Genomic DNA, 125,452 nt, shown 5'->3' with positions numbered 1-125,452 from the left:
GCAGGCCTGGCTACCTGGAAAGATGCGCTGAGACCACTGCACGCATCACCGAGCAAACAGGAATGGGACTTCCAAAATTCCAAAGGAATTTATGGGGTAGGGCTGACGGTTGGTCATCTGAGGGCAGGGCAGTAGAGTTCAAACCGATAAGAGAGGTGAGAACAGGCATTGCGGGACACCTCCCAGAGGCCAGTCGCAGCTTTGTAATCCAGCAGGGTGTCTACACTGGCACTGCAGGGCTGTAGCCTTGGCGCAGAAAGCTGTATGCCACTCGTTGGGGTGGTTTTTTTAAAGCACTACAACTGCGCAGTTTCTGCATGCTAAGTGGCTTGGCAGTGTGTACACCTTGGGAGTTACAGCACAGAAAGCTGCTTAGCTGTGCAGAAACTTGCTAGCGTAGACAGGGCCTTACTTTAAATCTTCCCAATAGCATTTTGTCCCATTGGGCAAAATAGTATAAAACCTCCCTCCAAATCTTACAATATCTAAGTTCTGTTGCTAAATGTGCTATTACACAGTTTGTTACAGTATGTCCTCTATATACATTTTATAATTCTTTACCAAAAAATATAAATAAATAAAAATACTTGCTATCTATCTTGAAAGGCCAAGGGAATTCTCCTGCCACTTTTCCCATATGATGAGAAACTCCTAAACAATCAGCTTAGGAAGTACACATATGTGATAGGCTGGTTCTGGCCCAAGGTGTCTTTTAGTTTATTACTTTATCTCATGGTTCAATTAAGGGTGTGATTTCCCCCTCATGTTGGTATTACTGCAGCAAAAACATTAATTGCAAAGATTATTGCTTCACAGTAAAATACATCTTCACTGAGACTCTGGAGTCTAATATTAAGAGCTGTATAGTGGTGGAGAAAATTACTATTTAAAAATGGTATTTAGATCTGGGGAACTAAGCTTTTGATTCACTTAACTGCACTATAAGATCTCATTGTGAGGTACCAAAGGTATTGTGTATATGTGTATCTATAACCTAGTGGCACAAATACCCTAGCCTATATCTTACAGTAAGTATTTTGGTGTCTTCTTTTAAAATAGTTTGTACATTGTGTCAAAAATCATTAAAACCAAATGGACTAAAAATTCTTACAAGCTTGACCTCTTTCAAAGGTTTATATTTTGTAGAAGGGAGAAAGCCTTTTTCCTTTAACTAGGACTAAAACACCTAAATGTTTCTTTGTTCACTGTTTTTAAAGGATTTTTAGTCAAGATGAAATAGTCTTACATCAACTCTAGTACATATAAAGCAGTAGCCCTCATAATCCTTTGTTTGTCCACATCTTCATCATTTTATTTCCACACAAGGACATACAAAGTACCAGGTTTTACCTGTAACTATTTTTTATTACTAGAGACTCAGAAAAGACTCAATCTTGTTCTTTTGGAAGTCAACAGTAGCAGGATTGGGCCCTAACTCAAGGAGATAAATGAAAACAAAAACCCAGTCTTAGCCCTTACAGCAGTAACACAGATTTAAGGAACCATTATATTAAAGGGCAAAGTTTGACTCATGAAGAAATGCCATACTATAACACAGTGATAATTGTCATCCGACCTTTCTGTACTCTTAAATTCTGACACTGAAGTAGTAACTACCAGTGCCACTAATACTGTTTATAGGCTCTTCAGTGTAAGGATCTGTGGGACTAGAACCTGGCTCTGCAAAAATGGAATAGCTCATGTTCCTACATTCGCACTAGGATGGTCATGCAGAGTCACAACCAACGACCACTGTGGAGTTTAGGTGCTGCAGGAAATATCACCGAAAGAGTCCAGGGCGACAGCTCCCTGTGCTCACTATTTAACCCTAGAGGATGCCCCAGGATATTGTCTGGGTAATTATGCAGACTTCTGATCTCATCTTGTTTGTTGATCTCCAATTCTGACCCAAGCCTCAGCCTGACTCTTATCTTCTGATTCTAGTCTGGCAGCTATCTTTGCTCTCCTGTCTCTGACCCTGACTCTTACTGCCTGATTCCAGCCTGGTATCTACCTCTGGTCTCTGACCCTGGCCTGACTCTAATCCTGGCTTTTGCTCATTGATCCTAGCAGAGACGCCATCTTTCTTAGTTGCTGGGTGGGCTTGACCCCCTCTCTGCTCCAGACCACGTCCCCACTTCACCCCTTCCCTCAAGACCCCACCCCTGAGTATGCCCTGCCTTCCCCCACCTCTTTCTGCCCCAGCTCTTCCTCCTCCTCCTCCTCCTCCCCCCCAGCGCCTCTTGTGCACTGCTGAACAGCTGATTGCGGTGGGCAGGAGGCACTGGGAGGGGAGGGGGGGAGAGTGAGGAGCTGATTGGGGGTGCTGCTGGTGGGTGGTGAGCACCCACTTTTTTTTCCTGTGGGTGCTCCAGCCCTGTAGGACCCATGGGGTCGGCGCCTATGGATCCTAGCTCATGATTACTGTGGTTCTGTGTACTGAATACTGTCTTGTGACCATCTGTGAGTTGGTGACACCAGCCCGGCTGTGACTGCTAGACCAGCCTACCTATTCCCTTATCCCTTACAACCACAAACACCTTTGTGTTCACTGCCTAAAGGCAGCAAGAGCCAGATCCCCATGATCCACCACATGATCTGTAGTCTGTATAGCAGTGGTTCTCAAACTTTTGTACAGGTGACCCCTTTCACACAACAAGCCTCTGAGTGCGACCCCCCCCTTATAAATTTAAAACACTTTTTTATATTTAACACCATTTTAAATGCTGGAGGTGAAGCAGAGTTTGGGGTGGAGGATGACAGCTCGCGACCCACTATGTAATAACCTCATGACCCCCAAAGGAGTCACAACACCCAGTTTGAGAACCCCTGCTGTATATAATACTCACCTTTTACATGTGCATGTGTTACTCTGATCTTTCTGTACTAATTGCGCACTCTAAACTCTTTAAATATGTTAGTCAATACAGAATTTTAATCTTGCTGAGGCCAGAGCTAAGGTTGTGTGGCTGAGTATAATTGTGAGAAACTAGATGTGTGTGTTGTTGGGCTTGTATGTTGGAACTGTAAAGGAGATGGTGAGTATAAAGGAGTTTGAAAGGTAAATTAAGTGAATTAGGTATGACATGGGTGTCACAGCTGAAGACAACTGCACCTATATTTCCCCCTCATGGTCCAGTAAGGGCACCCGATCTAGGCTCCCAGTTCCTCAGCCATTACCTCTCAGTGGAGACTTGCATCTCTCTCCTGACTGGGGTTCCCCCCCCGCCCAGGTTGCACAGTTCCCTGACTATACTGTGAGTTCCCCAATAAGCTAGATGGCCCAAACAGCCAGTGTCTCCATTTTGCTTTCTCTCCCAAAGCTACAAACAGCATAACTGCTCACAGTTATAAGTTACCACACGACCCATTCTAGGTTTCAGAGTAGCAGCCGTGTTAGTCTGTATTCGCAAAAAGAAAAGGAGTACTTGTGGCACCTCAGAGACTAACCAATTTATTTGAGCATAAGCTTTCGTGAGCTACAGCTCACTTCATCGGATGCATATTGTGGAAAGTATAGAAGATCTTTTTATACACACAAAGCATGAAAAAATGGGTGTTTACCACTACAAAAGGTTTTCTCTCCCCCACCCCACTCTCCTGCTGGTAATAGCTTATCTAAAGTGATCACTCTCCTTACAATGTGTATGATAATCAAGGTGGGCTATTTCCAGCACAAATCCAGGTTTTCTCTCCCTCCACCCCACTCTCCTGCTGGTAATTCTAGGTAAGCACTTTGTTCTTAAGGTGAAAGCCTCACAGAGAAAATATATTAAAAATAATAAAATGATGGATGCTAATAAGCTTACCAGAGTCCCAATTCCAGGAATGGATCTGGTAGGTGGTCAGTCCTTCAAGCCCCACACAGGGTTTTTTTCTGTGATTACAAGTTCATAATCACTTTTTGCTCACAACGAGAACCCATATATATAGATTAGCCTTTCCTTTATATAAACTGGGTCTGGGATCTTCAGAGACCATGAATATGTAATCAGTTATATAATGGTGCTCTCCTCAGGGCATAGCTTCAAAAGGTTGGATCCAACTGTGGGAATTTGCATTCCCCTCCTCCCAGGTATTTGCTACGAAACCCACTGAACTTTGTGAGTTCATTCTTGTCTGGTTCATTGATTAAAATGAACACTTCTCATACAATCCCACAATAACACATAAACTTTGCATTTATAGTTCAATGGATTCCAGAGCTATTGAAACTTAATTCAGTAAGATCTCTTAAAGATATTGCAGGAAACTGCTGTATCTGTCTCACTGGGTATAAGGAAACTGGAGATTTCCAAAATTTTTAGTAAAAAGTGATTAAGAAATGCAGTTTAGAAACCTTAACTTTAAGTTAACAAAGGATTTTTTTTGTGGGGAGGGTGTATAAAACTATTAATATCGTGAATGTGCGTGCAATTTCATTATGCATTTTGGATTTGGATACAGACTGTCTACTTCAAAGTCTTGCTGGTTGTTAATGTTTTCCATGTTTGTAGTTTTCATGTTTGATATGACAAAAGTCTGAAATCAATACATTGACTTTTTGCCACATATTACTGAACTACTTACATATCGGTCTCTTAAGCCTTTTTGTCTCCTTTATTTGGAATCTGAAGCTCGTATACACATTTCACAACTGTTATACATAATACTGGAACCAATAACAGAATATCTGATAAAGATATTGTGATAATTGAAGCGGGGGAGGTACCTCCCTTTTATGGACAGCCAGTTAGCTATAAAGTCCCTCTCAGTAGCTCTTCTCTACTTGCTTTACCTGCAAAAGGTTAAAAAGTCTCACTGTGATTTATAGGTAAAAGGAAGTGAGTGCACACTGGGCTAGAACTTTTTAAAATTGAGGAAAAACTCTCCCTTTGTCTGCTCTCTCAGCTGGAAAGGCGGACCGGGCAGCAGGTATGCTGTAAGAAGCTTGGGGCCAGGTATGAAAAATCATCAGTATCATACCTAGAAACTACTCATTTAAAACCCCAGATATGTAAGTAGATCAGGAAATGTCTAGGCAGATGTGATTAGGTTTTTCTCTCCTTATTTCTTTATGGTTTTTTTTTTAAAATAAAATTTACCTTTTTAAGAACAGGATTGCATTTTTGTGTCTTAAGTGGTTTGTGCACATGTTTTGTAGTTAGCTGGTGGCAACAGCTGATTTCTTTTTTTTTTTTCCTTTTCGTTTTTCAGCTCATCCCTGGAGGTGGAGTGAAAGGGCTTGAGGGTATCCCACAGTAAGGCATTCCCAAGTGTGCCTTCCTGGGCTCTCAAAGGGATTCTGCACTTGGGTGGTGGCAGCATTTACCAATCCAAGGTCAGAGAAAAGCTGTAACCTTTGGAGATTAATACAAGCCTGGAGTGGCAAGTATTAACTTTTAGAGTCCTTGCAGGCCCCCACCTTCTGCACTCAAACTGCCAGAGTGGGGAATCCACCTTGACATGGTGTCAGAGAAGTGGGATCATTTTGAAACAGAAGTACAGACCTCAGGATTCTAAAAGGACACATTTTTCCTTTTGGCAGTCTGCAAAGCTAGGGAGGTTTTTCTTTTTCTTTTCCTGAGGGGGAACAGGCATGCAAAGGGTTCAGCCTACAAACCAGGGAGTCCAACAAGCAGTTTTATTTTTTTTTCTTGCTTCGTGGCAACAAAATAGAAAGGAGGAGCCCTTCACACAGCCAGAGAGACCCCCAGATGCCCTCTCATCCCACCGCCCTACTCTCCAACCACCCACCTTGCCCCAGCCCACAGTCCGCTGGGTGATGCTTTAAATGTAATGAGCTGGGGCATGTGAAGGCCAACTGCCCCAAGAGCACCAGCCAACTGCAACTCATCACTCCAGGGTCCCACCGAGAGTCTTCAGGCGCAGATGCCTCGCAAATACCCCCAGAGCCAAAGGAAACTGCGAGTGTAGGTGGGAGGAAGATTACTGCGTGGAGAGACACTGGAGCACAGGTGTCAGCTATCCACAAATCCCTGGTGGACCCCAAATTCATTGACCCAAAGGCTCAAGTGATGGTGCAACCCTTTAAGGTCTTTTAATGTGCCTACAGCCAAGTTGCCTGTCCAGTACAAGGGCTGGTCAGGAATATGGACTTTTGCAGTCTATGACAATTATCCTGTTCCCATGCTGCTGGGAGAAGACTTAGCAACCATGTGAGGCTAATGAAAAGGGTGGGGATGGTCACCCGCAGCCAGGCTAAACAGGCCTCCACACCTAACTCAATTCCTGAGCATCCTATAAGGGCCCAGTCTGTGTCCCCAGATACCACAGGCCCGGGGACCCAGCCAGAGGTGGTAGACCCAGACCCCGGACCAGAGTCTATGGCAGCAGTTGTAGATCCAGTTCCTGGGACCCAGCCGGAACCAGTCCAAGGATTGGAACTGGTGGAGCAGTCAGCACCAGAGCCCGTGCTTACAACCTCACCAGAGTCAGGGGAGCCAGCACCAAGGGGCGCCACGGAGCCTGCACCTGCAGCAGCAGCTAAAACGGTGCAAGAGGTTCAACCGGAGCCTGTAATACCACCTACTGCACCAGCGGAGAGCAGTTCACAGTCGACGGTGACACCCCTATCACCTGCATCACTTCCAATGGGACCAAGACCAAGTCCACAATCCAATGAGGAACTAATGTCTCCAGCATCAAGGGAGCAGTTCCAGGCAGAGCAGGAAGTGGATGAGAGCCTCAAGGGAGCTTGGACGGTGGCCCGGAGTGACCCACCACCTTTCAGCTCTTCTAATAGGTCCAGGTTTGTTGTAGAAGGAGGACTCTTACACAAGGAGACCCTTTCTGGTGGGCACAAGGAGGACTGGCATCCTCCGAGACAGTTGGTAGTTCCAACTAAGTATAGAGAAAAGCTCTTGTGCTTAGCCCACAATCACCAAAGTGGCCATGCTGGGGTGAGCAGGACCAAAGACCGTTTGGGGAAGTCATTCCACTGGGAGTGAATCGGCAAGGACGTTTCCACCCAGGTCTGGTATTGTGAGGTGTGCCAGAGGATGGGAAAGCCCAAGAACAGGTCAAGGCCCCCCTTCAGCTGCTATAATTGAGGTTCCATTTCAGCATGTAGCTGTGGATATTCTGGGTCCTTTCTCTCAGAAGACACCCAGAGGAAAGCTGTATATACTGACTTTCATGGCCCCAAGGCTAGGGCTGGTGCCTGAACCATCTAGAGATTGAGGATTCTGCTACACCCTTGGCTTAAGAGGCATGTGGCTTTCAGCTCATACAGGCAAGGTTCATACACTAAGATTCAAATATCCAAGGTTCAATCCTGCCCGCTGACAACTAGGGACTGTCAGTGTTACAAGTGCGGGCTTGTCCGAGATGTCAACTGCGAAGTCTTTGAAGCTCAGTATGTGCTTAAACATGTCCTCTCCCAGAAGTACTCCCAGAAGTACACACACTATTGCTATTTACTTAATCACACAGAAAATACACAGATTGGAACAAAAATTGTAAACCCTATACACAATTCCCTGCCTCAGTTTCCTCAACACACCAGGCCATTCTATGGGCCTGGATCAGGGTCACTTGGGGTCATCCAACATCCTTCTGTTGCAATGCATCACTTATATGCACAAAAACAGAGCCTTCTCCCCCAGCTCAGCTAATCTGACCTTGGCCAGTTCACCCCCTTCCACCCTCTTGCTCACATGTCCTAAGGGTCTTCCCCTAGTGATTTTTTTTTAGAACCTTTTGTTTTTGTCATCTGACTCTTTGTCAACCTTCAGTAACTTTCACTCCTAACCCCTATTCTCCTTAACACCAACTTGGCCAAACTGGTTTCCCAACTCAGGTACCCTATTTAGCATAACGATGCTGTCATCAGAACATAGTTTTAAGTAAAAAGAACAGGAGGACTTGTGGCGCCTTAGAGACTAACAAAGTTATTTGAGCATAAGCTTTCGTGAGCTACAGCTCGCTTCATCGGATGCGTTCAGTGGAAAATACAGTGGGGAGATTTATATAGTTTTAAGTGTCCCCCATTGTCCTCAGCCCAGTGAGTACCTGCTGTAGGTCCTACTCAACAGAATGGTTACATATAGAAAGACGTTTCCAACCAGTTTGGTGTACAGAATGTGTTCAACTTTCAGTTCTAACATCAACAATACCTAAATCCAACATTTAAAATTCTAGTAATAAACGTGCCGGTTGCATCAGATCTTGGGAGGATCCAACTCTCTACCAAGTTTTGTGCAGGTGGATAGTAGTTCTGAAGAGTTGTCAGTCAACAGTAGTGCTGCCAACAACATATTTCAGCTACAGCCTAAACAGTTGAGACTTATTAGTCATTTATGAAAAATGTTTGACCATTTGTAAACATTTTTTGAAATATTTGTACATGTGAGTTTTTGTTAGAAAAGAACATCTCTGTAATGAGAAAGTATAACAAACACTCATATAAATACATATTTTAAAGATAATTTTCTCCAGAAAACTTCATGCAGACATCTTGAAAGCAGTTTTGAATTTGAAGGCAACCACCCCGGGAATAGACACAATAGCATTGACTTAGGTGAATGATCATACAGAACAAGTAGCAAATTATGCATAGCAAATACTCATTGGGAAAAGATGTGGGGAGGAGGTCCCGAGCAATCAGCGTGGAATGTGTATAAACCATTTGTCAAATCATTTTAAATAAACACATTAGCATCTTCTGAATTTATTTGTAGATTATTTGCAAACAGGAAAAGGGGCTAAACTAATCTCTTATTTCACATTCAAGTTAACCTGGCTGACACAGAGGAAAAAATTCAAATAAAATTTCCTGCTATTTTCACTAAAATTTAAATATACATTATTTAATCAAATTCTAGCAAATATTTCACCCAGCTGAGTCTGCATCTAACCTTTCCCAGAAAACAGGCAAATGATTGATGCAAATATGCTGCAAGTCTATGTGCCTTTACTTCCATTGCTTTCTTAGTTTAGCTTTTCTTGTTAAGATTCAGATTTTAAAATTTCTCTCTCATTCATATAAATATTATCTCCTGAAGCTTCAACTTGCCAGGAAATGCACGCAGAGAACTTCCCACTGGAGTGAATGTGAGATTGGGGTGCAGAGCCTCTGGGATGACTGGGTCCCTTTAAAGTGATGGTGCATCCTTTAAAATGACACTTCCAAATAATTTAGGCAAAACTCTAGATTATGATTAAAGAAAGTGCTTGAGGTGATGGGGCAGGGAGATGTAAAAGAAGTGACATGCTTATGTTTTCCTTTTTAAAAATTAATATGAAAAAATTCCTTTTCAATTTTTGGGTTGAAGACCATTCCCCTTCACTGATAGAAACTCGAACGTGACAGCCTAGTGCTATGGTATGAAAATCGGAAAGTGAAACTTTCTGCAGGCTGCAAACTTCATTCATCAGACCACTTGAATTTCAGTGTCCAAGCTCAGTGAAATGCACATTGAAAAAAGAATAAAGCTTGAATGGTGAAAAGGCAAACACATTTGAAAGTGACATTCATTTATGTCAGTTGCTCTAGCATATTTATTACCAACCACACAATCTTTTTGGACAACTTCCTTCAATGTCACTACCCTACATCCCTGGGAACTACTCAGAAGTGCCTGAGAAGACAGCATGTTCACACCCTTCAACTGTACCCATTCCTTGGGCTTTTCACAGCTGGTATCAAGTTCTTAAGTAAACCTCCCAGTTTCTCAGTGCCCTCTGTCCATCCTCTGGTATTCTCTACACACACGGTTTTTCCTCTCTCATATTTCAAATGACCAGGAAATTGCGTGAGATTAATAGAGACTTGTCTGGCCCCAATTGCTCATAGGAATTTTTTCCATACTTATCAAATTTTAAGAGGTCCCTATAATATTAGGTTGTAAGGAGGGAATGAGGCAGCCAGAGCATAGCAGGGTTTTCTGATTTTGAGTGCAACACCAGTGAGGGAAAGTTTTCCACCTGCTGGCAAAATGAAGGAACAGTAGCTTTACACATCACTCCATCTGAGGGGAGAGGGATAGCTCAGTGGTTTGAGCATTGGCCTGCTAAACCCAGGGTTGTGATTTCAATCCTTGATGGGGCCATTTAGGGATCTGGGGCAAAAATTGGGGATTGGTCCTGCTTTGAGCAGGGGGTTGGAGGAGATGACCTCCTGAGGTCGCTTCAAATCCTGATAGTCTATGATTCTATGATCTGACAAAATTCATTGTTGTCACTTAAAAGCATTGTGCAGCATTGCATTCTATGTGATTGTATAAAAATATGCTAATGAGTGTGAATATAATGTAACTGGAATATGCTTCATGCAAAAGGGCTCTTGTAAAGTGTCATTACAAAGTTTAATCTCCTGAGTGTGGTCATCCTATTTGTATAAATGTATCACTCTTGTATCTGAAACTAGAAATATGAAATATAACTCTGAGGTCCTATTGTAGTTATGCAAAGTGTGGGCCATTAATGGTGGTTTGGAATTTTAATGGCTTCCATTAACCAGGACAATTACCTGTAGATGGCTCTGTTTTACTTGTAAGTCTTCCTGTATACCTGTGGACTGGCAAGTGGGTAATAAAGTCTTACAGTGACATATGACCATGTCACCTGAACTGGAATCCATCTTTAACTTGGTGATTTTCCATTGAGAAGAGGGGTGGAAACCCAGAGGGACAAAGAATTCCCGCCTTATGCAAAAGATATATAAGTGGTTGGAACAGAACAAAGGGGGTGGCCATCAGGAGAAATCCCCTAGCTACCACCTGAGCTGGAACAAGGGCTGTACCGGGGAAAGGATTGTGCCCAGACTAGGAAGGCATCTAGTCTGTGAAAGAAACTTATTGAAACATCTCCGAGGGTGAGATTTTATCTGTATTCAGTTTTATTACCGTACTAGACTTAGACTTGTGTGTTTTATTTTATTTTGCTTGATAATTCACTTTGTTCTGTGTGTTACTACTTGGAACCACTTAAATCCTACTTTCTGTATTTAATAAAATCACTTTTTACTTATTAATTAACCCAGAGTATATATTAATACCTGGGGGCGGGGAGCAAACAGCTGTACATATCTCTCTATCAGTATTATAGAGGGCGAACAATTTATAAGTTTACCCAGTATAAGCTTTATACAGGTGTGAAGGGGCAAGGCCAGATGGCTACAGTAAAGTAACAAGGAACAGGTATGTTAGCCCCAGGCCAAACAAATCCCTGGTACCATGGTAACCAAATGGCAGTTGCTCCAGGTTAATCAAGACATCTGGGTCCAATTAAAATCCTCCTATAAAGCAGTGGAGATAGCTAGCTTGATTGGGATACCTGAAGCCAATCAAGGGCTGCCTGGAACTAGTTAAAAGCCTCCCAATTAGTCAATGAAGCGCATGTGTCAGGAGCTGTAGGAGGAAGCCATGCTGTTGGAGGAACTAAGCAGTACAAATCTATATCAGGTGCAAGGAAGGAGGCCCTGAGGTAACAGTGAAGGAGATATTGAATGGGGGCTGCTGTGCAGAATGGCCAAGGGAATTGTACACATCCTATTTCCAAAAAGTCAGCTACCATAGCTGCTACTATTCGGGTCCCTGGGCTGGAGCCCAGAGTAGAGGGTGGGCCCAGGCTCCACCCTCCCTTCCCTGATTAATCACTGAGACTAGGAGACAACTGAGACTGTGCCAGGGAGGGTTGCTTCTCCTCCCCTCCCTTGCTGGTTTATGATGAAAATGGCTCAGTAAACTGTGACCCTAGCCTCTAGAGAGAGAGAAGGGCTAGTTCTTGTCCTAGAAGAAGTAATAAATAAGACTTCCTTTTTTACTTTCTCCACACCAGTCATGATTTTATAGACCTCTATCATATCATCTCTTAGTTGTCTCTTTTCCAAGCTGAAAAATCCCAGACTTTTTAATCTCTCCTCATATGGCAGCTGTTCTATACCCCTAATCATTTTTGTTTCCCCTTTCTGAACCTTTTCCAATTCCAATATATCTTTTTTGAGATGGGGAGACCACATCTGCATGCAGTATTCAAGATGTGGGAATACCATGGATTTATATAGTGGCAATACGATATTTTTCTGTCTTATTTATCCCTTAATGATTCCCAACGTTCTGTTTGCTTTTTTGACTGCTGCTGCACATTAAATACAGTTGATCAATATTTTCTAAATTTACTTTTACTGAAACTGAAATTTTTTCACACAAAATATGTGGTGATATGTTTTAATCAAAATATTTATAGACGTGGTTGTTAAAATGTCTTGCTTCCTGAAAACTTGGTAATTGGATATTTGGATCAAGAAATGGCAGCCCATGGGCAAAGTTCAGCATGGGATACATACAGGATAATTGTGAAATTACATGTCAGAATCATAAGTCTCATCTAAGATACCTCCTGTAGCCCTGCATTCGGATGCATTCCCTCCACGTTACTGGCGAGGGGGTGTCGGAGGAGACCACCGGGGGGAGCATGGTTAGGGCTAGCACTGACTCGCAGACCATCGTCCCAGTCACCTTCCTCGCCTCCTCCAGTTTGCAGGGGCCAAATGTCGCAATCTCTGCTCTACCTCGCATCTGGGGTGGAACGATCACGCTGCGGGCTCGTGGCCACTGGGCCAATGACTGCGCGACTCGCAGCCTGGCGGCCAATCAGAGCGTGGGTATAAACAGACCCATGTGACAGGGGCCAATAGGAAGCCAGGCCGCTGAGTGTGATTATTGCCCCGTGCCCTAGCTGGGTCCGTAGGCGGCCGGAGCAGCGCGGCGGGACGAGGCATCCTTCGGCCATGGACGCTACGAGGCAGGTGGTTAACTTCGGCGCAGGACCCGCTAAGCTGCCGCGCTCTGTGAGTACCCGGGAGGCCGGGGCCGCGGCGATGGCCGCAGCCTGGCGCGGGGCGGGGGGATTCCGGTTGCATTGGGAGCGCGGGGATCCGGGTTGCTCTGGGAACGGGAGTTTGCGCGGGGGCTTGGCAGGGGGAGGAAAGCAGCTCCCCGGCAATGGAACCAGACGCTGTTGCAGCGGGAGCGCTCGGGCTTGCACCGGAGAAGGACTCGGCGTTGCACCCGCGGCGTTTAGCCCGGGGGGGGATAAATTCCGCTCGTCTGGAGCTGGGGTGGGGGTGATTCAGGCTGGCAGACCCCTGTCCGCCCGCCCCGCCGCCGATCGCTCCGCACAGGCTGGGGGGAGGCGGTGTGCCCTGGGGGGAAAGGGAGGGGTAAGGATTGAAATGCGTAAAGCAGCGGCTGGGTGTTGCTGAAGTCAGCTAAATCGGCGGGTGTTCTGGCACCGGCTGGCTGGCTTTCTGGCTGCTTCCCCTGTTAAAAGTAGGGTGACCTGACCAGACAGCAAATGTGAAAAATCAGGAGTGGGGGGGGGGTAATAGGAACCTATATAAGAGAGAGACCCAAAAATCAGGACTGTCCCTATAAAATCGGGACATCTGGTCACCCTCGTTAAAAGTATCGTCAGCTGGGTACCGCAGATGCAGGCTCGGAGACCTGCCCTGGGAATCAGTGTTACCAGAGTCTGTGGCAGGGTCAAACTCCAATTTGAAACCGGGAATCTTTCTCCTGAAGCTCCGACGGTGGTTAAGAGAGAGCTCCCTTCTCAGGATGCTCGCCCCCCGGTACCTACGGTTAAAGCAATGCCTGCATTGCAGGTGACTTGTTTTCCTGTTAGCCCAAGTGGGTGTCTACTAGTCCTCTCTCCTTGACTGCTAAACCTGAAGCGTGTTGGTCATCTATAATTAATTTTGTTCCAAGGCAAGAGACTTAGCACGTTGCTTTCAGGTATAACTCATAGGCATGTTAGGTAATTCTTGCTGTCATCTTTTTGTGGCAGTTTTGAGAAAAGGGCAGGTTCCCATTTGGCTATTGTCATTGCAGATCTGCAGACTGTGGAAAAATTAAGCTTAAAAAAATCCAAACTATTAACACATCAGTGCTGGGGGAAATCAAAGGTCAAAGTAATCTAGTTCTCTTAACTGCAAAGCCTGATAATTTTGTAATTAATTGTTGGATATACCACTTTCAGTATGGGAGAAAAGTATTTGCAGATACGTTAGTGTAACTACAGCAAAATAAAGCTTGAGCGAAGTGAAGGAGCAATCTTTAATCACTTTTATATGAGGAAAAAATGATAATATCTAAAGTATACACTCAATCCTTTGGAAAGTTGCATCAGCAGCTATCAGTTATCCAATTACATCTGGGTGGAGGAGTGGCTCATGCTGAATTTAAAGCTTCCAATTTTCCACACCATGGTTATGTACTGTCAGCATTTTTTGTTTTTAGGAGTTCTGTGCCTGGGTTTGTTCTAATATATTCTTGTTATGTAGCTGCTCTCCTTTCTCAAAGTCAGGTGTCCATGGAGCAACATCTAATGTATTTTCTGGAAATATTTTGTAGGTTATATTGCAAATTTGTTTTTTCTAACATAAAGCATTTGGACAGGAAACTACTCTTTCATTGGTGCTGCTCTAATGTCTAATCCTAATCCAATGCAACCGTTTAGCTGCTAAATATTAGTAGTCGCGTGATGTATATGGGATTACTCGTGTGATTTAAGGACTATTTTTGTGAGCAAGGGAGGACAGGATCAGGCTCTACGATTTGTTTGTTTTTTGCCCCTCTTGTTTGGAAATTACAATACTCTTGCAATGGACTGTTTCACTTCAGTTTTAGTAGGGTCTAATGTTGCTTTCCTTGCATTCCCCAAACTCCCATTGAAACAAAGGATTGCCAGGAGTAGGTTGTTGACTTTTGCAGATTTGTTTTAAGACTAGGGAGAGAAGAATTGTTAATGTGTGAGAGGAAGAAGCATATTCTTTTGGAAAAGTAATCTTCTCCCTCACCTCTTTTAATTACAAATTCCCCTGAAACAATGTTACTAACACAACACTGTTTTTAATTCAATGCTTAAGAAATCTTTGTATCTTGCTTGTCTTTTGATGATTTTTTTTTCCTTCCTGAGCCAATCTGCATGTGCTGTCCACTAGTCTGAAGTTCAGTCTGCAGATGTCAAAAGTGACACTGTCTTTCCAGATCAGTCAGGTGGTGACCACTTGGTACCCACAACAGATCATGCAGATTTCTTACTGGGAAGGCAATTTGCTTCGTGTGACCAGGATCCCAAGGGAGCCAGCTGAGGTCACTCAATTAGGGTGATCGGCAAAGAATGGGGCAGACAATCCCCAAAATACTTAGATTTACCAAGTTTGCACAAAACAGCTTCTTTATTACCTCACTGGTTGCCCAGAAGCCAACAACACAGTTCCCTTAAAGTAACCCAGCCTCAGTCCTCCACCCAGATACCCAAGTTGAGAATGATGAGGATTTTTGAAAATCTTATTTCATCATATAAAAAAGAAAAGGTTCTACCAACCCCAAAGGATCGGACACATTACCTCCCAGGTTAATGAATATTCCAGATCATACTCAAATACGAGCTTACAGCCAATTCTTATTAACTAAACTAAAATTTATTAAAAAATAAAAGTGAGAGCATAGTTAAAAGATCAACATACATACAGACATGAGTTCAGTTCTTGAGGTTCAGATTGATAGCAGAGATGGTGAGCTTGGTAGTTGCAAAGAGTTCTTTTAGAGTTTAGCCCTAGATTATATTAAAGTCCAGTATCGTATTCTGGGTGTACCAGCTTAACTGGGATCTCAGTCTTGTGACTCAAACTTCCCCTCATGAAGCTTAAGCAGATCTGAGATGACAGGATCAGGACCCAGGGGTCTTTTATACAGTGTTCTAGTATCCACTTGACCATACAGTCTGGGTAAACATTAGACAGTCAGGGTGACTTTGAAGTAGGTTTACTTCCTAAGCATTGCCTGGTACTTATTCACACAGATTAACATAAGGCAATTACCTGTCTTTCCACCATTTGCAGATTTGCTATACATTTCAGAGAGAGATGAATATAGTGGACATCCTATGTTTACAGTTCATTTAAATGTTAAGATGTTCTTTTGATCTCTGAATTAACAGAATACAGCATAGACAGGGACTGTTGATTACATTGTTGACCACTACCAATATCTATGTAAATACACAAAAACACCAACATTCTCTTCCCATATGTCTTTAAGGGTTGAATTTGAGTCATTCATCCTTGGGGATGCTTAACCCTTTCTGGTCATGCTTCACGCTTAATTTGTGCAATTCTCCAGAGCATATGTTTCCTTGGCAAATTCATAAATGGTGTGCTTATAATGTTTGCCAAGGAGAGCTCTTTGTTGGGTTCTTCACTCCTTTAACTTCCTTTGGGGGGAGACAGAGAGAATATTATTTTCATTTTGTGAGCTAAGAATTATTCCAGTTGTGGGCAACATGGTTTAATGGTTAGACCCTGAGTACAGCTCACTGGTGTATGATAGCAACAGGAGAGGACATGCTGGGGCATCAAGTCACTTAGGCCTAGACTTTCAAAAGTGACCAGTGAATTTTTTGGGGGGCACATCATTTTATTTATTTATTTATTTATTTTATTTTTGGGTGCCCAAGTTGAGATACCTTAAAGAAACCTGATTATCAGAACGTGCTGAGCACCTGTCCTCTGAAAATCAAACCCCTTTAAGTTGCCTCCAGGTAAGCCACACAGAATTCACAAGTTTGCTTCAGCCCATAACTCTCAGAATACCCACAGTGGGCACATGATTTGATTATCCCATCATCTGAGAAGCCCTTAGCTAGTAGATAAGGTGAAGTTGTAGTTGAAATTTCAGTAATTTTATAATGGACTGAGAAATGTCACATTGCCACAATATGCAGTAGTTGGGATGTTTATGCTTCAGCACTGGTACACAATGATGACAAATTGATTTTTTTTTTTTTTTTTGGGTAGGTCTTGCTAGAAGCACAGAAAGAATTGGTGGACTATAAAGGAGTTGGTATTAGTGTACTTGGTAAGGCTTTTTAAAAATTATTCTGTGTTTTACAGAGTTTAGAAGTTTAGCTGGATTATGAAATAAGTATAAGAAATTTTGAGCTGTAGATTTCAATCAAGTGCCCCATTTCCTTTTAAAATTTCTTACCCCCTTTAACTTCTGGAAGGCGTCTCTGAGTCCTGAGGATCTGTTTACACATTGTTTTACTCTCTACACTAATCATCCACCAGAAGGTTATGGAGTGACATGTGAACAGAGATATATTATATTTTATTTTATTGATCCTACACTGAGGCCCAGAGGCAAGGAACACAGCAAATCATAGGGAGTGCTTCTGGATCTTCATTAATTTTGTCAGTGGAGAAGAAATGTAGAAACATTCCAAATTTATATGAAGCCATGTTTACCATTAAGAAGGAAATATGGTTCCCGTTTGCTGTCTTTTGTGCCATATGCATGTCTGTTTCATTTTTCAGAGCCCAAACTTGTACACCCCCCCCCCCCCAAAAAAAACAAAACAAAAAAAAACAAACCAGAGCAGTTTATGCAATGCACTTAGCAGTCCTGCTGTACAGGATCAGGCCCTTATTTTGTAATAAGTCATAAACTTCTACAAATAGAGTGAGTACAGGTCTGATCATGAGAATTAATATTAATGATTCTTAGCTCTTCAGTGGGATTATGGAACAAAGTCGTCCCTTAAAAACTACACTTTGGTTACAGAGCAGCTCTATTCTGAGGATGTTAAAATGGTAAAAGGGAAAATGTACTTGGATTGTTACTGAAAACAAATAAAAGGGAGGGAGTTAGATCAATGGCATGGGAGTCTGGCTGGAGACCTGGGTTTTAATCTAAATTCTGCCACTGTCTGCTTTGAGGTATTAGGCAAATCACTGGTGCCAGATTTTAAACTTAGATGGTTAGCACCATGTTTAGGTATCTTAGAAATTGCTCTGAATTTCAGAGGTGTAGAGCACCCATGTGTGGGATGAAAATTAACTGGAGCTACAGATGCATGTCACCTTTGAAAGTCAGGCGCCTTACTCAGCTAAGCTTCCGTGTTTGAATAATTGGGCCTTAACATCTGTGTCTCAGTTTATTTTTATAAAATGGGAATAATACATACCAACCTTTTTAGTGTGGTTCATGTTCTTCAGCAGAAAGGCACCATGCCCTGATTCAGCAAAGCACTTAAACATGTGCATTAGTGCCTTGGAGCCTGATCCAGTGCTCATTGAATTCAGTTGAAAGGCTCTCATTGAATTCAGTGGGTTTTGGAGTGGCTGCTTGCTGAATTAGGGATGGAGTTACGAATGTGATTAAGTGCTTTGCTGAGTTGGGAACTATATGTGAGCAAAGTATTATTAAAATATTAAGTATTGTGGTTTATATCGGGGACGGCTGGCTTACAGAAGGCTTTGCTGCTTATCCAGCTGTTTTATAAAGTCAAGTTTGTGCTATGGTTTTCTTTCATATTCTATCTTTTTTTTTTTTCTCCCCCCACCCTATAGAAATGAGCCATAGGACATCTGATTTCTCAAAAATTATAAACACATCTGAAAATCTCTTACGTGAATTGCTGTAAGTTTTGGGTATTTTTAACTAACTCAATGATTAATGTGAAAGCCCTTCTCATCAAAGCACCTGTTTTTCAGATACTATAGCAATAATAAAATATATATTTTTGGGACTGAAATTGATCTTCCGTTTGCTATTTTTTTGGCATACTCAGATAAAACAAAGTGATTTTATCAGGTTAAGAAACTTTTCATATGCTTTTATAAAATCTTATTAACTCAAAATAGCATGTTTTTAAAACTCCAATCTATCATGGATATAGACCTCATAAAGGACAGCAACCCTGTTAGACACATTTGCACATGCAAGTTTTTAAAATTTGGTCTCAAAGTTAAACTCCACTTTTAAGTTCATTAATTGTACATTTTTAGCATACATCTACCGTAACCATAGTCCAGTCTGTAAATCCTTGCCTTCAAGAGTCCATTCTTTTTTCCAAACAGATGGTTTTTGACATTGAAATTCTATCTTAAAAGAAATGAAAAAACATTTTCTGTGAGACCAACAATAAACAAAGCCATTCATGAACGTTAATTCTGTTGTACGTATATGCTATCTTACTTATTGTTTATACATGCTACAATAGAATTAGTACTAGGGGCTTTGTTTATTGATAGTGTCAGAAACAAGCAAGGTTTTCTGTGAGACTATTTTAAAATGTTTTGTATTGACCAGTGAAATGACTCCTCATGACTAGACCAAACCAATACCAAGCTGCTAACTTTTTGCTTTAATGTCTTTGAAATGACCCTATCTAAAACTGATATAACTTTCACAAGACGTTGCAGTGAGTGTAGCAGCAAAGAGTGTACTAAGTCCTGTGCATAGTTTTGTTTCAAATATAAAACTAATTTCCTTCTTTTACACAGAAATATTCCAGAAAACTACAAAGTCATTTTCCTCCAAGGGGGTGGGTCTGGTCAATTCAGTGCTGTCCCACTTAACCTTATTGGACTAAAAGAAGGAAGATGTGCCGATTATGTGGTTACTGGAGCTTGGTCAGCAAAGGCAGCTAAGGAGGCAGAGAAGTATGCCAAAGTGAACATTGTTCATCCTAAACTTGGAAGTTACACAAGTAAGTTGATGTTTAGCTTGCTATGACCAACGATCTTGCATGTAGTCACATCTAACAAGATTTTTCGAGTTGCTCTAGCAGAACAAGTCTGTCACATGTGAATCATTCCAGAAATGATTGTCAGGTTACTGAATAGAACTAGTTAAACAGTTGGGCCCCCAACCTTTCTTGAATTGCCAACAACATCTGTACGTTCTTCCTGAGAGTGAAAGACCTTTGACATTCTGCTTTGAGGAAGGAAGGGAAGCCCCATCACTCAGGACTTTTAAAACTAGACTGAGCAGATCCTAGAAACTGTATGGTGGGGAACAGTCCTGTCTTGACAGGGAGATGGACTGGATGCTCAGATAGGTCTTTTGCAACTTTAAGTTGTGTGATTTGATGAATAACCTAAAGCATTTTAAAAGGTTTCAGAGTAGCAGCCGTGTTAGTCTGTATTCGCAAAAAGAAAAGGAGTACTTGTGGCACCTTAGAGACTAACAAATGTATTTGAGCATAAGCTTTCGTGAGCTATCCGATGAAGTGATTTTAAAAGGTGTAACCCATTCACAAGGGCACTGCTCACTGCAAGTGCTGGGGATTCCCGCTTCAGGCAGTTGGCATAAGAAGGCTGCTTCTGGAACCCTAGCCTTCCCGAGCAATTCCCTGTGTTCTGAAACCATTGGGAAAGGGAGCTGGTTTCCAGAAGCAAGTGGGCCTTGAGAGCCAGCCTGCTAAATTGGGAAAGGAACAGGCCCCTAGGATGGAGGTGGGCTGGTTGGGAAAAGAAGCTTGAGCAAAGGGAACTGCACTGGGACAGTCTAATAAGACTTCTTGGACAAAATGCTGAACTGATTTATGTGCCCTCCTTCCCCTTGCCTTAGCAGCTATGGACATATCAATTGGCTGGATCTAGATGCAGTTCAGTCTTGTGTAAATGCCACCTACACTGTAAAAGGTATATCTTAGTGGCTTTAACATCATCCTGTTATTTCCTAATTTTTGCCTATAGTGTTATGAACTCTATTTGGACCCATTAAAGTTAATTGGAGTTTTTCCTTTTACTTCAGTGGGTGCAGACTAGTCTTTAGGGATGAGTACATTCTTCTTTATTCTTAGGGGAGTAGGCTTTCTTTTGTACCTAGCCTACAGGTGAATTTGATTTGTTGCTGGTAAAAACCTATGTTACCTAGTGTAATAAAACCACTCTCAATAGCAATTTAAAGTTCAATGCCAAAGTAAAGTTGCACACCAGTAAAAGTAGAGTGCTGATTCTAGCCATCTTCGGTAACCATTGTTTCTATTATTATTATTTATTTATTATCTGTCTCAGAAATTCCTGACACAAGCAGCTGGAATCTTAATGCGGATGCCTCTTATGTCTATTACTGTGCTAATGAGACTGTTCATGGAGTGGAGTTTGACTTTGTACCTGATGTCAGAGGAGCAGTCTTGGTTTGTGATATGTCTTCAAATTTCTTGTCCAGGCCAGTAGATGTTTCCAAGGTACAGTATCAAACACGCTTGCTCTACAAAGTGTAGTCCAACCTCTTCAAACTTGGATTAGACAAAAAAGTGGATGGACTGTGTTGGGCATTCTCCATTCCCACTGAAGCTGTTGGAGCACAAGCCTCCTTTCTTTTTTTTAAGTCTCTTTATAAGGAAGTAGGCACTCAAGTCTGAATATTGTGTCTCTAATGTGCTACCTTTTCACTGAGACTTGGACGTGTCAGATTATGCTGAGTGCCGCGTGAGTGCTCAGCACTGTACACCACACTTAAAGAGAGACTGTCATGGCCTTACACTAAGAATCATCTAAGATAGATAGTTGTGTTGTCTTAAGTGATGCTGAAGTGGCTCTTGAGTATTAGCTTTTCCTTCAGGTGGTTACAGCAGGGGACAAGGTGTCAGGATTTCTGGATTCTACTCCTGACTCTGCCATGGACAAGCTGTATGACCATAGTCAAGGCTACGTTTATGTCACAGAGGTCACGGAAGTCATGGATTCCGTGACTTCCAGAGACCTCCATGACATTCTCTGCTTCAGCCCCAGGGACTGTGGGACTGGAGCTGGCAGCCAGCAGGACCCTGGCAAGGTTCCAGTGACGGGCGGCAGCAGCGATGCGGGAGGGGGACTTCTTGCAGGGTTCCAGTGACAGGTGACAGACTCCGGAGGGGACCCTCCTCACGGTTCCAGGGATGGGCAACAGCCTCACACGGGGGAGGGGAAGAGAGATGCCTTGGGCGAGTGGCTGGGGGTGTCCCATTTTCTCTTTGGGAAATATGATCACCCTGCAGCTCCCAGCGACCTGGGCGGAGGGCCCCTCCCCTGCAGCTCCGAGCTGCCTGGGCGGAGGAGGAACCCCACAGCTCCCAGCCACTATGGTGGCAGGGGAGATCATGGAGCTGCAGCAGCAAAAGTCATAGACCAGTCACGGCTTCCATGAATTCTTGTTGATTGCCCGTGACCTGTCCGTGACTTTTACTAAAAATAACCATGACAAAAATCTTAGCCTCTACCATAGTCAAGTCCTTTAATCTCTGTGCATCAGTTTGTCTATCTGTGAAACAGGGATATAACACTTACCAGTATGTGTAAAGTGCTTTGATATTTGTGCATGAAAGGCGCTATGGAAGTATGAAATGTTATTGATTTGTGTACTTATTCACTTGTAGTGAAACATAGGCACCTGACTTTCAATAGAAACTTGTGCTGGGGAAAGGAAGGTCAAATAGTTTATCTCCTATTTGGGTTTCATAGAGCCTCCTTTCCTTTACTTCCCTTTGAGTAGCTAGAGATTATAGGGTGCCAGTTCTGGACCAGTGTGGGTTTGTTGAAAATGCTGCTATTTGTTTTCAAGCAAACTGTTTTGGGGTACAAACGGATGGAGACAGGCTTCTCTGAGAATAATTTGTGGCTACTGGATGGACCCTTGGTAAACAAAGTGAGATGGTTCTTGAGGTGAACTGTCTCAGATGAAAGAAGATATTTAATTTTGACAGTACAAATAAACAAAGCAACTCCTGAAATCAAAATTGATCCTCTCCCACCCCTCAAAAAATGGGATATGTTTTCTTAGCCATTCAGAAAACAGTGTGTATGTCTTGATATTTATAAAGAGACAGATCTTATAACTATATAATATGCCTGAATAAGTCATTGCTTCTAAGAAAATCCTTTTCTTTTTATTAAAGTTTGGTGTCATTTTTGCTGGTGCCCAGAAGAACATTGGCTGTGCTGGAGTAACTGTGGTAATAGTGCGTGAGGATTTGCTTGGGTTTGCACTCAAAGAATGCCCTATAGTATTGGACTACAAAGTACAAGCCGGAAATGGCTCATTATATAATACTCCTCCATGCTACAGGTAACTTGTTCCTCCAGCAAACTACTACTCTGGCTGCTGCTGTTGTCAGGAAAGGTTTCAGAAGCTGAATGTACGTTTGCTACCAAGTCACAAATAGGCTGGAGGATAAAGTACAGTAAATCAAATCATTATGACTTTGAGTGAGGGAACTACTATTATAAGTCACAGGAATGGGGCTTACATCAGGGTTGAAGGAGGGAGTTGAAAGAGGTTATTATACAGTATGTACTTTTTAGTGGTGATTCCATGCGGTAGCAGTTTTAGGGCCAAATTTCTGTGCTGACCATAAACTGAAGTAAGTGTAGGTCCAGCGAATTCAACGGTGATGCCTCAGTTGATGCAAGGAGAGAATTTGGTCCTTAGTCTTTAGCTTTAGTCAGTTGGTCCAGATTCATATAACTCCCACCTTCAGCAGACAAACCTAAGGCCCAAATCATCCCCACGGGGAAAAAACCTACATGTGGAATTGGAAACTCCCCAAAGTTCCTTGCATGGAGTTTCCCACAAAACCTTCCCTAAAAGGCCAGGGTTTATTCCACTTTTCCTCCACCTGCCAAAGCAGCCAACATTTCAGACCCTAGAGCAGGCAGCTCCCCAGCAACTTACTGAAGGCCAGAGCCATCTACACATAGATCTTCCGTCTCCACAGCACATCCAGGGCCCCCTTTCCCTGCCCATGGAATACCTCAAACAGTGAACCCCCCTGTAGGGTGGAGGGGACAATGCATATCCCACCTCTAGATTGCACCTCCTTCCATTCCTACACTACCTCCTTCCCGTGTAGCGACTGAGAGTGGGGAATGGTACTGTGGAGGTGGCTGATCCCTTATCTGCATATGGGTGGAGGAAGAAGGGTAGCTGCGTGGAGGATCCCTTCAGCAAACACAACTTTGGGCCTTCCTTTCAAAGTGCATCCTGCACAACTGAATCCGTCTGTATCTTCGTTGCTGGAAAATGTTGATGGCAGAAACGTATTCTTTTAAATTATTTTTCCTAATACATTTTCTATTGTTGTGACACCATTTACTGCAATAGCTGTTAAAGTGAGATTATAGTCAAGAGTTTCAAAACTGGCATCTTGGTGACTTTGTATTTATCCTCTGTCAGAGCCTTTCATATTAAATTTGCACGGATTACCTCAAGGTCAACCTGGCATCCAAAAATAAAACTCTTCTTTCTGCTTCATAATCATCACCAGCAATCAAGATCATAGAATTGGAATGTATCTGGCAATTTTGGGTATAGATGAGGCACAGAATACAGCTTTCTCTTCCACAGCTACTGCATAGTGACGCTAAACTGCTGACAGCAGTGAAAACCGACTTTGCTAGTGGAAGATTCAAAAGACATGTAGGCCGAATCCTGCCTCATCTACAGTAAAACTTATATTGACTTCAGTGGGATTGGAAGCATTTCCTGTACAGTTTGTGCAATACAAAGGTGATTTAAAAAAAACAAACAACAAAAAACCCCATTGTTCTAATCCAAAACTCACTTTAAAAAAAGTGTATGCCCTTTACCCCAGAATACTGCTTTCTGGCAGAGTACACTGTGCTTTTTAAGGTCAAAATCCTTCAGGGCAAAACTTACGTTAATACAGTTTTATTGCTGGTATTTTCCACATAAGTCAGGAATTTCAGCATTAAGTTTCCAGCATAACCTGTGATTGGGCCATATTGAACATTCCGTAGATATCCTAAGGCATGATAATCCTTGTATTTGGGGTCTACCTTAATGCCTTAACTTAGTATATATGTGCAGTGGGTCAAGTTACTAGTGATGTGGGCACTGTAACTTTTAATTTCCTGAATTTTGCATGGATTAAATGTGAATCACTGTACTGAAATGAAATAGGACTTTTTATATTGTATTTATATTGGAGCACTAAATCTAAAGACCGTACATTCATTTCAGACTCTGTGGGTCTGGAGCTGTGTACTCCAAAGTGCACTGCACCCTATAGAGCATGCACATTTGAAACTGGTGGTAATGGGCCCAAAGACGGTGCCTCCTGCTGGGTCCCTCCTGAAGTCCTCTTAGAAGTTGGACAGGTTGTTCAGCAGAGGAGGGGGGTTGACCTTGTCAATATAAAGGGCTTTGTACATGTATCTACATATTTGCTCTCCCTGTTTACGTAACTGTGTAACAAAGTGCCATGCATGCTCAGTAGGCTGTTTTTACTGGCTGATAAAACCATTATTTTGTAACCACTTATTTTCCTGCTCACCAAAGTACACATTCTATGTTGAATACTCTGTATTTGGACATGCCATGTTTTAAATCTAAACCATTCACGGTTTTTCAAGTGCAAAAGTATTTCCATTTGAAAAACAAAACTCTCACCATATCTTGGAACTCCAATAGCGTTGATTCCACATTGGAGATGCAAACAAAAATTCATTTCTGGGCTGAAAAGAATACTGAGAAATTTCAGTCATTGGTGGTGATTTGTTTCTAATGAAAGTGCCTTTTCAGCTATAACTGCATATCTATTAATAACATCAATTGGAGTGGGAAATAAAGTTATGCTCCAAAGTCTCTTCCTTCTTCCCACCCAGCACTTGGCCAGCTTTTACTTCATGCCAGTGACCCACATTGGAGGATGTTTCAGAATCCAGTGTTTAATACTGACCTAAATTTTGGCAGGAGACAGATCTGTTTGGCTTGGTTTTAGGATGCCTGTTCTGTTCTGTAAGGAAATGGCGAAGTTTCTTTCCTTTCCTTCTGCCTCCCTCTACTCTGTTCCAGGGCTAGCTGGCAAATAGGCAGGAAATATTAACCAAATTTGCATGAGCCACTTAGCAGAACATTGAATTAAATTAACGTGATGCTGATAGTCTCAACGTATTGGCACTTAGAGTCTTGACTTTTTGACATTAAGCTCCTCTGCTAAAATTAATAGCAAATTTGCTGGAGAAATCTCATTTCTCAGTTCCAAGGATTTATTTTATATTTAAAGCTTCTCCAAATCCATACTTTTGACTGGCATGGCAGAAGGGTAGGGGATTTTCTCTTGTTGACTGGTTTAAGAGCATCACTTAAGGCCCAGACCTCCAAAGCTTACTTGCCTAAGTAGTCCCAGAGACTTGAGTAAGTATGGGCTATTTGCAAAATTTACCCCTTTGCAGAGGGCCAGTGGAAAGGCTATGCACCACTTAAATCTTCAAAATAGAGTTCAAGTGATGTATAGGGATAAATGACACTCTGCTGTCATGAAGATTGCAGGAGTGAGCCCTCAAAGCCATAAGCTGCTATGTTAATTTATAACAGGGGGTCCATAACTTCACTCCTTCCACAATGTGTTTCTGAAGTGTTTAAAGATTTAGTATCCAAGGAGAAGTTAAAGGTAGTGATGTTAAAACAACCTCCTGCTAGATCTGTATATGAGAGATTTGTCGGGTAACGCTGTCTAAGCACTTCCTTTGAAACTGTAATGGAGGGATTAATAAAAGCAAACTTGTTGGAAATATGCCATGAAAACTTGTGAACAGTTTGTTATGTAAAGTGGTGTAGTCATGGGAAATGTCTGAACTTCAACAAGCAGAGTAATGTAGCCAAAGCACAAAGACAAAAGTCTTTGGAGATTTTTACATAATACTGGGTAACTGGCTTTGAAATAGTTGATCTGTAGCCATGTGAAATCAACAGGCTTCCAGCTCTGTGCTTAGGATTTGAATTGGAATTAATAAATATAAAATATTTATTGTTACCACAAGGATAATTGTTTAATGTGAAAAATAACTTTTTAGATGACAATGGGGTCATGAATGTATGTTTAATGGTCACGAAAATAAGACTAGATTTCTGGCATAAAGCAGGCAGGTACAATGCAAGATCATCCACAGAGCTTTCAGTGTAGTGGCACTGGATCCATAACACCATCTGCTGTTCCAGCCCTGGGTCTCCCTGAGATTTCTTTACTAAAATTGCCAGTTACAGTCTGTAAGGACTGCAGAACTCAGAGGCAAAATGCCCAAATGAAGTCTATGGGAGTCATGCCCTGGTAAGACTGCAGCATCTGTCAATAGGTGGTCCAATTATTTTTATGGAGAAACTCCACTAGGGACTAGGTTACATCCAGCAAACTTGTCACTTATGAAGTTAACAGTTACTCCAGTTAGGCTCAGAAATTTCACCTGCTTTAAAGTTGTCGTTATTGGGAATGTGGTCCAGATGCTAAATGTGTAAATTATTAAAAACAATAATATATCTCCACTTAATTGTTGAGATTTTCAGAATGAAACCTGACTATAGTTTTTTTTCCCCCATTTTTTCAATAATATGACTTCATAATGTTTTCTTTTGTTTGCTCAGTATCTATATCATGAGTTTGGTCCTGGAATGGATAAAGAACAATGGTGGGGCTGCAGCTATGGATAAACTGAGTTCAGTCAAATCACAAATGATTTATGACATTATTGACCAATCCAGTGGAGTCTATGTGTAAGTTGCAATAACTTGTTGTCTTGTTTTTTAATATTTGTTACATTGTGTTCATATTTACAAATTTTAAAAAAAATGGTGAAACTAAAACATTGAGTGCTGCTAAAAACTTTTTTCAAATGCTAAAATCATGGGCAGTGGGAGGGGAATTAAAGGTAATGCTTGTGCTAATTAACTCCTTTTCTCTGGTCAGTGTCCAACGATGAATCTGAATCTGTTGCATTGGGATGGGAAGTTATTTAAATCTTAGCCTGTACAGCTTAATTGTGGAAGTTTATTAAGAGCTCTCTTCTAAATATAACATTCAGTACCTAGGAAAAAGCGGTCCATCTCTCTGCACCTTAAGGGAAGCATGGGCAGAAGCTGTTACGCTATAGCAGGGGTGGGCAAACTTTTTGGGCCGAGGGCCCTGAAATTGTATGGAGGGCCGTGGCAGGGGGCTGGGGTACAGGAGGGAGTGCGGGGTGTGGGAAGGTGTGCAGGAATGGGCTCAAGGCAAGGGATTGGGGTAGAGGAGGGGTGCAGGGTGCAGGAGATGGCTCAGGGCAGGGATGCAGGATGGGTGTGGACTGCAACGGGGCTCAGGGCAGGGGGTTGGGGTACAGGAGGAGTGTGGGGTGCGATGGGGGCTCAGGACAGGGAGTTGGAGTGCAGGAGGGGTGCGATGGGGGTTCAGGGCAGGAGGTTAGGGTGCAGGAGGGGTGTGGGGTGTGATGGGGACTCGGAGCAGTGCAAGGTATAGGCATGGGACTTTCGGCAGGGAGTTGGGGGGGTGGGGTGCAGGAGGGGTTCAGGCTCCAGGGTGGCAGCGGCACGTACTGGGGCCAGGGCAGGCTCCATGTCTGCCTGCCTGCTTGCCCTGGCCCCAAGCTGCGCTGCTCTGGGAAGTGGCCAGCACTTGTGTGGGGGAGGAGGGGGCACAGGTCTCCAAGTGCTGCCCTTGCTGCGCATCCAGGTACTTCCCCCAAAGTTCCCATTGGCCGCAGTTCCTGTTCCTGGCCAATGGGAGCTATGGGGCACGGTGCCTGGAGGCGAGGGCAATGCACGGAGTCGTCTGCTGCTGCCCCCCTCCGGGTTGCAGGGATGTGGTGCCGGCCGCCTCTGAGAGTGGTGTGGGGCCTGCAGCACCATGGGGGTCAATCCTGCCGGCCGGATCCAAAGCCCTGATGGGCTGGATCTGGCCCACGGGCTGTAGTTTGCCCACCCCTGTGCTGTAGCCAACATTTGGTGTAGATAACCGCTGTCCCTGGAAGTACTTTAGCTGATTCAAAATACACATGCCAAAATGGGCTTTACCATTCTAACAAGATGCAGTATGTGCTCTCCCCACCCTATCTCCTCTTCACACCATCTCTTTTTACAGTCTAGAAATGGTGCTAAACTCTCCCCTGTCCTTTCATCCAGGGACCAGTGAATGACGTGCTCATACTCACCCATAATGCTGAATCCTACCTTTACTGAAATCTATGTCTAGAAACTCCCATTCAAATTAATGGGATGAAGATCAGGCCTAAAAGAAACCAGTGTAAAAATCATTAATAACTTGCTTACATTCATCAAATACACCTGCAAGTGTTTTCAAAGAAATTTAACAATATGGCCGATTTGGAGGGTTACTAGTTGTTTATGAGCTGAAGGGACCCAAAGCAATGTTAGACAAAAGCTGATATTTTAAACCAGGGTAGGTGTTTAATAAGTAACAAACTGGCTGGTGAATATTATTCAAACTCTGTAGAAATATTTTGCCTTCAGGATAAAACTAGAGATTCTCAGATTTAACCAGTTTTCCAAGTTAGTTTTGATAGGAGAAAGTCAGAGTGGGATTTTCAATGAAAATTGGTTGCAGCCTTCATATGGAAAGGATATAGCCTCTCTGTAATATCTGATGCTTTCAGCCTATCCATTTCATTAGTGGACATAATCCTTAGCCTTTGGCAGTATGGTAACTGAGGTTTAAGTCTGCTCCACTGAAGTAAAACGGAGTCTCCCTCCCCCCGCTTTGTCTTCAGTGAGTACAGGCTCAATCCCTGAGAAACATTTTGTGACACACAAAATGTATGGCAGGCTGGCCTACAAAGGGTATGTCTAAATTTGGAGCTGGGGAAGTAATTTCCAGCTCAGAGAGACAAACCTGTGCTAGCTGTCTGATCAAGCTAGCATGCTTGATATTGGAGCCGTGGTGCGGAAGAGGCTGGCTGGTCTGAATACCTACCAAGGATCTCAGATGGCTAAATATTCATGATGGCTAGCCCCTCCCACCGGTTGTGTTGCTGACGCTACGCTTCTATTTTTAGTGCGCTAGCTTGATCAGAGCTAATACGGGTATGTACCCTTGAGCTGGGAATTACATTCCTAGTTTGAAGTGTAGACCTAGCTATAGTTGTGAGCAAGGAATAAAACACAGAAATGGGGGTAAATAGGCTGTGTTTGAAAGCTGAAGTCACAAATTACACTCATTTCCGAGTTGTATGCAACTTATTATGTATTGCAACATTTGCAGCTAAGGCAGCAACATTTTGAACTGTGCCTTTGATTGAAAGTAAAGGGTTACCAGAAGCTGTCTGTCCAGCTGTGATATGCCTCCTAGGCCCTGGAATGCCTCACTGACAAACCGGAGTATGACAAGTCTTTCAATGCTTTGACAAACCTACCATATTTAACACAATACTGCAAGCCACTTGAGGCATGTGTACTTCCATACATGATGTTATGAAACCACTAAATCAAATGATTTTATTATTTTAACATATATACTAGTAACCTGCATTGTTTGATAAGGATGCAATCTTGGAAAAGTTCCAGTGGTGCAACAAGTTACTCAAGTGTGAGAGTGTTTTCAGATTCAGATCTTAAATGATGCATATTTTCCATTTTATATCTGAAGCATATGAGCAACATTCATATACAGAGGCATGTGACCAATCATTCCTTCAGCATGAAGACAAATGCAAAGTAACTAGCAAGTCAGTGCACACTTTCATGAAGAACGTAGAAGATTCCCTTTCTGACCCAAACAAAGTGATAACAATATTGAAAGCAGTTTAATTTTGAAAGTAATTTTTATTTCATTCCTAAGTGACACCTGACAGAATCCATATAGTGGCTGTGTAGAAGGGAAACTTGCAGCTCCATGTCTTCCTTCCATACCAGGAAGAACTATGCTGCTGGAAGCCCTAAGGTTGAAAGGTTGCTCTTTACTTTTGACGAAGTCATCTATCCTTCTTACAAAACATCTATCCTTCTAATACCTAAGTGGTTCTGTTCTTAGGCTAAGATTTTCAAAGGAGATTAAGGGAAGGAGATATACACATCCCATTGACTTTCAGTGAGAACTGGAAATGGAATTTTCAAAATCACTTACATGACATAGGAGCATTGAAAGTCAATGGGACTTAAGCTCCTACATCACTTGGCTTCTTTTGAAAGTCTCTCGCTAAAGCCTTGTCTACACTACTGTGGTAAATTGAACAAAGTTATGCTACTTCCGTTATGTGAATAACGTAACTGAAGTTGATGTAGCTTAGGTTGATTTACCACGGTGTCTACACCATGCTGTGTTAATGGGAGACACTCTCCTGCTGACTTATCTTAATCTTCTTGGAGAGCTGGAGACTGTAGTTGATGAGAAAGTGCTCTGCCATCGACTTAGCGGGTCTTCACCAGACACGCTAAATTGACACCACTGCATTGGTCGCAGCAGTGCCGATCTACTGGTAAGTGTAGACATGACCTAACTCTCCTATTTTTTTGAAAATCCCAGACCAAGGGTGTGTCTGGGTTAGGAAATGTGGCTTAGGTTGAGGTGCGCTTAGATTAGGTTGAGGTTCGCTAACACATTATAGCTAACCTCGATTAACTTTTTCTTCTAGTCTAGATGCAGGGTAGCACCTTTTATCTTGATTTAACTGATCAAGACCAAACCTAGGGTGAACTGTGAACTAAATAAAGGTAAAAGATGCCACTCTGTGTGTAGATGAGGAAGAAGTTTGAAGTTAGACCAAGGTTAACAACAAGTGTATTAGCTAACCTTGACCTAGCCATAACCATGTTTTGTAGTCTAGACACCCACTTAGAGTCTGGCTCCATTCGCCTCACAACTACACTCAACCACGTGCATCATAATTGGGATGATTTGATCTTCACCAGTCCTGTGGCTCCCTGTGTTAAGCAACATCATTCCTCCACATGACCATTGTGAGAATGCTACAGTCAGAATGGCTGAGAAAGTTCAGGGGAAGCCCGAGCCTAACACTTCTTTGACCACCCAAGTGTGTGCTTGTTGTCAAGGCACCCGTTATGGGCCTACTTGTCCTGCCTAGATTTCTCTGTGATGTTGATGTGGTATAGAGGATGGTCTGCAGCTGATGTCAAACGCTTATATTTCAACTGACCTGGTTTTGATTTTCCTTGCCACTCGTGGGCCCTTCTGAACAGATTTTGAATGGGTAGGGTCAATGTGCAGCCAGTCTACACACCAGGGGCCAACGAAAGAATCCCACATGCGGCTGTGGCCAAAAACGGGCAATGTCACACATCACTGACAGCTGCCCTCTGACTAGATCTGGTGGTTGTCTGAGGGCTCTGCACTTTGCTGACAAGGCTGCAGCTGCAAGGCAAGCTCCGAATTCAATAAGAAGAAGTGGAGAATACAACAGAATTTCTACTTTAAAAAGGATTTGTTCAATGTTTTGGCACTGAAAACCTGTATGGGCACAGCTTGCACTTCTCAGTGAAAGTTTGTGTGTGCAAGGAAATGCAAGATCAAATCTTCATTTGTTACCACAGCAGCATACTATTTAAAAAAGAATCATGTATTATAAAATCATTATTCAAGTGACCTCTGGCTGAAATGACAGGGGTGAGTGACTTGTGTGGCTAACCAAACGTGATTACTCAGGCAAATACATCCATTATAACTTCCATAGATGGATTAAAAAAGAACCTAGATTAAGGACAAAATGTTGTAATAATAATATTTTTCAGATGTCCTGTGGAGAAAAAGAGCCGAAGCAGAATGAATGTTCCATTCCGTATTGGCAATATTAAGGGTGACGAAGCTCTGGAAAAGGAATTCCTTGATAAAGCTGTGGAATTGAATATGATCTCTTTGAAAGGACATCGGTAAGTACGAGCCTGGGATGAATTCATTTGTTATAACTTTTTTAGGTCCCTATGCAAAACGAGACAAAATGGTTGCCATTCTCCCCCAGCACTATAGCAGTACTATCATCTGAGTGGGAGTATTGGGACTGGCAGTCCTGAGTTGTAATAGGAGCTGCTGCTTCTTTGGGCTTGGAAGGTAGGGAAAACATCCTCCCTGTTCTCACCATCCAGGTCCTGTGGCAATTCTTCTCAGTTATTCAGGCAGTGTGCTGGGCAAAGGAGTTGGCTCTTGAGGACGCATTCTACTACTGTGTTGGAGGTACATGCTCAGGAGAGGAAGATTAAGGTGTTAGCCTGGGACTTGAGTGGCCAGCATTCAATTTCCAGCACCACCAGAGACTTTTCTGTGTGACTTTGAGCAATTCATGTAATCTTTCTGTGTCTTAATTCCCTACCTGTAAAATGGGGTTAATAGCACTTCTGTATTAACATAGGAGTGTTGTGAGATTAAATACATTAAAGATTGTGAGGTGCTTGGACACTAGGATAATGGAGGCCATATAAGTAGCTAAAATAGATGCTTGGCTCCTGTTGACATCAAGGGAAGCTGCATGGACATATCAAAAGGTGGAATGTTACCTCTCATTACCATGAATGTGAATTATCCCCATATATTGAGGGGAAGATAGCTGTGTGTAGTTAATGGTAAGGATACTTTTACTGATATGTACAAAAATAACTATTTTTTGCTCTCAATTCAGATCTGTGGGAGGAATCCGTGCTTCTTTATATAATGCTGTGACAGTAGAAGATGTTCAGAAGCTTGCAACGTTCATGAGAAGCTTCATGCAGATGCATCAGTCATGAATGTGCATGAATTAGTGCAATGCTGCACATCTATGAAATAAAACATAAAGGGGTTGACAGTTATTGTTATGCTGCATAAAATGCACAACAACTTTAGTAAACAAGAATTTTGTTTTAGTTCATATACCTATTGTAGGTAACTAAATAAGGATGAAGGGCCCAGTCCTACAATATCTTGAGTGCCCTCAGCTTCCATTTAAGTTGAGGACACTCATTACTTGAAAGAATTGGTCCCTAAATTTGCAAAACAGATAACTTTATTGGCAATCTAACAGTGGATAGTATTGTAATCTACTGTAGCTCAGATTCTGATCTTAGTTACGCTGCTGCAAATCCATGGAAATCAATGTGTTACTATGGATTTACACAGGTATAATTGTGATCATAAGCTGTCTCAGTTGTGGGGGGGAGGGGACTCATGTTTTTTTACTCTTTTATGTGTAACTGTAGAAATCATTTTTTTTTTTCAAACTAATGCCTTGTTCTCATTAAACTTCAGTAGTGCTTGGTTCTGTAAACAGAATTTCATGAATACTATGAACACGCACATGAGGCTAGAACTGATGGTAATTGAGAATACTTGGTTGGTATGTCAAATACATTCCAAAAATGCACCTCTATATAGTCCTTGGGGAAACTGATGTAGGCATTTCCTGACTTCAGACCTAGCCTTTAGACAGTTGCTCACCAGCATGAGGTTCATTACCCTGAGGAGTCCCACTGACTTCAATGTAGTAGTAAGCGTTAGTGTAGTAAGTGTTTGTGTGGTTAGGCCTTTTATTTGTGTTGTCATTTATAGATGTAACAAGACATATATTCGTATGTAGTAAAATCAATGTGTAAGATGTTTGTTTCTGTGTGCATTTTATATTAAACCAGTGTAGGGTATTTTCCCCTCCCCACAAAAACTGCCCTCATTTTAATTTAACCCTCTGTTAAACTGGATTCCCGAGTTTTACTCGATGGAACACCTGTTTAATACATCCTCCTCCTTACTGACTGACCACAATCCCATCTTGCTTCCTAGCAGTCCAGATCACAGCAGCTAAAATAGTTTCCCTTGCTTGCTGTTTGGACCATATCTCCTCCTTCTCTTAGTTGCTTCACTTCACTAGCTTCCTTCATCTTCTGCATCGCATCAGCCTTCTCATCTTACACGTGGGGCTCTGAACAAATCCAGCTGGTGTATGTCTTGGCTCCTGTCTTGCTTCCTTCACTCTGCCAGAGAGAACTCCACCCCACTGTGCTCTTTGTACCCCTCCCCCACTCACCTACATGCCTTATTCCATGCTTTCCTGGACAGCTAAAACTCCCTCCCTAGCCCAGGCTTCAGGGACCTTCTTTGCACATGCAACTTTTCCTTGAAACTCATTTCTTCTGCATAGCCCACAGTCCTAATCAATGCCAGTAAAAATGCTGCCAGCTGCCTTTTGGTGAAACAACAAAGGAACAAATGATTCTGTTAATGCTGTTATCTGGGACTCCTGATGTAATTGTGTTTTGGTTTTTCTGTCTTGTTCAGACTGTAAGCTCTTTGGGGCCAGAATATGTCTTTTGCTTCTTATATAGTGCCAAGAACAGTATTGAAGCTTTAATAATCTTAATGATGGACCACTTCATCCCTGTGTAATGTCACTGAAATCAATGGAGTTACATCACCGATGAATTAAATTCTGATCGATAGGTAGTAGTTTTTTGACTGCTGTTTTAAGAACTCATTGCCAACTTATTTGTTTAATTTGTGGAGAAAATAAAGTCTTAGAACACAGAGCGAACAATGTATCTGTTTTCTTTTGAGGGCTTTCAGACTTTTTTTTTTCCTCTTCTTAGTGAGGGAATAAGAAGTAAATAGACTTTGATAGTATTTCAGTTCCTATCCTGCTTATTGAACAGTTTGAACCTTTCCATTCTGGAGCATTTGCCCATGCCACTCACCAAGTTCTATTTCAGACTTCCTTTTCCAAAAGTCCCAGCATCATCTTCACTCTCGTACGAACTTCCTTCAATAAGTATGTACTTTCCATCCCTCCCCACCTCAGCAGCCCTTCTCTCCTATCCTAGACCCTCCTCCTGTGCCATAAAATACACTAATATTGCTGCAGGCAGCCCACCTTGGTGAGCTGTTGCCGATGGATTTGCCCACCATTAGGTCCCTCTAGCTCCCCTCCAGATTCATTCAGCACATAGTGCTATCTAGGACTCTTGACTCATGGGAGAGAATTTAGCAAGGACAATACAAGCGGGAGGGAGTCATGGAGATCGGGGAGGTCAGTTGAAAAGGCAGCCAGATGAAGGATTTTTTGATAATAGGTGATGGGACTGGGGCCAAGTGGCAGTTATTAGGGATAGAACACCTGTGAAGGGATAGATGGATTAGAGACTATTAGCTATCATTTGTTGCAGTCTGGAAGATAAAAATTTGCTTTTCCTAAAAGATGGTTTTGTTTTGAAATGATACTCCTAGATATCATCAGTGGCAGGGATAATTTAACAGTAGTAGAGAGTTGTGAGGGTCAGAGGTAGGGAAATTATCTCAATCCTGCTTTTAAGTTGGGGGGACAGAGGGACAGAATTTTAAGAAGGGGCTTCTGGAAGCCCTGACAATTCCCCTTCCACCTATCGCTTGCCACAAACCAGCATTTTCAACACTAAAATGTCATTTCAGTAAGTTGCAGCTCTCTGAGGTGGTGTGTGAGAGAGTGATGTGGGGTGTTCTCAGCTGTTGAGAAGAGAAGCAAGGGATCCAGGGGGTCTGAGTCTGGCCAGGGAGGTCTAGGAATTTTTCTGAACTCTTTGCCCCTGCCCCGCCTCTTCCTTATGTCTGAGGTTCTCCTTCCCCTGTGTGATTATCTTTGGTGATCTTTTGTGAGTTATGCTGTGCTGGAACTTGAAAAGGCTGTGATTAAAAAACATTTACTTTTAGACTTCTTTTTCCCTCAGTGAAAAAATCACAGGTCACTGTTTTTGCCATGGACAGGCAGCCAGCTGAGGAGGCTGTACACCAGGTGACCACCCACAGATCACATGGAGAGCATGTTGGCCAGTCTCAGAAAGGTCTAGACTAGAAAGGGGCCATGCTGTGGTGGTTTTGTGCCTCCTCCCATGCCTTACAAGTTGGGTGTATAACTAAATCCACAGTTTTAAAAATGCAACATCGAAGAAAAGCACTTTTCTACTTACACAGTCTGTCTCATATGAAATCTGAGGTCATTAACTTGGGGCCAGCCTGTATTGTGAGGGCTGTCCCTCTCTTTGGCATTTGGCCTTTCCAGGGCATAGTTATGGTGGTCTTTCTGAGTCTAGACACACAAGGATTAAGTAGTAGTTATGATGACACCCATACTCACACAAGTAGCCCTACTGGAGTCAATGGGGCAGTCAATGGGGCAATTCACCTAGTGAATGATTTGAAGGATCATGTTCTGTGTTTCAGCTGAAACTGAATGTTCTTGTTTTTCTGGCTTAAAGATAGATTTGCTCCTAATTTTTCCTTCTTCAGATGGTACTCTTAAAAGATTTTTAAAAAAGTAATGGGGATCAATTCTTAAACTGAATGTAGCAAATAATCCATTTTATACCTCCACCCCTATCCTGGAGTAAATGTTAGCAGAGGAAAGCAGGAATAACCATAAAAAATGGACAGAGTACTTTGAGAGATTAGATATTGTCAAATTATGGTGAAAGTGTTATTAGGTCTGGCATTATATCAGCATATGATTAATGTTTGTTGTAGTACATTCTCTGAATGGAAAATAAAATCAGAGTGAACCTCTTCACATTTGATAAGAATGTGCATAATTACAAAGTGAAATGTTACTAGGTTTTATATGAAATCAATCACTTTAATTGGAAGGAGGTATCTTTTATTTCTGTTGGTAATTGGGCTCTTGATAATTTTAAATCAGAATTCATGACAGTTTGTAATAAATAGGCTCTTTTTAGGCTAAGGAAACTAAGAAGTTATAATTACCCATGGATTACTCCTGAATGGTTGGAAGGGTTTGATCAAAGAGACGCAGGGAGATATATAGAAAAGCTGGTAGCATGTGAACATTTGTGTGTGTGTGTGGGTTTTTTTTTTTAAGCAGCTAAGGAATAAAAGTGTATTTGATCTGACAGAACAAAAGCTGCACAGTATTTGAAATCCCACAAAATAAAATGGATCTTCTAGGAGTGCACAGTGCATGGAAAGAGAAAATTGGGCATTTCAGTAAATGAACTAACTGCATACAAAAAATGGAGTGGAGAGAATTATGTGAGATGGATTGAAATTGTAGGAGAAATTGCCATTAGGATGATTAGAAATTGTAATTTATAAATATAATTAAGAAATCTGGTCACAAATATTTTGGCATGTGATTCTTCTTTTTCCTTTGAATCTGAAAGTCATTAATAGATAACTAAAACTGAGGGGCTTTTTAGAAGTGCTTACGTCAGTTTATAAATGTTCATTGTGTGTGTGTGTGAGAGAGAGAAAGAGAGAGAACTGTTTTTGTATTGAAAATAAAATATTTTAAACTCGTGAATTTTGAGGCCAGATGCTACTTCTGTACTTGGACAAACCAAAATTCAAATTCAGAACAATCCTGAACTTTTAGAAAATTCAGGTCTACCCTCAATCTTTGCATCTTGGGGTCCTTCTATAATATACATTTCAGACTAGCTCAATATCTCACTTGTAGAGTACCTGTTATATATTAACTATTTTCCACAGTTGTGATGCAGCAAAAAGAGTTTAAAAAAATCCATATAGGGGTTATTTAGGAGCCTATTCTGGCTTGATATTTTGCTTCCTGGTTGACTACTTTGTATACTGTACAGAGAAGTGATATCTCTATAAAAACCTCACTAAACTAAACCTAGTCCTCCCTTCAGATTTACTGTATAGCCACTGTTACGTAGACAGCAAAATCTGCTAATAGTCCCATTGCCCATGACCCAGAAGCCTGGGGAAGCAAGGAAATAATTGTGGACAGCAAAGGGGCTATGCAGAACTTCTAATCCTAAAGGGTAGCCACTACAACCCCTCTGTGCCACTTACACAAGGGAGTCACTATGTGGGGGCAAAGAGATGTGTGGCCTGGCTGCTGGAGAAAGTACATGAGAAATAACTATTTGGTATATTCCACTCCCCAGTATTAATGACTGATGGGATGGAATGCAATGAAAGTTACTGCTGATACAGTTATGCTTACAAATTAAATGCTTTTCCTTCAACAACTCTGTGAGTTCCCAATGAATGGGATGTCAGACAAAGCACAGCCTTCAAGGACTTCCAGTGTATAAAGATTTTTTTTTGTGTGTGTGTGGGGGGAATTCTGATATTGTTCAAGGTACTTATCCTGCACTATTGTTAGAATATTGTGCCAACGGCATCAGAAGGAAATATTCCTTTGTTAATAACCTTTGCATTATACCATGTATCGGAAGAATGGCTTCCAGTTGAGCAAAGTTTAGCACAACTGTTACTGGCTTGGCCAGTGCATGGCTTTATTTTTACTCAAATGTAGATCTGCCTGAGAATCACCCAGTTCTTGCTTCCTGTTTCAGCTGTAGTGGGATATGGGTTTCATAGAGAGGGCTACAACCTACCTGGACTAAAGCCATACAATGTCCATGGGAAACAAATTCAGTGGTGACGTAAGCAGTACTGTAAGTTACATGTTGCATGCATGTTGGTTAGAAAATGGGTATACTGGGCAGTGTAAAACATGCATGGATTTGACATTTAATGCAAATGTGTAAAAATGTGTAAAAACAAAGGAACAGACGAGAGGTATAGGAGGAAAAGCAACTGACAAGAGGTATAAAATAAAGGTGCTATGCCATTTTGCCCCTTGATGGGTAAGTTACACTGACTTTGCATGCATGCTGAATGTTGAGTCTATGCAGTTTATTTCCAGCATGTATTTTACATAATCTATAATGGCCTCATTTGTACATATTGCTGCTTCTTTTCTCTCTGTTAAATGAGAAAAGCGATCCCATTGTGTTTTGGGGATACCCTCAAATGGTAGTTACAATTATAGTATTCTTTAGTAAAGGGAATTGCTTGTTTGACAACACTACCTTAACAGGACGTTATTTGTGTGTGTGTCCTAAGTGAGTGAAAAATAAAGCGCTGTGGACTGTTAGCAGGAAATCTAAAGACCTTTGTCTTTTCATACAAAAAGATAAACTGGTGGGTAGGCTATACCACAGCACTATTTTAATCACTACTGAATTTGACACAGGGAATCCAATCTGGGATTCCGGTAGATGGCTAATTCTCCTGTGAATATTCTCTAATTTGCTAATTCTTCTCCTCCCGTCTTCTGGCCATTGGCCATTAGACACGTTGAGTCACATCTAAAAATACAAGTATGCATTTTCAGTCTCGGGAGGTGTGACAACCTGGGAAGATGTCTGTAATACCTTTTATGACTATTATGTGTGACTCGGTTTCCCCTGTTCAGTTTTGTATGCTGCCTGAATGCACAGAACTAAATTAAAGGAGGCTATTGAGAGGTTATGGAACCCAGCCTGAAAGGTAAAACAGTGACAGAGATAGGTCAGCCTCATGTACATAGCTTCATAACAGTTAAGATAACAATGGCCGGACCATCAACTAGTGGGAGAATTTCCCTAGCTGGTTTCATCCAGGATAAACCCGGGGAAGACCCTAGAAAAGGGATGGTTTTTTTTGGTGAGCTGAAAGAGGCTGCCAAGGATGTGTTAGTGAAAAGGCTGCCAATCTGACTGGAACTCGGGGTATGTCTACACTTGAAGTCTTTAAACCACGATTTGAGGACTTCAGTAGCTCAGACATAGGTAAGGGGTTTGTTACAGGAGTGGGTGGGTGAGATTCTGTGGTCTGCATTGTGCAGGAGGTCAGACTAGATGATCATAATGGTCCCTTCTGACCTTAAAGTCTATGAGTCTATGAGCTAGGAGTGTGTTTTCCAGCTCAGGTAGACAGACACACGCTAGCATGTAAAAATAACAGTGTAGCTGGGAGCAGCATAGGTGGTGGCTCAGGAGAGCTACTTAAGTATGTACCTAAGGGAGCCAGGTAGGTCTGTATTCAGGGAGCTAGCCTGAGCTGCCACCCAGGCTATTGCTGGCTACCCTGCTATTTTTAGCATGCTAGCGTGAGCAGAGCTAGTTCGTCTATCTGCCTGAGCTGCAAAGTATGTTCACTGCTTCAGTGTAGACATACCCTCAGAGACAGAGGGACCAGGAGAGGGAATAAGCTGGACCTCTCTGAACTATAGATAGGCTAAGTTTAGGTAGGGGAATATGCATGTAGGCCTCTTTGGGTACATCTACACTGCCGCTGACAGTGAGCTACACTACACTAGAAATAACAATTTGGACATGGTGGCTTGGGCTGGAGCTCAGGCTGTCGAGCCTGGGGGTGGGGTTGGTAGACTTGAGGTCCTGATTTCCAGAACACCTGCTCAGCTATTGTTAGTGTGCTGGCTCGGGCCATGCTAGCATGAGTCTGTCTACCTGGGGAAGCTCACTCCCAGCTACAGAGTAGATGTATGCTTGGTTGTTTTAAATTTACTTTTCTAATTGCTGTATACCTTTTGGGCAAAATAAATCACGCATTGTTTTGAAGGTGCTATTTCTGTACTTATGCTGTCACAGGCTCCCAAAGAGAGACCCTTGCAGGGACCACCCTGGCTGGACCTCCTGAATTAGTCACTGTTGGTACTCAGAGGGCTATTACCCAGGTCCTAGTCTGAGTGGGTGAATTCCAGAATTCCACTCCAAGACAGGCAAAGACCCTAGGCCTGACTCCTATGGGGTGTACTCAGAGAGACTCCAAGAAGGGACAGTTGTGGCTGTGACAGGAGCATGCCTCTAAAAGTTCAATCAGAGGACTTTAGTTACATTTTGACAAGTTTTCATTAATTGTTAAATGTCTAAGGCCCTGATTCTTGTGAAATGTTAGTTTGTGGTCTAGTTATGTTTTTTACATATGAGTTTGAGATATGAGTTCTCTGGTCAGTATAAGAACACAGACAGACAACTTATAGCATAGCTCTGGATTTAAGAATTTTAGAACTTTGAGCAAAACTTCTGGAACGGATGGTGCAGTAGGTTACTAAACAATCCTTTCACTTTAGGGAGTCAATGTACAAATCCTAGCTCAGGTCACAAGTGAATCCCTACTTTGCACATTGAAAAATTACCAAATAGTTTAGCATGATTGGTAGCATGATGCTCAGGAAGGGCCTAGGACGGGAATAACAAAGACAGGTTGCAGATCAGAATTGGTTTGTATCATCAAGACCTGTGTGGAAAAGCTTACATAGCACCTGCTGATATTTATTGGTACAACTCCTCTGAAGAGAAAAGTTACTTCATCAGTTTACACTAGCAGAGAATTTGGCCCACAACATTTAGTGCTCAAGATAGTGATAACTGTCCTGAAGTTTCATAAGAATTACACTCCATTTAGCTATCGTTTCATTTCACTTGTGGACACTGACTCTTTCTGCACCATCATATAGACTATGTAATTGTGACTCTTTCTGCACCATAATATAGACAAAGCAGAAAACAAGGTCTTTGCTGTAAGGAGTTTCTAAGGTCAGAGGCTTGGCATCGAGCCTTCTTCATTGATTGAAGGCAGGGAGCATTCCGCATCATAGGCATTTGGTTCCAAGATGTAGCACTGGAATCCGCATAATTATGACTTAAAACTGGATGTGATGGGTTGTGACCCAATATACAGAGAATAACAAAGCCGAATTTATATAACATGGTGATCCAAATAGGGCATAAACAATCTGGAGTGGTGACATCCATTAAGCTTTGTATTAATCCCAGAGAATGTAAAAGGCTCCTTGTTATGTCTTTTACCCACGAAGGGTAGCCTTATATTTAAGTCAGATTACTTTTGTTTCAGATTACGGCAAACCATTTAGAAAATACTTAATGCTGGGTAGTCCTCTCTGCCTCAGTTAGTGGAGGAGATACGGATCCAGGCTATATTAAGTGGAAAGAGGTGCAAAAGGAAGAGGGGTATCTCATTGGCGGATTAATGATTTTGCCGCCCCAAGGCCCAGAAATAATTGCTGCCCTGCCCCCAGCTCACCTCCGCTCCGCCTCCTCCCCATCCCCTGAGCATGCCACCGGGTCCTGCTTCTCCCTGCCAGTACTTGTGCGTGAAAGAGCTTTGCAAAGGAGGGGGGAAGGGGGGAGAACGCGGCATGCTCAGGAGAGAAGGCGGGCCTGGGGCAGGGATTTGGGGAAGGGGACCAATAGGCACAGGGAGGGGGTGAGGAATGAGGGCGGGGAAGGGATGGAGTTGGGGGGGGGGGCACAGGTTGTGAACCGGCACCAGGGGAAGGAGCCTCTGGCTGCTATTATAAATTTGCCACCCCTGCAAATTTGCTACCCTAGTCCTAGGCCTTGTCGGCCTAGGCGTTAATACGCCACTGGGGTATCTGCAGATTTACAGCATCACCCCTTCTTCCCCAGAAACTGATTGTGCTGTGTGTGTGCGGAGCAGCAGGACAGGCTGGAATCAAGGGTTTGGCACCACTTTCAATGGTATGTAATGTAGTAGGACAAGATAAGTCACCCAGACAGCATGATCTTACATAGCATGTTGGCTGCTGCACAGTCACCCTCACATCCCCACCCTCTGAGGTAGAATTTGGGGCAGCCTGAAACAAGTGACTTCATAGGAACATGGTTGCCATGGGAATTATGCTGTTGTGGGGGCCTAGGGGATGGTGAGAGAGTGCAAAAACACCAGTCTCCTCATGAATAGCCTCCTCTCTTGAGATCTTTGGGTGTAAAAGGTTGAACCCTCATTTGGGGGATGAATTCCTGCTAACAAGCATGCGGCTGAGCCTATTGAATATTAATGCACTCATTCCAAAGTGGGAAACAACAGGCAAACACCCAGCCTCTCAGTCACAGCAGCAAAATACAAAGTTGTAGTAATTAATCTGGAAAGTCCATGAGACAATGTGCCTGCAGGCTGTGTCTAATACAGAAAGTATGTTCCTACAGCCAGGCTGGAGCTGCTGAGCTTTCTGAATGTCTCTGTATTCAAAACTCCAATGGGCCTAATTAGCCATTTCCCCCACAACACAATACTCAGATACAGGTCTGATTACTCACTATATTGTAGCTGATCACAGGTATGATAATGCTCTCACAGGGTCTGCAGCAACTCTGGTGCTATTGATGCTGGTCTCTTATCATTTGGGCTTGGGCCCAATTCATAGGGGTTAACAAAAGGACTGATACTCAAAAACCCAGTCTTGACTGGCCAGCCAGTACTATGCCATACATCAGGGTAAAGGAGAGGGACAATTAATATGGAACACACTGTAAATTCCAGCTCTTGGGCTGCCATATTCTTTATAGTAAAATATACTGATGTATTCTCATATTACCTAAGTATTACTGAATAAGACAAATCTGTACATGAATCTGATCTCAGTTACATGACTCCAGCATTACTGCATAAGTAAGTAATACTAGAATCATGTAACTGAGATCAGATTCTGGGCCAGAGATGTTTGTGGAGTCAGTGACAGAGCTAGGAATAATACTAGAAAAAAGTGGCACAAAAGAATAAAAAATGATCAGCCATCTGATTCCCAGTCTCGATTGCTTGTAGATGTTGGCAGCTAGCAGTGCTGAAAAATGTGGGCATTTGTATCCTGGGGGAGAGCATGTCTCACATCACTTAACAGATGCTGTACCTTGTTTGTAATGTCGTTTTAAGAAGACACAGACTCCCATTGTTACGAAAAGGACAGACAAACCATTCATTCCATAACAGCTGGGTGTTTCTATAAGCATACTTAGAAAGCAAGCTCTGTTGTAAGAAACTGTTCCGTGAATGGGATTGTTCTAACATTTTTTATAAACAATAAAATTTACCATTAAGCATCTTGGTATAGAAACAATCCTTCATAACTTCTCTTACCACATTCCCACTGTTATATTAATTCTAATGCAATATCTGGGCCCAAAGAGTCAAAGGTATTAACATGACCCTGTAACTGTCCCTCCATTACAGTTTTAAATGGGGTTTGTTGGTGTCAAGGTTCCTCCCCCACTCTGAACTCTAGGGTACAGATGTGGGGACTTGCATGAAAAACCTCCTAAGCTTATCTTTACCAGCTTAGGTCAAAACTTCCCCAAGGTACAACATATTCCACCCGTTGTCCTTGGACTGGCCGCTACCACCACCAAACTAATACTGGTTACTGGGGAAGAGCTGTTTGGACGCGTCCTTCCCCCCAAAATACTTCCCAAAACCTTGCACCCCACTTCCTGGACAAGGTTTGGTAAAAAGCCTCACCAATTTGCCTAGGTGACCACAGACCCAAACCCTTGGATCTTAAGAACAATGAACAATCCTCCCAACACTTGCACCCCCCCTTTCCTGGGAAATGTTGGATAAAAAGCCTCACCAATTTGCATAGGTGACCACAGACCCAAACCCTTGGATCTGAGAACAATGAAAAAGCATTCAGTTTTTTACAAGAAGACTTTTAATAAAAAATAGAAGTAAATAGAAATAAAGAAATCCCCCCTGTAAAATCAGGATGGTAGATATCTTACAGGGTAATTAGATTCAAAAACATAGAGAACCCCTCTAGGCAAAACCTTAAGTTACAAAAAAGATACACAGACAGAAATAGTTATTCTATTCAGCACAATTCTTTTCTCAGCCATTTAAAGAAATCATAATCTAACACATACCTAGCTAGATTAGTTACTAAAAGTTCTAAGGCTCCATTCCTGGTCTATCCCCGGCGGAAACCAGCATATAGACAGACACACAGACCCTTTGTTTCTCTCCCTCCTCCCAGCTTTTGAAAGTATCTTGTCTCCTCATTGGTCATTTTGGTCAGGTGCCAGCGAGGTTACCTTTAGCTTCTTAACCCTTTACAGGTGAGAGGAGCTTTCCCCTGGCCAGGAGGGATTTCAAAGGGGTTTACCCTTCCCTTTATATTTATGACAGTTGGACAGAGATTTCAGCCTGCTTCGTACCATGGCAAACATCCCTTAAGAATCCTTTTAAATCTTTTACTAAAGATACAGAAAAACAAGGAAAAACAATTAAAACATTTAAAATATGCAGGATTAAATAAGGCCTTCATTTCAGCCATAACCCTGGATCCCTTTTCCTTTAGCCAAAAGAGCTTTCAGAAAGAACCACCCCTTGTTTGACAGTCTCTTAGATGGTATTAAAGATGGTAAAACCCGTCCTTTTGGGGAAAAGAGAAAGAAGTTAGTTGAAAGGGGCTGAAGCTGTTGTTGTTAAACTCCAGTCAAAAGACAAAACCAGACACACACACACACACACACTCGCACAGGAAAAGAACAGAAAAGGTAGACAATGCAGCTTCTGTCTCTGGTGCTGACTTTCATTTTCAATCCCCCTGCTGGAGAAACGTAGGGATTACACATGATTTTATTAGCCATGTCAAGATCTGGTAAACTTGTATCACTATTGGGCTGTGTATGACTTGGCTTTTATCTGCCCTTTCTGATCACAGGCTTACAGCAGTGTTGCAAAATATATCGTCTTGGCTGGCTAAGGCAGACTCGTACTAGACAGAAGGAAAAAGGAGATGGCTAAGAAAGAGAAGATGATGAAGGCCCAACAATGTTACGGATAGATCCTAGGAGACAGTAGGAATGGCAGCCATGGTGGTAAAGCTTGCTGCAGAGGTTGGTGTAAGACAGCTGCTTCTTCTGCTAATTTTCTCTCAAAAGTCTTGCTTTAAAAAAATTTTTTTTATAAGAACCCAAAAGGAAGTGGTGGCTAGAATAGCATATCCCTTCATTATTTTGTTCGCTAATTAGGTCTAATGTTTGAGACACCAATTTTGGTCCATTGATTTCCTGACCTACACTTCTCTTGTTTTTCTTTACACAATCGTTGTATTATAGCAGAAGGCCTTTTTGTGTGCACTAATTCAGTCTTTTGGTCTCCATTTTGCACCTTTTCCCATCAACATTTATTGTTATAGATGATTTTAAGAACTTTCACTCACTTTTCACAGTCAAGCTCAGATTTGTAGGCCAATTATCACAACCCTTCCCTCCACCTCTCACCCTTTCCTCACCCCAGAAATAATACTGGAAACTACAATATAGATAGGGCTGGTAACACTGCCTGTTATCCAGGCTGCTTGACACTTCCCATGATAAGATCCTATGGCAACGTTATAAGCAACTGAATAAACATTAACTGTTTGAGCTCAAATTTTCCATGCCAGAAGTGTGCCTCAGGCTGAATGTTCTGGAAAAAATGTCAGCCAAACAGTTGAGCCATTTTTGAGACTGAGGCTTGAGAAAAATACATTGCCAAAATTTAACATTGAAAGATAATCTTATCTCTGAATGGTTCTAGAGCCCCCATGCTTTGGAGCAGGGACATGAAAGTTGGTGGGGAGGGAAAGAGAAGGCATTTGTGTCAATTCATGGGTGTGCCTCTTGCCATCCGCATGGAAATCTGCCCAGATTTGCCCAAGTTATAAACCTTTGAAAAATCAGTTTGCACGTGTTCAGTAAAGATTTGTGATTTGCAAAACTAAAATCTCATGATTCCATCCTCACTGAACATATCTGAGCTTCTCACAGCTCCTAGTGCTGACCAGACTGTGCATGCACCATCCCATAGAGTGACTGAGCATGCTCCAGTTAACAGCTATGGGAATGATTTCAGACTTTCTCTGTAGTGGCTCCTCTTGGCTGTGGTGGAGCTGGGTGCCAGAACTGAGAACAGGGAGCCTGTCTTCCCTGTGCTCTCAATGAATCCCCGGCTGGGCTCATGCAGTTTGGAGAGAAAGCCATCTTATTCAAATGCAGAGGGGAAAATGCAGGAGGGAAAGGAGGAGAGTGGGACAAGGAGTTGGTGGGACTGAAATGCGAGAGGTAGGGGAGAGAAACTGTGACTGGCTGGGCAAGGAGACTGGGGCTGGGAGCTGGAGAAGGAGGGGTGATGAGGCTAGCTTTATGTCTTTTGTGATCCCATTCTTAGGCAAAAAGAAAAGGAGTACTTGTGGCACCTTAGAGACTAACCAATTTATTTGAGCATGAGCTTTCGTGAGCTACAGCTCACTTCATCGGATGCATACCGTGGAAACTGCAGCAGACTTTATATACACACAGAGAATATGAAACAATACCTCCTCCCACCCCACTGTCCTGCTGGTAATAGCTTATCTAAAGTGATCATCAGGTTGGGCCATTTCCAGCACAAATCCAGGTTTTCTCACCCTCCACCCCCCCAGCAGGACAGTGGGGTGGCAGAGCTAAGTACTGGATGCAGATCCCTAGAGTTCCAACCCATTGCTTTAATCAATAACCATCATCTTCTGGGATATTATCACCTCATACAGATGGGGAACTTTGGCACAAATATGTTAAGTTACACAGGAAGTCAATGGTATAGATGGGACTAGAACCTGTGGTGTTCAGTGTTTACTCAGGTCCAGATCCTCCAAGGCATTTAGGTGCTTAACTCCCATTGAAATCAATCGAAGTTAGGTACCTAAATACCTTCAAGGATTAAGCAGCATGCAAGAGCTATGCTTCATTCAGTGTCCAGTTCCAATTGGTTGCACATAACATCAAAAGCTTCACAGCACCCTGCTCAGACTGTGTCTGGGAAGTTCAGTCCTTAAAGCACACTTTCCACTACCACAAAGCCCAAGTGTTCTGACTCAGGGTCATGCACCTTAATCACAAGACTTGCCTTCCTGTCTGGGGACGTTAAATATACATTAACATACAGCAAATCTTTCCTAACATTACTTTTCTAGGTAAGCAATTGCTGTAAATGTCACAGGGACAATACACAATCACAAATGGAATTATGGTCAGTAGGTGAGGAGGATGAGACCCTGTATTGGAGGACAAAAGGTTAAAAATCTCTCTGAGCAGTAGAAGGCCCCCAGCTGTCTCCTATCACTTAAGGGATTACAGCAGAGAATGAAACAGACTCCAACTGTGCATGGTGCCTCATCAAGAGGATATAAGAAGTTAGGTTAGCAGAAATCAGGCTTTTTAATCTTTTGAGCAGGGGTAGATATCAGGCAGTATGTGCTAAGATTTCCCTGAGTGTAGGAAAGAAATCTAGACTACAGAAACCTGTATTCCCCAAGGGGGAGACAGTCTCTAGTAGCTGGTGAAAAGGGGACTGAGCTGATGATTGTTCTTCTCAGGCTTTTAAAAGGGGTTGAACTATTTATTTTTTCCTTGCTCCCCCTAGTCTCTACCTTTTGTGGCCCTTGAGAATGGGGATTAGACTAGGTAAAAGGGTTGTTTAGCTCACCATTAAAGAGACCCTTTTTTATCACCTGTGGCTTGTTCAGGAGCCATTGCTTTTGGAAATGCAGAGGTGGCTAAATCTAGAAACCCCTTATGCTGCTGTCCCATCTCCACTACACCTATTAGAGTGACCAAAACCCTTAAAAATGAGACTAAAGGTGCTGGTATATGAAAGTCATGGTAATTTAGGTGTCTGTTATTGTAGATGCCTCTCCTGGCAAAGCTAGGGAAACCACTTTTAAGATAATTTTTGCCACAGCTGCATCACTTTTATTATTTGCTTTCAAGAAGGTGTTTAATTCTCCAGAAATGGTTTCCTTTGGGTGTTGCTGAGAACAGTGCAAAGTGTAGTCAAGAAAATCACTGCTAGTTTTACTATCTTGCTATTTCCAGAAATATTTCTACTGTACAATATTTTTTTCTGCAATATGCTGTTGGCCATACTAAACAATTTAACATTTTCTATAAAAATAACTTTTAAAAAAATAAAAAGGAGTACTTGTGGCACCTGAGAGACTAACCAATTTATTTGAGCATAAGCTTTCGTGAGCTACAGCTCACTTCATCGGATGCATATTGTGGAAAGTATAGAAGATCTTTTTATACACACAAAGCATGAAAAAATGGGTGTTTACCACTACAAAAGGTTTTCTCTCCCCCACCCCACTCTCTTGCTGGTAATAGCTTATCTAAAGTGATCACTCTCCTTACAATGTGTATGATAATCAAGGTGGGCCATTTCCAGCACAAATCCAGGGTTTAACAAGAACGTCTGGGGAGAGGGGGGTATAGGAAAAAACAAGGGGAAATAGGTTACCTTGCATAATGAAAAGGAGTACTTGTGGCACCTTAGAGACTAACCAATTTATTAGAGCATAAGCTTTCGTGAGCTACAGCTCACTTCATCAGATGCATATCGTGGAAACTGCAGCAGACTTTATATATACACAGAGAATATGAACCAATACCTCCTCCCACCCCACTGTCCTGCTGGTAATAGCTTATCTAAAGTGATCATCAGGTGGGCCATTTCCAGCACAAATCCAGGTTTTCTCACCCTCCACCCCCCCACACAAATTCACTCTCCTGCTGGTGATAGCTCATCCAAAGTGACAACTCTTTACACAATGTGCATGACAATCAAGTTGGGCTATTTCCTGCACAAATCCAGGTTTTCTCACATCCCTCCCACCCCCATACACACACAAACTCACTCTCCTGCTGGTAATAGCTCATCCAAACTGACCACTCTTCAAGTTTAAATCCAAGTTAAACCAGAACATCTGGGGGGGGGGGGTAGGAAAAAACAAGAGGAAACAGGCTACCTTGCATAATGACTTAGCCACTCCCAGTCTCTATTTAAGCCTAAATTAATAGTATCCAATTTGCAAATGAATTCCAATTCAGCAGTTTCTCGCTGGAGTCTGGATTTGAAGTTTTTTTGTTTTAAGATAGCGACCTTCCCAGTCTCTATTCAAGCCTAAGTTAATTGTATCCAATTTGCAAATGAATTCCAATTCAACAGTCTCTTGCTGGAGTCTGGTTTTGAAGTTTTTTTGTTGTAATATCGCAACTTTCATGTCTCTAATCGCGTGACCAGAGAGATTGAAGTGTTCTCTGACTGGTTTATGAATGTTATTACCACCCCCCCCAGACGTTCTTGTTAAACCCTGTATTTGTGCTGGAAATGGCCCAACTTGATGATCACTTTAGATAAGCTATTACCAGCAGGAGAGTGGGGTAGGAGGAGGTATTGTTTCATGGTCTCTGTGTATATAATGTCTTCTGCAGTTTCCACAGTATGCATCCGATGAAGTGAGCTGTAGCTCACGAAAGCTCATGCTCAAATAAATTGGTTAGTCTCTAAGGTGCCACAAGTACTCCTTTTCTTTTTGATTATCATACACATTGTAAGCAGAGTGATCACTTTAGATAAGCTATTACCAGCAGGAGAGTGGGTTTGTGGGGGGAGAGAAAACCTTTTGTAGTGGTAAATACCCATTTTTTCATGCTTTGTGTGTATAAAAAGATCTTCTATACTTTCCACAGTATGCATCCGATGAGGTGAGCTGTAGCTCACGAAAGCTTATGCTCAAATAAATTGGTTAGTCTCTAAGGTGCCACAAGTCCTCCTTTTCTTTTTGCGAATACAGACTAACACGGCTGTTACTCTGAAACCTTTTAAAAAAATATAACTCCACCAGCAATGAGCCAATTCAAGGAGTTCTTTAATTGCCCATTAATGTAGTCCTTGGGTGGCAGAAGCCACTTGGCCTTCAGCTCTGTACCATACAGTTTCAATAGGCATGCATTAATAGCTCATTAAAGCACACTTTGTAATATCTTATTTCTTAACTCATATTGTCTACTTTAGGTGTAGGGAAATAAGGATATAAATTGGATTTATCTGTTCTTCAGCAATCTGAATTTTTAAAAAGTTATCTCCTATCCATCACGCATTAACTATGAGACTGAGGGATCCGAATAATCTGCCTTGATCGTGCTTCATTTAAAAATAGTTGGTTCTAATTAGTAAGCATGGAGCAATTCTACACTGCTGTTGTTTCAGTGTAGAGTCAGCGGCTCAGGAACCCATATTTCCCAGCAGGTCTTGCCCTAATTTCTTTGGGGCTCTATATGAAGTCATATGTGGGGCCCTCATTCTACGACATTTCTCAACTACTACTGGGTTTCCCATCTCAAAGTACCCATGATAGCCCTCTTGTCTTTTACCTGTGATCCAAATACAACTCATCGTACTCCACCTTTTCATGTTCTCTGTATGTGTGTATATCTATCTTATTATATGTTCCATTCTGTGCATCCAATGAAGTGGGCTGTAGCCCATGAAAGTTTATGCTCTAATACATTTGTTAGTCTCTAAGGTGCCACAAGTACTCCTGTTCTTTTTGTGGATACAGACTAACACGGTTGCTATTCTGAAAACTCCTTCAGTGACACTCCCACCACTCACCCACACATGTGGACCATGAAGTCTAGGGGTATGTCTACACTACGGAATAAGGTCGAATTTATAGAAGTCGTTTTTTTAGAAATCGGTTTTATATATTCGAGTGTGTGTGTCCCCACAGAAAATGCTCTAAGTGCATTAAGTGCATTAACTCGGCGGAGTGCTTCCACAGTACCGAGGCTAGAGTCGACTTCCAGAGCATTGCACTGTGGATAGCTATCCCACAGTTCCCGCAGTCTCCGCTGCCCATTGGAATTCTGGGTTGAGATCCCAATGCCTGATGGGGCTAAAACATTGTCGCGGGTGGTTCTGGGTACATATCGTCAGGCCCCCGTTCCCTCCCTCCCTCCGTGAAAGCAAGGGCAGACAATCGTTTTGCGCCTTTTTTCCAGAGTTACCTGTGCAGACGCCATACCACGGCAAGCATGGAGCCCGCTCAGGTAACCATCACCCTATGTCTCCTGGGTGCTGGCAGACGTGGTATGGCATTGCTACACAGTAGCAGCAACCCATTGCCTTCTGGCAGCAGACGGTGCAGTACGACTGGTAGCCGTCCTCGTCGTGTCCGAGGTGCTCCTGGCCATGTCGGCTGGGAGTGCCTGGGCAGACATGGGCGCAGGGACTAAATTTGGAGTGACTTGACCAGGTCATTCTCTTTAGTCCTGCAGTCAGTCCTATTGAACTGTCTTATGATGAGCAGGCACGCGATACGGATTGCTAGCAGTCGTATGTTCCATCTTCTGCCAGGCAGGCAAGAGATGAGGATGGCTAGCAGTCCTACTGCACCCTCTTCTGCCGAGCAGCCATGAGATGTGGATGGCATGCAGTCTTTCTGCACCGTCTGCTGCCAGCCAAAGATGTAAAAGATAGATGGAGTGGATCAAAACAAGAAATAGACCAGATTTGTTTTGTACTCATTTGCCTCCTCCCCTGTCTAGGGGACTCATTCCTCTAGGTCACACTGCAGTCACTCACAGGGAAGGTGCAGCGAGGTAAATCTAGCCATGTATCAATCAGAGGCCAGACTAACCTCCTTGTTCCAATAAGAACAATAACTTAGGTGCACCATTTCTTATTGGAACCCTCCGTGAAGTCCTGCCTGAAATACTCCTTGATGTAAAGACACCCCCTTTGTTGATTTTAGCTCCCTGAAGCCAACCCTGTAAGCCGTGTCGTCAGTCGCCCCTCCCTCTGCCAGAGCAACGGCAGACAATCATTCCGCGCCTTTTTTCTGTGCGGACGCTATACCAAGGCAAGCATGGAGGCCGCTCAGCTCACTTTGGCAATTAGGAGCACATTAAACACCACACGCATTATCCAGCAGTATATGCAGCACCAGAACCTGGCAAAGCGATACCAGGCAAGGAGGCGACGTCAGCGCGGTCACGTGAGTGATCAGGACATGGACACAGATTTCTCTGAAAGCATGGGCCCTGACAATGCATGCATCATGGTGCTAATGGGGCAGGTTCATGCTGTGGAACGCCGATTCTGGGCTCGGGAAACAAGCACAGACTGGTGGGACCGCATAGTGTTGCAGGTCTGGGATGATTCCCAGTGGCTGCGAAACTTTCGCATGTGTAAGGGCACTTTCATGGAACTTTGTGACTTGCTTTCCCCTGCCCTGAGGCGCATGAATACCAAGATGAGAGCAGCCCTCACAGTTGAGAAGTGAGTGGCGATAGCCCTGTGGAAGCTTGCAACACCAGACAGCTACCGGTCAGTTGGGAATCAATTTGGAGTGGGCAAATCTACTGTGGGGGCTGCTGTGATGCAAGTAGCCCACGCAATCAAAGATCTGCTGATATCAAGGGTAGTGACCCTAGCCTACCCCTTAATGCCATGGCTCATGAAGCCGTACACAGGCAGCCTGGACAGTAGTCAGGAGCTGTTCAACTACAGGCTGAGCAAGTGCAGAATGGTGGTAGAATGTGCATTTGGATGTTTAAAGGCGCGCTGGCGCAGTTTACTGACTCGCTTAGACCTCAGCGAAACCAATATTCCCACTGTTATTACTGCTTGCTGTGTGCTCCACAATATCTGTGAGAGTAAGGGGGAGATGTTTATGGCGGGGTGGGAGGTTGAGGCAAATCGCCTGGCTGCTGGTTACACGCAGCCAGACACCAGGGCGCTTAGAAAAGCACAGGAGGGAGCGGTACGCATCAGAGAAACTTTGAAAACCAGTTTCGTGACTGGCCAGGCTACGGTGTGAAAGTTCTGTTTGTTTCTCCTTGATGAAACCCCCCGCCCCTTGGTTCACTCTACTTCCCTGTAAGCTAACCACCCGCCCCTCCTCCCTTCAATCACCGCTTGCAGAGGCAATAAAGTCATTGTTGCTTCACATTCATGCATTCTTTATTCATTCATCACACAAATAGGGGGATGACTACCAAGGTAGCCCAGGAGGGGTGGTGGAGGAGGGAAGGAAAATGCCACACAGCACTTTAAAAGTTTACAACTTTAAAATTTATTGAATGACAGCCTTCTTTTTTTTGGGCAATCCTCTGTGGTGGAGTGGCTGGTTGACCGGAGGCCCCCCCCACCGCGTTCTTGGGCGTCTGGGTGTGGAGGCTATGGAACTTGGGGAGGAGGGTGGTTGGCTACACAGGGGCTGTAGTGGCAGTCTGTGCTCCAGCTGCCTTTGCTGCAGCTCAACCATACACTGGAGCATACTGGTTTGGTCCTCCAGCAGCCTCAGCATTGAATCCTGCCTCCTCTCATCACGTTGCCGCCACATTTGAGCTTCAGCCCTGTCTTCAGCCCGCCACTTACTCTCTTCAGCCCACCACCTCTCTTCCCGGTCATTTTGTGCTTTCCTGCACTCTGACATTATTTGCATCCACGCATTCGTCTGTGCTCTGTCAGTGTGGGAGGACAGCATGAGCTCGGAGAACATTTCATCGCGAGTGCGTTTTTTTTTCTTTCTAAGCTTCACTAGCCTCTGGGAAGGAGAAGATCCTGTGATCATTGAAACACATGCAGCTAGTGGAGAAAAAAAAAGGGACAGCGGTATTTAAAAAGACACATTTTATAAAACAGTGGCTACACTCTTTCAGGGTAAACCTTGCTGTTAACATTACATACATAGCACATGTGCTTTCGTTACAAGGTCGCATTTTGCCTCCCCCCACCACGTGGCTACCCCCTCAACCCTCCCCCCTCCCCGTGGCTAACAGCGGGGAACATTTCTGTTCAGCTACAGGCAAACAGCCCAGCAGGAATGGGCTCCTCTGAGTGTCCCCTGAAGAAAAGCACCCTATTTCAACCAGGTGACCATGAATGATATCTCACTCTCCTGAGGATAACACAGAGAGATAAAGAACGGATGTTGTTTGAACGCCAGCAAACATACACTGCAATGCTTTGTTGTACAATGATTCCCGAGTACGTGTTACTGGCCTGGAGTGGTAAAGTGTCCTACCATGAAGGACGCAATAAGGCTGCCCTCCCCAGAAACCTTTTGCAAAGGCTTTGGGAGTACATCCAGGAGAACCGTGAATGCCAGGGCAAAGTAATCCTTTCACATGCTTGCTTTTAAACCATGTATAGTATTTTAAAAGGTACACTCACCAGAGGTCCCTTCTCTGCCTGCTGGGTCCAGGAGGCAGCCTTGGGTGGGTTCGGGGGGTACTGGCTCCAGGTCCAGGGTGAGAAACAGTTCCTGGCTGTCGGGAAAACCAGTTTCTCCGCTTGCTTGCTGTGAGCTAGCAACAACCTCCTCCTCATCATCATCATCTTCTTCGTCCCCAAAACCTGCTTCCGTATTGCCTCCATCTCCATTGAAGGAGTCAAACAACACGGCTGGGGTAGTGGTGGCTGAACCCCCTAAAATGGCATGCAGCTCATCATAGAAGCGGCATGTTTGGGGCTCTGACCCGGAGCGGCTGTTCGCCTCTCTGGTTTTCTGGTAGGCTTGCCTCAGCTCCTTCACTGCTTCGGGTCCCTGTTATGGCCTCTGTCCTTCATGCCCTGGGAGATTTTGACAAAGGATTTGGCATTTCGAAAACTGGAACGGAGTTCTGATAGCACGGATTCCTCTCCCCAAACAGCAATCAGATCCCGTACCTCCCGTTCGGTCCATGCTGGAGCTCTTTTGCGATTCTGGGACTCCATCATGGTCACCTGTGCTGATGAGCTCTGCATGGTCACCTGCAGCTTGCCACGCTGGCCAAACAGCAAATGAGATTCAAAAGTTCGCGGTTCTTTTCCTGTCTACCTGGCCAGTGCATCTGAGTTGAGAGTGCTGTCCAGAGCAGTCACAATGGAGCACTCTGGGATAGCTCCCAGAGGCCAATACCGTCGAATTGTGTCCACAGTACCCCAAATTCGAGCCGGCAAGGCCGATTTAAGCGCTAATCCACTTGTCAGGGGTGGAGTAAGGAAATCGATTTTAAGAGCCCCTTAAGTCGAAATAAAGGGCTTCATCGTGTGGACGGGTGCAGGTTTACATCGATTTAACGCTGCTAAATTCGACCTAAAGTCCTAGTGTAGACCAGGGCTAGAGATAGGATTAAAGCACAGTTTTCTAAATAAGGACAGGAAGCGAAGAGATTTATTCTTTGCTGTGGTACAATTGCGCTGGTGCCAAGTTGAAATGCAGACGAAGACTAGAGATGGCACTCTGGCTGGCAGACAAAAAGTGTGCAGGTGGTGCAGGTCCCTACCCAGCTGCAAGTGTTTCATAAAAAGCCACAGGACACAGACAAGACGTGTGCAGAACCACCACAGCAAGCATATGACCTTGTAATTGTAACCCATATCCTCCACCATGTGACCTGATCCCTCTATTTCACTCCTCATTTGTCATGTCTCTTTTTAGATTCTAAGCTCTGAAGGACACAGACCATGTCTTTTATTTGTGTTTAAAGTGCCTAGCATACTTTGGATTCTAAGTCAATTTTGACTGCATTGGATGAAGAATGCCTATCACTTTATTTTACAGAGGACAAAACAGGCATGAATTTTGCCTTCATTCCTATTCAGGAGATGTCTGTTTGCTCCTCTTTAGGGAGGTTGCTAATCCCTTTTGTACACTGTCATCAGGGAGTGATGGCACTTGGTTGCTAAAGATGGAGCCACAAATATTATCATGCAGAAAGGCTATCATCAAGTGAGAGCTACCTTGTAAGTTGCTCACTGTAGGCTAGTTGCAAGTACTTCTTTTCTCTTATAAATTGCTACATATGACTTGTTGTTTTTATTTGTACTGTGGTAGCACCTAGAGGCCCCGATCAGGGTCCTGGCACGTTAAGTGCTGTGGATACATGTAAGAAAGAAAACCCCTGCCCCAAAGAGCTTAAAATCTATTTCATGTAGCCAATCACCTACTGTGCAGTCTAATGCTTATGCCTTTTGCAAAAGGATCTCTCAGCAGTTGTAGTACATGGTATTATTACTCTGCATCTGTCTTTGATTGTACCTAAATACTTAATATCTAAGCAAAGTAGAACACCAACGTAATAAAATGAAAACAAAACAAGATTGAAAGTTGCTTGAACAAAATTCCACTAGTGCCCCAAAACACTACATGTTCTTTTCAAAAGTTCTACCCAGGAAAACTGCCAAAACATTAGATTATCTGGAAATGAATAATAGTTAAGGAATCCACTTTGTTTTCCACAACCATATAATCCTATGTCATGCAATGCTGTCCAATCCAACTCAGCCCTACAGCACATTCAAGCCAAGGTTCTCATGGTGCTTAACAAATATTAATGAATTAAACTTTTAAACACTCCTGTATGTAACATTCTGGTGGATTTTATTTTTTATTATACGTTACGGTCTTCAATGAGCAATTGTAAAAGATCCATAACCAAGCAAAAAGACAAGACAATAAGAGTGACTATTAAATAGGGATTATTTTTTGCTTTCCTTTCTGCCTGTCTAAATACTTTAAAAAGTCTTCCATTTGATCAACAAGGAAAAATAGAAGATATTATATATTCCTGATTTTATATATCCAGGTATAAAGTATAAAATATCCAGCAGTGTAGCATAAAAATTAACATATGGTCATAGCACAAATACTGGGCCTTTAGTATTACAAAACTCAATTACACAACAATACATGAATTTGAAAAGAGAATCAATGTGTTTAGTTATCCTAAGTTGAAGCAAAAAAGGGGTCAGATTCATTAGAATTAGATCTATTCAAATACCACTGAGTTTTGAGAAGTGACAGGTACAATAAAAGAGTTGGGGAAAAGAATCAGAGTTTCTCTCACTTCTGAAGGGTTTGGGCATCCTGGTGTTTTCAAATTGCTGCAAAATTTTGGAAAGCAGCTGAGGAATGGTAACCATGGCATTTGGAGTAGATGGTTAAGATTTTGTCAAGTTTTAAACATGGATTCCCAAGGGAGTAAGGAAATTGCTGTACAATAATGTACTTTATTGGTTCAGTTTATATAGTAGGTTTACTGATTCATTAATCCTGGAAAGACTCTGGGATTGACCATTCCTGCCCCTGTGTCTGAATCTGGGCTAGTCTCTTCTCCCCATATATACATCACAAAAGTGTGTGATAAGGAGTGGAGTAATTATAGAGATCGATCCCCTATATGTTATGTGCAGCATGTTGGAGCTTTCGGAGTATTCACTTTCTAGATCCCAGTTTCTTTTCTGTGAACCATTCTCTGTTGTATTAAACAACTAAGTAATCAGACACAAAGGTGGCACCTTTTATTCTGTTGTAAAGCCCTTTTAAACCTGTTCTGTAAAGCATTCCAATCATAATGCTAACTCTTTGTTCATTATGTTAAACCTGTTCATTATATTAGATCTAATGTTCTGAGAATCTATCTTCAATATTTTTAACCCTACAGCATTTGCAAAATGTGTATGTGCTGCCTAATTGGAGGCACTCAGATACTACATTGATGAGAGCAATACAAGTCCATGTGTGCAGGCTCTAAAAATAAAATACGATTTATTTCATATACTACAGTAGAACCTCAGAGTTACAAACACCTCGGGAATGGAGATTGTTTGTAACTCTGAAATGTTCATAACTCTGAACAAAAGGTTATGGTGGTTCTTTCAAAAGTTTACAACTGAACACTGACTTAATACAGCTTTGAAACTTTACTATGCAGAAGAAAAATGCTGCTTCCCCTTTATTTTTTAGTAGATTACATTTAACACAGTACCGTACTGTACTTACTTTTTTCACTTTGTCTTTGCTGCTGCCTGATTGTGTACTTCCGGTTCCAAATGAGGTATGTGGTTGACTGGTCAGTTCATACCTCTGGTGTTCATAACTTTGAGATTCTACTGTAGTGTACAGTGTTTGCTGCCTTGCTAGCGACCATTGTTGCTGAGAAGTTCTTTGGCTAGTCTAGGAGATGCAGCATGAGTTTATCAAATCAATGTATATTACAGTCTGCTTCAGAATTTACAGCAGTAGATTATGGACCACTGTAGTGAAAGCACATGCATTATTTGAATGACAGAAAAAAAATGACAACAAAATGTCCTTGTCAACCGCAAAGGAGTCCAAAAAAAAATCAACAAATTCAAATAGAACAGTCTGAAGGGAGAAGGCTGATTAGAAACTGGATTGTAATTTGGACAGTAAATCCATTTTATGATAGTCCACCAGTCATTAACTGTCTCTGCTGCAAGAGAAAACTGGACTATTAACTTCCTCAGACTGAACTAGAGGGGAAAACCAATCATTTCTTTTACAAGCAAAAGAAAAGGCTCTGCTCAATAAAGATCAATTAAACATTTCTCATAAAAAAGAAGGCTTGGTAGCTAATGGCAATGTAAATGGATATGTGACCATCAAAACCTTTCTTAGTGATTTTTAAAGGTCATTACTTACTATTTGCCTTTTAAATTTCTTAAACTACAGATTCTGTAAACTTGTCTGATTTGGCTGTGGTTAATAATTCTGTTGGGTGCTGAGTGGTCTTACCGGAACACAGGATTTGCTATACTGGATGAGACTGGTGACCCATCCAGTCTAGTACTTTGTATCTGACTGTGGCCAGGATCAGATGTTCCTAAGCAATGTGTAACCCTTCCTTAGAACTTATTAATCAAAGCACACAATCACATTCTTCAGTAGAACTTAAGCATGTGCTTGACAGTAAGCATGTGATTAAGTGGTTTGCTCCATCAGGGCTATAAAGGACAAATGTACATTAACATTCCTATACAGGACGTTTCCTCCTAAACCCAGGCAGCTGTGGTTGACATGTCTTGAAGCATGTAGGTTGGTCTTCCTTATAAATATTTGTCCTGGCTAGTAGCTTGACATTCTAATCATCTAATTGCTCTGTTTTTTTTTCCTTTTTGTATTTCAGTAAGATCTTTATCTCATTGTTATATTATGTCAGTGAGTTCCACAGGGTTATTATACATTACAAAAGAAATGACTTAATTTCATCATTTTGAAATACATTTCCTTTCAGTTTCCTTGGGTTTTCTCTTGTTCTTGTACTATAAAACCTTTTCTGTACCATTATTGCTGTTGAAGGCTGGAAATATTGAAATTTTTGTCTGGATTATGAGGATAGCAAGTAATTTTTAAAGAATCTGCACTTATTTATAATTTGTTTCTGGCATGGCCATTACATGCTATGAGCTTTTCAAGCAGAAAAGAATAGATGGTCCTGTCCTGAGGAGCTCACAATCTAACTTCAGACAAAGAGGTAGAAAAGAACAGGAATGGGTACCAGTTAGAAGACGAGTGGCCAATCTTGGCCACACTGTGGTGATATAAGATTGTGTTAACCAGATTGGTCATTTTCTTTCAAGTAAAAGGGTAATAAACTGTTCCCAATCATTCCTCCAATTTATCATTATCAGCCTATATATTATGTATCATAACTAGTTTGTGAAAAAAAAAAAAGAGAGATATTTTAAGGGTTTAGTTGATATCTGGGTAGCTGCCCAAAGCTCCAGATCCAGAACATGGAGAATGGATTATTCCAATTTGTTCAAACTATCAGTAGCTGGATATTACAGGAAACAAGATTACCACAAACAATGAAATTACTGGTCCTCTTTCAGTGTGCTGTCTGCAATAGTTGAAAGCTTGTCTTGTCTACCTGTATGTGAATTAATACATCTAATGGCAGACAAAGCTCCCAATTGTGTCTTCCCTTTTTTCAGTAATATGCAGACTGGACCCTATTTTTTATTATGGGCCAAATACTACAGTTCTTACTCAGGTAAAATCCTCAATGAAGGTCAAAGTGTGATTGCTGTAACTGCAGATTTTGGCCCTAGACTTTCAATGTGGGGCATATCTCATATACTATTAGATGGGCCAAATGAAAGAACTCTGGGAGTCAAAAGCTTTTCCTTGTACCAAAGACAGAGTTCCAAAAGGTATGTGTCTCTCCCCATTAAATATTCTATTATTTTCACTGTCTACATCGGGGATGAGTGAAATATTGCATACAGAGAGGAGAATTATCCCTAATTTCCATTCCACTCAACAGAGGTTTAAACATTCAATTGGAACTTGAATGTTATTGGATTTGTACTCTGCCTAGGAGAGACTGTGAAAAAACAAGGAAGGAAGGGGTGAGAGAGAAAAATTGTAACACAAATACAGTATATAGAGGACATCTACTTCAGCAAGTCTGGTGAATACGCATTATTCTATCCTTAAGACATGGAGTACAGTTCCTTTTGGCTCCAACCCCTCAGACAGAGACAAACACCTACAAGATCTCTATTAAGTGTTCTTACAACTACAATACCCACCTGCTGAAGTGAAGAAACAGATTGACAAAGCCAGAAGAGTACCCAGAAGTTACCTACTACAGGACAGGCCCAACAAAGAAAATAACAGACGCCACTACCCATCACCTTCAGCCCCCAACTAAAACCTCTCCAGCGCATCATCAAGGATCTACAAGCTATCCTGAAGGACGACCCATCACTCTCACAGATCTTGGGAGACAGGCCAGTCCTTGCCTACAGACAGCCCCCCAACCTGAAGCAAATACTCACCAGCAACCACACACCACACAACAGAACCACTAACCCAGGAACTTATCCTTGCAACAAAGCCCGTTGCCAACTGTGTTCACATATCTGTTCAGGGGACACCATCATAGGGCCTAATCATATCAGCCACACTATCAGAGGCTTGTTCACCTGCACATCTACCAATGTGATATATGCCATCATGTGCCAGCCATGCCCCTCTGCCATGTACATTGGCCAAACTGGACAGTCTCTACGTAAAAGAATAAAAGGACACGAATCAGTCGTCAAGAATTATAACATTCAAAAACCAGTCGGAGAACACTTCAATCTCTTTGGTCACTCTATTACAGACCTAAAAGTGGCAATTCTTCAACAAAAAAACTTCAAAAACAGACTCCAATGAGAGACTGCTGAATTGGAATTAATTTGCAAACTGGATACAATTACCTTAGGCTTGAATAAAGACTGCGAGTGGATGTGTCATTACACAAAGTAAAACTATTTCCCCATGTTGGTTCCCCCCCGCTCTCCTGCTGGTAATAGCTCACCTTACCCGATCACTCTTGTTACAGTGTGTATGGTAACACCCATTGTTTCATGTTCTTTGTATATAAAATCCCCCTACTGTATTTTCCACTGCATGCATCCGATGAAGTGAGCTGTAGCTCATGAAAGCTTATGCTCAAATAAATTTGTTAGTCTCTAAGGTGCCACAAGTACTCCTGTTCTTTTTGCGGATACAGACTAACACGGCTGCTACTCTGAAACCTAGAAAAGAATGGTTTGTTAATTTGGGAAATCTGCATCTTCCTCCCAACAAAGTAGATGGGTTTGCAAACTCTGAGAATGCGCAAAGTCCTGTCATTGGTATTATTTGGAATGGTGGGAATGTAGTAAGGATTGAGGGTACATTTTCATAGATTTGTGTGAAACTCCATTCAAGTCAATGGGAGTTCACTGTTTTAAGGGAGATCAAAAAGTGGCTCATTGACTATAACCGTACAACTAAAAGCAACACACAATGTTTTGGGAATGTACCCCTAAGTGTTTTATAATAGACTGTCTCTTAGGTCACTCATGACAACAAGGTTTAATGTCCATCTTGTAGAGAGAAGGATTGTGTGTGTTAAATAAATCTATTTTCAGGTTGCCTTCAAGATTAGATTGTTTCATACCTGGGGAACTTGTGGTTCAGTTTCCAGCTTGGTCTGTTAGGTCAAATTACAAGAGCAGTAATTAACTGGCAGATTCTCCTGGGCTTGCTCTGGTAGTCAGGGAATGGTGAAAGAAATGGGAGCAAAAGTATCCAAGATCTTCCCAGGGTGACAGAGAGATACCCCTGTGATAAGTAGAGTTTCATACTTTAGATATATAGATGCTGGTGGGATTTTCCAGCATTAAGATGTCAGTTTATTAAAATAATTGGGTCGATTCTGCCTTCAATTATATTTTTGTAACCTTGTTGTCTCTGTTTGGCTCAGAAAAGAATTTGGCCTCAAGTCTTCATTTTTGACAGGAAAGGCACATCTAGTTAACAGCAAATAGACATGGAAGATTGGATTAGATGTTATAGAAGAGGTGGGGTTATAGCAAACCAGGGAGATATGGATCAAGCTAGATCTCTTTGAAAGACAGATAATATACCTTGTTATGCTTTAGAAGGTTTTGTGCTTTTGTTCCAAGTTTGTTGTAATTTGAAACATATGGTAGCTCAGCAGGAGCCATCCTTCATTATTTCCAGATTGGCTGCATGCTCCTGTTATGTATAATGTTCATTCTTCTGCAATACATTGGGAAAGGTCTCTCTTGTAGAGATTTTCAAAGCTCATCTGAAAAATGTAGTTATATTTAGATATAGCATTGTTACTGCATTTTTGTTTAATATTGTTTTTCCCAAACCCAAACAGTTCAAAAGCTTATAAACAAGAAGTTGTGCATTCCAAGTTGGGGTATTTTAGAGATAGAGACTGTGGAAAGCTTGTGTACTCAGGGTTTCTATAAATGTACATAAACATGGGATTTTACTTCCTGGAGAGAGAGAGAGAGAGAGATTCCTGATTTTGGAATTTCCTTCATATTGGGGCAAATCAAACCCCATAGAATTAAAAATTAGTTTGCTTTGCACAGAGGTTAGTATTAGCAGACTGGTTAAAATATGAAAACAAATGAAAAATAAAATGGGGTTAAATTTTGAGTGCAATACCTTTGGAGGCCCCTCACGATATGAAACAGCTTCATTAATGGAGTTTTCTTATTACATGCACTACCTCTGTACATCCACCCCTTAATCCCTACATTCTCTTTGGAAATAAAAAAAGAACTGTACTGACGATGTTTCCGAATTTAATAATTGATTAGTTTAAGATTTGACTTGATATATGCTACTATTAGTTATATTGATGCTTTGCATTAATCATTTCCTCTTTTCTGAGGTTAATGTTTTTAAAAGTCATTGCTTGATGAGATCATGCAAATTCAGCTATCTGTGAGGCTGTTAAAAGAGAGGTCTTGGCTACATAAGTTATTGCAAAATGCATATAACATTTCTTGGTAGCCTGAAATACTGTAATATTTTAGTGGGAGGGAAAAATCAATCTTGAATCTTTTAGTCTGGCAATCACAAAGCTACTGCATTGATTCTGTTCAGTCTGGTTTGCAATTTATTCTGACCTGATCTTATCAGACTTAAATGAATACTTCCCAGAGAAAGTAGACTTTGAGTTTGATTAATGTTTTGCATTTGGTTTTAAAAATAGTGTTGAGCTCTTTCTGTAAACATTAAATTATAGAGCTTAATCCACTTTTTGCTGTCTAAAGAATTTGGTGTTAAGTATAAGCTAAGGACACAAGAGGGAGACAAACACTTGGTTAAAATGAGAGATACCTATGCAGGGCACTGAGTCTTCTATTTTCCCTTAGCCATTCAAATATCAGACATCAAAGAAGAGCCAGTATAGGATTAGTATGACTTTATATAATATGGCTACTACAAAAGAAATGTAATTTACAAGTAATGTAGGTGTACTCTTGGTCATGTATTTTATTGTTTTCTAAACTGACAAGAATATTCTCAGAATCACAAAGTAGCATTAAGAAACAACCCACCTTTTTGACTAATTAGCACCAATGGAGTAAGAGCCAATTTCTTAAACTAGAATCAGAAACAACCTTCCCTCCCACACACTGGAAATGGGTAGCATTGAAGTAACTTTTGCCAGTAGATGAGAGTCACATTCCATTAGACCAGCATTATTTAATCTCTTATTGCAGCCAGGTCTGGTTATATGTAATTCTTTTGTTTTCAGTGTAACTCTTTTGTGTGTGTGTGTAGTGTTTTCCAATGAATATATCTTAAGAAGTCTCAACAAACAGGTAGTGTAGAGATTCACTTTTTAAAGCCCCCCTATATTTTCATGGTATACAACATGATCAAACAGTACTCTCTCTCTTTGTTGTCATTTGTGCTTTTCTGATTTTTACTGAAGGAAGTGCCCAGGAAACTTGACAGATTTCCAGCTCTGAAGACTGACACCCCATTTCTCCATGGAATAGGTCCAGCAGCATGGCAAGCTTTCCCACACTGCTCTGCCAAAGTGAGCCAGTCCTGACTCTGTGGAATATTCCCTAGGGAAGTTTACCCTCTGTGCTGGTTCATTCATTTGTTGGCCTCTCTGCTGAGAACAACAAGGGTACTAATTAGTGATTAGTGATCACAACAACATGTGATGTGGACACTTGTTTGCTAGGAACTTTGCTGAAGCTAGCCAATTCACTTTACACTGGCCATCAAACAGCTACTAGAGGATGATTGTTATTATTGTTGTATTGTTGTTCTCTTTCAGTATTACATCATGAGGATTTTTTTTAAAAAACAAATAGCCTTCACAACATACAAGATCTTTAAGTATAAAAAGGGGAAAGCTACTGACTCAAATTCAGTGGTCATAATATTGCATAGTTAGTTTAAATCAGTACAGTATTTGCTTCTAAGGCTCCAGTGGAGACACTTGGTGGCCACATTGTGTTTGTTCATATGTTTTCTCCCAGCCAGGCTCCTGCAGGCACTCAACACATGTTCCACCATCTTCTTCCTTTTGAAACACATTCTGCAGTTTGTGGAGCAGTTCTTTCAGACAGTTTTGTTTTGAACGAAATTAAGCCTTAAGAACTGCTCTTGTGCACTCATAAGGAGGCTCTGTCTCTTTTTTGAATTATCCTTCTAAAAGCCATGAGTTTGTTTACTTGGGATCACCAATGCGTTCAATCTTTCTCCACCACGGTCCTTGCACTGATTTCTGTGCAAATCTTTTGAACCTGTTTTTGGCTATTTGATTGCTCCTTTCTTTTATGCTTTCTTGCACAAGGATGCACAATTGGTTGCTGCTTGTTATCGTGACCAGATGATCTTTTACTCTAGCTGACTCCTCATACATTTTATTTTTATATTCTTCATTATCAATTGCTTCTTCCACAGATAGCAAAACTCCCTTGAATTGTCAGATGTACAGCCTTAGTCAAGAGTCCACCTCTTGACTATTAGTTGTTACTCTATGTATCTCCAGGAGCTTCCTTGTTTGGAAGTCAGATCTTCTCTTCTCCTCTTGATTCCACTTGATCATTCTGGTGGTGTACCATACTACTGGTATCACCCACATATTAATGGCTCGGATGAAAGACTTCTAGTTGAGTTTTGTCCTTAGAATAGTTCTTTTTTGACTTTCTTATATTCTGACGCCATCAGTTTCAAGATTCTAAGCTATTGTAGGGGGATATCTTAATAATACCTTTGTTAACTGGTATGCAATCTGATGTACTAGTTTGCCCCTCTTTACAGATGCCAATTCACATTTAGCCAAACCAACCCATATCTTTATATTTTCACCAGACTTTTCTACACATCACCAATCTCTGTAATTCATTTTATGACCATTCATATAATTTCAGATAATCTATGCATAACAAGTGGTTGTTGCTCTTTGCTGATATAACAACAATTTACCTCACAGAGAACTGGTGATAAGGAATCCCATTGAAAGATTCCTCTTTTAATTTGGACCTCATCAATGAGAGGCCCTTCCAGATAGAGTCAAGTGTTCCAGTTAACTATAAATTGTTGCAGAAAGGAAATGATCTTTGGAGGAAACTTGTGCATTTTCAGTGTCTCGATGAATGTGGGATGCTGTCATATGCTTTTTGGTCATTTAGCCACCCTATCCCTAAAATAGTCTTTTTTTGTTTTGTTTTGCATCTTTTGTGATCTTTTGTCCCTTTTGTGTTTACTGTGCAGCTTTTTTGGTCCATAGGCAGCATTCCATTGTGAGCTAGCGCTACACGGATCACCTTTGCCAGAATTGCCATGAGAAGTTTCCACATAGCTGGTAAACCCATGATTGGTCTATAATTCATAGGCTTCTTTCTTTTCTTATGTGAGGATGGTTCAGGAGAGTTGTTAGGTGTTTCAGCCAGATTCTTTGCAATTTTTCATTCCTCTCAGTATCTATTTCTAATTATTATTTATTATTAATAACTATTATTATTATTATTTTGGTAGCACCTGGAAACCCCATTGTGCTAGGCACTGTACAAACATATAACAAGGAGAAAGATCCTAGCCCAAAAAAGCTTGCAGTCTAAGTTTTAAATCAGAGAAAACAGCTGGATATAACAGAGATAGAGAGAAAGCACAAAAACAGCAAGACAGATGTGAATAGTGGAATAAGCCGTGGTGACGGTGGTTTCAGCACACCAGCTGCATTTCAACAATATTTGTGTTTATACCTGTCGACAAAACTTACAGATAAATTGCTAACAAATACTGTTACAAGGAGAGGGAAAATATATACAAAGGTTGCTGCATAGGTTCAACGTTTCAAAGTATGTTAAAGTCTTTGAAAGCGTACTTCACCAAGAGGAATGGGTTCAGCAATTTTTTGTCACTACTGCCTAAGATGGAGTCAAACTTAGGTGGAAAGTTCTATATTCCACTCCCTTGAAATTATCCAGCCTTCCTTATACTACCATTATCTATAACTAGATGAACACCACTTCCAAACTGCATCAAGGAGCTATGTAGGAGATCTATATCTAAATCCTAGATGGCTGCATGTACTATATGGAAATGTAATAAAACTATAACACTATATCACACTGTCTGTTTTAAGCAGCATGAAACATGGCCAATTTTCATGCTATTAAAAAGGATATATTTCTATAGGTTTTATGAAAATACCCACTGGCTGGTGGTACCCAATAAGCTAACTGGACTTGGGGCGCACACATGCAGCATTCAGGGGACATTTAGAGTGAGCCCTGATAGAATGTGTTGCAGTTGTCCATTCTAGAGGCATTAAATACATAGGCCTTTTTTCTAAACCCTGTATATTTTTAAAAGAGAAAATGGTTTGGCTCTAACCTCACTGATCAGCTGAGCTGTGTTAGAAGCCATTTTTGCTGGCACACTACTTAAGCAGAATTTTAAATAGTTTCTGAAGATGGTTCCCAGCCCAGCAGGAACAGGGCTGTTCTGGGTAATTGGCAGATGCAGTGGCCTTGTTTCGACTAGACTTTTTCTTAAAATGTATCACTGTTGCACTGGAATTGGTGCCGCTCTGCCTGTGGTAGTGCTAACATAGACAGGCTGCTGGGGACCTCAGGCATTTTAACCGTTGTTTCAACTCAGAGTAGATCTAGACAGAATGATGATGCAGTGGAGCTGCACCAAAGCCATTGCCATTGCAACAGTGGGAAGCATTTAAAAAAATGCTAATGTAGACACAGCCAGTAGCTGTGGGTCGCATCTTTACTGCAGCTCCTCTAATTATAACAACTGTGCCCTGTGTTCCTTGCTCTTCATTTCCCTGGCTACTAGTCATGCAGAAATGAGACAGAAGAGAAGGTTTTAGCAATATAGTCTAAAATTGCCTTAGGAGCGCTAGCCCATTCTAGCTGAATGGAAGAGCAACACAATCAGGTTCACTGATATCAGCGTGTTCTGTGTGTACCACGTGCCTTAGAGATCTGCGGTGTGGAAAAAGATCTCTTGTGGCCTGGAATGCATTATTTTGTCCGATGATAATCTTTTGTAAATGTGAATTTATTGTATTTGTTGTAGAATTCAGTTAATATTTTGGGGTGGGGCTGGAAATGGAACGTTACAGCCTTTTCACAAACAATACTTTTGAAACACATCTTAAAAATTTGGCACTGACATATTTGCACTTTCAGGTTGAGATCGCCTTCCTCAGATAGGAGACTCCTAAACTGATTTCTTATAACTTCTTGTGCAGAAATTGTGTGAATAGTATAATTCATCATATTTAGAACTAGGCAAGAGCAGTCTAAAGCTCTTTTTACTTATTCCTTAAGCAGTTGTCAAGACCGTCTTGGGGATTCCAGTTGCATAAGTCTTTTAAGAGTTTTATCCTGTTTTCACACCCAAGGACATGAATAATATTCAAAAGCCAAGGATGAAGAAATGGAGGTATTAGAATTAACCTCTGTGCTGCTGGAAGAGGTGGGTGGGACTACTTGGCTCACAGGACTGGAACGAAGATACAGAACTCTTCACCTCTAGGCCATGAGTCCAACTCCAGTACAGGTCAGCATTTATCACCATGTTTTGTCTTTTTCTGAGTGAGCAGCTGACTGTAATACCTAGACCATATGAACAAAAGTCATAATCACAGATGCTATAGGATATAATGGGCATGGTGACCGAATAATTCTCTGTCCTGAGAGGTGGTCACTCCAGGTCATGGTTAAAACACATCAGTAGGATGGCTTACGAAAATAAGAACATTTCCCTGCTACCTGTATCATTCCTTTTGATAAAAATAGCTCTTCAGTTTCTAGTGCTGTCACTTTTTACCAGCACTAAATCTCTCTCTCTCTCTTAGGATTGTGGGAGTGTTTGGGAGTGAGTCTGAGAATGAATGTGCTTTGCTGTTCTCTCTGTGTTTCTTTCTGTTGGCGCAATGGGATTTTGTTTTTATGTGTTTTAGTTTTGTGGTTGTTGTGGGTTTAACTTCAGGATTTCTTTTGTTTTAACAGGCTTTTGTCTGCCATCTGGGCTGGCATGATCAGCCCATGGGGATAGAGACCTCATTTTTTGTGGATTCTCAGGGTATAACCCATTGCCATGGATTGTAGATTTTGCCTCCAGATTCTGCCTCTGTGGAGGAGGTGTGGGAAAGGTGACTGGGTTTCAACATGTGAGTTGTGCCTTCCCCATGAGCAAGGCTGCTGTGTTTGTTGCCACCTTAGCCTTGTTGAGCAGGTGTATTGAGGGGATTGTTGTGTGGGGTGATTTTATCCCTGTTGTGCTCCTCTCAACACCCGCTGTTAAAGTCACAATATTTATGTAAGCAGTGTCAGGATGAGCTCCACCCTGACATCTGGTGGTGAGGTGTGGCAAGTTGTGGAAAAGAACTTCAGGGGCAGATCTCATTTGCATAGGCACACCCACCACGCCTAGAATGAGACCATAGCTGCCCAAATGGTCACTTTGGCCGCTGTGGGATCCCCAGTGTCTCTGTTATTGGGGCAGGAAGAATAAATTGTTATTACCCTGATTATGGGAACTGTGCTTGGAACTGTACGTGGCCTTTTGTTACGATGGAGGGATTCACCATCATCTAAGTAGCACTCGCTAGGCAAGGGTCATGGGTTCCAAAACTGTGTGAATGGAGAGAGGCTGGGGACAAGTATTAATACTTGGTGGCATGGGCCCCTTGGTGAGGGCCTTACATGCTGATTGTACTTCCTCCTCTCTCCACTGTGGAATATCAGAGCTAATTTTGATTTCATTAGAAGTCTAGTTATAGGCTGCTGAGCTCACTTTGGGCTGACAGTGCACCAGCACTGGGGCTCCCCTACTATAAGCTGAATTCACCTAAGAGCTGAAATCACTGAGTGTTGTGTTAAGTAGTGGGGGAGCCTGAAGATATATTGTGGAGCAGTTTGCGGGACGGCTGGTGAAGCAGTTCGACGCGGAGCAGTGTGTGGATGGCAGGAGCTGCTTGTGGGCCGTGGAGCTGAGTGAAGGAGTTCGTGGGGCGGCTGGCGGAGCGGAGCGCAGCTGAGCGAAGGAGTTCGTGGGGCGGCTGGTGGAGCGGAGCGCAGCTGAGCGAAGGAGTTCGTGGGGCGGCTGGTGGAGCGGAGTGCAGCTGCGCGAAGGAGTTTTGTGGGGCGGCTGGCGGAGCGGAGCGCCGCTATGGAGCTATGGGGCGGTCAGCTTCAGATCACGTAAGGTGCCTCTTACCCCCGTCCCATTTCCACCCAGGTTGGGAGGTAAAGCTCCGCCGATAAACTTTCGAACTCTGGGGCTGCCCTGACCAGGGACAGAGACTTTTGGGGCATTGGACTTTTGGGGTTGCTGGACTCAAGAACCAAAGGGAAAAGGGCATGCCCCAATTTGCCTGGGGTGGGGTTGTTTTTGCTCATGGGTTGTGTTATGAATCCGGTTGGTGGTGTTTCCCCAACATAATGCCACATTGTTTCTCTCTGTTATTAAAAGACTTTTGCTACACTCAGACTATGTGCTTGCGAGAGGGGAAGTATTGCCTCTTGGAGGCGCCCAGCGGGGGTGGTATATATTTGTCCCAGGTCACTGGGTGGGGGCTCGAGCCGGTTTGCATTGTGTTATTGGAATGGAACCCCTAGATATTGAACCTAGTGTTTGTTGTCACTAGGACATGGGATGTTTTCATTGTGGCACTCTGACACATTTGGTTAATCAGTGCCCTAAGAAGAGGCAGGCTTCCCTTGGGAATGGTGACCCTGTGCCTGGGAATGTGGGGGTTTCTGAGAGTAAAGTACAGGATGGGGTGGCTTTGGCAGGCTCTAGATGTCACTGGGGATGTTGGTTCTGAGTGGGGTGGGGTGAGTGCCCCCTTTACCATCTGGTGGAGATGGCATTACTGGTTCTGTGGTTCCTGACTCAGCTGTCTCTCAGCCTGAGCCTGACTGCAAAATGGAGTCTGAGCCTGTTGCTATGGAATCCTCAGTCTTGGCTGAGGACTCTAGCGTTCTGGCAAAGCCCTAAAGCAAAAAATGGCCCTTTAAGACACAGAGGGTGGCAGTTTCTCAAGGTGTTGTGAAGCGGGCTTGTTTGGTTAGTGCAGTTGGGAAGCACACCATTGAGGGTGCTGCTGAGGGTGGTTCTATGGCTGGGGACATGGAAAATTCTCAAGTAGCAGTTTTGCTGTCTCTGTCCCAGCAGTCCCCTACTTCTGGTCTCTCTGAGGTCCTCCCTCCCTCCCCGCTCAAGGTGGGTAGTGATTCTGAGTTTGAGAGTGTGGGGAATGATGTACTCGCAGATTCTTTGGGTCCTGAACACCTAAAGGGGGATATACCCCAGATACTATTAGTAGGTTTCTGGATGAGACAAAGGGGAAATGTGGAGTAGAGGTGGCATATTTGGTTTCCTGATCTCAATCTGTTTTTGTTGTCTGCTCAGTACACTATGAGATATGTCGATTTGCCTGTGTTTGACAGACAGAAGTGGTATAGATTGAAAAAACCAAGGACCAAAGTGCGTGTCTTTTTGATTAATGGAAATGTTGGGGGTTAAGGGATATAGGAGAAGCTGGTGTTTTTCTTTGAGGTTTTGGTGCTCTCTTTTCCTGTGTCTGGTTTTTTTTGCTTATTTTTTTCTGACGAGTACTTGTCTGATGGACAATTTTGTATGTGGCTCTCAGAATGTGAATGGATACAGTGACAGTAAAAAACATATCATACTCTTTGAGTACTTGTCCCAGGAAAAAAAGATGGACATTTTACTTTTTTGCAAGAGACTCACACAGAGGCAGGCAACCAAATCAATTGGCTTGCTGATTGGAAAGGGAAGGTTTTTCTGAGTCTTGAGTCCACTGCAAGTGCAGGGGTTGCCATTTTCTTTATGGACAAGATGAAGTCTTATTCAGTGATTGTGCTGGAAGTTGTTGCAGGCCGTTTACTGACTTTCAGCTACTTCTGAGCAATATCGTTTTTTGATTAATGTCTATGTTCCTATTGTAGAAAAGACAGTGTTTTTTCCCCCAGAGCTTGGCTTCTCTTCTGACAAATTGTTTGACAAGTGATATTTTATTTTTTTTTGGAGGGCGGGAGGGGAATTTTAATTGTACTTTTAACGAGAGACTGGAGAGGAATCATTTGGAATCACATTCACGGTCTTGCTAAGTGACTTGCTACTCTTTTACAGGCTTCTGAGCTGATTGGTGTGTGGAGGCATTTTTACCTGTTTCCTCAGCAGTACGCCTGATTGAGTGCGAGTGCCAGCTCTTTCTTTAAGATTTGGATTGTTTTTACGTGTTTACTCTTAATTTGTCTCACTTGCTTTCTAGTTGTATTGTCACTACTGGAATTCCATATCATGGTTTGGTCTGTTTGTGTTGTCTCTTCCTTCTATGCAAGACTGTCATCCATACTGGCATTTTAACACTCATCTTCCACAGGATGTTCACTTTTGTGATTCTTTCAATTATTTTGGGGGAGCCTGGTTTGCTTCAAAGGAAGTTTTCCACTGCTCGAGGCAGTGGAGGGAGCAGACATGCCAAACCCACAGAAAAAATGCAGAAATTGGGCTTGTTTTTAGCTTAATTGGCTTTTGAGATGCTTATTGGCTAGTTTTTGGCTTGTAGCTTGTTGCTGCTGCTTCTTCTTTTTGTTTTTTTATCAGCTCCCAGCAAGCAGGGGCAAGGGGGGGAGAGAGAGTCAGGGGTGCACAGCAGGCCCACCACAGTCCCAGACTGCACGCCGAGGGGAATCTAGTCACATAGAGTGTTCAGGTTCTTAGGGATTAGCTTGTTTTGAAATGGGATTAGCTTGATTTTTGGCTTATTGTGAAAGTCGGGGTGCTTATTTATCACATGAAAGTTGGCAACTGTGGAAGGGAGGTGGGTAAAGTTATAATTAAATGTTTTTGTCAGCAATACTCTCAGCAGACAACCCTGGGCCTTCGCTGGAGTATGGAGGAGTTAGAGTTGGGGATTGTGGAACTTGAAAACCTTTCATGGCAGTAATGATGCTGGATTACATGAGAGCCTGAAATATAAAACACACCTCTTGCAGGACCTGATGGGCAGCAAGGTTCAGAGTGCACTGGTTAGGTTCCAATTTCAGTGCCTTTCTCAAATGGGACCTACTCAATTTTTCTTTGGCCTGGAAAAGAAACACGTGGAGCAGAAGATTGTTGGCCACTGTAAGGTGTCGTCAGACCTAGTGTTTTCAGATCCTGTGGGGATTAGGAACTTTGCTGTGAATATTTTCTCAGAACTGTATGTGCAGAGCCTCTGTATCTATCTGAAACTCAGTGGCTCCTTGAGGGTCTTCCTAGCTTCTCAATGTTGGAAGTGGACAGACTTGAACAGGATCTGACACTCTCAGAATTAACTTCTGCCTCAAATGGATTCCCCACGGAAGGCACTTGGTATTGATGGTTTGCCTATTAAGTTTTGGACCCTTCTTGGGCCTGACTTGTTCCAGATTTTTCAAGAAAGCATAGAAAGAAGATATTGCCACTCAATTGTCATTGAGTGGTTCTTACCCAGTTACCTAAGAAGGACCCTGGGGAGACTATAAACTTTTTTCAAAGGTCTTGGTAAAGAGACTGAAAATTGTGATTGGTTTGGTCATGCACCCTGATCAAACCTATTGCCAACAGCCAACAGGTCTGTTTTTGATAACCATTTCCTATTGTGGGATGTAATTTCAGTCTCAAAAATGTTTGATTTGCATGTTGGGTTGATTTTCCTTGATCAAGAGAAGGCTTTTGATTGTATAGATCATGAATATTTGTTTCACACCCTTTGTGCTTTTGGTTTTGGGCCCAGGTTTGTCTCCTGTATTCAGTTGCTGTATAAAGATATATGTATTCTATTTTAGGTGAATGTTGTGTTGAGTACCCTCTTTCCAGTCTGTAGGGGAATCAGATTGAGTTGTTCCCTGTCTGGATTATTGTGTGCTCTTTCCATTGAGCCTCTATTGTGAAAGCTCCTTTCTCTCCCTGTTCCAGCTTGTACTCCAGTGAAAGTTTTTGCATATGTCAATGATGTGATGTGACTATGTTTATTACTCATGATTAAGGCTATGATTTTGTCATGGAGGTTGCTGGAAGTCACAGAATTTGAGACTTCCAGAGACCTCCAGACTTCAGCCTCAGTGGTTGGGAGCTGTGAGGTACCTCCACCAACTGAGGCAGTGGGGCCCCCAAGCTCTGAGCTGCCATGGGCGGCAGGGGTACCCCTCAGCTCCCAACCCCACAGGCAGGGGGGTACCCCACAGCTCCCCACTGCTGTGGGTGACAGGGACCCCTGCAGCTCCCCAGCAGCTGGGGGTGGGTGGGGTAGGGAGACTCTGCATCTCTGAGCCCCCACAGGTGATGGGGGCCTCTGGAGCTCCCAGCCATCCCGAAGTGCCCAGCCCTGTCCCATTTTATCAAGGATATTTTTAGTAAAAGTCAGGGACAGGTCACGGGCAATAAAGAAAAATTCAAGGAAACCTGTGACCTGTCCCTGACTTTTACTAAAAACATCCATGACAAAATCTTAGCCTTACTCATGATTGTGATGTCCAGGTTTTGATTGAATGTCAGCACTCTTTGAGCAGGCTTCCTCAGCTTGCATAAACTGGGGGAAGAGAAACACACTCCTGCTGAGGGCTTGGGTGATCTTCAACCCTGGGACTTTGCCTGGGGGGCTATTGTGGAGCCAAAATGGCTTTAAGGTGCTGGGACTGGATGATCAGACTTGGGATGGAGTTATGGAAAAGTTGGAGGGGAGGTTGCAAAGGTAGAAGTGGTGTTCGCCTTGGCTCTCCTTCTGAAGGCAAGTGTTAGTCATTAATAATTTAATTGCCTCTATGTTGTGGTGTAAGAGAATTGTTTTGGGTCCCTTCCACTCCTTAGAAAAAAGTTCAGAAGTTTCCTTTGGACTTTCTCTGGGATGCCCGTTGTGGAAGGGGGTCAAGGGCTCATTGATCTTTTGAGCAGAGTTGCTACTTTTTGGTTACGGTCTCTGCAGCAGTTGTTTGGGGATGAACATGTTCCTTGGAAGCAACTTGCCTTTGCTTTTCTTTGGTGGGTAGGGAGTTTGGGTATTGATCAAGAACTTTTTGTTGGATCCTGGAGATCTCAATTTTGCAGTGTCTCCTGGTTTTCATCAAAGCCTTTTTAAGTCTTGGAATTTTTTTGAAGATGAGGCCACAGGACAGGGAGCTGGAGTTCCCATGGCTGCTTGCTGAACCCCTTGTTTATAATCCTGTTATGAGGATTCCTAGTTTTGTTTCTAGGAGTTTGGTCTCTTCCTTTATTGCAGCAGGTGTAACAAAACTGGTTCATTTAATTGATTTTACATGGGTCTCAGCTGATATTTTGGCCGTCAAGGTTGGTTTTCGTTCCATTCACTAGGTTTCTCAGAGGTTTTTATCAGAGATGGAATCAGCTTTTCCTAGAGGGATTATTGCCAGTGTGGACAGTTGCCTCCTTGAGCAAGCCATTCCTGATTATGTTAATGCTTCTATTTTCTTGCCTGTTGCTCCTGCTGTGGATTGGGATGTTGACATGCCTGGCAACTTGCTTGCCTTCAATAGGTCTTCTGAATTTACTTTTCATAGCTTAGGCCATAAATTGTTGGATATGCATATGGCAAATATTGGTCATTTTCAAATGCTTGTTGATTATCCTGATATGGTGTGGAAAAGACAGCTTCTGGTGTCAGACTCCATCCATCCAGCCTGGATAACTATGTACAAGCCTCCGACTGCAAAGAGAATGGGTGATCTCCAATGGACAACTCTTCATGGGGTTATTCCCATGAATGTGTTTGTTCATAGGTAGACTTGCAGGTGTCGATGTCATGTCCTTTTTGTGACATGAAGACTATTATTCAAATGTTTCTTACTTGTTCCATGTTACAGCCATTATTTGTTTCACTTCAGAGTATTTTTTTGCTATTGTCCATTGATTTTTTTCCCGCTCACTGTATTTATTTTTACTGTTAAGTACAGGTTTACAAATAGATCTGTGGTATGCTTTACAAGCTTTATTTTGGGTCAAGAAAAGATGGCCATTTTAAAAGCAGATAACAAATTATTTCGTACTGGGGTTGCCAATGTTCTTTGTTTGTTTTTTTTAGATTTTTAGTGGTTTTACACAGTCATTTAGAGTTTAGATATTATACACTTATAAGCGATTTGGATCAGTTTATTCAGCGATGGGGTATTAGAAATGCACTTTATGCTGTTTGGGATGGGCAACTGTTTTTGAATCTGTAATTTATTTCTGATATTACTGTGTTTGTTTTAAAAAGTCAAAAGTCTTACTTTTGCTTTCTCTGTCTCTCTCACTCAGTCACATACTGCTGCTGCTGAAGTAATGTGAGTAGTTGCAGTTCCCTTCTGATTGTGTTACTGAGTGTGTGTTTCATGTGTGTGCTAGAGGTGTATATTAGGAAGTGCCAGGACCAGATTATTGCCTAAAAACCAACAACAACCCAGCAATGGAAGAAAAAGTCAGAGGATGGATTTCACACCAAGCATCAGTGTTAATGATTGTCAAGATCATTGTCACTGTTCACAGTGAATTAAGATTTTGTTCTAGGGCAGTACAACTCATCACATAAGAGTGAAAAAGGATCAAGAGTGCTAGTTTCTGCATCACAACAGACATACTTCATAATAATAAGCAGAGAGACATCACCACTGTCACATCAATATCAATGATTCCATCATGCAAACCCTGTCAGTGGTATCCCATTATTTAAAATATATAATACTCTACTCAGAGACTGCAACACTAAATACACTGGAGAAAATAATATAAACAAATTTGCAGAGAGCTAAAGAAGATCAGATCAACACACGTTAGCAGTGATTCAGTAGTTTTCAGGTGTGGGCTCCCCAGAGTAGGAAGAAAATTTACTGGCACAAAAACTTCAAAAGTGAACTGGCAAGGAGTAAATATGTTAAATGTGTAAACACCTAACTTAACAAAAATAAATGAATACATAAAATTATAAAATAACTATTAGAAAAGCTAAACATCACTGCCAATAACCAGACTGGTAGGACTGTATGGGCAAGCTTGCTCATTTGGAGCGTGGTCCAGAGCCCATTGAAATCAATGGAAAAATTCTCATTAATCTCAGTGGGCTTTGGAACAGGGCCTTTTGGCCTGATCCTACTTCCATTAAAGGCAATTGCTGAACAGCAATGTATTACAAGAGCGCAAGCTCAGGCCGTTAAGTACTGAAATGACCACTGGGCAAAGTACTATGAATGACTATTGAAAGAGCATGTTCTTCAGAAGGGTTGAAATTTCAAAGTCATGTAGCTTTCCATTCCCTCTTAGAAGTGTAGGGGGAAAATGTTATTCCTTTACTTCCCTTTGATGCCATACCACTCTTGTCTTCTCTCACTGGGAAGCTGCATGCAAGAGACTGTACAGGGATAGAAGGGGGAAACACAAACTCAGAGGAAAATAAAAAAAGATTTTCAAGAAAGCACACCCATTTTCTGAGATTTTGGCAGAGGAATATTGGTTTGTGTGCATAAAGAAGACAGCGAAATTGTGTCATCCAATATTCCTGATAAACTCTGATTTTACTGTGTATGAGGAGATACCATGTCCAGTAAGCCTATTTTTTATCATTGTGTTGAAACTTCTGGGGCCCAGTCAGTGGTGCTGGAACTAAGGCTGCTGCTGCACACCTTGGTTTGAAGTAGTAATAACAAACACCAAATACATGGCTCCCATGGTTTCCATCATCAGCACCCCCCAGCATAAAAATTGTTCCAGCATCCCTGTGCCCAGTGCAGTGGGAGTTTATTTAAGGCATAAAGGCAAATGTTTCTGATACCAAAGGTATACTCTGAGACTCCATAAGCCCCATGATTTTTATTATACTTGTACATGTACAACATATATATTATTCAAACGTAAAATATTTTTATAGGTTTATTAAGTTCCTATATGAATTATAAATATGTACTTCACAATTTCTTGTTAGCCAGATTGCTTCTTCAGTCCAAGCCATTTTATGGAATAAGTTTCCGTTAGATGTTAGTGGAATAAAGCAAGGAACACACAGACTCGATATAACTTGGCTGAATTAGATAAAAAGGGAGGAAGGAGCTCTACAATTACAGATTGACAAGTTGGTTTAATATCCAGTAAAAGAGGAATGCAACTCTGGAGCAGCTGGATTAATTTAGTAATATGGCAAAAAAAATAAAAAGGGGGAGGAGAAGGATAATTATGAATTTCAGCATGTCTCAGGAGTTTAGTGAGACCTGAAGGTTTAGAGTTCAACTTCTGACCACACAAAAAGTGCTGCTATCTATAGTTATCTTGGGGATCTTGCTATGATTAGAGAATGTAAGCTTAAAAATAGGAGAAAAAAAATCTTTAAAATGGGCAGAAGTAAAATATGAAGTAGTAAATCAGTAAGTGGTCTTGAGAAGAGAGTGTAGTAAATGACGTGACTGAGTTTGCTTTTTACGAGCAGTTCGCTATTGCCTAGAGCATTACCAAAAATCAGACAGTTGAAAGTGGGAAGTGAATGACCACCGAATTGTGTTGCATTTACACATTTGTTAAATGCAAAACGTGGAGAACCTGAAAGTAATCTACAGTAATTTCATGCATCAACTTCAGAAGGATATGAGAAGTCCAAATAAATGGTTGGATCCCACAAATCGATACTCAAATTATCCTCACATACACGAATAGTCCTACTGAATTAAATAATCCCATCTGGCCCTTAACCAGCAGTAGAAAAGTTCAAACTCTAACTAAACCAACACAAGAACAGCACTGGAATTTTCCTTAAAAATAGGGATATGTGGAGAAATTGAAACGGGAGGTGAATTCACAAGCAAAAGTTTGGATAAGAAGCAAGGGGAAAAAACATTTAATGGCACACAGAGAAGAACAAAAATGGATATGCAATACTGATGTCGGTACAAAAAAAAAAAAAAAGTGATTCCACAGGATCAGGACTTCATCCTGTGTATTTAATGGGAGTTTTTCCAGTGATTTCAATGGGGCCAGGATTTCACGCACATAATTTTGTAAGACCCAGGGAAAAACAAATAAGGGACATTAGAAAACACAACATCAGAGTGACATGGGTCAGTATGTCTGAGTGTAATAGCAACCATAAGAAGATGATGTAAAGACAACTGGCAAAACCATGTTTTCCTTCAAGAACAAACAACAACAACAACAAAAATTACTGGTAGAGATGGGATAATGGGAAGAACTGGAGACATTTATCAACTATTCTACAGCAGCAAAATGAGTTTCACATGGTAAGTATTGTCTTCAAGACCTTAAAACAAGGGGAAATAAGATGTACAAAGATGTTTCTCAAAATATGAGAAACAATAGGCAGTAAAGAAGTTAATCAGTAAAAGTGACCAGGGAAAATGGCATTGATAGAATAAATTATGGTACCCACTAGTAGAATAGCAGCTTGAATCAGAAAGAAGAGAATCCTGGAAGACAATAATAATAATAATAATATTGTTGGTATACATGAGTGAGATTACAAAGGAGATCTCATTTATTCCAGCTTTTTGTTTGTTTCTGAAGATAAAATGGCGAAATGAATTGTTCACTGCTTTACCATGATAAAGCTAGAGAAAACTATTGTAAATGACTACATGGGGCCTGTCCTGCTCCCATGAAAGTCAGTGGCAAAAATGAAAGACAGGAAATTCAGAATTAAGTTTGAATTACTCAAACCAGTGCTAACTCTCAAAGAACCACCACAACCTTAACTCTACCCTAGAGAAAAAATAAGCAAGAAGTTGTATTTGAAAAAGGAAACAAACAAAAACAGCATTCCAATTCACTAGTAGTAATCAAGAAGTTCAAGTAAAGAGTTTGTAATGCTACAATAGAAGATGGGTTTTCTGTAGAGCAGCTGAAATAAACTTACTTCCAAAAGCACTCCATCACAGATTCACTTTCCATATATGCATCTAAAGAGGGAAAACCAGTTTCAGATTTAAAGCAGACATGTGCTCTGCTGCTTTAAACAAGTATTAGAAGTTCAAATTCAGAAGCAGTGTACTCTCAATTAACAAATTACATACAACTACATATTTAAGACATCTTACATTATTAAACTCATTTTAAAAATACAAGGTTTGCATCTATAAAGTACATAATTCATACATCAATAGGAATAGATTATGGTACATTTCCTTTGCTTAAATGCAAATGTTCACAGCTGTCAGCAGTGGACTTAATTATGCTGGTATTTACCAACAGAAAACTATTTCAAATAACCTTTCAGACCTGGCTTTCATGAACAAGAGTTGGACAGTTGGTCCATAAATCAAGTCAACAATTTCACCATTCCTCTCTTAAAGGTGTTTTCTCACTTAAAGAGGTCCTGTTGAACACAGAGACTTCTTTAAGCCAGACAATTAAAATAACACTATCTGAGAATACTACATTATCACAATTCTATTGGGGAAGAATGAAGTCTGAGCTGATTACTTGAATTCATCTTTTTGGCTGGTTGTCAGAGGGCAATCTGAATCTCTGAATTTTCTGGGTTTCTGCTATTTTATATTTTTCTAGCTTAGCACTTTTTCTAGCTTAGCTTTCTTTTGCTCGGGCTTGCAGGAGTGAAATCAGGAAGGCCAAATCACACCTGGAGTTGCAGCTAGCAAGAGATGTTAAGAGTAACAAGAAGGGTTTCTTTAGGTATGTTAGCAACAAGAAGAAAATCAAGGAAAGTGTGGGCCCCTTACTGAATAAGGGAGGCAACCTCGTGACAGAGGATGTGGAAAAAGCTAATGTACTCAGTGCTTTTTTTGCCTCTGTCTTCACGAACAAGGTCAGCTCCCAGACTACTGCACTGGGCAGCACAGCATGGGGAGGAGGTGACCAGCCCTCTGTGGAGAAAGAAGTGGTTCGGGACTATTTAGAAAAGCTGGACGAGCACAAGTCCATGGGGCCAGATGCGTTGCATCCGAGAGTGCTAAAGGAGTTGGCGGATGTGATTGCAGAGCCATTGGCCATTATCTTTGAAAACTCATGGCGATCGGGGGAGGTCCCAGATGACTGGAAAAAGGCTAATGTAGGGCCCATCTTTTAAAACGGGAAGAAGGAGAATCCTGAGAACTACAGGCCAGTCAGCCTCACCTCAGTCCCTGGAAAAATCATGGAGCAGGTCCTCAAAGGATCAATCCTGAAGCACTTACATGAGAGGAAAGTGATCAGGAACAGTCAGCATGGATTCGCCAAGGGCAAGTCATGCCTGACTAATCTAATTGCCTTCTATGATGAGATAACTGGCTCTGTGGATGAAGGGAAAGCAGTAGACATGTTGTTCCTTGACTTTAGCAAAGCTTTTGACACGGTCTCCCACAGTATTCTTGCCAGCAAGTTAAAGAAGTATGGGCTGGATGAATGGACTATAGGGTGGATAGAAAGCTAGATAGATTGTTGGGCTCAACGGGTAGTGATCAATGGCTCCATATCTAGTTGGCAGTTGGTATCAAGGGATCGGTCCTGGGGCCGGTTTTGTTCAATATCTTCATAAATGATCTGGAGGATGGTGTGGATTGCACCCTCAGCAAGTTTGCAGATGACACTAAACTCGGAGGAGTGGTAGATATGCTGGAGGGTAGGGATAGGATACAGAGGGACCTAGAGAAATTGGAGGATTGGACCAAAAGAAACCTGATGAGGTTCGACAAGGACAAGTGCAGAGTCCTGCACTTAGGACGGAAGAATCCCATGCACCACTACAGACTAGAGACCGAATGGCTCGGCAGCAGTTCTGCAGAAAAGAACCTAGGGGTTATAGTGGACGAGAAGCTGGATATGAGTCAATAGTGTGCCCTTGTTGCCAAGAAGGCCAATGGCATTTTGGGATGTATACATAGGGGCATTGCCAGCAGATCGAGGGACATGATCATTCCCCTCTATTCGACATCGGTGAGGCCTCATCTGGAGTACTGTGTCCAGTTTCGGGCCCCACACTACAAGAAGGATGTGGAAAAACTGGAAAGAGTCCAGTGGAGGACAACAAAAATGATTAGGGGACTGGAACACATGACTTATGAGGAGAGGCTGAGGGAACTGGGGATGTTTAGTCTTCAGAAGAGAAGAATGAGGGCGGATTTGATAGCTGCTTTCAACTACCTGAAAGGGGGTTCCAAAGAGGATGGCTCTAGGCTGTTCTCAGTGGTAGCAGATGACAGAACAAGGAGTAATGGTCTCAAGTTGCAGTGGGGGAGCTTTAGGTTGGATATTAGGAAAAACTTTTTCACTATGAGGGTGGTGAAACACTTGAATGCGTTACCTAGGGAGGTGGTGGAATCTCCTTCCCTAGAAGTTTTTAAGGTCAGGCTTGACAAAGCCCTGGCTGGGATGATTTAGTCGGGGATTGGCCCTGCTTTGAGCAGGGGGTTGGACTAGATGACCTCCTGAGGTCCCTTCCAACTCTGATATTCTATGATTCTATGAATAATAAAACACATTCAAAACATTGATTTGTGCTGGCAGGTTTAATGTCGCCATCATGATGACTTTTGTGAGGTATAAGTCATGACATGAATTTCATTTTTATCTGTTGATCTGTTTACTGCCCTGCTAAAATAGCTGATATGTGCAGTGCTGTTTTCAGTTATTGATCCTTGTAGAGATCATTGGCTAAGCACTCTGGTGAAAATCTGGGGCAACTCGAAAAGAACTGAATTATGTCAAATTTATACTTGTGAAACAGAGTAGAATTTGGCCCCATATCTTTGAATCTTAAGTATCACAAGTTGCATCCTAAATGGTGATATAGACAAAGTCTGTTTTAAACAAACCTCCATATCGTTTGTGATCAGTTTCTACAAGTATCTTATCATATATGTACTGATAGGGCTATACATATATAACGAGATATTTTGTTCTTGCTTGAGACAGGTGCTCAGATAACAGGTATGATAACTCATTCTGATACATATAACCGTTTCTGAAAAACACGCAATAAGACCTGAAGGGCCACGAAATTCGAGAGAGATCATGGGTGAGAAGTGATTTGACTTTGACAAAGAATTCATTACCACGCCAAATTTAAGGAGTTTTCAAAGCTGATTAAAAAAGTAGAATATTGGTGATTACTCATCTCAATTCACAACATGTACAATATGGAAAAAAAGAGGTTTTGAATACTGGCAACCAACCCATCTGCTCAACTGCAGAATTTTGCAAAAAATCTACCAGTATAACGCATGTCAGAACCTTGCCAAAATACCCACAGAGTAATAGGATGGCCAAAAGAACTATTCAGAACTGAAAAAATCTTATTTAAAAAGCTGAACATGCCAGTGAAAATACATAATCTAGACTGGCAGCCAGGCAACCGGTCCACCTGTAAGCAGGTAATAAGAACTGACAGCCAGCAAGAGTCAACATCTTCACAGCAGAATCAGGATCGTAGATTGAGGAAATAGACATTCAGAGGTACCAGAGAAATCACTGAAAAGTTATTTAAGTGCCTGAGAATTCCAGATACCCAATTATATATATCAGAAAAAGATGAACACTCAGTTACTAAAGGAACGAGAGAAAATATACCTATGTCAACACAATCATTACAGGCACCAGTATCACCAAATTTGTTGCATCCAAGCAGCACCTGGTTGAAGCTACAATATAATAAACTTGCCCCAAAATTAGATCTTTATGGGAACAGGTAGGTGAGGGTGTTTTAGCTGCTAACCTCTGGCTTTCATGAGAGGAATAATAGTTTTTATGGGTTGCAATGTGGAAGGAATGTAGTGTTGGGGAGGTTGGGTGATGTAGATTAAGTAGGAGCAGAAAGTCAGGAGTGTTGAATTTAATATTTTTTTCAATGGCCACTGGTAGTGGTCTCTTCCCAGGAGAATGGGATGTCTGAGGATAATGACTGGAGAGTACAATCCATGGTGATGAATCCATCCGTGGATAATTTAAAACTTAACCAGATCACTCCTGATCTGGTTAAGAGAGAGTCTTTGCAAGTATAAGAAATGTAACTGGATGATGCCTCTGGTCTGATATTCGCTTAAAATGACTCCACGTGGGTACTTAATTCAGCATAATCTGAGAGGCGGCTCAGGATTTCAGATATGTTCTTTTCATCTGGCAATACAGGATGCCTTCTGACCCAAAATTGGATTTTACAGATTATTTGCTTTTTATAAGGTGGTTTTAGTATGGGAGGAAGATAGGATTAATAGGGATGACCCGACTGAAGGTCTGCAGTTGCTTCATTTACTCTATATGGATAATTCCTCTGGGTCAGTTATCCTGGCCCTCGACAACAGTAGGACTGGCTGTGTGGTTTCTGGCTCAATTCATATATATGTCACCACGTTCCAAAGTTTATTTTATTTTATTTATTTATTTATTTATTTTTGTGAAGAGATTTGAGCTCAGGGGGAGGAGGATATTATTTTTTCCAGGCCCAAACATTACTTCCTCTATTTTGAGGCCAGGATGCACCTCTTGCCATGCCAAAGGGCCTATTTTGATGATCATCCCTCAGACACTAATGGCACTCACAAGGTTTCAGAGGGCACAAAGGGAGAATACTGTCTTACCAGCAGACCATGCTATTGCTGGTTTGATAGGATTTTGTAATGATTTGTTGTTCCTGACTGCTGATATATAACTCTGAAATGACCTCTTCCTTTCCTTTACCCTCCCATGTGGTGGTAGCATTCAGATGATCTGTGCCTAAGGAAATGGCAGCAAACACCAGTGGTGAAAGCCTTTCTCTGAACTGGATTAACTGCTGTTTCTTAAAACATAAGCAGTGATTGTGCACAGGTTGTGGTGGAGGTTGCAACCTCAATAGCTTGGTGACACCCAGATTTATATTTCTACCTCTTCTATTTCCTGGCTTGTTGATGCAGGGAAAGAAGTTGCCCCATGTCTCATAAAGATGGAGACAGGGATAAGGTCTATCTTTTGAGGCTAAATTTACATAAAACTGAGATAATACTGTTAGGGCAGGGGGCTCAACTGGAAGTAATGATAGAAATGATATCAGCAACTGAAGGCTGATTATTTCTATGGTCCACAAGTTGAGGATCTTATTGAATCCTGCAACTGCTGCGGAAAGTTCAGGTAATAATGGTTGCCAGTCATACTTTCTATATCATTTGTGCTCCCTCAGTGTGTGGGATTGTGGCATTTGTGATCATCTAAGGCAGTGGTTCTCAAACTTTTGTACTGGTGACCCCTTTCACATAGCAAGCCTCTGAGTGCGAAAACCTCCCCCCCCTTATAAATTAAAAACACTTTAAAATGTATTTAACACCATTATAAATGCTGGCGGCTAAGCAGGGTTTGGGATGGAGGCTGACAGCTCGTGATCCCCCAAAGTAATAACCTTGTGACCCCCTGAGGGGTTCCGACTTCCAGTTTGAGAACCCCTGATCTAAGGTTTCAGAGTAGCAGCCGTGTTAGTCTGTATCTACAAAAAGAAAAGGCGTACTTGTGGCACCTTAGACTAACAAATTTATTTGAGCATAAGCTTTCGTGAGCTACAGCTCACTTCATCAGATGCATGCAGTGGAAAATACAGTAGGGGGATTTTATCTACACAGAGAACATGAAACAATGGGTGTTACCATACAACACTGTAATGAGAGTGATCAGGTGAGGTGAGCTATTACCAGCAGGAAAGAAAAAAACCTTTTGTAGTGATAATCAAGGCGGGCCATTTCCAGGAGTTGACAAGAACGTGTGAGGAACAGTAGGGAGGGAAAGTAAACATGGGGAAATAGTTTTACTTTGTGTAATGACACATCCACTCCCAGTCTTTATTCAAGCCTAAATTAATTGTATCCAGTTTGCAAATTAATTCCAATTCAGCAGTCTCTCGTTGGAGTCTGTTTTTGAAGTTTTTTTCTTGTAATATTGCCATTTTTAGGTCTGTAATCAAGTGACCAGAGAGATTGAAGTGTTCTCCAACTGGTTTTTGAATGTTATAATTCTTGATGACTGATTTGTGTCCTTTTATTCTTTTACGTAGAGACTGTCCAGTTTGGCCAATGTACATGGCAGAGGGGTATTGCTGGCACATGATGGCATATATCACATTGGTAGATGTGCAGGTGAACAAGCCTCTGATAGCGTGGCTGATATGATTAGGCCCTATGATGGTGTCCCCTGAACAGATATGTGAACACAGTTGGCAACGGGCTTTGTTGCAAGGATAGGTTCCTGGGTTAGTGGTTCTGTTGTGTGGTGTGTGGTTGCTGGTGAGTATTTGCTTCAGGTTGGGGGGCTGTCTGTAGGCAAGGACTGGCCTGTCTCCCAAGATCTGTGAGAGTGATGGGTCGTCCTTCAGGATAGGTTGTAGATCCTTGATGATGCGCTGGAGAGGTTTTAGTTGGGGGCTGAAGGTGGTGGGTAGTGGCGTTCTGTTATTTTCTTTGTTGGGCCTGTCCTGTAGTAGGTAACTTCTGGGTACTCTTCTGGCTCTGTCAATCTGTTCCTTCACTTCAGCAGGTGGGATCTAAGGTGCTCCCTTGCTTTAAATTGGAAACATAGGTGGCAGAGCATCTTTCCCACAGTCTTTTGACACTGGAACATTTTCCTCCTTGGTCTGCTGAAACCTAGATTTGGTGATCTTCAGATTACATTTTCAGGCTCATTTGTTGTCTCAGACTTTTCTGGGAGGCTGTAGAGAGTGGGCTGGGAAGTAGGGGTGAAAGGAGTGGTGACTATTTCATGGTTGGGATGATTTATTGCAGGTCAGTTTTTAAAGAGGTTTAAAGGCTTGTTTGATATATATGTTACAAGGTTGTATTTTGAAGACTTTATAGTGCATATCATGTTCTGGATAGCTGCAACTGGGAAAAGTCTATATAAATGAATAAAATAATCAAATAAACAGTCTAAACATACAGTACTGTAGTAGTTGTATACAAATAAGTATACACACTATCTGCTGTGATAGTTCACAGACACTTGTTTATGATAGGACTTAGAATAAATACCACTTTTTGAAAAAGTAGTTGGGCATCAGAAAAGGTTGATTTTATTTTTTTTTAAATGAAATATACTAAATCGAATTAAACGCCCAATTCCCAACAGGAATGTACAGTTTGTGTTAAAGATTTTGATTAAAGGATTTGACAAACTCCTTTTAACAAATATTTCTTACAGGATAAGGGAGAGCAGTTGCATAGGGTACAAGAAATATCCATACTGTGTGATATGCCAGTTCTCTTGCATATTTTATTAGTCAACTAATACCTCCACAAATTTCAATAGTGGACATGAAGTTTTATGGAAAAAATGTTTTTTCTCTTCAATCCTGCATTTCTTGTTTGTGTGGGCCCATCACCTTAATGTTCTCCTCAATCTTCTGTTACTGCACAAATGCTTAACAAGGATTTTTAAAACAGCCCTTTAAATAAAATGGTTTAAATTATACAGCCTGCCTTCTAGATTTCTTTAGGAAATTTATGGGACACCCCTATAATTTATCAGGCTCTTGGTATGCACCATTGGGGAGCGGTAATATTATATGATGACAGAGAAGGGGTCTGTTTGCAAACGTTTATCTTTAATAATTAGCCATTAATGGGGGGAAAGTAGGCACAAATATATGAATGGTAAACTGACTAGTCCCTCAGCAATATGCTCCTTCAGTATGACTTAGCATGCAAGTTCATTTTAAAGCAGTAATTCAAATGCTGTAATGGGAGATCTGTTTGTTTGCTTTCCCCCCTCAAAGACAGAGCTTTAGCTAAAAAAAACAAATGAAGAAAATTCCCCAAAGAACCTTACCAGGAAACAAGAAAAATATCCATTGTAAACAGCGGGTGGGTCTTCTGACAGGCTTTGTTTGCAAATGATAACAATTACAGGTAATTTTTCATTTCAGTTGGAAGAGCAGGTATTTAAAAAAAAAAAAAAGAGAGAGAGAGAGGGAGAGAAAGAGAGATTTCCCCAGTGTCTTATTCACTCCCAGGTCTACAACCTAACAAGAGTGTAGAGAACTAGGTAGTTTCTTCTCATTCCATTAAGTGAGATCTAATTGTGTCTGTTCTGTCTGTTGGCAGATGCGGTTTCTACATAACAACAGCCCAGAGACAGAGCTGCTTGATTAATGCCTCCAGCTGTCATATGCCCCATTATCTGTACATTTGCATAACTTAATGGTTTAGGACAGGGGAGAGAGGATGCTTAATTTAATGTTTAGCAGGCCCTTGATAGCTGAATAATTTAAGAACTGTCAAGGGAGGTCAGTCCTACAGCGATTCAGCAAGACAGCTATGATTTCTGCATATCATTAAAATTCTTACTTAGGATATTTAAAAAAAAAAGAAAAAGAACAGTGCTGAAAGGAACCATTGCTTTTCTGTTAACCATTCCTTCCCTGAGGACTATCGAGAGGCTTTGGGACAGTATATAAACATATGTAACAGGCCAAGAGGGAAAGCGTTAATCATTCTTTTTCTTCTCTTCCCCCACCCCTTCACATAGCTGAAGGGGGCAATGGCAGAATTTACTTAAATTCAACAAACAGCCCAACATGCTTTGAACAGGAAACAATCTCAGTTTCATTAGATACTAATGAATATTATTAAGATAATCTGCCATTTGTTTTCTAATTATGAGTCACAAGGCACCACAGTGGCAGCTCAGACAACTGCCAAGGTGCATTTATTTATCAATCCTGTGTTTACTGAGTGACTATGGCAGGGAGTGATTAGGGTGAGTTGGAAAGGGGTAAAAATATTCTCTCAATAGATATTTTCTTTCAGGTTGGTTAACATTTTCTAGTAGCACCAACTTTGGAATTACATTTGGCTATAAATTGGGCATAAAAATACCTCCTCACAGGGTGGCTTTAATGTGTGTAAAATGCAGTGGCTCTTTGGATGAAAGGTGCTCTCATGTACAGTGCTGACCCTGGTTAATTTTATATCCAAAGTACGGTCTCATGCTGTTTTTCTTAAGATCATGAAAGAGTCACAATACCATGATCCATTATCTTCATTGCACTTATTGGAGCCCACCAGCCTTGGATGCAACATAATCATTAAAGCAGGACTGATATGCTTCCTGAAATCTGGGATTTTGGGGACAGAGTGGTTACTATTTCAGCAGTTTCAAAAATGCCCCTGGCTGATGTTTGGCATGCACAGTGAGAATGCTGTTAACGCAGATGTCTCGTGTGTACGCGCGCGTGTCCATCTTGGCCCGAGCAGTTGGGCCTTGCAGATTGTTTCCATAAGGGGAAGAAATTGATGCTATGGGTTAGGTATTTATTTGGTGCAATCCTGTTTATTTACAAAGGATTTACACCATGTCCTCCCTCCTTGAACACAACAGAAACAAACAGGAGTAGGCAGTTTCCTTGCTTGTAGTTTCCAAGCCTCCCTTTCCAGTCAGCACTTTGCTCTAACGATGCTCGCTCTCATGGCTTCTTCTCAGGGCCAGATTACTTGTCCTTCTCTGGTTTTCTCCTGGCTTTTCTGACTGCTTTCCTCTTCTGACACACACAGCCGTAATCCAATCAGTTGCCAGAGAAAACTCTCTTAGTCTCTCTGAGTTGGTTCTTTGCTCATGTATATAAGTAAATATCTATGTACTTGTGTGTGTGTCTCTAAAGGTTGAAACTGATTTTTTTTCTGGATGCACCTGCAGATTGAAACAGCATCTGGCACTAGGGCATCAAGGTTTCATCAAAGGTAAAAGTGTGGGGAGACTCCACGGATCAGACTAGAGTAGTAGGTTAGGGAGGGAGAAAAGAGGATCAGGCTAAAGGACAGTAAGCTGTAATTTCAAAAAGGATCTGGTCTAAATAGTGAGGAATGGTAGCAACATGGAAAAGACAGGAGAGGGATTAGTTGGAGGATACAGAGGATGTTTTCCATGCATGAATACCAAGGCATGGGTAGGTTGAGAAAACCATTTACAATATATTTAATTTCTTATCTAGATGGACATAAGCCTTTACAAAGTGTTTCCAATAGATAGGAAGGCTGTGGTTTGGGCAAGATCATGTTTTTTTCCTAACTTGTGCATCTGTGATAATTACTGAATTTGGAACACATGCACATATGCAAAATAATGCACAATTCAAACTGATAAGATATTTCTTGTTTTTCATTTTTTTTGGTATTGTGTACTATGCAGTATAGTCAATTTTTCCTGAAGAAGAACAGGAACAGGCACTATGGGTGTAGCATTAAAGTTTAAATAATAGGGTTGAAAGCCTGCCCCATTGAAGTCAATGAGAATTTTGCGCTTACTTCAGTGGGATCAGGATTTCACTCTAGATATTTTCACGAGTTTTCAGTAGCTATTATATTAGATATATAAACAAAAAGACAGACCAAATTAATAATGCCTTCAGTTTTGGACGGAGAACCCATGTAGAGAATTATTCTGACTACCTCACTGACCACTGCATATGGCATAGAAAGAAGCTAGTCTTGATGATCATAATAGAAAAAAATCATAAAAAAAAAAAATAGTATGCATTACTAACATAGGGCCAAATTCTCAGAAAGGTGTGTGCCAGCCCCCAATTTAGACAACGTAAATATACATGTGTATTTGTGTACACTCTTCTGAAAAGCCCAGATTTGGTCCACAAACTTATGTCTACAAACTATGGGAAAGTCACACATGGGTGTTAGTGTCCATGTCTTACTGATTTCTCAATGGGAGGTGCCTTATTGCTTTTGGACCTTTGAAAATCTCCCTCTATATCAGGTCTTGCTTCAAATTTTATACCACAGAAATGTGGTAATTGTCACTAGAACCAATCATTCAAATGACAGTGTGTAAATAATAGCAAGGAGCCTTGATCTTGCAATTCTTACACTGGCCAAACTTGCAGTCAGTGGGAGTTTGGCCTGTACAAGGACTGCAAGGATAGATTCTGCAAAAATATTTTAATAATTTTGTAAATTTTTAAAAGGAAAATATCTGTAGCTCTTTTCGTCCATTTCTACTTGTATCCCTTTTATCACCTTCCTCCGAAGCAAATTTTTACCAGGATAGGATGCTGGATTAGATGGAACATTACATTCAGAACCAACCCATGCTAACAAATTCTTGGATAACACTAGCTCATATTTTCAAGGAATGGAAAGGTGACACCATTAACAGTGGGCTTTTCTGTTGTCAGGCTTCATAGATATTTCATAGTTATAGATTTCTAGTTTTCAGTTTCTGAAAGAACTTTAGTGTGTGTTTGGGGATTTATTTATTTTTTTAGAAAAGGAGAAAAGAGACAGACAAATGTGCTTTGGTAAAGCCCAGTTCTGAGAGCTAGATTTACATGTCTGTTCTTGGCCATCAGCCTTTTGCTGCTTCCTGGTGTGAAATTGATTACGCATGGTGTGGAGCTCATGTGAAGCCAAAGTAGAAAATGGACTCTGTAATTTGGCAGTAAACAAGTATTTCCAAGTTGTAGACCTCCCTTTCATTTTGCCAGGTGCTTACTAGTGACTATTACTTTAAGTTAAAAACAGGAAACCCATAAAGACAGGATTTTCTATCTTTATGTTTCCGCTAACACAACAAAGATAGGAAACGAAAAAGGAAGGAAAAACCCCCAAACTTTATGCAGTCTAACATAAATCAGTCCAATTGTTCCAATCCGCACATATGGTACAGTAATGTTGCCCACTGCTTTGAGACCCTCTAATGGAAGACCATATGTGCTACTGCAATATCAAAACACAGTGGGCCTGTGTTTAGGACTCCACAGCGGCCTTTGTTTTAGAACTTCCTTGCTTTTATTGGTTTGTGTGTCTGTGTCAATATTATTTCTTCCAACATGGTGTTTTGTCTTTCATTTCTTTGTATTAGTGGGAGTTTCTTGTACACAGATAATTAAAAGCATTTGCCTGAGCTTTTTGCATTTTATGCTATTGTCTTGCATACATTTTAGACATTTCAAGGTGCCAGAAAATGGTAAGAGTGCATTATTAACTGTGTCACCAGGTCAGAGTAAGTTTGTAAAGAGAGAACATTTTCTTTCTTTGACATGTTTTTGAATCATAGCAGTTATTAGGGAATCACAGAAATTAAGGCCCCATTTTGAGAATACTGAGTACCCACAGATCCAACTGGAGTTACCGTGCGTACCTCGCAGGAGGCCCTCTGTACCCATAGAGCTGGGTTCTTTTTATGAAATGGACTATGCATTGTACATATTTTAAAAAGTGTCTTTAAATGCTTGTATTGCAAAGTGTTAATATAACTGGGACACTGGATTATTATTTTTGGTAATAGAAATAGAGGTATGACCACTGCTGGCATAGTGGAAGTGCCTTGTACTTAGATTAGCTCAAAGAAACTCTCTAGATCTAAGCACTCCCTTGCGCGGTCAATATTTTAACAACTAATGCAACTCTCCCTGGAGAGAATATTCTTTCCCCGCCCCTTCTCCTAAAAAAAAAAAATCTACTAATTTACCATATTTTCCATTATCTCACATTCCTCAGTCGCTGATTGTGTTAGTCAGCACTGCACGTGACCTATGGTTAATGACTGTGCAGTATTTAGTTGAGTGGGGAGCAAATCCTATTATTATTGTGCCTAAGGGATCAGTCAGGGATCAAGGCACCACGGTGCTCGGCATTCCACAAACACAGAACAAAAAGATGGTCTCTGCCCAGCGGAGGAGGGGCTGGGGGCGAGCCTCCCCACTGGGGATCTCAGGGGCTGGGCAGGACGGTCCTGCAGGCCGCAGTTTGGCCACCTCTGCTGTAGTGGTGTGCTGGATGGTCCATTGGGGAATCTTCTTGAAGTTTCCTCTGACTACTGGATGTCTTCCCGAGCTGGCATGAGTGTGTGTGGGGAAGGTGAGAGCACATGTTCTCAGGCTGGTGAGTGGGAAACAGAGCTCCAGGCTCCCCAGGTGCTAGCACGTCAGAACTCAGATGGTGGTTGGGCCCATCTCTATTTGCATATTACAGTGGTTTGAGAGGGTACCCAGGGGACTGCAGTCTCACATGGCAATGGATGTAGCCAGAAGAATGGAAAGTCTGGTAGTTTATATGGATCTTAAAGACAGCATACAGTAGGAATGACAGATGTCGTTCGATATTGCCAAACTTCACATAAATGATTGCCGTGAAGCAGAAACACTGAACTTTATTTTTCAACTTCCATTGCACAAAGAATTGTGGTAGGATGCCAGACTCTTACTACACTGGTTTTAAGCTTTTTTTTATTTGCGGACCCCTAAAAATTTTTGAATGGAGGTGTGGACCCCTTTGAAATCTTAGGCATAGTCCATAGACTCCCCTGGGGTCCAAGTACTACAGATTGAAAACCATAGTCATAGTATGATCTTATTCTTTTCAGTCCTAGTGAACAGAACACTTGCACAAGTTTAGCAGTCTAGTCTAATTCATTAAACACAGTATTACATAACAATATGTTTTAATAATCTATTTGTGCTATCAGTAATTTATTATGAGTGGGGGATTATCATGTTGCATGAATATGAGGTGTCTTGTATTATTTGGTACTATTGTTTAATAATACAGTAGGAAGCAAGTGAGGTCTCAATTATTTTTTAAGTGAGAAAAGAGTAGGAAGGGGTATTTTTGCTACATTATCTTGATGACCCCAAAACTTCACTATTCACAAGAATTTCATGCTCTTTCTTCCGACTAGAACCACTGCCTCCAATTACATGTCACCTCTCTCAGTTTAACCAAACACAAAGATGTATTTTCATATTTGGATTTTAAGGTTTGATTCAGTTCAGATAAACACTGAAGCTATTTGAAGTTCTTGGTTCTGAAAAATCTGGGCAGAAATTCTGGGAGAACTGGCTTTCTTGCAAAATGCTTAGTATTTCCTACTTTAGGCAGGGCTTCTTCTAAGAGAACATGTGTACGTTGACACTTCTGCCAACACTGACAGAACGAGAAAATGGAAGGATGCAGGAAAATGATTCCCCCACCCCGTATATATACATATATATATAAAAATAAAATCTGAAGCTTTTCAAATCTCAGCAGTGTTTTGGTTTGGTTTTGGGGAAAGTCTAGTCAGTTTTTGTTCTTTCAAATAAGTTTGTTCATCCCCAATTCCTATAAAAAACTGACCTCATATATACTGTGACAAAGCTCCGAGCCTGTATTGGTTTGTCCTGTGCTTCCAGGCAGATTCAGTGGTCTCAGAAGCTTGCTAAGACTCTCAGAACCCCCCTTTCCCAGTATAGCAGCAAAGGTCACAGCTTATTGAGCTACTTTCATCACAGGCCAGTATGAAAGGTGAAATGCCCAGTCGCTGTTGCTCCTTAGAGCCCAGTAGGCTCAGTTTGGCCTCCTGCCTGGACCAAAGTCTGCTTTCCCCTCTCAAGGGGATCTCTGTAGAGCATGGGGGAAGGGAGGAACCTGGGCCCGCGCTCTACTCTGGGTTCCAGCCCAGGGACCCTAATGATAGCAGCTGTTGTCGGTTTTTCCCTTCACCAATGATGCTGCTTCTATTCTCTGGGCCACTTCCCCGTGGTCCCCTTTTCCCAAGCTTCATCCTTACCTTAGGATTCAGCAATGCTTCCTCTTCTCCAGCTCCCTTCACCTGGGCTTCTCTCAAGAGAGGCTGGAAAGGAGAGCTTTTAAGCAGTATGAGCAGGATCTTAATTGGTTCCAGCTGTCTCTACTAGCCTAACGGCTTTAACTGATCCTTTGCCAGTTAACTGAGGTCAGGTGCTGGCATTAGCCTCACGACCTAAACTGGTTAATTGGCATCAGGTTTCTTGACTGGCCTGGAGTAGCCTTTGTTTGACTATCCAGGGAACAGGGACCTGCTCATTCTGAGGCTGATAGACCTGCCTTCCACTACTCTCTTATATCCACTAAGTCGCGGGACCTCCTGGTCAACCTCCTCCTGGCCCTGGCTAAAGTGGCCATCTATAAAACCAGGGTGAGGAGGTTGGCCGATGGAGTCTCCTGCGACTGTGGGGCCTATTTCCGATCCTCTGTCCATTCACGCCTCCGGGCAGAGTTCCTCTGGGCGGCGTCCACTGACTCCCGTGATGCCTTTGAGGAGCAGTGGGTGCTGTCCGGGGTCCTCTGCTCGGTGTCCCCGTCCGGTTCCCTTCGTTTGACCCTTTGACCGCACTCCCGTCCCTGTTTTTCATTAGTTGTCCCCCGTAATTAGTTGGTTCTCCAGGCCCTGTGGACCCCCCCCCCCTTAGGCTGTGGGGGGATCCTTTTGTAGTGGACGAGCTCTGCCCGCCCACGTCCTGGATTCCCAATAGGACTACTCTCTTATATCCACTAAGTCGCGGGACCTCCTGGTCAACCTCCTCCTGGCCCTGGCTAAAGTGGCCATCTATAAAACCAGGGTGAGGAGGTTGGCCGATGGAGTCTCCTGCGACTGTGGGGCCTATTTCCGATCCTCTGTCCATTCACGCCTCCGGGCAGAGTTCCTCTGGGCGGCGTCCACTGACTCCCGTGATGCCTTTGAGGAGCAGTGGGTGCTGTCCGGGGTCCTCTGCTCAGTGTCCCCGTCCAGTTCCCTTCGTTTGACCCTTTGACCGCACTCCTGTCCCTGTTATTCATTAGTTGTCCCCCGTAATTGTTTGGTTTTTCAGGTCCTGTGGACCCCCCCCCCCTTAGGCTGGGGCGGGGGATCCTTTAGCAGTGGGCGAGCTTTGCCCGCCCACTTCCTGGATCCCAATAAGGACTACTCTCTTATATCCTTCTGGTCTGAGTCTGTCACAATACATACTCATATATTCAGAAACACTTCTCTGTTTCTGTCTCTTTCACATACACAGAAAATATAGATAAGTTATTCAGTCTCGATTCACACACTCTCTCCCACTCAGACACTTGGTGAGAAACAGTATAAATGCTCTTTTGCTGCACTAGATGTCACCTCATTGGAAATGAAGAATAAAATATCTTCTTCCCTCTGTTTCTAGAGGCGATTAGGATGACAAGTTAATCAAGACTTCATCATAGCCCTGCATATTTCCATTCATCATATCACAGCACTTCTAATGTAGCTGTCCAGTTCATTCAAAGCAGGATTTTAAAAAGTGCTGGGTATGTTACAGCCTTATGTTATTGAAAAGTCCTTATGTTACTGAAAAGTCCTTTAGTATCCTTACTTTTTCCTTAACTAGCCACATGTGAATAAATACAGACATACTACCTTCAAAAAATAGATGTTTACAGAGATATACTAGTAGGGTAAGGAAGTCTAGCAGAAAGAGCACTGGACTGGGACTGAGGAGTGCTGGGTTTAGTCATTGGCTAAGTCACAGACTTCCTGTGTGACCTTGGGCAACCCACTGAATCTTTCCTGTGCCTAAATTCCCTATTGGTAAACAGGGAAATACTTGTGGACCTCACATGAGCTTTGTGCAGATAAAATCCATTAATGATAGCTTGGTGCTCGGATACTACGGTGTGTTGAAAGTCAAATAAATACCTAGCTAGATAGTGTGGTAGTCTATTATCACCTTCTTAGCTTCTTGAGGTTGGCATGTATAGGGGATAATATTTTCCTATAGTATCTACCCTCTTGCATATAACTTCAATGGAATGTTTAAACACATGCCCAAAGAGCCATACAGGTACATTTCACGGTAGACATCCACTTCACATCCATATCCCGATGTGGTTAAGGATAATCTGCAAGAAATATGCATAACCACTTTGAAAGCTCTAGAAATTTGAAAGCTACCCATGAGTTTGGAGGGGAGGATGGCATAGCACCCTCCAGGTACTGCTTAGCCATGTCCTTGAATGCTCGGTAATTTGAGTGAAAAGACATGGGTATTATCAAGTATATGTCAGAAAATTGTTTCAGTCCTTCTGTGGTCATGATTAGGTAGTTGTATGTGAAAGGGGCATCCATTTAAAAGTGCAAGGTTCCTCTTCTATAGTGTCCATGAGAAACACATTGAATATGATGAATTTCAGCTGTTTGCTCTGTGAAGTTTCAGCTTTTAAATGGATGAGCGTGAGGACTGTAATATCTGACTCTGTTTTACACTCTGCTCCGCACACCCCAGCATTAGTGTTATGATGGAGCATGTCTCCTTTCTCAGCCATCAAAATAAGGAAAACCTGTCTATGGACATTTTCTAAGATGTTCTGTCTAGAGTCTTTCTCTTAGAAATGATAAATTAAAGGGACACTGTCAAGGCTATTAGACTAAAATGAAAGCTACTACTCAAGCTTGATCTGAACTGCAGGTACCTGTGTGTAAGTCACAGTTTCTCCATGTTCAGATTTGTGAGTAAAGGCCAGACAGGAATGTAATTATACCTTAAATATTGTGGCAACCATTGCGAGTGATAGCTTTTCAGTGCTCAGGAGGACAGAATAACTGAAAATGTTCTTCTTTTAATGCAAATATGATTTTGGGTCTATTGACCTTAAAAGTCTTCCTTCAAGGGACATTTGCAGGGAACCTAGGAAAAATAAAACTGGAGCCCAGGAAAATCAGTGTTCAAAATCAGGGGCAGATCTGTGAAGGGATCTGACATCTATGTGTCAATCAACAATAGTCTGGTTAAAGGGTTACCAGGAATGAAACTGTTTAGTCTTTTGCTCTCTGTGCAGCATATGCAATTTGAAAGAACCACATAGGTACAGTGGGATCCAAATAGCTATGTTACTAACCAGCAAGTCCCACAGTGTTGCTCTGGCAAGGTTCGGATGGCTTTTAAAAAGGTGCAAATTATTTCCTTATGAGTATCTAAATAGGCTTGAACACTATTTCATTTAATGGTCTGTGTGAAATGAGCTGATGGTCTCAGAGCAGTTGCAATCAGATATACATTCATATCACAAAAGTAGCACTATCAGAGCTGGGAAAAATCAGCAATATTCTTGGTAGTGTGATCAGAGCAGCCAAGGTTTGAATGAATATAGACAGTGAAGTTTCCTTTTGTTCCTAGAGTTACTCCTTCTGTGTCCAGTTGGTGTAGCTGGCACACTGATGAAGTGTAAGAAAGGTTGTACTTTCGCTATCTGTATAGTGCCTGTTCAATGAATAAAGAGAACAGTGTCTTGGGTGATGTCAAGCCAGCACCTTTCACAAGCACTAAATTCAGAAGGAACTGGAAGTTAAAGAGAAGCCAGTACTAAATGGCTTCTGTGATATTTCATTTGTCTCTTAAGAAGAACGTGTTACATGTTAATTATTCTGGAAACCTGGGGAATTTGTTTTTCAGTTGTGGATGTTTGTTTCTCGTTTGTGCCTTTACTGAATTTTAGAGACATAGCACAATTAAGAATGAAATAGTCACTCTGTCACCTCTAGCAATAGAGCACTCTGTCATCTATTCAAGTTCTGCCTCTAAAGACTCAAAGAAGTATTACTGGAGGAAGCAGACCTCTCCTTGTTGAGTGAAGCAAAACGTCCCTCCATTTACCTGCCATTGAAATTAGGACTGTGAAAGCACATTCTGTAAAAGGTGGAAAAATGTTTGGTTTATGTGAACCAAATAGAATTGTTTGAAAAGTTCTGGTACTCAATTGTCCAGCCTGGTGCAGCAGTGAAGGATTACTAAATAATTGCATGTTACCAAATAAAGAGCAAAATCTTGAACTGGTATGACCCTCTCCAGCACCCCTTCACAGACACACAACCCAAGCACATGGGATTAAGGAGCACTGCACCCCTGCTTTTGTCTGCAGAAAAAAGGAGTTGTGAGCATTGTAAATGTAGCTAATATTTCAAAAAAGAGTACACCTGGTGTCATCTCCCTGAAAATACCCACAGGAAGACAGAGTGCATCACTTTAACTAATTCGGCTGTAGTCAATATTGGGGCTCTGTTGTGCTAGGAGATGAAATGAGAAAAATACAGGCTAGGAGATGGTCTCTTCTCCAAAGAGCTTACGGACTAATTTAAGACAAGATGCAAGAAGTGAGAGTACAAAGAAGGGAGAAGAGTGGTGGAAAACGGTCGGAGTGGTAGGAGTACTTGATCCCACAGTTGTTCAATGGAGATATTCCTGGCAGTTCACACTACAGAAAAATGTGTGCCTAGTTAGCAGGTTTTAAGTCAATATTTTTCTTCTAATATATAAGTAAACAGTAATAGTAATGATATCCGTAGTCCTTGGTGGTCACAGACCTGGCTATTATTAGCTTGCAATTTATCATAGGCATCACAACTTGAGTGTCTCTTGAGAAGGGATATGAAAGAGGACCAGGCAGTATTTTTTTACTGATTAGTTCTAGGAGGGACACCACATGCAAAGGGTGACATGGAAGAAAGCACAAAGATGACTGTGGGAGTAGCAGACAAACATGTGATGGAGGCTGGCATGGTTGGTAGAATGGAAGAGGTCATTATAAGTTCCACTCGTTTCATAAAGCTCCATGAAAGAGGCAGATCAGAACTCAGTAAGTGGGTGGAAGAAAAAAGGAGGATGTAGCAGCCAGATGCCTGGGATCCTGTTCCTGTTCTCTGACTTTTTTCTTATGTCCATCCCTCTGAAGATAGGGAACTATAGCTGAGCAATATGAGAATAGGGTGTGTGTTTGTGTGTGTGTATGTGTGTGCGCGTGCACGTGTGCTGGGCCTGCACAATGTTTCAGTGGGGATATTCCTGGTAGTTAACACTGCAGACAAATGCTCTGTCAGCCTGTTTCCAACAAGCTGTGGTGTGCCTGCCACCTCTGTCCCCCTAGTGTATGTGGTTTTTTTAAGGAAGGAAAAAGTCACTCGGTTTGTGCCCCAAAATAAATGAAAACTCTCCATCTCACTCTTGTGAAAAGAAATGTAAATGCTTTTATTTATGTTGTTTATCTTCTAAAATGGTCAAATGTTTATATTTTAGGGACTGATCCAAATCCATTAAAATCAATGGAAAACACGCATGGACTTCAATGGGCTTTAAATCAGGTTTTTAGTCAGAGCAACACTTCAGTAGATCTCAGGCTTGCAGCCTCCTTCTCAGGCTGGATCCCTTGGTGATTATCTTTGGCTTGCTTACTTTAGGGATTCCGTTGTCTTGATTTTTAAGACTTGAACAGAAGCTACCCTGACATATGTGCATGAATACAATGGCATTTCACAGGTTATGAATCAATGCTGAATCTAACCTTCTGCTGCTAGTCTCTCTCTCTCCTTTTCTGATCTTAGGTTTCAGAGTAGCAGCCGTGTTAGTCTGTATTCGCAAAAAGAAAAGGAGTACTTGTGGCACCTTAGAGACTAACAAATTTATTTGAGCATAAGCTTTTGTGAGCTACAGCTCACTTCATTGGATGCATTCAGTGGAAAATACAGTGAGGAGATTTATATACACACAGAACATGAAAAAATGGGTGTTATCATACCCACTGTAAGGAGAATGATCACTTAAGATGAGCTATTACCAGCAGGAGAGTGGGGGTGGAGGTGGGGAGAAAACCTTTTGTAGTGATAATCAAGGTGGGCCATTTCCAGCAGTTAACAGGAACGTCTGAGGAATGGTGGGGAGTGGGGAAATAAACATGGGGAAATAGTTTTACTTTGTATAATGACCCATCCACTCCCAGTCTCTCTTCAAGCCTAAGTTAATTGTATCCAGTTTGCAAATTAATTCCAATTCAGCAGTCTCTCCTTGGAGTCTGTTTTTGAAGTTTTTTTGTTGAAGTATTGCCCATGTTTATCCCCACCCCCACTCCCCACTGTTCTTCAGACGTTCCTGTTAACTGCTGGAAATGGCCCACCTTGATTATCACTACAAAAGGTGCTCTCCCCCCCCCCCCCGACCTGTCCACGGCTCTCCTGCTGGTAACAGCTCACCTTAAGTGATCACTCTGGTTACAGTGTGTATGGTAACACACATTTTTTCATGTTCTCTATGTATATAAATCTCCCCACTGTATTTTCCACTGAATGCATCCGATGAAGTGAGATGTAGCTCACGAAAGCTTATGCTCAAATAAATTGGTTAGTCTCTAAGGTGCCACAAGTACTCCTTTTCTTTTTGATCTTAGGTTCACTCTCATGCTGGCTTGCCTTTTGTTTTTTTTTCCTCCTCTTCTTCCAGTGTCCTCCCTCTTTTATTTCCCTATGTCCAGAGGACTGTCCGTGTCTCTATTGCTCAGCTGCTAAATCTCTTTCTCTCTCTGTTCTGGGCTGCCTTTTCCCTCTGAGCTGCCAGGTCTTTCTCTGCTCCAGGCAATCTCCTTTCTCTCCTCAAGCACCATAGTAGCCACACTGCTATTTAATTATATATGCAGGATGCGTGCACTCACGCACTGTCTCCCAATCATCCTTAAATAGATAGCACGATAAATGCAACCCAAATCTGAGCACTTTCCTCTGAGACATCTGAAACTCATAACAGAGTGTCTTCCAATTCTCCAGAATAGCTAGTGCCAGATGCTCAGCTGATACAAACTGGCAAATACAAACTGGCCATAGTACAGATGGAGACTGTGATTCACATATATTGTAAGAAGGTAAGTAGATGTATGGCAAATTAAATAGCTGGTATCAAATTACTGTAAGCATCGGAATTAGTGCTGCTTAATATCAAATCTTAAATTTGTACTTGATGTCAAATTAAAATTACCATTGTTTCTAAAGGAAATAGCTCTGTGGTATATCTTTGGTGACAAACCTCTAATGTCTCCATTGTGCTGAATAAATCCAACTAAAAGTACATATATCTGTCAGCAAAAGCTCACCTCCTACAGAAGACAATTTGAATACTGCTATGTATGGGACAGCTCTCTAATGAGAGATTCCTACTGGATATACTTTAAATGTACAAAAGTCACATATATAGTATAAGCCAATGTATGCTTTTTAAATTTAAACTTTATTTGCATTTACTGATTTTCATGGGCTGTTCCGCACAGCTATTTGTAACTAAATATTACTTATTAAAAAAAAACAAATAGCAAAAATGAATTGACTGTAATGATTTTAAAATTTACAGTGTTTTTTCTAGGAGCACCCACATAGAGGTCTGTTCCTTTGACATCAATCTCCATTGACAGGTGATGGCAGAAACACTCCCTTTGGAAGACTAAAATGTTAATTTAATAACAAAATGGCTACACTGAGGCTGGGGCAATTTAGAACAAGAAGGGTAAAATCACAAAGAAAGGAAAGGGGTGAAACATATATTACATGGGTTGTGTATTTATATGTGCGGAGGTGTGAGGATGACTCTTCAGATGGATTCCAGATGGATTTAATCACCATGACTACAAATGATTAATTCTGGCTGTCCCGTAAAGCTGTTTTACCAGTGAGAAGAATTGAAGGGTTGTAAGGTTTTTGTGAGGCAGGCCTGTCTTGGTAGTGAGACTGGCTGGCAGTAATGTATCCAGGTCTGTAATCAAGTACTATACAAGTTTCCTCCTTATAATAAATCGCTGAATACATCAAAGCTTATGCTTGATAATGAAATAGAAAATGAAGGAACAAAATGAGCAATAATAATATGAACATTTTCAAGCTTTAAGTTTATCATAAAACTACTGAACCATCGAAGTGGCTAAGAACATAAGAATGGCCATATTGGATCAGACCAATGATCCGTTTAGCCCGGTATCCTGTCTTCTGACAGTGCGCAGTTGTAAGTCATCACTTTTGTGGATGGTTTTGCTTGATCACAGTCCATCATGCTATATCATCTCTGCACGAACAAGAATCAGGCTATGAAAACTTGATGCCTGGTTTGAGAACTGTGAATTTTGGCTCAGCCCAGTGTTTCTACATCCCTGTGCCTGTAGTGACAATTCACTGGCACTTCTAATATTGCTGTGGGTATAGATGTGAAGCAGGTGCATGCTGGTGAGGAGGTGGGGATAAGGCAGTAATGGAGAATCATTGTGAAAGGCTGTCAAGGTGGGAAATTAGAAAGCATCATCAAATGTTCACAGGTGATCCTAATCTGGTTGGAAAGAATCATTTGTTTACATCAGAAACATTGGGTCAGATTCTGTCATCTTTGATTATAGTGAGTGAGTAGTCTCAGTGAACTTGTTATCAGCATAAACCCTAATTCCAGAGAACCCTTGAGATGGACAAAGCTGATGGGTGTAATGAAACCTGTTTGTTCTCACCTCATTCCAGGATTTTGGTGTGTGTGGGGGTGGGGGAAGCAATTGAGTTTTAAAGAATGTCCCTCTTCTTCTGGATCTGAAGGAAATTCTTCAAAGGCAGAAACATTTACATGTAATGTCTTGCAAAGTTCCAGGGAACCTGAGAAGCCACAAAGTAGATAAATCATCTTTTATGCAAATAAACTCTTCCACCCCCCCCCCGCAGTAGCATGAATCTTGTAAGACAAAAACAATACTTTGAATTTACATAGCACCTTTTACCCAAAGATGATAAAGCATGTTTACAAAGGTTAATAAATTAAGCTTCACATTCCCCCATGAATATTTGACATTTAATTTATCATAGAAGAGTAGATTGAAGCAAAAAAGAGGACAAGTGACTTCCCCAAAGTCATAGAGGAAGTACGTGGCACAGAGGAATAGAACCCAGCTGTCGGGGCCGGGACATAGGCAGCTGGTGTGAACTGGTCAGTTATCAAGATGAGGTCAGGAGATATTTAGCGACGTCAAGGCTGAGCTGAGTCAGTGTACTAGGAAGTCAGGGTCTGGCACTGAGTTACAGGCAGAAGATAGTAGCAGAGTTGGGAATGAGCCGGGATAGAATACCAGGAAGTCAGGATCAGGCACCAGGTTACAGAGCGGAGGCAAGTAATGGAGGCAAGTAGCAGAGTTGGGGACATACTGGGGTCAGGAGATGGAGTGCAAGGTTCACAGGAAGGCAAGATCTGGATCAGAAGCAAGCACGTAGTCTACATCATTGCTCAGACAGCTCCCTTAATGGCTTCTGGTTTATGTACTGGCATGGACCAATCAGTGAGTTGCAGGGGGTTGCCACTCAGGGCCTGCCTGGTGATACTTTCTGCAGTGTCTAGCTTCACAGGGTCTCCAGTAGAAACCTGGCCTGGGCTCCTAGTGGTGATGTGGAAGCATCAGGATCCCATTACTTCCACTGTCACAGGTTCTAGTCTACCAGGTACTCACTCTAACCACAAGACCCATTTCCTCTAAGCCAGGTAAAGCAGAATTGAAATAGTGTATGGGAAAATCCACAGAGGGCCTGATCCAATTGCAGTAAATGAAAAGACTCCTATTGGCTGCAACTGGAATTGGATCCAGCTGAGAACCAGAATCAACATCTTTCATTTGGAAGAATCCTACTCATCTCCAAGCTGCGGGACAACTTTCAGATGACTATGCAGAACATGTACAGGGCAGGTAGGGGTTTCCACAGGTATTTTAAATTAAATTAAGCTGGTGGAGTAAGGAATTGCTAAATACAGTACATAGGTTTATATTGTAGATATTAGAAATGGTGATTTAGTCCATCCTTCCACCTATGCACAGTGTTTTGCTAATATATATTTACTAATGCTTTGTCCTATCTGACTTTAGTTGTCCCAAGTGATAAAGTTTGCATTGCTTCCTTTGGGAGACTATTTCACAGCCTAATCAATTTCATGTTCAGAATGTTTTTCCTAGTATTCAATCTAAATTTGTTCTCGGTTCTATCTCGGTACTCCTAGTTATACCTCGTGCACGACTCTGCTAATTTCTTCTCCCTCTTTTTTTACATCCTTCAGATATTTGCAGTCTGTTATTATGTCTCCCTACCGCACACTTAATCGTCACAGCCAAAGCTACTCATGGAGTATTTAGCTCTTTTAATCTTGCCTCATTATTCACCTCTGGACCCCTAAACTTTTTGTTGTTGTTGTTGCTCTTCTCTAAACTCCCTCCAATTTCTTAATATCTTTCTGGTATTGATGGACCCAGACCTGAACACAATATGCCAGGTATGGTCACAGCAGAGTTGCACAAAGGAAAGACTATTATATCCTAGCTCTTTTACATGATACTTTAGCCCTAATTTTCCTTATTTAGCTGCTCTATCACACTGCAAACTCATATCTAGTATGTCCATCATCACCTCTAGGTTTCCTTCAGCATTGCTACTCGCCGTGCTTTCTCCCTCTGACTGAATGTATTTCTGAACATTTCCCCCCAAATATATTATTCCAAGTTGAATAATATTTTACTTTTTCTGTCCGTGTTTCCAATCTCTCTTGGTGCTTTTCTATTGTTTCTTTCTCTGTGCTAGTGTTCACAGTGCCTAATTTACTGCCATCAGCACATTTCATTAACAAATGCTCTCTCCCACCAGTCTTTCACTGTTGCACTGCAGTACAATTTGACTGTTTCAGAACTATTTTATATATATCACGCCATCCCTCCGCCATTTCTTTCTTTCTGTCTGTCCTATATAGATTGTAATCATCTGTACTGACATTCCAATTATAGGAAGTATCTCACCAGGTTACATTTATGTCCACTAAATCACAATCTCCATTAGGAGCAAACTATTTTTCTTGGAGAAATCCACTCGCAATCTACATGTCATTCCATATGTTGTGAGAAGATTTGCTCCCATTTTCCTAGGACTTTGGCTATGAATCCAGTGTGTGTGTGTGTAAGGTGGGAGTCCCTGGTGGTTCTTTCAAATACACTGTACAGTTTTCCCTCGAGACCATTCTATTTTCTGTACTGTGAAACTGCATCGTGTGGCAGGGGGAAAAAACCCCATGAAGTTTCTGCCAATATTCAACATTGTCATCTAGTTAATTATGGAGTGAATGGAGGGAGCTCTGTATCACAGAATGAAAGTCTCTTGTTTACATCAGGATTGAAGAGTGCCTCGACTTAGATCTATCATAGACACGATGATCACAGGAACCTGCTCCGAGTCAAATTCAGCTAATTATATCACCAGAATTTTTTTGAAAAAGGGAAAGAAAAAAGGGTTGGGGGTGAGAAGTGTGGCTACACAGGGACCATATATTCCATAACTCTTAGAGAGACATTTAACGGTCTACTTCCTGGCCTCATTAAATGAACAATGTCAGAGCTTTAAAAAAAAGCCCTTTGCGATGCTTGCATTTGTCTGATAATATATGTCACAACAAGTATATATAAAAAAAGACAAAAGAGCATAGAAAATATACTATGTGATTGAACCCCAAAGGAAAGAGCTAGAACATTTCTTCTTTCACCCTTTACTCTGAAGCCTTGCAATAATTAGCCAAAGTAAAATGAATATTAGCTTATGCTTAACTGCCTTTCCAGCATGTTACCCTGCATTGACCCAGTAGTGCTAAACCAATTATTTTTTGAACTTTATGGCTTTAAATAATCTTCTGCTCTAAAACTCCCTCTACCCCTCAGCTACTTAACCGCAGCCCGACTGCCCTAAATCCTTTTCTTATACTTTGTAGCTTTTTAAGCAAGCCCCCTCTTTAAGTAGACATAATCCCTTCTCTGTAGAAAACATGAAAGACCTTGAACAAATCAAGATTTCTCCATGGAGAATTCAGTTAATCCTGTGCTTAGCTCCTAACAATGAAATCCATCTCTCCACCAAGCACCCCATTACTAGGACTAATGCCTGACTTGAATAACAAGCAAATTATTGTGCTTTAATTGTAGCGCTGCTCTGTCACATGGAGAACTTGAGAGAGGAATGTGACTAGGCTCTTCCAGGAAAGACAGGTCACGCCTTTTCGTTGTTGTTAAGGTTGCTATGATTTAAAAACAGACTAAATTAACTATGAATATGGACTGTGCATGCTTCAGATAGATGAAGCAGCAACAGTACATCTCTGCAGTTCATGTTATTTTAGGATGATTATTATAAGACATTACCTTTTTTTTACATTGCCTTTTATATGTTGCCAAATTTATATTCTGGGCATTGGGGAAGGGGCATAGTTACACACTTAAAATTAGTGGGGCCATCATCCATTTGGGCACAGACAAGCATGTAAGTGTAAACATGGTTCACAAAGTAGCCCACAAAGGCAGGTACATGATTGGTACTCCCCAGAAAAGTGCTCAAAACAGCATGCGTTGGTTAATGTTAGGATGGACTCAGCAGGACCAAACAGTCTCAGGGAGAAGGTCCAAGTGCTGCTATAAAAGCTGTGCAAAACATGGCAGAAAGGGAAAAGAGGTTTATAAAGAAGCCATCAGTTGCTAGGCGGCCATATACCAGAGAACCAACACATGAGGTTCTGACCTTTAGGTAGTGGCAATAACATATTGGGACCCCTGGGTAGATGAGTCTGGGTGGATCTGTTATCCATGCACTATTTATTTTTCATGAACTGGAGATAGCAAGAACACACTTGACATGGGCATTGGGATAGATACGTTAGATGACATTACACTTCTTCCTTCTTGTTGTTGCTCATGCTCCTCTTGGTCCTGGCAGTCTGACATGCAGCTGAAAGTTGCATGTGCATGGCATTATGGGAAATATTGCTGTGGGCATTATTCTGTGCAATTTATGAGCATTTTTAATGGATGGTGCATGGTTTACACTTTTCCCAGCTTGCACTGGTTGGGACACTGGTGTGCATCAAATTTCAACATCAGAAGTAGATGCAGAAATGTTGAGAGGAATAGCTATGTGAGTAATGGGTGGACTCTGACCTGAAAATACCTCTCTTGATTGATTTGTTCAAGCAACGTCATGCTATCTCTGATCCAGTCCCTTGATCAACTGCATCTGGGTGATCAAAGTATTGTATGGTCATTCTGCTGATTCATTAGTCAGATTTCTGAAGCTCCATTGGGTGACCCAATATGTTGTGATACTGCAGCTGGTTCCCCCAGCCCATTTGGATTAAGAAGAGAAAGTTTATTAAGAGAGGTGTGAATGGAGGGGTTGGAACAACTAAAGGGAGGATCTTTCAGACAGTTTGGCAGCATAGTTAATCATCGTGGGAGTAATAGCCTGAAACTGGCAGTGCGACACAATAATATTTCCATGCGTGGTAAAGGCATGCAGGTGCTGTAACTGTAGGCAGCTGGGGAGAGAATGCAAGGTGCCCCTCATACTGTGATGAAAAATAAGGATGAAATCCTTTTTATTCAGGCTTTGTTTGTTGTCCAGGGTAGAGTACCTAGGATACATTTCTATTCCCTTGTCCACCCTTTGCTTTGCTAACCAATAATTTCCTCTGCTTATAACACCGGTTAGCTGCTGATGCTGTAGTCATGTTTCTAGATCCTGAAAAATAGTATTAGGAGGTGGGAGCGGGGAGACAAGCAGCAGCATTACATAGATTTAATGTGACATTAGGCAAATATTGAACAAGATTTTAATTACAGAGGTTATGGCAAATTCTTCTGCTCTGGTAGATGTCAAAAATCCTCCTATTTTTAGTAACCTGAATGCAAGGACCTCATTGCCTATTCTTTCCATCTCTGGCTGCATGCAAAGAGCATACTAGTTGAGAGAATTAACGGGTTGTAGTTTTACGAGAGTTCCACTAGATGATGGTATAAATCTTCATAATGAGCAAGCCCAAAATGGGCAGTTTAAACAGGAGTCCAGGAGAAGCAAAAGGGCACATAACCTTAGGCACGGACATCCCAAGCCTAAAACTTCCCTCATGTCATTAGAATGATACTACAGAGAATTATACTGGTTGTGCATATGTAAGCAACATTCAGTAACATTATAAACTATTACAAAATTACTCAGGGAAAATGAACCAAGCAGCTGATTTACTTGATTTAAAATCAAGTAACAATTTGCTTAATTTATTTTGCAAATTAGAATGGGCTAACATCAATTCATTTTTTAAACTGATACTATAAATGAGAGTAATTGTGTAATTAGTAGTGAATTAATTACAGGGTAACACAGCCATTTACATGAAACTGAATTGAAAAATTGAAACTGGGTCTTATGTTCCTCAGGCTGGGAGGTGCTGTGAATGCAAAAGCCTCAGCTTTCCCGGCAGAAAGGGACAGTGAAGCGCATCCTGTATCACTGTGTAGCAATTTCTATGGCTGATTCAAGGATGGTACTGAAGAACTACAAAGGGAGTCCCATGGAGACTTTCTTAGCCAGCAGGGAAGTTGTTCTGGGATATCAGTTAGGAGGTAAGGGCATGTGGGGCAAATGATCTCCTGTAGAAAACCCCTGGGGGAGAAAAAAAACCACACCTTAGAATGTATCGTTAATGTCGAGTTTTCTTGTCTTCCTAACTCCCATAGGATACATTAAAGGATATGTCACTTTTTGCTATTTATTTATTTGTATTATGGTAGTCTCTAGAGGCCCAGCCCATTGTGCTAGGCCCTGGACAAACCTATAACAGAGATGGCCCCTTACAGTCTAAATATCTCTTTGTGTTATTTATTGGGTTTTACACTTTTACACCCATGAGGCAGCAGGTAGCACATCACAAACCTTGGGAAAATGTGAACAACGACAATATAGGTAAATGATGAATGTTTATAAGGACGGGAGGGATGTAAGAATGAGGAATAGTAATTTATGCATTCAAAGCCAAATTCTAGGCCCATTGAATTACAAAATTCACATTGATTTCTATGGGATGAGACTTTAGCCCTTCTACAGTAACATGTTATTCAAATTTGACTTTTCCTCAGATCAATTGCTCGTTCAATTTTGATTTATACTAGTTGCATTAAGAAAGTGCTAATGAACTTTGCAGTTATGCTCTATACATCGGAGAAGCTTGGAAAACATGAACTGGGCCTCACGAAACAGCCAGGCAACTATTATTATATAAATGTTGTAAGGAAGTGAATAAGGCAGAATATGACTTGCTCATGGTCACAGAACAGGTGAGTGATTGAACTGGCAACAAAACTCATGAGTCCTGATTTACAAGTTTGTGGTCTAACCACTAGAAAGAAAATTCACTGTGCTCAAAAACTCCTCTAAATCCCATAGAATAGTATAGCAAGTAATACCTTGTTTCAAAAATAAAAGGGAAATGCAGAGTTTCCTATAATGTAAGATCTGAAATGTCCACCCCAGACAAAGTCCAGATATGTATTGCTGTCTAAATGTAAGGTTATATTACAGGAGTAATCTGAATGGGAATATATCGGTTATTGGACACATCTAAGAAGTAGTAAATATAGGTTTGTTGCAAATCAGAGAGGTTTTTTATGCAGAGAATTTCCAGTCAAGTATCCTTTTTGGCAGCAGCTGGGAGAAAAGGGCCATGTTTAGCAAAGGTACAAAAACTCTGTATACCACACTTCATCTGCTAAATCTTCCATTTCAGCTGAAGGCACTTGTGATAACAATTTCTTGACTGTTGCTTTTACCAGGAATTGTGCATAGATGCAATGCAATAGTCTCAATCCATCCCCTCCTGGGCATGTTCATAAAATCTGTGATTCTGTAAGCCCTTGTGCAATGTGCATAGGGAGTGAAAGGTTATGTGTGAGCAAAGGCGATGAGGAAGCACAAATAAAATCAAGCACTAGGCTTGGCCCCTTCTTTCTGAGCCCAAGTAAGTCAAACTCATATTGTGCCTACTCTCTGAAACGCAAGAAAAGCAGAGCAAAAAGGATCAGGCTGGTGGAGAACAGGGGTGTCTAAGGAGACATAGATTTAATCCCTATCACTGCCGCCCTAATGAGGTATTGAGCTATGCACTGCTGTCTTTGGCCTTATTCTGCTACTAGGCAGGAGTAATTTGGTCACCACAACTACAGTGCTCTCATTAGCGCAGGATCATGTTCCTTTGTACTCACTGACCTGCTCAGCACTTTTTATTTTGCACTTCTGTGCTTAGCACTCTGCATCTGTGCTGTGCAGGATCGAGCCCAAAGCGTATGTGTGTGAGTGCAGGGGAGAGGATTGTTAATTTGACCTCAGTGAATATAAAACCAGAACTGAAAGCTTTTCACACATCTTTCGCTGGCTAATGGACCTTCATTTTCCTCTCCCCCAACACCAATCATCTTTCTAATATTTCCACAAAGGGCACATTATGATAATTTCTGTGGTTTTCCCATCTCCCATTTACTGTAGGATAGTAAAATCAGTGCCAGGAGTTTGCTGTGTATAGGGTTTTAATGCTTAGTAGTTCATAGATTTTTTTTTTTTTTTACAGGCCCTGGCAGTGGCTAAAATAAAGAGAGGAAATCTCACAACTTGACATCTGAAATGTTCCCAGGCTTCAAAGAAGATTCAGCTGGTCAGGCAGCTTCATTTCAATAACTCAGAAAGAAGGTGTTAGGAAACCAGGGAGTGAATGAGTTCCCATCAGGGACAAAACAGTGGAGAGCATGAAAGAGGAGCAATCCCTTCTGGTAGCCCTGGGTTTGAAGTGTCACGGATTTGGAGTGCTAGAAGGGACAGTGTGAACTTTAGACTGAGCCAACTCTGAAATATTAAAGCAACAGTTGGGGTTGAGAGATGATAAGGAACAAACTGCTGAGGATGTTGCTGATGGCTTTTTCTTCTTTTTTCTTTTTCTTTTTCTTTTCTTTTGGTAGATTCATTTATCACTTACAAATCAGCTAAGAGAAGAGGTTTTCATTGTCTCTACTTGATGAGAAGGACAGCAGCTCCCTTCTGGGTGGAAAGGAATCGTGTTTGAACCTCAGGTCCTTGAAAGAATTTGACAGTTCAGCACGGGATGGGAGTCAGCCTGGCTTGTCGCGCACACTAGTGAGCAGTGCAGCTAATCCTCCGCCTTGTGGGGACAGCTATTACTACCTATACTACATGTGTGTCTGAAAGCACAAGCATGACAAAGGATGATGCAAAGAGAGGCAAAATGTCGGCTCTCTCATTGTTACCTTTTGCAGGGCAAGACAGGTCTGTTTTCATATACCGGAGAAATATATGTTAGAGTGCTCAGTGTCTAATTCTCATGCTTGTTATTACAAATATTTAATATAGTATTACAGTATTGTGATGCTCGACAACTATGCGGCTTATTGATTCCAGTGTGAGAGAATCTCACAATTATGGTATGAATTCTACAAAATAAACTATATGGAGTTTATTACCATAGGTTAAATACACTGAGTTAAACATTTTTCCCCTCAAGAATGGACCTATAGAACACCACACTGGGGGACTCTTTCATAAAAACGAGAAATGCGTTAGGAACAAAAAAGGGAATCATAGAAAAATATGTAGTGGGGGAAAAAATAAAAGATAATTAAACCAAACTTAGAGGAGTGTGAAAATTTCAAGACCAGGAAAATACTGTCAAGGGAATCAGAAGCAAACTGGGACATTCACAACATCACTCTGTTATATAGCAAAACATAAATGATGATAACTTTTGAGAGCTTGAGAGCAGTTGATTATGTCAGTTTTGTAATTTTCTCTCATAGTTGGGTTTTCTGTACATGTGCCTTTTACTGGTGCTAATGCAGTTAACCCCTTTATACTAAAACTGATTAGAACTCCAGATGTATTTTCTCAGATTCACTCAGTAGCTCAAGGTCATCTGAAAATTAGGGATTTGGGATTTATAAATATCTCTGATGAAACTGCACATGTTTACAATAGAAGGTTAAGACATCAAACCCCAGAAGGGATTCAGTCCTTTAGAATGACATGTGGCTCCGAGAACAGCTTGAATTTCTTTCCAGTAACAACTGAGGGATTTAACTACAGTATCTTTTCTAACATTTTGTATAGCCACACATTGCTTTATATCCTTGCATTTCCTTCCTCCTGTACATTTCTCGTTTCTTCCTCTAAGCTACAAGAATTGCAGCAGATCTGAAATTTGAGTATGTATACTTGATATAAATGTGTATTGTACATTGGGAATAATAAGGACTAACTTTTTATAGACCTCTCGCATTAAAAGTCACCTTCAAAAACACTACTCTCCTCTGCTTATAATCAAATGACACCTCATAACCACCTAACCATTTTTAATATCCCCTAGACTCCATTGTATTATGCCAAGGCTCAGACACTGTCTAGCTAGTCAGGGAAAAAAGTATACCATCATATTTAAAAGCAGTTATTGGGACAGGTTTTACAGGCAGTGGGCTAAGACAATTCAGAAACAATTGCTTATGTGATAGTTTGAGGATTTGTCCCTGTCAAACAGTTAATATTGCTTTAATACATGAAGTAGGCTGTATAAGACGGCAATAATGAAAAATGTCAGGAAAGACAATATCAATTGTTATTCAACATCCACATCAAAGATTACTTTTTTGTCAGTAGCTTTCAGAAAATGTATTTTCCATCAGATCTGATTGCGTTCCTCTTTGAAGTGCTCCATCCTCCCGGTAGATTTAATGTGACATCTAGGCACTTTTTAGTCCCTGGGCCTCTGAGGCGATTCAGAGAGGCACAACAAGCCATCACAGGTTTATCCTCAAAGGCCGACACTGTCTGTCTGATTTATTGTAACTTTAAGAATCATCTCCAGCAAAGCATGAGCCTTCCTACCCATCCGCAGCTTCAGACTTTTATCAATTCATTTGTATGCAGCCTGTACTTTCTGGAACTGAGAGCCCTATAGCCACTCATGGAAAATGCATTACCTGCTACTAATCCTTTTTATCTTTAAAGTCTGTATTTTTTATGTATAAGTCATTTTGGGTTATCATAAAATATACATAATTCTCGCCCCAAAAAAGACCAAATGAAAAGAGAATATATAATAAGTTATGAGCTTGTGGTGTCCTTATCACCAAGGATTCTAAATAAACAGCTCTCTTTATGTAAACACAGAGGGATATGGAGCTCTGATTACTTTCAATAGGAAATAGGAATGCTTCCATTTTTTGTTCCTCATTTCAAAGTGAAATAGTGAAATGAATCATTCTAAACATATTTTTGGGAGCACTTTTGTTTTCCACTTCATTGGTTTGGGGGCCTGACAGTTGTAGGGTTAAGTTGCCTGTCAAACTTCTTCTATCATATATTACAAAGCTCTGGAAGCATCTTAAAGTTTCACATTCAGTCAATGTTTTGCTTCCAAATCTGTGATCAACTTTAAGTTAATAGCATCTCTTTTTGTGTTCACAGGGGATTATTCAAAGCATCTGCATGGCAGGTGGTATAAAAGAATGATACAACTGGGAAAATGATACACGTCTTCACAAGGTTTCCAGTACCATTACAAGTCTGAAATCTGCTTGCCACAAATATTCTGCATTCTTTGCTTTCAATTTGCTGTTTTTGTGAATATTCCGTTCAATAACCTCACTTGATGACTCTTTCAAATATTCATAATTTTAGATGCAATGTTAATCCTGCGTGGAACCCATTGAATATTAAACTTTAACTTTATCTGTTCATTTCAGCCTTGTATCTCCCTGTGTGCCATAAATCTTAGTTTAAGATTTTGAAAAATAGGAGCCTAAAGTTAGGCACATAAATCTATATTTAGGAACCTATATACAAAAAAAAAATGGTCTGGTTTCCAGTAGTGCTGAGTCAATGCATCTCCAATTGACTTCAATGGAAATTTTGGGTGTTCAGTGGATGTCCCTCTATATCCCTGATTTATAGAGGAGCTGAGTCTCTTACAGTTCTTGGGTGAGGTCCCTGTCTCCTTAGCTCAAGCTGTAGATATCTTTGCTCTGATGATCACATGGTTCAATCCCTACCATCAGTCAGTATCAGGCGACTTTTATTTAGCTTCCTAACTTTGTGCGCCAAGTATGATAATTTTGATCTTGTGCCTCTTTCTCCTCTCATGCAGATATAAATATGAACATTATATGTTAACAAAAAGAAAAGGAGTACTAGTGGCACCTTAGAGACTAACCAATTTATTTGAGCATAAGCTTTCGAGAGCTACAGCTCACTTCATCGGATGCATTCAGTGGAAAATACAGTGAGGAGATTTATATACACACAGAACATGAAAAAATGGGTGTTATCGTACACACTGTAAGGAGAGTGATCACTTAAGATAAGCTATTACCAGCAGGAGAGCCGGGGGGTGGGGGGAAATGGGGAAGAAAACCTTTTGTAGTGATAAGGTGGGCCATTTCCAGCAGTTAACAGGAACGTCTGAGGAATGGTGGGGGGTGGGGGAAATAAACATGGGGAAATAGTTTTACTTTGTGTAATGACCCATCCACTCCCAGTCTCTCTTCAAGCCTACGTTAATTGTATCCAGTTTGCAAATTAATTCCAATTCAGCAATCTCTCATTGGAATCTGTTTTTGAAGTCTTTTTGTTGTAATATTGCAACCTTTTGGTCTGTAATCGCGTGACCAGAGAGATTGAAGTGTTCTCCGGCTGGTTTATGAATGTTATAATTCTTGACATCTGATTTGTGTCCATTTATTCTTTTACGTAGAGACTGTCCAGTTTGACCAATGTACATGGCAGAGGGGCATTGCTGGCACATGATGGCATATATCACATTGGTGGATGTGCAGGTGAACGAGCCTCTGATAGTGTGGCTGATGTGATTAGGCCCTGTGATGGTGTCCCCTGAATAGATATGTGGGCACAGTTGGCAACGGGCTTTGTTGCAACTACAGCTACAACTACAATAGCAACCTGCTGAAGTGAAGAAACAGACTGACAGAGCCAGAAGAGTTCCCAGAAGTCACCTACTACAGGACAGGCCCAACAAAGAAAATAACAGAACGCCACTAGCCGTCACCTTCAGCCCCCAACTAAAACCCCTCCAACGCATCATCAAGGATCTAGAACCTATCCTGAAGGACGACCCATCACTCTCACAAATCTTGGGAGACAGGCCAGTCCTTGCCTACAGACAGCTCCCCAACCTGAAGCAAATACTCACCAGCAAACACATACCACACAACAGAACCGCTAACCCAGGAACCTATCCTTGCAACAAAGCCCGTTGCCAACTGTGTCCACATATCTATTCAGGGGACACCATCATAGGGACTAATCACATCAGCCACACTATCAGACTGGATACAATTAACTTAGGCTTGAATAGAGACTGGGAGTGGATGAGTCATTACACAAAGTAAAACTATTTCCCCATGTTTATTCCCCTGCCCACCCCCCACCGTTCCTCAGACGTTCCTGTTAACTGCTGGAAATGGCCCACCTTGATTATCACTACAAAAGGTTTTCTCCCCCCCCCCACCCCCACTCTCCTGCTGGTAATAGCTCATCTTAAGTGATCACTCTGGTTACAATGTGTATGATAACACCCATTTTTTCATGTTCTGTGTGTATATAAATCTCCTCACTGTATTTTCCACTGAATGCATCGGATGAAGTGAGCTGTAGCTCTCGAAAGCTTATGCTCAAATAAATTAGTTGGTCTCTAAGGTGCCACTAGTACTCCTTTTCTTTTTGCGAATACAGACTAACACGGCTGCTACTCTTAAACCTGTCATTATATGTTAACGTACATTAAATCCATTGCCAATAAAATTATCCCCATGTAAAATTGGTGTAACTGCGATGAGGACAAGGCCTTTTTGTTTGACGGTACATAGAAAGCAAACACAATAGGAGTGTGGACTCAGATCTAATTTGTTTATAACTCTGAGAGAATACTCATGGACAACTTTCATCAATATTTATCCAGATCTAGTGGGCAGCTTACTAAATTATTAAAGGAATAAGTAAGGACAGCACTTACAAAAGGAAGAATTACTATACAGGGAAAGAAATTATTAAAGAATAAGTTATAAAACACTGATAAAACATATTGCTGAAAACAAAATGACAGTGAATATGACGACCTAAGATTTTTGAGATATCTTTTGCCTATTTCTTGTAAAATTACATGCCCAACATCCATACATCTCAAGGCACACAATGCCTAATTTTGAAACATCATGAAATGTAAACATTCCTGTTTTGAAGTCATTCCCCAAACCAAGCATAAAACCCAAATCATATATTGGGGAGTAATATAACAATTCTTAAAATGGAGTAAAGAGGACTTCCTTTGGGCATGAACAACTAATATATTAATCTCCTTATATGCCATAATAGCTCCAGAGCCACCGTCATGTGTTACTTCACCCAGATGATGTACAGTTAATAAATGACCTTGCAATCTATTAATATGTAACTAGTATGTCATTCCCAATATTTTACCCATTCTACAATATCATTCCCAGAAACAGCACTTTTAGACATTTGTATTTTGGAAATAATAATATTGAAGTAAATCCCAAGTACGGAGGGAACACAAATAATTAAATACCTTTCTTTTCCCAGCAAGCTATATAGTGGCAATATAACTTCAGCACAGTGCAATATAAATTAATCATTAAAAAGTTAATGTTTTCAATGATTACCTTAAATGGTATTTGGGATATTACAATTATCTCCTGTTTTAAGCACATAGCGGTATCTCTAGGCAAAGATGGGTACTTCTATTTGTTTTAAAGCATTCTGTAGAATAACAATAAACGAATAGGAAAAGTATATTACTGAAATTGTTCTGGAAGTCAGGCTTCTTTTTAACATGATAAACGTGTATTGTCAGCTCATTTATTTCTGTAACTCTGGTTTGTCCTCTAAGTTTGATTAGAACTTAATAAATGAATCACCAATTTTGTCCTGTTCAGACGTAGAGGTGTAACTACTGTACAAATTAAACATTCCCTCTTTTTACAAAAATGAAGATTTATTAATGTTATTAAGCTAAAATAACCATCTTAATCACTGAAGACTGACCTTCTAGCGTGTATCTTAGTTTTCTTAATGTTTGCTTATCTGTTGTTTCTTTTCTTCAGTCATTCTAATAATGTCCTCAATTTTGAGGTAAGAAATCCTAGTTAAAGATGAGTGTCCAGATCTTCAGGAGGCATATATTGGCATAGCTCCATTGAAGTCAATGGTAGTATATGAAGTTGTACCAGCTGAGGATCTGGCCCATGATAATTTGTTGTGACATGAATTCCAGTTAATATAAAACCAGAAATTTATCTTTATTCACTGCAGGCCCCAAATATTTTCTTTTGCAATTGAAAAAAAATTAAAGTCCTGCTCCAACTACCACTGAAGTCAAACTCTTATTGTCTTCATTGAAAATTGGGTCAAGGCTTAAGCAGATCAATATGTGCTTGGCTAGAGCATATACATTTAATAAAGGGTTACAGTATGCTATATATCTATTTCTTTACTTGTGCTGAAATTCTTTTTGTTTGTTTGTTTGCTTGCAAGTAAAACCTCTAAAATATAGCAGGCCCCCTGATTTCTCACCTATGCCACTAAACTATCTTTTCTAGAAACACTACTACATCGAGTGAGTGGTACATTTACAACTGCTGATTAGCACAGTCAGGCCAAGTACATTTCCCTAAGCAGGTCAATAGTGAAACTTGTAGCAAAATGTCTCTAGTAATCAGATACCGTGTCAATGGGGACAGTCATGATATAGGAAGATGTAATTATTGGTTGGAGGGACACAAGCCTTCTACTGAAGGTATAAACTTTTTTTTTTAACAATGTTTTATTCTCAGTGAATTTTCACATGGAAGATGTTAGTCTGTTTAAAGCCTTGGAGACTGAAATAATTGATTTCTTTAAAAACATAAAAAAAAGACCGTGATGGAGCAAGTTGCCCACACTGCCTGAGCCTTCTTCCAAGGAACTACCTGTGAGGGTGAGAGGATAATTCAGGTTCCATGTGCAGGGGTGCTAATTATTGCTAGTAATGAGATTAAATGAATCTTCTTAGTGTGTAAAGATTTGGCTAGGATGTGCTTTCCCCAATCATTTTGCAGCAATACACACTATTTTTTCATGCCATGCAATGATTGCCTCCTTGCTTGAAACAAAAAATATACGAGAATTTATCAATTCTATAGGCAAAAGTACTGAAAAGCTTTATGTAACTTGTGGCAGAAACATCAAATTAAGCAATTAAAATCCTTACATCATCAAACCAAAGATTTAAAAGTGGTATTGTTACCAACATGTTGTTTGCCAAAATGTTGTGTTCTTATAACAGTCAAATCTGCAAATGAAAGAGAGAGAATTAACATTTTATAGAGCCTCAGCTGAGGGTAATGGGAGATGTTTGGGGTGGATTTATTCCAAATTCTTTTCCTTACTCACATTTGCCGTGTTTTGGATTTTTTTTAGTGTTTGTGAAAAGTGTCAGATTCCTCAGTGCTGAATTTCTTTAATTACAGAACAGGTACAGCAAAGACACCAGCCGTACAAACTTCTCAGTACAGCTCTACCAACGTGACTCACACTGGATGACATCCTCATTCCCACTCTCGCCCCTTTACGTTGTGTCAAAAGGCTGGAGTGGGTAAACATGTTTGAAAACCCCTGGTGGTGGCTCAGGTCGGATTCCTTGGGCATAGGCACTGTGCCTCAGATTTCAGGCAGTGTTATCGCCCATAGGGCAGTCCTAGGAGGCTGCCATAAGTTAGAGAGGCTACCAGGGTCATTTAAATGACTTCAGAGGCTGGTCCAGCCCGTTGAGCAGCCCAGGACCAGAAGGGCACAAAGATGGCTTTAAAAACCCGGCCAGTTCTGTGCTGAGCTTCTAAAAGCATATAATCTCATCCATTATTCTCAAATGTCCATTGTGCCTTGGCTTCTCTTTTTAGATGGCCAACTAGGGTGCCACCTATTGCCATCTATCATGCTATTTGTGTGATGTGGACATGTGTCCACTGCAAACTGGATTTAGCTCATTTGACAAGAATTTTCAATTACTATCGGCCCTGGAACATATTAACAATCTGAATTTTTCAGATTTTACTGTTAGGTTTTGCATCAAAACCAGAACATGCAGAAAAACAGAATGATTTTGCACTCGCTACACCTAAGTTATATTGATTTTAAGATTATTAAGTGTTTGTGTAACTTCGGTGTGATGGGTACATAGGAAACAAATGAACATACAGGTAGGCCTCAGCATTTTTTCAGTGTCTATAACTTTAATGGGATTTCAGGACATATTTGGAATTTAAGGCATACAGTTTGTGTGACCAAAGCTGATCTTTGGTGATCTACATTCAGTTCTTATCATGCTGTCTAGTTGCTAAATTGCCACTAAGCAGAGGCCACAGCATTTTGTACAATTTGGACTCTTATCAAAGAGACAGATTGCAGTCGTTCTGTCTGGAAGCAGCATTCATCTGAAAGTAGTCTCTTCTGCTTGAAGTAAAGATTCTGTGTTGCTTGTGAATTTTATATGCCTTCCAGTTCTGGGAGCCACTACAGCCCATTCCAGCCAGGGAAGGAGATTCAACCCCTTCCCTCGCACCCCCAAAGAAAACAGCACTTTGCCCAAATGAATAATAATAATAAATTAATAATTTAATTAATAACTAATAAATAATAACAATAGATTACAAAAATTCCCATAACGTAGCAGTTAACATAGAAAGTCTTATCACAGCCCTTTTATATGATGCCAAATCAGGGTCAGTCAGATCATTTAAAGAGAAATTTCTTAAGTATCGGAGAAGTGTTTCAGGTCAATAAACTAGACTACCACCTCTGGAGAACTGGGTTCAAATCTTGGCATAAGTTTATGAAGAGAAAACATATTTAGGTTCTTATTGTAGTCTATAATGTACCCATCACCAAATGACCATGTTCTTTGGCCCAACTTCTGTTAGATGGAGCCGGGGAGGAGGTGGTGGAGTTTGGAGGTCCAGATTGCAAGGGTGCTGGCAGAGTTGTATAGGAATAGATTGAACTGTGTTTATTACACAGTTATTATAACAGTCCTGTTATTAAAAAATTAATAAATACTCAGCAATATCATAAGGAAACATCAGTTATTTAGAAGAAGGAAGTCCATTTATTCTGATATTTTTAAGGAGTTGTTTATTGTGTTGAACTTTTGTTCATGTGCTTTGAACCTGTTGGGTATGTGGATTTAATAAGATGAAAAAACCCTCCATACTAATGTTCTGGTCATATGACCTCCAATCTCATGTACTGTGATATTTCCCGTACCTCAGAAAGGAATTATATTATTGCATTATACGTTGCTTAACTATTATATATAGCAGCATATACATTAGGGGCTATATTGTGTATTTAGGCACACTCTGTGCAAGGGTGGTGAATAAGATAATCTTCTGGAGTAGCCTGGGAAACATTGTGACTCAGATCCTGCCCATGAGCGCAACTGGAGAATAACTGCTTTAAGTGGCTCTGGCTGCCTATTGACTATTTCAGCAGGCAGGTGCTGAAGTGCATGGGAGCTTCCCCACACTGTAACTATGATGGCCCTGCACTGCCTTGGGATTTCACCTACCAGAGGGAATCCTCAGGAGGCTGGTTAAGGTGGCTTTATGGCCACTTTACACCACTGGAATGGTGCAAAGGGGTCATAGCAGGGCTGAGAATCTGACCCCAATGTAGTCCACATAAAGATATATGACAGGCTATGAGAATCAAGAGGAACAGCTTTTTCTGTTATGTGCCTATGGGGTAATGGTTACACATAAACCAAATGGCACGTTCTGGATTCCTATGGTAATATGGATTCTATATTACAGTCAGACACAAAAGATTGATTGAAATATCACCATCAGAAATAAAGTACAATCCAAATATGGACCAGAACAAAGGCCAATTCAGGGCTGAAGTCTTCAAATAAAATTGGTATCGTGTAGGGGAAAGCATCAGAAATATACTGCAAATTGACATGGCAGCTCTTGGCTGGCATTGCATGTATTGTGAATGGAAAACTCTTGTAGATTAAAGGAGCATGGTGTAGTCAGCTTAATGGTGTAGTCAGCTCATTAATGCTCCATGGCCTTTGCAGAATTGCTGTGAAATGCTTGATCTTAGATGGGTCTTGATGGTTTCCCCCTAAGTCTTCTCAACTTCTGTTGTTCCTGTTTACACTTTTACCTTATGGGCTTCTTCAAGGAAAAGCATTTTTGAGCTCTAGAAACTAATTTTCCCCTTGGACACATTCAAAACGTGACAGTTTAGACAAATATAGTGTCTTGTTTTTGTGCATGCAGACTGTTTTTTTCCAAGTTGAAATATGTATTTTGTCTGCGAGTGTCTTAGTTTTGTAAACTAGAGTCGAACAGTTCGAACTTTTTTTCATTTTTAGAATGAACTGATCTTTTGTCTGTGCATATATTGAGAAAATGGAAGTTACTGGCTTTTTAAAAGTGTAATTTTACTGAAGATTTGTTTTTAAACTATCGTAAGTCAAATTATTCACAGGATGATGTAATAAAGACAAATATTCAACCAATAATGAAAAGCTAAGTAAACGGTTATGTTTAAGCTCTATTGTATACAGATCTAAGAGATACTTTAATGGACGTAATGTTAGCAATCAGACCTGGACTCAGTATAAATCAAATACCACTGCATTTCAGTCTAATGCACACCCACTCATTCATTAGCACCATTCAATGTAGATTATAAATATTAGTGAAGAAACCTCCAGTTCTTGAAGAATCTTTCTACAGACACAGCAATAATTGAACAATCATGATGACAGTCTTATTTTTATGAATCACTAAGACTTACTATTATTGATTGGCACTTTGGGGCTTGAGAAAGCTTTCTCAGCCTGTATGCAACAGGAAATGGTTATAACATTATCAGATAAGCTATTTGAAAAAAAAAAGAGAGAGAATGTCATAGAAATAATGTTGGGAATCAGCTAGTTGCTAATGTAAGCATGAAACATTCTCCTTGCCAACCGACAATATGAAATACATGCAACTTAAATTACTTAAATTTCCACATACACTCACATGCATACACCTCTCACCTTAAAAGAAAGAAAAATACTGACATATTCATTTTGCATTTTGTTCTCTTCATCTTCAAAGTAAAGAACAGACTGGAAAGAAACATGGATACTTTATGCATTGCCTGAGTGTGGGTGAAAACCCAGGAGGATGGGACTTTGTCTGCTTCCTTCGATGATATATAGCTCCTAAAAAGCAAAGACAATGTAAGGTTCTGAAAATATGTGATCCATTACTATGAAAAAGAGCAGAAATCTTGATACCTATTCTATCTACTATGTGTACAAGATATACTGACATTTGTTAGCAAACCTTTTCCTACCCCATATCTCAAAGTGGCAGTGAATTGAATACCCTATAATATCAGTGTACAGGAAATAGTGACATAGATCCTTGTTTTGGGGGAGTATGTGCGTATGTGTTTTGTTGTTAGATTTTTTTCCTTCCTCATTTTGGTGAGAGATAGCAAAAGTCCGATTTCACAAACACAAACTAAAATGACAAACTGGAGTTGTTCATGCATTTATTTCACTGAGATTGCACCATTACTTGTAGAGAAGTCAAAGCTCTGGGAATCCAACAGGAAAACAGAAATTCAGTTCAGTCTAGCATTATAGTCTTTTTATAGAGCAGTTTGACTTTTTTGTAAAGTTGATTTACATAATTCCTGCCAGGAATTCTTTACACTAACATTTAACAATCTAGCAAATACTTATTTTAAAAAAAAGACCCTCCTTTATTGATTTTAAATTTGCATAATTTTTTTCAGACTGATTTACTGAGACTTATTGAGTCCAGATTCTGAACCAGATTAATCTGTACAAAGGAAGCTTTCACATTCAAAAGGTCATTATAAAGCTTTGGATTGATAAAAGTCTACAGAATTCATTAATAAGCATAATTAAATTACAGCAGTTTTTTGGATTCAGATGTACTGCTGGGAACCCTGAAATATTTAAGTATGTAATGTAATCCAGTAAAACGCGGATGTTGTAGGAGTCTTTAGCTGTGAGTAAAAATGTCAAAAGTATTATTTTTATAGGGTTGCTAATTGTTTTATAGTGTATGATCATAAAACCACATGCTGCAAAACATAATTACAAAATGCACTTGAATGTGAATTACAAGCAGCATTGATTAGGTTAATGTGGATTTTAGCACAGATGCTGTAAATTACAGTATGCACATTATGTACAGTAAATATATTTAAAATGGATGACCATGAAAGTACCTCAGCTGTGGGCCCCCTGCCAGCAGTTTGCAGGTTAACAGAGGGCCTTGTTGGACGAACAGTGAGATAACAAGAAAAAACAACCCTGGGCTACATCGCCCTCTAATGAAATAAAACAGCTAGTGGAAGCAGAGTAGCCAGAAACCTCAGTGAGGATCCTCTTAGAAAGAAAAGGAGTACTTGTGGCACCTTAGAGACTAACCAATTTATTTGAGCATAAGCTTTCACTGTGAGCTGTAGCTCACGAAAGCTTATGCTCAAATAAATTGGTTAGTCTCTAAGGTGCCACAAGTCCTCCTTTTCTTTTTGCGAATACAGACTAACACGGCTGTTACTCTGTATCCTCTTAGAGTGTGCCAGGGAATCATCCCTTCATGTTGGAAGGTTTGGGGGCAGGGCATAATTTCAGAATAATTCTGGAGTGTGTATGGCGGGGGGAAAGTTGTGTCAGCATATAGAACACTATCTGTGATTATATTATATCCTGAAAAGTAGGGGGAGCAGAGGGCAAAAAGTGGAAGACATAATAGACCTAATATAATATAGAATCATGAAAAGATTGAAGGAGAAAAACCAAAGTCGGGGAGGGGTGGAAGCTGCCTCTCTCCCCTATAGCAAATGATGCCTTGTTCAGGATCAGCTGAAGAGTTGCAGGGACAAAGGAATCAGGGCCTCACTAGGTAGAAATGTTCCATCAGCAGAGGCAGGGACAACTCTTTACCTTGCAGAGATGACTGTTCAACTAGCCCCAGTTTCCCCCTTCAGGAACTGTACTTCTATTGGGTGTATCTTTAGGCTGCTGTTCAGCAGTAGCTGTGGAAGGGATTCTTTAGGAGCTTATTCTTCAAGCAGCATTAACTCCATTTGGAATTTCCATATAAAGATCCCTGAACTAAGTGGAGGACAACTAACAAACCCCAACTCCTCCTCCTTCTGGAGAGCATCTACTCTTGTAGACTTCCTTCTATGTGAGCGGATGGTAAGATCTAGGTTCCTGTTATTTAGTGTATTCGCATTCTATCATTTTACAGTAAAGACCCATAACATGGTATTAACAGCGATCCGGGATCAGTTCAGCAAGGGCCAGATTTTACAGAAATTTGGCAAGCATTATGTGGCAAATTTGTATATGTAATTACTGTGGCTGGATGTGCAAATCCAGGTTCAATGGAAAATTATGCCTATTTCCATGTACATTTACCTTTCTTCTTTGTGCAGTTACAG

At 41.4% G+C, this 125,452-nt stretch overlaps 1 protein-coding gene and 2 long non-coding RNA genes across 6 annotated transcripts; all 3 read left to right on the top strand.

Annotated features, from left to right (window-relative positions):
* Positions 1 to 12,639: 12,639 nt before the first annotated feature.
* Positions 12,640 to 35,027, top strand: PSAT1 (phosphoserine aminotransferase 1). Of its 3 annotated transcripts, none has more exons than XM_084628408.1 (9): positions 12,640 to 12,793; positions 16,805 to 16,865; positions 18,359 to 18,428; positions 19,295 to 19,500; positions 20,813 to 20,985; positions 22,675 to 22,844; positions 27,159 to 27,287; positions 32,271 to 32,408; positions 33,152 to 35,027. In XM_084628408.1, the coding sequence occupies exons 1-9, from the start codon at positions 12,734 to 12,736 to the stop codon at positions 33,255 to 33,257; spliced, it is 1,113 nt and encodes a 370-aa protein (XP_084484534.1). In that variant the 5' UTR covers positions 12,640 to 12,733; the 3' UTR covers positions 33,258 to 35,027. The 3 variants fall into 3 exon arrangements, with proteins under 3 accessions (XP_084484534.1, XP_084484533.1, XP_084484535.1); XM_084628407.1 differs by lacking the exon at positions 33,152 to 35,027 and adding an exon at positions 32,622 to 33,101; XM_084628409.1 differs by lacking the exons at positions 16,805 to 16,865; positions 33,152 to 35,027 and adding an exon at positions 32,622 to 33,101 and having other exon boundaries at positions 12,682 to 12,793.
* Positions 35,028 to 45,786: 10,759 nt separating this feature from the next.
* On the top strand, positions 45,787 to 111,834 carry LOC311521141. 2 transcript variants are annotated; one of them, XR_014711811.1, is made up of 4 exons: positions 45,787 to 45,956; positions 104,525 to 104,730; positions 109,276 to 110,172; positions 111,459 to 111,834. It is a non-coding gene; the product is annotated as an uncharacterized lncRNA (long non-coding RNA). The 2 variants fall into 2 exon arrangements; XR_014711812.1 differs by lacking the exon at positions 45,787 to 45,956 and having other exon boundaries at positions 103,912 to 104,730.
* A 10-nt stretch (positions 111,835 to 111,844) lies between these two features.
* On the top strand, positions 111,845 to 114,628 carry LOC311521140. The gene is made up of 2 exons (XR_014711810.1): positions 111,845 to 112,168; positions 114,359 to 114,628. It is a non-coding gene; the product is annotated as an uncharacterized lncRNA (long non-coding RNA).
* Positions 114,629 to 125,452: the final 10,824 nt, after the last annotated feature.

This window comes from Lepidochelys olivacea, assembly GCF_965140295.1.
Source record: "Lepidochelys olivacea isolate rLepOli2 genome assembly, chromosome: 5".
Classification (NCBI taxonomy): Eukaryota; Metazoa; Chordata; order Testudines; family Cheloniidae; genus Lepidochelys; species Lepidochelys olivacea.
This window is presented reverse-complemented; position numbering and strand designations above follow the sequence as displayed.

What these genes read in the sequence shown, in the direction of transcription:
- PSAT1 (XM_084628407.1), top strand. Translation starts at nt 12,734, where the DNA reads ATGGACGCTACGAGGCAGGTGGTTAACTTCGGCGCAGGACCCGCTAAG. An exon ending in AGTTGGTATTAGTGTACTTG is followed by an intron (nt 16,866 to 18,358) that starts GTAAGGCTTTTT and finishes CCCACCCTATAG; the next exon opens with AAATGAGCCATAGGACATCT. An exon ending in CAATCCAGTGGAGTCTATGT is followed by an intron (nt 27,288 to 32,270) that starts GTAAGTTGCAAT and finishes AATATTTTTCAG; the next exon opens with ATGTCCTGTGGAGAAAAAGA.